This window comes from Populus alba, chromosome 2 (assembly GCF_005239225.2).
Source record: "Populus alba chromosome 2, ASM523922v2, whole genome shotgun sequence".
NCBI lineage: Eukaryota > Viridiplantae > Streptophyta > Magnoliopsida > Malpighiales > Salicaceae > Populus > Populus alba.
This window is the reverse complement of record NC_133285.1, coordinates 10,204,272-10,308,629: the sequence shown is the minus strand read 5'-3', so window position 1 is coordinate 10,308,629 and position 104,358 is coordinate 10,204,272. Positions and strand designations below refer to the sequence as shown.

Sequence of the window (104,358 nt, the reverse complement as noted above, 5' to 3'; positions counted from 1 at the left end):
TGATTTTGTGTTTTTTTTTAAATCAATTTAGAGGCATTTTAACTTGATAAATTATATATAGGTGTTAAAAATGTTTATTATGTATTTTTAGGTCGAAGAAACTTCAAAAATAGATTTCTCAACCAAAAAATCAAGGCCTGACTTTTTGGCCACTGTTTTAGAGGATTGAAATCTAGGCAAGCAGACGATGCATCATTTACCATTTATTTTTATTATTATTTAAAAAAATAAAAAAAAAAGAGAAACGATATGAAAGGAAAAAAGAGTCTGGCCTCACGCGTGGCCCTTTTTCTTCTAGGATAAGTGCTTGGGCTTGGCTCGTTTGCGATTTTTTTTCTTAAATTTATTGGATTTAGATTTAAATGTATTGAAAAAACTTGAGATGATATTTTATTTATTATTAATTTTTTTCATGGTTCTCTAATAAATTTTTAGGTTTTTATAAGGATTTTAACATTTATTTTTCCATTCTTATGTGACTAATATAAAAAAATAATTTATTAGATATTAAATTTATGTCTTATTATCTTGGAATAATTACAAAATACCTCTTAACTGTATTTTCATTATCTCGACGTTCTTTAAGAAATTGCATTGCACATCTTTAATCTCATGCACCAAAAAAATAAAAGAAATGTCTAGATATTTATATGTTTATCATTATATTCATTTTAATAAATAAAGATAGTTGAAATTATTAATCTTTTTATAAGCAATTTTATTATTGTATTATTAAATGGAAAAAAGAATTCAAAGAGCTCCCCACACTATGTGATCGTTTATCTTAATATGCTTCTTTACATTAATTTACCAACTTGGTCCGTAGCTAGAGTTAAAGTTTTTTAGTAATTATTAACATATTTGATTTTTTTAGTTTATTTTATTGAATTTCTTCATTGTTGAAAACTGGTTGCTAAGAACCCCTTGTTTTTAGCATTTAAAAAAATATTTTCATCCATTACACAACGGAGCTCAAGCACTCAACTAGCATTCTTCTATTTTTAATTTGAACGGCTCATGAATAGAGTTTTTTTCCTGCATTAACATAATTTACAAAATAATTCTCATTCTAGCAAACAAACAATAATTTAAAAATAATTATTTTCGATGCGATTCGGATTTTTATTAAAAAAAAAAGCAACCAAACTGAATTTTTTTAAAAAAAAAATCAAAACCAGTTTAAACCAACCGGTTTCAGTTCGGTTCGGTTTTTAGAACAAAATTGACAAACTAATCGGCTTTTTTTTTATATTTTTTTGGGTTTTTTTCGGTTCGGTTCGGTTTTTTTCAGTTTCAAAATTTTAATCAGTTTTTTTTTTGCAATTTAATTTTTTTAGTTATTTTTTTTATATTTTTTCAATTTAATTGATTTTTTATTTTTTTCTTATCCATGCAATAATTATGCATGTAGTATATACACTACCAATGATCATATACAACTATTATTTATCTGTTATATTTAGAATTATTTTAAAAACTGTGCTAGTTAAAAAATAATTTTTTCTAATGTGCTGACGTGGGAAAAAAGGGTCACGAATGGGCGTCTGATAACTTTTGCTCTCTCCAGCCTTTTGTTTTTGAAACTTGACAGCAGCCCACGCGCTCCAAGCTTAATTCGAGAGAGACAGCCTCCACCTTTCTTTCATCGGCAGGCTCTGAAACAAAGGTTGATTTGCAAGCTTTCTTTCGATCGTTGATTCCCAAGGCATCTGGGTAATCACGCAATAGGAGACTGACATTAAGTTGCCAAAGTTACGGGAATCTGATACCCGCATCATGTAGAGAATCAAGTCTCAGTTGGTACAAGATTATTCAAAAATGCGATGCTCCATGCAATATCAGGGGCTGTCATCCCCCACTACAAAAAAAAGTCTAACTAAAGGAAACAAGTAGACATTAGTTTATATTTTTAAAATAATTAAAATGACCCAAAAACATATGATAAAAAATAATTTAAAGGGAGGAAACGAAATTTAAAAAGAACACTAACTAGAATATTAATAGTTATAAAGACCATGAATAAGTGATATAAGAAACAAACTAAACTAAGATTTGTTTTTGTTATAAAAATAATATAAATTATATCTTGAAAATTTCATCTAAAAACTTAAATTATTAAGTTATTAAGTTAAAATAATTTTTTGACATAGTATTAAAATCTTAATAACTAAGTTGTCATGAATTTAAATTTTATTATTTTTATTTATTTAATAAAAAGTAAGCACGTGAAAGTTTGTGTAAGTTTCAAGTTTAAAAAGTTTTTATTTAAAAAATAATATAAATTAAATTGAAACCTTGTGCTTGATTTTTATCAAATAAATAGGGATTATAAAATTTGAACCCGTAACTGCTTAATTGGTCATTAAAGCTCTGGTACCATATCAGAGAACAAATTCAATCTAAAAACTTAAGCTATTAGATGAAGTTCCAAGATATGATTTATATTATTTTTTAATAAAAATTATGCTTACGATGGAATTTTAGTAAATTTTGAAAAACAAATTATATTTCTGGATATTTTTTAAGTGTTAATGTCAATTTAAAAAATTAAAAACATATATATTATTTTAATATATTTAAAAAATAAATTACTTTAAAAAACAATTCCAACCAAACATGCTTAACATACATAACAAGAAGCAAGCAGATTAAGATGCTTTTCTTATCAGCATTTTGACATATTCCATATCCATTGGAGCACATATGTTATGTTATGAGTGAAGCTTCGTGTTCGTTACCAAAGTCAAAGTAGGTCAAGGTAAAATTTTATTTATCAATTATCATTTTTTTTTTTTTTTTTTACTCTGCTGCGAAAAGTTTTAAACTGCATTGGACATGCTTTTAGATGGAGAAGACAACCGGTCCATGTTTGGCCGCATGGAGAGCCATGCGTCTCGTTTGTTTTTACTCCAGTGGTGACATAATTAATTTGAAATTAATCAAAACCTTGTCAGAGCTAGTAATTACCAATCGGTTCTACAGAAGGAAAAAGAAGAATTTCGCTTTTGTTGCTGTTTATATAAAATCATGATCATCGGACCATATATATATATATGCACGGATACTGGACTAGAACATGGCGTTCTCGCCTGTCTGAACTTCCTTAATTTGATCATCTGCCATTCATATTACAAGCTACTGCTGCTTGAAAGGAAGATAAAAAGGGAAGTCTGCATAATATATTTATAAAAGGAAAAAAAAAAAAAAACACTAAAACCTCGCATAAAGAAGGAAAAAAACACAGAAGAAATTAGCAAAGGCACCTGCCCTTGTAAGGTTTCATACCTTCATGATTAATAATTCATATATCGACTTTACACTTTGGAGACCCAAGCAAAGGCACCTGCCCTACAAAGCCCTTCTTCAAACCCACCCAGACATCACACTTCACATAAACTCCATATCTCAGAGTCTTTATAGCCCCAGCCTTCCACCTTAACCTCCCCAACAACACCACGCTCAGCGCCACAACCCCATACGCCTCATCCATCACCAACCCGTTTGAAACTTCCACTGACACCGGCACCCCTGCCCCACCAAGCACCGGAGACAGGGCCACCGTGCTCTTTGTCGCGTGATAAAGTGGTGGCAATGCCAGTGAAGGAGTTAGAGCTTGGTTCCTATATGATACATAGGCAGTGAGTTTATCATACATGATTGAGACCCTCCTGTTAGGGTTTCTAGTGACAAGAGTGAACTGCATGGAGGTGGAAATGAAAGGTGGGCATGTGGTGTTAAGGTCATATATAGCTGCCCCAGCTACAGTGAACTGGGGCTTGTGAGGTCTGTAAATTAACCAGACTATTAGAGCTGCAAGACCTGCTAAGAGAAGGAAGATGGTGACTATTGTGCAGAGAGCACGGAGTGTGTTTCTTGGTGATGATGCCATGTGTTCTCTAGGAAGATGATGACCAGGTGTGGGTTGATTTCTATTGGTTGGTGCTCTTCTGCCATGAGAAATATGATTATATTATTGGGTGTTTATATATATATGCGAACACTGGGGGGAGGGCTGAAAGATGCCGAGTGAATATAAGAGAAAACAAGCTGAGGAAGGAGAAAATCCATGGGACAAGTGTATCGAAAAAGGAAGAGGAAGAGGGGAGAGTTTATTGGTTAGCTTCGAACTAAAGTTATCTTTAAAAAGAAAATTATTTGTGGATTAATAGGTGCTCTTCTCTTTTTTTTCTTTTCTCTTTTCAAATTTCCTTTTCTTTTCGTTTTCATAACAAAAAGTAAAAATTAATAATAATGAAAGTTCTAAAAAAACAAAACAATTGAGGGTAGTGGTTCACAAGAAAATATTTCGATAATGAATACAATAGGATGTTCGGTCAATACCGGTCTGAGCTAAGCTTTTAGTTAGATAAAAAAAATCGTAGTAACAAAATATATTTAGGTGATATAGAAATATTTGTTGTTATTATTAAATCTAGCATGGAGAATCAATCTTAAAACTTATAATTTGATTTTTTGTTTAACACAGGATTTAAAATTAAATAATAAAAAATTAAATTGATTCTAAGTGGACTCAATCAACTTGTTCGGTCCAAAAATAACTCAATTTGACTAATAAAAAAAATTTAATAATGAAATTAACATAAAAAAATCTCTCAACACAACTTTTTTTATAACTCGAGTTTAAAATTAAATTGTGTGGGAGTTGTCACAATGTAACTCAATCGACTTGGTCAATCTAAAAACAACCAAACTAACCGGTAAAAAAGATATAAGGATGAAATTGAAATGATGAAGTTGACATTAAAAAAACCTCTTTATTAGACTCTTGTCTAGTTTGAGTTTAAAATTAAATCATGTTATAGTTATCTCGATATACCCAATTGATTTGACTGGTTCAAAAGTAACTTGGTTGGCTGGTAAAAGGATTTTGAGAATGAAATTAAAAAAGAAATAATGAAACTAACATGAAAAAAAAAAAAAACTCTCGAACTGAATCTTTTTATAGCTTAAGTTTAAAATTAAATTGTATGATAAATGCTCTTATATGATCCAATTAACCTGATCAGTTCAAAAAACAACCCGAATAATTATTAAGAATTAATAATAAAAAATGAAATAAAGGGAAACAAGTGGAAAAGAAGGCTAAATTAAAAAAAAAATGAAAAGAGAAACTTTCCAGTTATTATAAAAAAAAAAAAAAAAAAAAAAAAAAAAAAAAAAAACTACACCAAGTATTCCAACTCTTTTAGTGTAATAAGGTAATATGAATTACCGTCAACCATATATATACACACACACACACAGTGCGCGCGCATGTGCCAAGTACACTTGTGCAATAACGCATGATGATCAGCTAGCTCCCCTTCTAATGGTTGACATTTTAATCCAAACATGATGGGTTTTTGTCTGGTTTGAATGCATGGAATCTTTTTCATTTCATTCGCTCCGAGCCAAATATAAAAATCCAAAATTTATATTTACTGAAAAAGATAAGAGCATCATTAAATTCAAAACTTTATCTAAATACAATAATATATATACACACACATAATTTCATGTTCCCACATGATCAATAACTATATAGGAATAATAATTTTTTAAATGAGCACAAGTAAGTTATTTTGGAAATCCAACAATTAATACTTATTACCATCTCTAATAATCATTACTAGCTTTTTATTTAATAAATAATCGTTAAAAAATTATATAAGGACAAGAATTATAAAAAATTTATAATTTATAATTAAAATAAAACATATATATAACGCACCATGTATCCCATTAATTTCTAATACTTATTTTGGTATTAAAAACATTATTCTCGGAATGATGTTATAAATAAGTCAATGCACAAAGTCTTAACACATGACATATAATTTAACAAAATTGAATAAAAGGGTAGAAACTTCAACGGAATATATTAATAAAGGAGTAAAAATTGTTAAAGAAATTATATAAAGACAAGAATTATAAAATAATAATAATAATAATAAGGGTATAAGAGTACAAGAGCAAAAAGGGACATTAACCAATAAATATTTATTGGGTATTTATTGTTTCATATTAGAAATGAATATCTAAAGTATTTATTTATTTAATAAATAATAAATAAAATATAAATATTTCCAAACTTCATCAGTGAAATTTAATGCAAACCCGATCTAAAATATATGCATTAGTATTATATTTTTTCTGCATGAATAAAGTTGGTGGCTGATTTCTGCCTTTTCTACATGCCTTTTTTTCCCCACAGCTAATGCCTCGTCAGATCCAACATTTAAAAGGTTCAAGTCCAAAGTATCTACCCCCTCTTATTCGCTAACGAGTCGTTATTCGTATGCATTTTTGTTTTTATCTACCCCACTTTGTGTTTTTGGTATTAAAAACATATTTTTATGTTTTTTTATGGTTTTAATATTTTTTTAATCTACCCCACTTTGTGTTTTTGGTGTTAATTTGATGTTTTTTAAATGAAATATGGTGGTATAGTTTATAAATAAATAAATACATAAAAATATTTATCCAATATTAGAAAAAAAAACACTTTTTTCTAGGTATTTATAAGTCGTAAGTTTCTAATATGTAGTAAATTAAGTGAAAGTTATGGTAGATAAACTCTCTTAGTAGGCTTTATAATGCTATTTATATGGATATTTATAATATGTCAAGTGAGATTCATTTATTTTTTAATTAATTTCTTTAATTTTTTATAATTAATTTTGATATTTGTTAATTTAGAAAAAAAAAATTAAATAACAGTTGTTCAGTTTAATTTTAAATATAATAGTTTTATTAACAATTATATAGTTTCATTAACAGTCATAATATTAAAAAATGCAATGTTTTATTATAATGTTTTCAAGTCTAATAAAATAAGTTACTGCACAGAAAATATATATACAAAATACATATTTTATTTTTTTAGTCTTCTCTTCTCATTCTTTTAGAAGTTTAGAGGACTTAATTGTATCATGAAAATATTGTATCTTTGTGGGACAAATAAACAATATAAAGATATTATTTTCATACCTCTAAACCAACTCTTTATTTATTTTCATCTTAAACAATTTCTCCAAGAAAATATATTTTAAAAACATATATAAAAACAAAAATTATTGTAATCTCAAACCCTTCATATTTGCTTCCCCTCCAAAAATCCACAAAACACCATTGTCTAAGAAAACCAAATGACCATTTGCTTGCCTCTGAAAATGCATGGTAAAAATGATCTTTTACCCTTAAAATCTGAAAAAAAAAAAAAAAAAAAAAAGGTTTTTCGTTAAGTTTTTTTTCATTATTTTCTTTTTATTTGCACAATAAAATAAAGCTTATACCTTTGGCTACTTAGGAAATTAACCAGGGGTTAATTTATCTTTACATTTTTTATATATAGTAAAATTACATATTTAACCTTTAACTTTTCAAGTTTTAAGAATGACTTTAGAGGGTATTTTTATCTTTGTGCCATGATTGTTTTGTAATAATGATATGCCCTTAAATACTTTTTTGTAATTTTCTTATTCAAATATTAATAAATTAGAAAAATATGATGACGCGTGACACATACATATCAGCACGTCAGAGTCCTCCACATTATTTCGGAGGTGTGTGAGGACAACGGTTGCCAAAAAAACTTGATTACTGTCTCAACCAATGCACAAGGTTATGGCCCTTCTATTGGGGTGGTGCATTTGGCAAGGTGGGCGGCAATGAGTTTGTCTATTGCCCTTCGTTTCTCTCTCCTTGGTATTTCTGCCTTTAAAAATTTAGTTATGTCTTATATTTTGTATTTGTTTTGGGTTTGGTTTTTATTCTTTGGATTTTTATTTGTTTTGATTTTAATGCTTCTTGAAGTTTATTTATTTCAATTTTATCCTTCTGTATTTAATTTAATTTATTTTTTAATCCAATTTTGGTCCTTATTCTTTTAATTGCTATTTTTTTATCCTTTGCATTTATTTTATTTTTTCAATTTATCCTTTAGAATTTTCAATCATTTTTTTTTTTCAAATTGTGGTCCTCATTTTTTTCATTACTCCTTTTCTATCATTTTTTTTTTCATTTATTTTGTTTTCAATTTAATCATTGATTAGTTCCTTTCAATTATTTTTTGTGCAAGATTTAGTCCTCATTGTTTATTTGTTTTTATTTTTTATAATTGAGAATTTTGCTTTGTAATTTTTTCATGCCTGCTTTTTATAGGATAGTCTTAATCTCCTAACCTGATCCATCAATTTCAATGATTTACCTAGTTTGAGTTTAGTAATTTTTTAAAAAAAACCTTTTTGGAATTTGTTTTTATTATTATTATTATTATTTTCATTTGACATTGACTTATTAGGCCTTGAGCATTATGATTTGTTGAGCTTTTCTTTTTGTGGAGTTATTCTCATCTTATATCTCAAGTCGCAAGCTAGTCAAGTTAATATGGGTTGACTTTTAAAAAAAAAATTGATTTTTTATTTGATTTTATTCTTTGCCATTAAATTATTGACCCTTAAATATTATCATCTTTTCCACCTTTCTTTACGCAAGGTTATCCCAGATGCGAGGTGGTCAAGCATCTCAACATCCCCTCCATAAATAAGCAGCGCATCTAGCTTAATCGTGGCCGAAGTGGTGCATGTAGCCTTTTTATTTATTTTTTACTTTTCCTTATCTCCTACTTGATTTTCACGTTAGCCTAAAAAAAACCAAATCAACTCCAAAGGTTTGCTATACTTAAGATTTCATCTTATTCTCTTTATTAAATTTTTTTAAAATTTAAAATAATTTATGGAAGGGGTTTTTTTCAATTTCATCGTTGTTCTCTTTATTGCAATTTTTTATTAAGAATAATTTATTAAATTAAGATTTGTTTTTCAGATTTGGTCCCTACTCTTTTTATTGCTATTTTTATATATTTTTTGCAATTGTTTTTTATGGCAATTTCACTTGTTTTTTTCCTATCAAAACTAATCTTTTTTATTATTATTGTATTTTATTTTATCTTGCAAGAATTTTTTATATTGATTTTTTTCTTATTTCATCCTCCAACATTTAATTGGACGGATGTTTAGCTTCTTTGTTGAATCCAAGTCTAAAATTTAATGATTTATTGGTTTAAGAGATTGATTCCGATTTATAAAATTGACACGAGTTTTCGTGGTTTTTTTCTTTTTATAAATCTTTTTTTTCATATACCATTCTTTTATCTTTTGTTCGCTTTTTATGAGATTTTTAGCAAACTTTAAAATAACACATGCCACCTTGCTTCTAATATTTTTTTGTCTTTGTTAAATTTAGTTTTTCTAATGGAATTTTGTTTTAAAATTGAATTGAATTAATTAATTTTATCCTTCAACATTTAATTTTTAAACTCCTAGATTGAATCCATATAAAAAATTTAATGGATTGCGAATTGAAAGTTTAACTTAGATTTACAAAGTTTGTACCGTCTTGATATTCTTTCTATAATGAAAAAAATATATGATTGGCTTTATTTTAGTTTTTTATTAAATTAAATTTATTAATTGCATCCATTTTTAATTTAAGGAATTTTATTTTTTAATTTTTTTTGTTTTTTAAAAATTAATATTTTTTATTTATTTTCTATTGAGATATTCCAATATCATATCTTGAGTCATGAATTTATTAAACTTTGTCAGTTTTTTTGATTGCTTTTTAATATTTCTAAATCTCAAGTCAGTGACCATAATTTTAATTTTTTTAAAAAGAAAAATTTGCATTGTCTCAATTTATTTTCTACAATAATAAAAAAATAAATAAATAATAGGCGCACAGTGTAGCTTGAGCGACCTATTACAAGACCTTTTCCAGGACTATTTATTTATTTATTTTTGGGGTTTTCCAGTCCATGAAGTAATGCTTCCATAAAAGGTTTGCCTAATAAATAATCAATCGTAGCGTCCAGAAGTTTTGTTGTCTATTTAAGATAATCAAAGGAACGAATGCCTCAATCAGATGAACCGAACCAAATTAAACATAAAGAATACTAATAATATCCACTTTCTCCTACTTAATTGATCAACAGAATCTCAGGCAGGCACAGAGTGGAAGCTGCCCAGCAATCATATAAAGCAATACTTGTGAAGCTAACAGGAAGAAACAAGCCCACTTTAAAACTATCAACCCAAATTTTCTACTTTTAAAGCTTCCTAAAACCTACAAGTCAGTCATCTACTGCGCGAGAAAAGAAATTAACCAGAGTAGAAGCGGATTCAGACTTCACCCCATAATTACAAGCCTACCTTTTCTAGTAGACTCAAAGGTAAAAGAGGTTGCAAACACATTCATATCTCACACCATAGACATGCCATCATTTCCAACACGTCAAGGCGCTCGAGCAACAAACAACAAACAGGTGTGCGATGATAAACTTCACGGTCAACCATTAGCAACTGGGCAATCATTTTGCACTTGACGAACAAATTGACCTTTCACCCGAGGACGTTGCTCTGCCAGTCTTTTCCGACTTTGGTATCGAACCTGCAGGTCAAAGGAAGTCTATGTTTAAGAATTGCAGATCATTTCATACATGTCTCGGTATGTGATTTTGCTATCCTCAAACACAGGCAATAGCATATCATTCCTAGCAGCTGAATTCTAACTTTTCATGTCTATGTCCATGAGATCAGCACTACAGTTCTGTAGAAACTGAAATTTCCGAGCTAGTTTAGATTACTCATAGCAACATATGAAAATCAGCAACAGGAAGAGTTGACAAACGGATGACAGTTTAAAGAATATTTTTGATAAGATACGACAGCTATATGACATGGGTTCACAAGCAGCTACAGATAGAGTCATCTCAATGGCACGAGCACATCAGCACAATATCTGCATAGAGCAATAAGTAGTACATACCCTTTTCTCATAGCATCGATCTTTCCGCTTCAAGCGAAACTTTGTTAGAGCAGCTTCTCTTTGGCTGGAGCGATAGGAATCGCTCCCTCCAAAACCATCATGATTGAAGTTACCCCCATTATTCAAGTTCTCTTGAGCAATGGACTTCTCAGCTGTCCCAACCGAAGAGGCATTTACATCGTTTCTACTGCCAAAGCTTTCATAGGCACTGCTATTATTATTATCAGCAACACGGTTACATAAACTACTACTAGTACTCTGACCAGCAGCGGGTGAATCATGTCTCATTTCATCCACAGGTTCCCTATTGTTCTGCTGAAGATCATTTTGGTCAACATAGCAGCATGTCGTTTCAGAAGAACACTTGTGGTTTTGCTTGGAATCAAGAACTTCAGGATTTGAATGAACTGAGGCAGTTGTAGGAAACGGAGACTGTTGCTGCCCCGCAAAATTGGGATTCCATGCTGGATTTGATTGTGTACAACATAGAGGGGAGAAAACATGACCACATCCGGTAGAGATATTGTCAAGCCTTGTACCTAAGACAGGAATCAATCCAAGTTGAGGGCTTGGATGTGCTAATTCCACCTTCCCAGATTGGCCAATGACGGGAGTGGTCATAATAATTTCTTGATTGCCACTCAAAGAGGCATCATGTATCTGAGAAATAGTACCAACATTTTGAGCAAGTTGATTGGATGACGGATCAAGAGACTTACTGGCTTCTTCCTTGGAATCTGAGCCATTACTGGCAGATGTTGGAAAAGGGGATTGCAGTGTCTTACTATTGTACCTGCAGAGAGAACCTATGCGTTAATCAGAGTAGCATTTCCACATATGACCTTCTAGAGTTAAAAGAAATAACTTTCATTAAAATTATGCAATCAGGGTGCAGAAACCACTTTTTTTTCTGACAAAGGTGAGGCTTGAACTCAAGAATCCATCTCTCTTCCTATACAAGCCCATTAGTTAGGGCAGAAAACACATCATATAAAAAGAAAAGACTGTAAAAACACAGCTCCTGTTCTTCAACAAATCAGTTGAAGCAGTGGATAAAATTATGTAATTATGATCCTTTCATTCAACGATTGGGGAACAACCTATCTAATATCAATACTGAATCTCATAGCCACCTATGCCATTAAATCCACCGTCTCAGAACTCCTGCTTCTTCCTTCATTTAAGCCTAATATTTTATTATAATAGAGAAAATTATACTGAATAAGCACAAGAAAGATAACCTTACATTATAGCTAAATAATTATTTGAAAATAAATATAAAAACAAGAGAAAGAAAAGCGAAACTGAAACTGAAACAAAAAAGAGGAAAACTTGAAGAGAGATAGACTCACTTCCATGATGTTAAACTAAAGTTTGAGATGGAAAACAGTATGATGGCCCAGGTTTTATCTAATATTCAGTATTGGGTACAAAAACTTACAATGAGAAGGCTGAGGAATTGGAATGGTTCAATGCATGTCTTTCATCTAGCCCTTGGTTCTTTGAGCTACTGGGATACAATCCTCTGAGAGAGAGTTCAAGTAGTGGAGGGAATTCAAACTTGTTTGTCGCATCATGTAAACTAGAGTGTGTATATGTGTGCTTTGGGCGATTATTAAAGGAACCAATCAAGTCAATGGCTCCACTTGAGGTTTCACCAAGTACATCATCGTGGCCATAGGAGCTATTAGCAAGTTCCCTATCATTTTCTAGTCTCGAGTTCTCATCATGAATCGCTGACTTAGCACAAGCATGCTCCTCTACCATTCTCGGTGCAGTTGGATTATAAGCTCCATGGTACGGTTCTCTGTCAGGTCTCGTCCTGTTTGACCTTTCTTCTACAAATACTGTGTTAGAAGTTTTGTTAGGTATTATTGAACAAAGAAAGCAAAGTTTTCAAGCAGTTGTGATAAATGATAAGTAAAAATTAGGAATGGAAACGTAAGACTTACCTCCGGTATTGCTCTCAGGATTTACTGGGCTTTTATTTAATTTGGCATAATCTTCATACTTCTCATTATCTGCATCGCTCAAATTTGAAGCACTCCTATGCTTCAGATGTGAAAGTCCCTGTATATTTTACATGTGAACACTCTCAGCTTCCAAGCAAGGGGTCGTACAAGAGCTCTGCACGGGAAGTGGCAAACATGCAGTCTCTATGTGATACTTTATGAAGCCAACCTAATCTGGAAAGAGAAATTTTCCTCACTCTACAAGTGTCCTACATGAATTTCATCATGGATCCTGGAAATATCTATAGCTTACTGCTTTATAAAGATTGTGCAATTGATGAGCCAAAAGGAGATGGGAAGCAAAGAGGAAAGTCAATTGATTCTCGGCAGGTTACATGAAAATACTGAATCAACTATTTCTTCCCAAGTCTGCATCGCATTCAGAAGAAGACATATGGGAATAGGGAGCAACGGTCAGTTCAGTTCGCTAAAGACAGAAGGTCCAACTGAACCAATTTTATTTTAAAATTTGAATCGAACTGGAAAACCAGTTCAAACTGAACAACTCAGTTAAGTTCTCGCAAATTAGTCCATGGATCTTTTAATTGGGCTTTTTTAGAGGATTGGGTGAAATGGGCTTGGGCTCTTTAAGTTTTTTTTAGTTTTCTATTGAAAAAAATCAGTTTGTTTGGATTTTTGGGTTGCTCTCGGAACCAAAAATGACTGATTTTTTAAAATTTTCTAAATAGTTTTTTGAGTTTGATGTCTTGGGTCGGCCTTTCCAGTTAATTTTATGTTGGTTTTTTTGGTTAATTCGGTCTCTCGTTATTTTGCTCACCCTTATTTGGGAAATTGGCAGACATTACATCACAAGAATAGATTCAAAGACAGAGACTAGATATTTCTACAGGACGGACAATTAAGTGACATAATACTCACTTGGGCATCACTCCCTTTCTCGCTGCAATCCTTATTTTTCTGCAAAGAAGTCGCAAAATCACTCGAAGCTGCGTTGTTTTCAGATGAGGCCTCAACTTTATGCGAGTTTCGAGGGATTTTTCCGGCACTTAGCTGATCAATAATTAAAAAATAAATCCATTAGTAGCATGCTTTTGAACCAGAAGATAGAACGAAAAAATGAAGTTGAAAGTTAAACATACAGTTTGCCTTCTCCAAACATGCTGCCACAAGTTCCTCAATTCATTCTTCCGAACAGGCTTAACGAGAAAGTCAGCTGCTCCTTTTAACATGCACTTTAGAACCACACTAATTGAATCGTGTGAAGACATCACTGTATGTTTATGATGCAGAAAATTCCTAACATTGTTTAGCACCACGACAAACAAAATATCAAGGTAGTAAAGTAATAAAAACATGCTTTTACATACTTATGACAGGAATGTTTTTGCAAACATCATGCTCCATGACCAAAGCAAGAAACGCATATCCCGATATTAATGGCAACTCCACTTCAGTTAATATGAGATCTATGCTATCGGGTCTCTCCTTCAAAGTCTCCCATGCCATTAATCCATCAGGAACAGCAGAAACTGCTCAGAGAGAAAAGTATACATCTTCAGTCGAAGACCATGATACCGAAAATTGAAAATGTCATGATTTTTTATTTTTTATTTTTATTTTGCAAATTGCAAACTCAAATTGTACTCGAATATTAAATATAATGTTCAATTACATCATATAACAGAGAAAGAGGGAAAGAGGAATCAACAGGTTACAGAGCAAGGGTCAGAAGTAAATTCATCCAGGCTACATAGCATGATAAATATTTTTCCATCAAGAGCAGCAAAAACAGTAATGCCGCCTTATTCAACCAAGCATGATAAATAGATTTAACACAAATTCCAGTTCCCTAAAAAACAAATCAGAAGTGAAATATCGATTTTTTTTATATAGAAAAAAAAAAAAAAAAAAAAAAAAAAAAGAGGAATCTCTATCAAAATCAGCAAAAACAGGTCAAGATGATAGCGCAGCCACGAGAAACTGACATGTTTATATCACCAAAAAAATTAAAATTTTTGTCTACTTAACAAAGATAAGTTGATCGAGAAGAAAAAAGAAATGAGAATTGAATTTAAATTAAATTAGACAGAAAAAAGAAATTACAGAAAAATAAAAATGATGGTAAAGTCAACGAAGAGTGAAAAGCAAGAAATTAAAACCTCTGTATCCGCATTTTCGGAGAAGAGCAACAATAATCTGACGAGTAGAATCATCCGCTTCGACCAAAAGAACTCTGAGCACCATCTTTGGTAGAAACTTTTCCCAACGAACCACCTCCGACGATCCAATATCCTTCTTCCCTGTCTCTAACTCCACCACCATCCCCCCCGCCTCATCACTACTATTACTCACCGCCACCTTACCCATTCTCAAACACGATTATACTTATACAAAACAAAACAAAAAATTTGAAAATTTGAAAATAACACAATAAACAAACCCTAATTTCTGCAGAGAAGAAAAATCAAAATGAAAACTGTAGCGGTATCAGAAAGAAAAAACGAGAAGAGAGAGCGGGTTAATGTTAGAGCAAAATTAACCTCGTCCTTAGCAAGACAGTAATCAAAAAGAAATAACTGAAATTAATTTTAGTGAAGAGAAGAGTTAGCAAAAACTGCCTCCTTATTCCAACTTGCACTCACAACCGCAAAACCGCTGAAAATATCTTCTCGTCTGAAGGATTTTTTTAATTTTTTAAGCTGAGAGAGTTTCGGTTTTTTTATTTGATTAAGGAGATCTGAGGGTCGATCAAAAGGTGGCTCGCCATTGGCAACTGGTTTGTTTAGATGACGTGTCAAAATATGGGCCACTGTTTTTATTTTTCTTGTAGGAACCGGTACTTCTATCACCATGCTGTGGTTTTAATTGTCTTCTCTGGCGGGGGCATATCTGGACACGTGTTGCGTAGTTTTGGGATTGTTGGGAGAGATATTTTTGAGAGGGGCTGCCACGTTGGCCTTGGAGAGCATAGTTTGAGATCTTATGGTGAAGCGTTTGGCACGTGGAACGTTCAAGCGAACCTTTTCTTCGTGTATTAAACTTAAGATAGCTATGACTTTTAATTTAATTTTAAGTTTTTCTTTAGTAATATTATTCTTCTGGTCTAGTACGTAGTACACTGCATGTCGTATCGGTTTACACTTTACTTAGAATAAACGTGGATCGCGCTATGCCATGAGTTTGTATTTTTTTATATAAAAAATAATATCAATGTACCGTAAATATATTTTTAAAAATTAATAATAATTCATATTATACTTCTTACCAGGTTTAATAAGTTAGTTTTATTTTAATTAAATGATAAAAATAAACAATGATAGTTAGCATTAAATTTTTAAGAAAAAATCACGATAATCTAGAAAAAAAACCTTTAAAAGTATAAAATTAAATAAAAAATAACAAAAAAAAACAAATCAAGTCAGCTCGAGGTGATATGATAAAAAAAGTAACTTGGATAATAAAAGACAAGTTAATCCATGGTAACCCGTAAACCCCGTGGTCCAGATTATAAGATCAAAATAACTCATATAAAAGAAATTAAAGAAAATCACAAAGCTGAATAAAAAAAAATAATCAATTACACAAAAAAAAATCTAAATAAAAAGATAGTAATTAAAATAATTAAGTGAAAATCAAAATAAAAATAAATTAAAGGGTACCTATAAATTTTTGATTGAATGATTAAAATGAAAAGAAAATTAACTTTAACAAAATGAAAAAAAAAAGAGCAAAAATGACCACAAACTTGGATTGAATGATGAAATTGACAACCATTAAGACTTTTATAAAAAAAAAAAAAATCAAGGACCAAGGAGAAAATTTAAAAATCAAAATAATAAGAACAATATTGAAAAAAATATATATGAAAAATTAGAATTGAAAGAATAAATTGAAAATAACTAGAACTTTTATAAAAAGATTAAGAACAAAAATTAAAAATCAAAAGAATAAAAATCGAAATTGAAACATCAATAATAAAAAAGAACAACCTATAATTTTGTGAGGGAAGAGAGAGAAAAAAAAAAAGAAAAAACAAAGAGGTTAATCAACAATAAATCACCAGGTTGTCACCAACATGTTTCACATGAGGAGGAGGAGGACTTGGCGACACTTATAATGACACAATAAACATGCCTTTTATATCATTTAGAGGTGTCTTTTTTGTCATTCAAAGTGCATGATGTCTCCTATGTGCTAGCAACCACTTTAATTTAATTAATATTTATTTATTGCTAAAATTAAAATGTCGTTGATGAACCTGGTAATCACATAAACAACCTAAGTGAAAAGACCTAAAGGCCCTTGGATGCATGGTTTAGTTTTTTTTTATTGCAAAAGTAAACTTATCATTTTACTATATTTTAAAAATAAAAAGACAAATATATCCTTATTAGCTGGTTTTAAAAAATTAGCTTAGAGAATAATTAAGTCATTTTATAGTAGTAATAAAAATTAAAAAGGCACTTATATCCCTAATCAATTTAATAACTAATGGGTCATATAAAAAGACCAAAATACCTTCAACATCAAGACCATTAGTTTTTTGTTTTTTGAAAGGATAAAAATATAATTAGACTGCATTGCATACGTACACTAAAAATGCCTTCATTTATTATTATTATTATTATTATTGTTATATCTTCCCTTATGGTTGATATGTGCGAGACTATTTGTTAGGTTCCACTGATTTACCATCATCATCCATTGTGTTGAAAAAAATTATTTATTTTGTTTATTTGAAATGTATCTAAATTCTTCTGTATTTCTTCTTTTTCAAAATCATATTGCAAGGTATTTTAATAAATATAATTTGTAAATATGAGATAATTTTTGTTGTAAGAAAAAAGTTTTCTTTCTTTCTATATTCTATAGCATGAGGATGATATCTCTTATTAGAAGTTAGCTCTTTCTAAACAATAGCATTTTCTTTATTTGATTTATAAAACAAATAATGTTATATAACTTTTCAGAAAGACTAAATTCTAGTTGTAGGGACATGCACTCAAATAGGTATTTGACTTGTGATTTATTGTAGGTGGAATAATTTTATTTTTAAGTAAAAAAAATGAGAATATATAGGCTTTTTCAACATGTTTTTTGCCATGAAAAAATTCCTAATCAAAAATAAAAAATCCATTAAATAAATCAAGAATTACTCATGCCAATAATTGAAAAACAAATTGTTAATAATAAATAAAGATTAAACTGGAACAATCAAGAGAAAGGTATATATTTAAATATTTGATCTCGTAACATGGGTCATAATCTAATTATATTTAATAACTTTTATTGTAGGTGGAATTTTTTTTTTTTAATCAATATGTGAGTTGGAGCAAAAGAAATTTTAAACGCTAAAAAAAGTCTGGGAATCGTTAACATATGTTTTTTAAAAAAATTATTTTAACTAGGAATTCAAAATTAGTTGAATACTAGTTCAATTGATAAATTAACAATCACTTGAAATAAAACTTGTATCACGTGCACTAGTCATAAATGTTTCGGCAAAATAAGTTTTTGCGGTAAGAGGGCTGCAAATTAGCGGCACGTAAGCGTGTTTGGTAGTGTGATAGCGACTATTTTTTAAATAGTTTTTCGTACCGAAATATATGCAATGATGTTTTTTTATTTTTTAAAAATTATTTTTGATATCAGCACATCAAAACGATTCAAAAACTCAATTTTAATAAAAACAAAAAATTTAAATTTAAACAAAACACATGTACAACCTCACTACCACACGGTGCAGTTAAGGTGCGGGCCGTTCCAGTGACGACAGGTGATTTCATTCTTTGCGTCTCCTCGTGAAAAGCATGACCGAACCCAACGAATCAGCGAAGGCGAGCCCTGACCAGACATCTCTTAGACCATCTTTATCCAATGAGGAAAAGGCACGCGAGAAAGAAATTGATGGCATTATTAGCTAAGCGTCCACCGCCGCCGCCGCCGTTTTAGCTCCATTTATTTTGGGTCTTTGAATGCTTGTATTAGACGGTACGTTTGCTGAAAAATAATATTTTTTAAAAAATAAATTATAGAAAAAATAAATTTTGAGAAAGTGAATTTTGAAAAAATATTTTTTCGATATTTGATAGTATAATAGAAAATAAGTTGGAAAATATTTTTTAATATTTGATTATATCATGAAAAATGAGCTAAAAAATAATTTATTAATATTTTATTTTTTTCAAGTTTATTAAAATAATGAAGAACAAGTCTTACAAATTAAAAAATTGAATGAGAATAAATTGAAAAAAAAAATATAATTTCATAAATTATCTCAAATAAAATAAATAATAATCAAAATAATAGAGATCAAATCTAAAAAATTAAAAAAAAAATGAAAGATGAAGAAATTAAAAATAATAATAATCAACATTTCATAAATTATTTCAAATAAAATAAGTAACAATCAAAAGAATGAGGATCAAATTTGATAAATAAAAAATTTCAATAAAAAAATGATTAGAAAAAAGCAAATAGCAATTATAAAAATAAGGATTAAAGTTAATATAAAAATTAAATTTTAAGAGATGAAATAAAAAAAATATTCAAAAAAAAAAATATATATATATATATATATATATATATATATCAATCAAAATTTTGAGAATCAAATTTGATATAATCAGCAAATAATGACATTTCTAATTTTTTTACAACTTCCGGAAAGTGTTTTCTACCCAAATTTTTCAGGAAAACACTTTTCTGAAAACCAAGCCAAATTTTCCTGTGACTGGAAAGTGTTTTCCGTTGACCAACTTTCCTAATGGCAAACAAACATAAAAAAATTTAAAAAGTGACTTCCTGAAAACCACTTTCTGGAAAATAAACACAATTAAAAGGGAAAACACTTTCCTGGAAATCAAACCAAATTTTTCGTTGATTGTAAAGTGTTTTCCGTTGACCAACTTTTCTAATGGCAAACAAATACAGGAAAGTTTGAAAAATTATTTTCTAAAAACTATTTTCTAGAAAACAAACATGGCCTTAGAACAAGAATCCAATCTAAGAACTCATGGAAAACTCAATATTAAATTCCTCTCGGAAGAGATGAACTAGGTGAAAAGCCTGAAAAAAAATAGAAAGACTTGTGCCCTCTGGGTAATTTTTTTTTAGTGATATTGTGGTGTTTATGATTTGTTTGATAGCCTGATTACGGTTACTTTTCAAATAACTTTTTGTGCTAAAATATATATCAATAATTTTTTTTTTTTTTTATTTTTTTTTTTGACTCAGCACATTAAAATAATTTTAAAATACTAAAAATATATTAATTTAAAGTTAATAAAAAATAAAAAAAATGTAAATTTTTTTTAAAATATTTTTAAAATACAAAAACAAAGAGCCTATATTCTGATCCAAAACATAATAATAAACAACCTTTCACCCATTTAAAAAAAAGGTAAATAATATGTTGTTTGGACGTGGAAAAAAAAAAGAAAAAAGAAAATACCCAGGCATAGTCCTAGGCTTCTAGACTTAAGCGCGCCTAAGATTTTTTAATTAAAGCCATGCACATGGGCTCTTTTAGACGGTAAGGCACGCTGGGTTATTTGAGCCTGTATGACTGATTTTTTTTTATAATTTAAATTTATTTTTAAAAATTAATTAATTGAAAATATTATAAGTATATTAATTTATTAAACTATCAAATTAATTAAAATATATTTTAGATATTATTTTATTAAATAACATTCTTTGTTTTTAAGTAGGATTATAAGCCTTTGTATAATATTAGTAAGATTGTTTTTTCCAGTGCATCATTTTTGTTTTTAAATTTTATTTGGTTGTATATTTTTTATTATATAAATAAATAAATTTTTTATTTATAAAAATAACATTATTAAGCTTATTGAGTCTATAACCTAGATCGTATAACCTGCATAGTATATTTAACGGTTTAGCTTAAATTGACCGATTGATTTGAGATTATTGAAAAGAAATTGAACAAATCAAAATAGAACACAAAACCTATGGGGGTGCACAAATACTATCCTCAAGAATATTTCTTTTGGTTATTCTCCAGGATTCAATATGTTCTTTCTTAAAAGGAGGGATGCAGAAATAACAAGCAAAAGGACAACAAGAAAATCCATCAAGGCTAATGTAGGTGTATGTACAGGATTGTTAGCCTACAACAAGTAGTAAGAAAATAAATAGGAGAATTAAAGTGGTGGTGGCTAGTGGTAAGAGCTTGGGACCAAGAGGTTTGCTTCCTCTGTGGTCTCAGGTTCAAGCCCTGGAGTTACTCATATGATAGCCACTGGAGGCTTACATGGTCGTTAACTTCATAGCTCGTGGGATTAGTCGAGGTACATGCAAGCTGGCCCGGACACCCACGTTAAACTAAAAAATAAAATAAAATAAAAATAAATAAATAAGAGAATTAAAGTCGGCAACGTCTAGTTAGAAAATAAATAGTAGAATTAATTGGTGGTACAACATTTTTTTAAAAATAGTTGTTAGGAATGTTAAAGAGCTCTTATAAAATATATAGTTGTTAGAAAATTAATTTTAAGAGTTTAAAAAACTATAGTGGCAATTTAAAAGCTAAAAAATAAATTATTATTGAATACAAAAGGTTCAAAAAGGATATGCGTCATCTCTTAGCAATCAAAGGTTTTTTTCTTACACAATTTAACCTTATGTGCACGAACTTACCACTTTATCTTTATTGGCTACTAATTTTAGGAGCAATTGAAGCTTTTCTCTTACACGATTTAACCTTATGTGCACAAACCTACCACCTTATCTTTATTGGCTACTAGTTTATATCAAAGTTTATTATATAAACACTAGAAGAAAATCTTATTTTTTCAATATAAAATTAAAAATTTATTAGTATATATATTCTATGTTCATAAGAAGAAAGTTGTGCTTTTCAAATGTAGGATAAAAAATTTTTTTAGTTTAAATACAAAAGAGAAAATAATATCTTTTTAATGTGAGATAGATAAAAATCTTTTAAAATAATCTTTTTATATTTCATTATTTACAACTAAGATATCATCGTATATATATATATATATATATATATATATATATATATATATATTGCTTTATATACATTAAATTTTAAGCTCATAATAAAAAAAAAACTTTCTCGCAAATAAAAAAAGACATGGATTTTTTTTTAGAGATGGTTGCTGGCAGCACAATTGAGAGAGAGGGAGGAGGGTGAGCTATGATTTTGGTTCTGATTTTTTAAGGATTTCTTATTACAAGAACGAAAAGATAGAAGATTTTTTTTTTAATGTTGCATGGATTTGTAATAACGTGGCATATAAATAACCAAACTGTAAGTAATACTACTAGTTATAACTTGAATATTATAAAATTTCTTGAATTGAACCAAATAGTTTTGAGGATTGGAAAACCTAATTCCTTAACTTGAGTATTCTCTTTTTTTAGTAACTCCTTTTCTTTCCACCATGTTCTCTCCTAAAACTTCATTTTTTTTCATAATCAAAGGAAAAAAAATGTAGAATTTTGATAACTCCATCCACACAAATTAAATAAATTCAAATAATAACAAATGAGATGGGTCATCACTACACTCACATCAATTATTGAAGAAAATAGGAGATGTGATGCAACATATAGCGTAAGAGTTTTTTAATTCATAAAAGTTTCAGGGCCCTGAATTGTAGAGGAAAAAAAGAGGAAAAAAAAAAAAAAAGACTTTCTCAAGCACTGATAACCCTACAGTGTAGAGAAAACCATGAACTAAGAAATTATGAATAAACTTCATAATAACCAATCTCTTTATTATTGCTCGCTCCTACTTCTTCAGCCTCTATACGGAGAAGAACGCAAGATGATCTTTTATAATATCTCCAGTTGAATATTCATAAATCAGCATGTCCTCCTCTTATCCTGATTTCCATAAGTGATCGGGACTTTTACTTTTATCCAAATCTATTTCGTCTGTTGTCTCTTTGGTTGTAGTGCCAAAGCCCAATGTCCCCATCAAATATGTCTGCACCAGCAGCCTCCATACAGACAAATGGTTGTCTTGGTGGTTTAGGAATTGGCCCGGGGTTAAACCTGGCCTGAGGAAAGTCTTTAGATCTTTGCTTATGAATAAATAAAATGGAGAGGTCGAGTGTTCTTTCTGTGCTGCTGACTATTTTCTTTCTCCTTTAAATAATAAATAGATCCTGAGGCTGGGGATCGCTAGGCCATAGAATTCTCGTGATGGTTCGCTAGGGTTTATGGTTTTTTAACTAGGGACAGAACTGGATACTGATGAGTGAATTGTAAGGGCAAGCACGAAGGTGTAATCAAGAAAATCAAATCTCAATTGTAGTTTCCATTCTGAAAAAAAAGCACGCAGAAGGAAAAGGTTTCAGTTGGAAGAATGGTGCCTAATTTGCTCAGAAAACAATTCCATGCTCAAATCCAGGGAAAATTTTGGCAGCTGCTGTCTTCTACTTGCGTCTTACACAATAAATCAGCTAAGTAATCAATCTGCAAGCTAAAATATTTTCCATGCCAGACCAATATGGAAAAGTGGTAACATGTCCCTCTGATTATATGATTCATCTCTCTCCCTCTCCCTCTCCCTTTCCCTTGTGGGCATGGTACCAAGCTTAATCTGGGTGCCAAAATATAATCCACACCTCAAAATTATCATGAACTGGAAAACATCACCACTTCAGCGACAACAAACTCAGAAACTAAGATATTGGGAAAAGATAAAGAGTATATGCACACTGCTTTTTTCAGAAAACAAGAAGCTACGAGAGTATATCAGAGCACATGAATATACAATATTAGTTTCAGCTAATTACAATGCTTAAATTTTCTCGTGTACTTTTAATATAAAGTTGATGCCTACAAAACTTTGACGGGTGCTCAAACTTCAGTGTGAGATACAAAACTTGAATTTGAAGGAACGAGGACGAGAAAGCAAACCCTCTGCCAATGTTTCAGGTAAGGAGAATGCTTCGAGCTATTGTAGCAAACCCTCTGCCAATGTTTCAGGTAAGGAGAATGCTTCGAGCTATTGTATTTGTCCAGCCTCATTACATAAATGCAAGCAGCAAAATCTCAGTCGGAGCTCGGTCGTCTCTCAACCCCTCTTTTAACAACTAAAACACGATCATGGAAGTCCTGCAAGAAAAATTCAATTAACGGGTAACAATGACAAACGAAGTGAAAGAAGAGAGAAAGTTGAAAGAAGGGAGGATGCTACTGAGCTTTATAAGTGATGAATCTTGTTTCACTTTTTATATTCAGCTAAAACTCAAGCTTCCACCTTCCCATCAGGTTAATTTCGTTTCAATCTTTTTAATTTCAGCAAAAAGCCTATCTACCATGCTTGATAGAATTTCATCTTTCCAATTTTTGGCTAAAATCCCACCAAGTTTCCAAATTATATAGCGCTGCAATAGAACCAAAATAAAAATTCACTTGAATTGAGTTAGGACACAGTTGTCTGAATTTCAGATGATCGAATCCAAATTTTGAAAAGTAAACTAGAATCCGTAGTTCTTTATATAACCCAACCCAGATGTCACTAAGAAGGAAGGAAGGGTCCAAAGTGATGGATAAAAATACATACCTCAACAGAAAGAACAGAGCCAAAAGACTTGAACATTTCTACAAGGTCTGCAATGTCGGAACACCTTGGAAGATTACAGACGTATAGTTCGCATGGTTTGGTTCGCTTCTCGGATTCAAAGTCACCATTCTCCTGGCTCACGTTGTTAATCTCCTCCGCAATCTCGGGTTCCTTATCTTCAACTGCTAAAACAGTGAGACCTATTCTTGAGGGCAAGTGAAGAGAGTTAGAGCGGAACAAGCGGCAGCAGAGTTTTGGGGTACTGAAGTTGGATTGGCGGAGAGAATGATATTGAGGTTGTCGTTGGTGTAGCTGCTGCTTTGGTTTTAGTTTCGAGAGGAGAAGAGAGTAGTTTCGGGTCCTCCTAAGAGCCTACTGCGGGTGGCCATTGGAGAAATGAGCTCCGAACTTTCCAAGTGGATATGGTTGGTCAGCCCATTTGCGAAACGGAGCCTCCAGCTCCAAAATTTGCATGGATATTGTTTTTGGAAAGGCGGATCGACCCTCTTACAAATAAGAGAGAATTTAAATTTCATTTGTGATAAAATTATGAATGCACAAGTAAATGAGAAGTTTTTTAAAAATACATACTAATCTATTTCTTTTTAATAAATGGGTAATTTGATTTTTTTCTATTCATTTAAATTATTTTTTAATAAATTAATAAGATACAATACATGTAAAAATATAATATGTGCTCACGGCATTATACAATATTTTTTTCTAAGAAAAACATTTTAATAAAGAAAGAAGAAAATATATAAAAATAAATAAATTGAAAGGTGAAATATAATTTCCATTGACATATAGCCGCTCCATTTCTCATAAATAGTATTTAAAATAAGAAAAATATAATTATTTTTTTAGTATTAAAAAAGGAGACGAGAAAAAGAATGAAGATCAGTACCGTAGACGGTGGTATGGGTTTGTATGGATCTATATGACCCGAAAATAAAGAAACCCAAACAAACTTAAAACAGGTGAAAGATCAAAACACCGCTCATCACTCCACTCCATCATCTGTTTGTTCATCAATATCCTCCTCCTCCTCCTCCAGATCCAGGATCCAAAAAGAAACAAAAATGGTAGCAACCCCAAATGGAGCAGTCACGAAATCCCCAAAACCCCAATCACAACCACTACAAGAAGAACCCCAACAAGAAGACGAAACCACCCTCAACTCTCCCTCTATTAAATTCGGCACCCCTGAAGCCTTAGACCACGTTCGCAACCTAACCGACGTAGGCGCCATGACTCGTCTCCTCCACGAATGCATAGCCTACCAACGCGGTCTCGACCTCAACCTCGATACTCTTTTATCCCAACGTTCCGATCTCGACAAGAATCTCCATCACCTCCAAAAATCCGCTGATGTTCTCGAGATTGTCAAGGCCGATTTCGACCACATGCACTCCAATGTCCGCTCCACCTGCGATTTAGCAGATCACGTGAGTGCCAAAGTGCGTGAGCTCGATCTTGCTCAGTCGCGTGTTAATTCCACCCTCTCGCGTATTGATGCGATTGTTGAGAGAGGGAATTGTATTGAAGGAGTGAAGAATGCGCTTGAAAAAGAGGATTATGAGTCTGCTGCCAAGTATGTGCAGACATTTTTGCAGATTGATGCAAAGTATAAAGATTCTGGATCGGATCAGAGAGAGCAGTTGTTGGCGTCGAAGAGAACGCTCGAAGGAATTGTGGGCAAGAAGTTGTCCGCTGCGGTGGATTCCAGGGATCATTCGACGATTTTAAGGTTTATCAGGCTTTTTTCGCCTCTAGGATTGGAAGAAGAGGGCTTGCAGGTTTATGTTGGATATTTAAAGAAAGTGATTTCGATGCGATCTAGGCTTGAGTTTGAGAATTTAGTGGAGTTAATGGAACAGAGTTATAATAATAGTAATGTTAGTAGTAATGTTAATTTTGTTGGGGGTTTGACGAATTTGTTTAAGGATATTGTTTTGGCTATTGAAGAAAATGATGAGATATTGAGGGGTTTGTGTGGTGAAGATGGGATTGTTTATGCAATTTGCGAATTGCAAGAGGAGTGTGATTCGAGGGGTTCTTTGATTTTGAAGAAATACATGGAGTATAGGAAACTGGGGAAGTTGGCGTCAGAGATTAATGCACAGAATAAGAATTTACTTGCTGTTGGTGCACCGGAAGGGCCAGACCCAAGAGAGATTGAGTTGTATTTAGAAGAGATATTGTCATTGATGCAATTAGGTGAGGATTATACAGAATTCATGGTTTCGAAGATTAAAGGGTTGAGCTCTGTTGATCCCGAGTTGGTTCCACGAGCTACTAAATCATTTAGGAGTGGGAGTTTTAGTAGAGTAGTTCAGGAGATCACTGGGTTTTATGTGATTTTAGAGGGATTCTTTATGGTTGAAAATGTAAGGAAAGCTATTAAGATTGATGAGCACGTGCCTGATAGCCTTACAACGTCTACTGTTGACGATGTGTTCTATGTTCTTCAAAGTTGCTTGAGAAGGGCAATATCAACTTCAAACGTTAATTCTGTGATTGCAGTCTTGAGTGCTGCAGGTAGTTTGTTAAGTAATGAATACCATGAAGCTTTGCAACAGAAAATGAGAGAACTAAACCTTGGTGCAAAGCTGTTTTTGGGTGGTGTTGGTGTACAAAGGACTGGGACTGAGTTTGCCACTGCATTGAATAATATGGATGTGAGTGGCGAGTATGTCTTGAAGTTGAAGCATGAGATTGAAGAGCAATGTGCTGAGGTAAGTTATAATTCATGCTTTAAGTAACAAAAAGAAATAGCTGTTGTGCTTGCTACTCTATGCCCTGCGTGTTAACTTGCTTGTGATTTTTGATTTAGTCACACTATAAGTTAGACTGTTAGAATATGTTTGTTATCCATTAATGTTCCACATAGAACCTGTTATGGTAAGTGAAATGATAGAGATTTCATGAACTTCAAGGATTAAAAAAATATCAGAAGAATTGGCATCATCGCCTACATTTAATGTATGGCTGATTCTTATCTTTTATGTTGAACTAAATATTGCAATTAAATGAGTATGGATGTTTCTCAAGCATATTTCAATGATCCTTTTGTTTATTTTGTTGCTTATGTTCTGTTGTGCCCTTTGACATGGTTGTTTTCAAACTCCTGGATTACTTTTCTTTCTTGTTTGTTGAAACCACCTCATTGCTAAGAATTAAAGTGTCCACAATAATTTCAATAGTTATTCCTTCCATGTTCGTTTTCTTTGTTTTGATACTTGTTTCCCGTTATACCAGTTGACATGGTTGATTTCAATCACTTGAATTGCTTTTATTCCTTGTTTGTTGAAATCACCTCAATGTCTAACAATTAAACCTACTGCAATGATTTCGACAGGCATTCCCTGCATCAGCAGAGAGAGAAAGGGTGAAATCTTGTTTGTCTGAGCTGGGTGATGTGAGCAATACTTTCAAGCAAGCCCTGAATGCTGGCATGGAACAACTAGTGGCAACTGTTACACCTCGAATCCGTCCAGTATTAGATAGTGTAGCAACCATCAGTTATGAATTATCTGAGGCTGAATATGCAGATAATGAGGTGAATGACCCATGGGTCCAGAGGCTTCTCCACTCTGTTGAGACAAATGTATCGTGGCTCCAGCCTCTAATGACTGCCAACAATTATGATTCATTTGTACATTTGGTCATTGACTTCATTGTGAAGAGGCTTGAAGTGATCATGATGCAGAAGAGGTTCAGTCAGCTTGGAGGCCTCCAGCTTGACAGGGATGTGAGGGCATTGGTAAGCCATTTCTCTAGCATGACTCAGAGGACTGTGAGAGACAAGTTTGCTCGTCTCACTCAAATGGCAACTATCCTCAACTTAGAAAAGGTATCTGAGATTCTAGATTTCTGGGGTGAGAACTCAGGACCTATGACCTGGAGACTAACCCCTGCAGAGGTTAGGCGAGTGTTGGGTCTAAGGGTTGATTTTAAACCTGAAGCTATTGCTGCTTTGAAGTTGTGATCCCGTCTATTTTGGTGAAGAAATGACCCTTGCATATTCTTTTTGCCCGCCATGTGAATGATAAGAATCACCTTGTAGTTGCTCTTAGTCTGATGTTATTTTGTCTGCCTTTTGTGCTCCTTTTGTTCTCTATTTCAATTGAAGTACACATTTTTCCGCCATCATATTGAGCTTATTTGAGCGTTGTACTTTTGAAATTCAGGAAGTGTATAAACATTCTTAAAGATTTTATGAGACAAATAAGAAATTTTGGTTGTTCAAATTGGGAAGCTCACCGAATCAACTTATATTTGCTACGGTGTACTATCTGCATAGAGTATTACCGAATCAACTTCACATGCTTATTTTTTCGATAAATCTCTCATGATTCATTTGACAACTAGGTAATGCGTAATTAGTTTGCCAGCAGCTGTGTTCTGTGAAATTAAGAATACGGTCTGTTTCAAACTGGTGTTTATTTCTGATTCGCGACATTGTTTATTCTGTGAAGATAGGAATTTTCGTCAGATTTTCACCTTTCTTTTCTTGGTAGCGTCTTGTTCTCTCGAGTCTCGTGGTATATTTGTTCGGGTCACGTGGAGTGCTTTTGGGGACCTTGCTGATTCTGCTTATATTCACATGGACATCGGAGATACGGTTAACGAATTCTTGCTCTGCCACCAGAAAAGCCCAGTTAGCCAACTCAAATGGAGTACCTTTCCCAGTATCATTGAAGTGTGCCGTAGTTTGCGTCGCCTAATCTCAACAAGACCCTCCATGCTCAAACCACTAATTCTATCTCTCTCTCTCGCCTTTTTTAGCTAAGCTAACGATTAGCAGGACAAAGATTAACAATTTGGCAGTGCTCTCTGCGATGACTGCAATTTTTTTGATATAATCGTCAGATTATATCCAACCATATCATTTTCATCCGACGATATTTGGAACACATGCACAAACCATGTGATCTTTGAAATTTAACTGATATTGCTGGCTGCAATAATTAGCTAACAAAACAAAACAAAAATTTAAATGGCAGCAAGATGGGCTAAAAAATTGCAAAATTCGGAGCCATTATCCATTGGTACAAACATTAGAAGCTATATGAACCAAGAACCATTAGTCCATTGGAGGTTTGTTATTCAAAACGCTAGAACAATGAACGGACATGCTTAAGAGAACAAAGCCAAAATCTAAGATTGAAAAGGTAACCTAAACAACATAACTTGCTTACACAATAATTTAGGGCGGCAACAAATGACCAGCTTTAATGAATATGGAGCTGTGCAGACCAACGAGCACAACTGGAGTTGATGAATGTTCCACTTCAAAAACCTAGACACGAGCCGTACCCTCCGTGAATTTTGGATCCTCACATCTATACCGGCCATCAGGTCCAATTCCAAAGCCCTTTGGATCAGCAAAGACATTCTCAAGTAGCTGGCTGCGTGATGGATGAGGGCTCTCATCTGCAAATTCAACAGCCTCCTCAACCACTTCGTCTATCTTCTTCTCAATAGCCTTTAGCTCTGCCTCACTGGCAAGGCTGTTCTCAATCATGTACTTCTTCAAGGCAGTGATGGGATCTCTAGCAGCATAGCGAGCCTTCTCAGCTGCCAAAAGGAACCAAGAGATTGAGGGAGAGAAAAGTGCATGAGATTAAGAAACAAAACTATAAAACAGAAAATGAAATACTAGTATCTCGTGTTTTACCGAATCATTTCAAGGTGCTCTATTGAGATATTGAATACCTCAATGAGTTTATATGTAAATGCTTATTAGGCCTACTGAGCACCACAGATATTATACAAGGGAATCTCCCAAGTAACATATTTCCTTTTCTGGACTAGCATTGTTGGAAACTAATCACTAGAGCTTATTTCTCAGTAGCTTGGTTTTTGTCACAGTATCATAATGTAAAGGCCTTCGTTTAGAGGAAAACAAACCAACAAATGAAATTGGATGAAAGGATAGTAGACATCATTGCAATAAGATGCTGTGAAGAACCCTGTGCTAATACTGTGATACCGCAATAACAGATGGGAAGGTTTTTAACTCTGCTGAAGAGCCAAGAAGAAGAAACACAAGACAAGAAAGGGAATGAAAAGGTGCAGATGAAAAAAGTTTACTAAATAATAAAACACCTCCTTAAAAAGTAAAGATGTACACTAGCAGGGTCAATAATAACCAGAATTTAACTCAAACAAGCCTCAATAAACCTATACATGGTTGGCAACTCTTTTTGAACTTTTTGCTCCATATTGCATCAAATCAAGATGGAGAAATGGAAAACAATTTTATTACTGTAAATGGTAGATATTTAAATAGGCACAGGAAATGGAAAAAATCAGAAGCATTTCACAAAAATCATACAGGGCCTGGTGTCCATATCAGTTAAACTTGCAAGGCAAAAGCTAAGTCACAAAACATAGAAGAAATGAGATTCTAAAGAGAAATGACAATGATCAAATTGAACTGCTAAATACAAATTCATTAAATTATTCAATGACCAGGAATAAAATAGACAGCCAAACAACGAGAACCAAATGTAAAAGCTCACCAGGGTCACGAAGCTCATCAGGATCAGCCAATGAGTGTCCTCTAAACCTGTAAGTTTCACATTCTACCAATGTTGGTCCTTCTCCTCTCCTAGCCCTTCCAATTGCCTCCTTGGCCACCTCCCTCACCTTCAAAACATCCATTCCATCAACATGAACACCTGGCATCCCAAATGCTGGGCCCTTCTTCCAAATCTCTGGATCCGAAGTTGCCCTCACGTGCGACATCCCAATAGCCCACAAGTTATTCTCAACAACAAACACGATGGGCAATTTCCACAATGCTGCCATGTTCAAACACTCAAAGAACTGCCCATTGTTACAAGTACCATCACCAAAAAAGGCCAATGTCACATGATCACAATCCGCCTCCTTCAAAACCTCCCTCCTATACTTGCTGGAAAATGCTGCACCAGTAGCCACTGGAATTCCCTCTCCAATAAAAGCAAACCCACCAATCAAATTGTGCTCTTTCGAGAACATGTGCATAGATCCACCTTGGCCCCGGCAACACCCAGTCGTCTTGCCAAAGAGCTCGCTCATGACAGCACGAGCTGGGACTCCTTTACTTAAAGCATGTACATGATCACGATAAGTACTGACAACAGAATCCTCCCGCTTCAAAAGCTTGATGAACCCAGTTGAGACAGCCTCTTGACCATTGTAAAGATGAACAAAACCAAACATTTTGCCTCTATAATACATCTGGGCACACATGTCCTCGAAAGATCTGCCCAATATCATATCTTCATATACCTCCAATCCTTCTTCTTTAGTGATCAACTAAAGACACCACTAATTAAATGAGTAAAAAAGAAGAAGAAAGAAACGTTCTTGATTTCTATTTCGTTCATCAGAATTCACAAAAGTAGCTTTAACATATCAACGCATACGAAGCTTCTCCATTTTAAATGTATAGCAATGCATCTAATTAAATCACAAAGCTAATTACATAGTTACAATCAATTTAAAAATTAAAACTTGGGATTTAATTTAATGGCATCCTAATTGACAAAGAAAATGATATGATTTCAATTAAAGCTTAAAATGGTATACGATAACCAGTCTCTTGTGCACAGAAATGCAAACAAAAGCACAAAAAAGCCAAAATAAAATCAAAACAGAAGCATTCGATAAGGGAAATAGTGGAGAGGTTAATTGTGGAATTGGTTACCAGATTGGTGGTAGATTTGACCTTCTTTTCCTTGACAACATCAGAGACAGCGACAACAGCCGATCGACGGTTGGGATTGGCCAAAAGCTTGGATTTGGAAGCAGAACTAAGGCGAAGTTTGCGGGTGGATCCAAGAAAAGAGGAAGAAGAAGGGGCAGTCCTAAGAGGATCAAAGAAAGATTGGTGCTTTTCATGAGATCTGGAGGTAGTGCCGTTGAGAGAAAACGGCTGGGTGAATTTGGTAGCAGAGAAAGCTGAAGCTGATGCCATTTAGAGTGGGAAAGGAAAGGAGAAGAGAAGTGAGGGGAAGAAGGAGTAGGGGAAAGGGAGTATAAGAAGGGAAAGAGGGGGCGGAGAGCACGAGGGAAGAAGGCGTGGGAATACCCGCTTTTGATTGATGAAAATGAAGGGAGGTGAGGGGGGGGGGGGAGGCTACCCAACTCTCAACTGCCTCCTTACACTTGTTAGCTTTGCTTTGTAAACTCAGTTTAACATTTTATTTTTATTTTATTTTATTATTTCTTTTCTTTTGACACTTGGCCTTTTTGTCATTTGCAATTTCTTGTTTGTGTCCCCTTTGCCTTTATTTCTTGCCAATTTTATTTTGGTGGATCTCTTCTCTCCATGCCGTCTCTCTCCCTCTCTTGTTTGTAGCAAGTTTTCCTTTAGTGCGTTTTTTTTTTATTATTATTGTATTTATTGTTTTATTTTTAAAAACATTACCCCTAACCTCTTATATTTTATCAAAATTGTATTTATACTAAATTTTAAAAAATTACAATTTGCATTGATTGATAAATAAAAAAAAAATCTAATAAAATAATCAAATTAACCTCACATCTAATAAATAGAAAATCCTATATATTAAACTTCTCTTTAAAAGTCTCTCTCATCCTAACAATTCTTTCAATTTCAAAACCGAACCTAAAAATTATTGGTTCTAATGATTTATCTCATTCTAAACATCAAATGAAATTGGTGTAGATAAGGAAAGCAAGACATGCATGTGATTTTTTTTTAAAGTTCTTTTCACATTAAAAAAACTATAAATTGATGTTTTTTAAAGTATTTTTGGATATTTTCATGTCAAAAATTAAAAACAATCTAAAAAATAAATTATTTTGATGCATTTTCAGTTTAAAAACACTTTTAAAAACCACATTGCACTACAATATCAAACATATATTAAAACTACTAGTGTACTCCACAATTAGATCAAAAGGTGACCATGTTCATGTGTTCTCATGTATTAATGAGCTTGCAGGAATGAGTTTTGCTAGAGAATCAATGAGAACAAAGAAACAAGCATAGAATAATATAGCCATGACTTCTTAGCCTCCTTTGAAAATATACATACATTTCATCTTTCTATATAATTCATGTTAAGATTGCTCTGACTTGGTTTAAATCTAAACAAGTAGTAATTTATCTACCATTTTCAGCATGTAAAAGGTGGTTTGTTCACTACAATAAGCAAGTTAGGAATTGGGAACTAGTGCTTCTTTTCATCTTTCTCCTCTATTTTTCTTCAAAACTAGAAAATTGAAGGCATAGATACATGTGATCTAGATCTTAGACCATCTTGCATAAGAAAATAAAGAAAATAGATTCATGGTAAAGTTGATGACCTTAAACTTGATGAGGTTTTTTGTTGTGATTTATTCTAGGATCCAAGGTCTATGGTTTTTTAAAGTTTGTAATGAGATTAGTTTTTTTTCTTATATGACTTGTAGGTAGTAAAAATAGTAAATAAGATTTGAAAGTAGTAAATAGCATAGTTTTAAGACCCGGCCCGGTCCAAAGCCCGAGTTCCGGGTTTTGACCGGGTCGGCCGGGTTAATTTTTTTTTTTTAAATCATAACGACATCGTTTTAGTAAAAAAAATAAAAATAATAAAATAAAATATAAAGGGTTTATAGCCAGTTTAACAAGGTCACGCCAATTTTTTTTCTTGTTCCATTTTTTCTTCAACTCAACCTGGTTCAGCTTCGGGTTGGCCGGATTCTAGGTCGACCCGCCGGGCCGAGTCGGATTTCAAAACTATGGTAATAGGGTCATAATCTCTTAGGTTCTTTACTTGGTGTTTGATTCAAATGGGTCATGCAAAATTATGATTGATTTTGTATTGCACACAAAGTGTTTGATAAGATACCAAGTTTTAGTTCTTTTCTAATTTTTAGCAGAATTGTAATATTAGTTTGATGGCAATGTTGTGATATTAATATTATAAAGGCTCTTTAGTCATTAAATAGAAAATAATCACAAACCTATAAATAATTAGATAATTTTTATTGATTTTTTTTACATGTTAGGTACAAGATGTAAATTTTTATGTGTGTACTAAAATTTAAGATGCCTGTCATTTTTCAAAACTCGAGAGGCGAGTGTAATTTCGATCAAATATGATGTTAGGTGTAATTTTTCCAAACTTAAAAAATATATTTGGTTGAGCTACAACATTTATTCTTTTATGAACAATTTAAAAAACTAAAATAGTTTTTTATATTTTATATTCTTATTTTCTTACATGTAGTTACTATCATATCACCGCCACATCACCAATAATATCACCCTAACAATATAATAAAAATGATTATTATTATCCATCATCATTATAATCATTAAACCATTATTTTTTCACCACCACCTTTTATTTTAACATTTTCACCATCATCATAAATATATTACCTCCAACATTGTCATAACCTAATTTTTACCTTTATGTTTTCAATGTATTTTAAGTTCCCAAGAAAATATCTTTCTAGTGTGATTCATGTAATTTATGATTGTTTCATGATTTATGGCATTTTACTTATCTTATTTTATATGGAAAGTTTTTACATAAAAAATAGAAAATAGAAATAAAAAGAAAACAAATTACGGAGTGAAATGACAAGCATGCTAGAAAAAGTATAGTTTTAATAAAGATATTTAGAAAATCACCAATTATGGATCTCATTGAATTCAAGAAGGAAAGGAAGAGATTATGCATGATTCAATAAAATAAAATCAATTGATCTTTGACCATAAAATTTTTAAATTTGAAATCCTCATTTAAGAATGAAAGAATATAAAAATCTTTCAATACTTTGATTTTATTTTTCAAATTGATAGGTTCCTCTACACTATAAATTGAAGCATAAGGAAAAAAAAAAAAAAGATAGACACATTAGAAAACCCTAGAGAGAAAAGGCTAGGAAAAGACTACAAAAAAAAAATAGACTAAGAAGAGAAAAAAACAAAAACACAAAAACCAACTAGAAAAAAATAAAAGCAAAACAAAAAAAAAGACTCGCCTCCATACTCAAAAACCTTATCGTTGATCACCTACCTTTCATCTCTCTCCATTCACCATTTTCAGCCTCGACAACCTTTTCCTCACAACTCTAACGTCACAACAACTTCATCATAGTCATATCGACCTACTACAAAACCACCGTCCCATCTTCCTCCTCCTAACCGAACCCTTTTCTTTTTCTCTCCACCATAAGGACCATGAACCAACCACCACCTTTTCCGTCTAAAACCCACACAACCACCATCATATAAACTAGTTGTCATAACTTAATTTTGACCCACTGATTCTCTAATTTTTTCTTGTCAATATAAGTAAATTTAAAAAATAATAAAAGATTGGGGAGTGAAAATGACGAATAAGAACAAATAGGGACCAAATTTTAGATAATCAAATAATATAATAATGAAAAAAAAGGTAGTTGAGTTTAATGATGATATTTAACACGATCACGGATAAATCTATTAAAAATGAGTAAAAATCTCCGAGCCTATTTTGAATATAAAAAAATAAAATATGAGTCAAAGCTTAATTAACAATTGACATCCTCTTGGATTCAATGTTTATATTTTAAGTAAGAATTTGATTTTATTATCAGGCTCATAAGACCTAAGTCTTAAATTATAGTGTCTTAGGACTTAAATAGTAATGTTTATGTTTAAAAGTAAGGATTAATTAATAGTTGACTATTGTGTTTTTTTAAAAAATATATTTTTACTTATTGTAATGTTTATGTTTAAAAACATGGGTATTATGTTTTGAATAAATCTATTATTTGCACTGTGTTTTTTTACCAACTTGTCAAAAACAAATCCCTCTAATATCAATTCAATCAGTTAAACATCTGTATTTCTTATTTCATTGAATTGAGTATATAATTTACCTATATATATTGATAAATGAAATACCTAGTGGGTGAAGATGTCTGCTTGGATAAAATTAAAGTTAATAATAATGACTCATATAGTGAATAATGGTAACTAATTTGCTGCGGTAATTTTTTATTTTTTTAAAATCACGCTTAATATATCAAAATTAAAATACACATATTAATTAATTGAATTGATTATATATATATATATATATATATATATATATATATATGAATTGATGAAAACACAAAATGAAAATAACCAATCTAATCTTATGTTTTTATTCAAAAGAAAAACATTTCTATTTTAAAATGTCATGTATAGAAAAAAAAAAAAAAACATAATTTCAAGATGATATATATTTTTAATATTAATACAGTAATGTATTAGATTGACTCGAACTTCATGGCTTAACTCACCACACTCTTGACCGGAATGATAAATTTTATTAGGTTTAACAACTTTTTTAAAATTAATTTTTACTTAATGACATGATAACAAAAAATAAAATTTTTAAAAATTAAGCACTAATTAAATATCTTGATATTTTTTTTACAACTATAATAACCTAAATCTAAATAAATTATGAAGAATAATTCAAAATCAACTAAATATAATAATAATAATAATAATAATACTAAATTAAAAAAAAAAAAAAACAAAGAAGAGAGCAACTCCTCCTAAACTATTATTAATGGTGATAATCCTCTTGCTCTAATGCTACAATCAAGATTACCAGCGAAGCTTATATTTTGGGGCAAACTATTATTACAATCAAGATTGTTGTTCTGTAACTCTCCCCAATCTCTATAATTAAAGGAACCGTAAATTTTGCACAATAAAAATCACACTTACAAGTGCTTGCCCTTTTGCATATATAATCTCTCTTTATATTTCATTCACTTACCTTGCATTATGAGGGTTTTGTTAATAAATTCTTAGCCCTAAAATGTTTTAGGAAGAAATAGTTATGTGTTACTATGGACTGTAAAAGAGGGTTAATTTATTTATAATTAAGCTTTAATATTATGATATTTTTGTCATAGCATTAATGTTGGAACAAAATTTAACCTGAAAAATTGATGGACGTCACTTTTAATTAGATCTCAAGAAAGCCTGTTTTGATTGAATTTGCTGATAAAAAAAAAATGTATTTTTGTGTTTTTTGAAACGTAAACCTGTGTTTTTAAAAAAATTAATTTTTTTAAAAGTGATATATATATATATATAAAATGTGTTGAAGTTAAAAATAATTTTTAAAAAAAAAAAAAAGTATTTAATAAATTTTTAAATAAAAAATAATTTAAATCCAATAGACTGAAGTGTGGTCATAATCTTTTGTAAGAGGTTCCTTGTGCACTTTGTTGCTTCATTAGTTCATTGTGTCAGAGTAGTTCTTTGATTGCTGTAGGATGAATTGACACAAAAACAAAAAAACAAAAAACAAAGGAAACGAGTGGTGGTGCGAGTATACAAACAACTTTATTCAAGTGCACGTGGATGGAAATGTCACCGACATCATCGTTTAGACCGACCATGTGGAGCTCGGTAAGGGATGAGATGTCCGACGTAGCACCGGATAAGTTTCAAGTCACTTTCGCATCTCTGGAAACTTTTCCAATTACAAATAAGTAAGTATAACACATGCTTTACTATAAGCCAATCGGGGTCCATAGCTCAGTGGTAGAGCATTTGACTGCAGATCAAGAGGTCACCGGTTCGAACCCGGTTGGGCCCTTTTTTATTAAACAAAATTTAAACGACATCGAAACTTTCTTCTGTAAGGAGAAATATTGATTACGATGTCATTTTGCAATACTAGTTTGCCATTTGCGGGTTAAATATTTTTTATTTCTTATAAAAAAATTATAAGAATCGACATGTGTGTGTGTTTTTAATGCATTTATAGTTTAAAAAATTGAACAAATTATACATGTAATCGAATAAACTAAGAATTATAAATATTAATAAATAAATAAAAAATCATTAATAACATCTAAAAATAAAACTTGAAAAACTAAGAAACATATATAACTCAAGGTATTTAATTTTAAAATATAGGATATTTATCTCATCATATTTTCTAATTAATCAAACAAAATATATAAATATATTAAATTGATTAAATAAAAAAATAACATGTAAGGCTACACATATTATAAATACATCTAAAAATAAATATTTTTTATTTTCAAAAAAATAGTTTATTTATACAAAAGATAAAAACAAAATCATACATGAATCATAAAAATATCTCCAAAAATTAAATGTATAACTAAAAAATCACTATTATTTAAAGAGACTCTTTAAAAAAAAATAAAAGAAGAATGGGTATTAATATAAATATAATTAAATTTTTAAAAAAAAAATCAATTGAAAAACAAATTATAGGAAGAAAGGGTCAAGCTTCTTAGCATAGCAAACCAAGTTAGCATGTTTGGTCCATTTCACTAGGGTCCACGTGCGGGCTTGCCAAGACAAGCAATGCGACCGGACTCTTTTTTTTTTTTTTTTTTTTATCTATGCTTTTCATCCATTTCTTTTATTTTATTTTTAAAAAAGAAGAAGACATGTCACCTGTTTTGCCAGATTTCAACCACTGTGATGGCTAGAAAATCGAGGCCTATATTCTTTTGACCTAAAAAATCTGTTTTTTAACTTATTTTTTTAATCCAAAACACTCTAGAAACCATAATAAACTTATCCATAGCCTCAAAAAACCTTAAAAACTGAACTCAACCCAAAACAAAAAATCAACTCGAGTTCATATTTGTTTTTTCACTATCTTTTAAGGTAAAAAAAAAAAAACACTTAATATGAACCCCCCTCATCAAATAAAACAATTTAACAAAAAAAAATCTCTTATTTTGGTGACTTAAATCAATGCCAGCAACAAGTTTATTTCTCTAGCGTTGGACTCTGGCGACCCCTCTCTTAATTAGGGATCAAAAAAAAAAAAAAAAAATTTATGCATAAAAAATAGAATTAGAACAATTTTGAGGATCTGAAATTATATAATTTACGTGATTATTTGAGTTGAAAAACCAAACTGTATTTTTTCAAAATTTATGGTAATTCAACCATGTTTGTCGTGTTTTTGTTTTGGTCCCTTTTCTTTCAATCATATTCTTTTATAAGAATTTAAAATCAATTGCTTTTTAAATATGATTAAATCACTCAAAAATAAATTTTAAAGACCGAATTGAAAACAGATTGCACAGTGATAAAAGCATAGTAAATATGGCACGCGTTTTAAAAGTATAGCATAATAATTCTATTAATCCACGTTGTTTAGTTCCCTAGGCAATCTACAGCATCTCAAGCCTCAACTGTGTGGGCGCCCCCCTACCCACTTGTTTCTGATTTGATCAGTGGACTCTAATCAAAGGTGCAGGGAGGGAGAACCGGCTGAGATATGCCGAAATCCGGTATAGCCGGTTCCTGGACCGCAATCAAAGAAGAGTTTGTAACATTGGAAGTGCATTCACATAAAGTTGACGACGTATTCACCAACGCATTTGAAATAGAAAATATTGGTGCTTTAAAATTCCAGATGTAATAGTTTAAACCTAAGCTTTGATTGATTTGTAATTTTGATACTAGTTTGGGATGTTTTAAGGTTTATATTTATGGTGCCTTAGTGGTTATTAAACGTGTTAATGGTGATTTGGCGTGTTAAGGCTTGATGTTCGGTAAGCGCAGAAGTTCTTTGCAGCATTATCCTTAATCTCTTGAAGAAGAAACAATTTCGTCCCTTTGTCTTGAAAACTTTCGACCACACCCCTGTTCTTCTTTTTTTTTTTTATCATTTTTCTATAATTTTATTTCCTTAGGATGATTATTTTCGGTTCGATTTGATTTTTATAAAAAAAATTAACTAAATCAAAATTTTTTTTTTTAAAAAAAAACCTAAACCGGTTCAAACCAACTAGTTTCAGTTCAGTTTTTTTAGGAAAAAAACCGGTTTAAACTGATTTGACTTGGTTTTTTAGGTTTGGACTTGGTTTTTCCTGTTTGACTCTGTTTTTTTCTGGGTTTTTTTTGGTTTGGATTCGGTTTTTTCAGTTTCAGGCTTAAAAAATCGAATCGAACCATTTAGTTTTTTTAAAATTTTAATCAGTTTTTTTTTTATAATTTTATTTTTTTTATTATTAGTTTTTTAATTTTCTTGATTTAGTTAGTTTTTTAATTTTTTTACTTATCGCTATGAGTTATGCATCCCACGGGCCTAGCTTTCAAGGCTCAGGCACCCGAGAAGACCTTGTGTAGATGTTTTGTGTCTCTTCCCTTTCCTATGGAACTTTTGCATTATTTAATTACAACTCCCTTTTATACAGCAGGGGGGTGCAATGCCATTATTTCTAATGTGATTGAGTTTTGAAGGGATATATCACGATTATTTCTCAATTCCTTATTCTGTCGTGCATAAGATTTGTTATGGGGTTACTGTTAGTTTTCAACTTTAGTGGCTCTCATTGGGGAAAACGACTTTATTAAGAAAGATCTTATGAGAACCATTAATAATTTTAAGATATATTTTGCCCCTCAAAGGATGTTTACTGTACTATTTTTTTTTATATTTCAAAAATATTTTTTTTAAAAAATTTAATTTTTATTTAATTTTATTTTTTTACTTCAAATTAATATGTTTTTGGTGTTTTCAAATTATTTTGATTTGTTTTTTTATTTTAAAAATGATTTTGAAAAAAATTAATTTTTTTTTACATCAATTTAATGTTTTTAATATTTTTAAATTATTTTGATACGCTGATATAAAAAAAATTAAAATTTTTTAAAAAATTATTTTAATATATTTATAAATAAAAAATAACCGTAATTACAATTTTAAACAAGCTTGTATTAGCATTTAAAAGTAGAAAATACAAGGCTTATACTGCTATAATTGAGTCAGTTTTTATCATAGCTCATGATTTTGAGTTGTAAACATCTTGTTTTAGTGTGTGATTCAGAGTGTGGTTACGGTTGTTTTTTAAAGTATTTTTCATTCAGAAAAATATGTTAATAATTTTTTTTTTTTTTAAAAAAATTATTTTTGAGATCAAGACATTAAAATAATTTTAAAATATCAAAAATATATTAATTTAAAAAAAATAAATCTTTTTAAAAATACTTTTAAAATGCTGTGTCAAACACGTATTTAAAAGGACAAGAAAATCTAGGCCTTTTTTTTATCCAATCCTGTTCCAAATCTAGATAATCTTCAGCTGCTTTTTCTTCTGGAACAGAAGGAAGAAAAACAAAGTTCATTGCATACAAATCTATTGCTTCTTCATTTAGGTTGTTATCCTCTACCTCAAAGTATAAGTAACAAAACTCCTCCTGCTATTTTGAAAGTTCAAATAACTTCTCTATTAACTAAAGTTCATTCCATCTCAAAACTTGTTATTTTAGAGTTTTCATTCTAAATCTTCTTGTCACGTGCCTGAAAATGTTCATGTTAGTAAAGCTTCTTCTAGCAATTCTAGCCCTCCAACATTTTAGGATCCTTAACCATTAAAAAACTCTAAATCAATATGGACATGGTAAGTGTTTATATACATCTTTTCTCTTAATGGATGTTATTTTAATTTATTAACACTCTATTGTAATGTTTTGTAAGAGTAAACTTTGTTATGCAATCCTTTTCAAAATTAATCTCCAGAATAATAATCAAGTATCTTCTTTGTTGAAGTTTACGCTTCTAGAGCTGGTTAAGCATCTTCATCTGCCTATTGTAGAAATCATCAAGATTCATCTATTTTGTCTTAGCGATGCACTATCTGCTCATTCCACTATCAAGAAGCAACTTGAGGCTAATGTTGCAAGTTTAGAATTTGAATTAATGTCTGCAAAGCAAAAATTAAAAAAGATTGCACGTTTTTATAGACTTTGACAGCCCTATAAATATTATATTAGAAAGGGAGTCCGATCTTATACCAACCATTCTATTACTAAATATTTATCATACAAAAAACTTTTTTAATAATTATAAATATTTTTCCTCTAAGATATCTTAATCATTTATTTCAAAAAATATTCAAGAAGATTTAGATGATCTAAATTTAAATTTAGTAGTTACAGATGAAATGAATTCTTTAAACAAAAATAGCACTTGAAAAGTAATTGACTTGTTAAGAAAAGAAGAAAGTACGGTGCAAATAGGTGCTTATAATTAAAAGCAAAGTTAATGGAAGCATAAAAAGGTACAAGGGAAGCTTTATGAAAAAAAAGCTTTACACAAATGTATTGCACTCACTATCAAGATATATTTGCTCATGTAGCCAAAATAAACTTAATTCAGGTGATATTATCTTTAATATTAAATTTTAATTGGGCTTCACAAAAATTGGACATTAAAAATACTTTTTTAAATGGAGACTTGGAAGATGAAGTATGAGCATACAGCTTGAGTTTAAAGAGATAATTGACAAACATAAAGCCTCAAGACTAAAAAAGTCTTTATATGGCCTTAAACAGTCTCTAAGAGCTAGGTTGGAAGTGCAAGTTATACCGGATCATCTTCTAGTTATTGTACCTATATTAAAGGGAATTTAGTTACTTAACGAAGAAAAAACAAAGTGTTGTGGTAATAAGCAGTACAGTGAAGTGAGCATGGCATAGATACCCGGTGAAAGCGTGCTTTCTCGCGTAGCTGTAACATGCAAGACTCGCTTCAATCTGTCTCGGGCACTACTTCTAGAAGTGCAAGCATGTATTGCTCTCTCTTTTGAAGCCTCAATGATGGGTGAAATAGTACTCTCTGATGTCTAGCAACTCTTGAAACATGAGATTTTCTACAGGCAACAATGTATGCAATGAATTCAAACAGATTTCCTTTGCTTTCTTCGGAGGCCATGAATCCATATATCTTCATCAAGCACAGATTCATATGCTCGGGATACATGCTTTTCGTATTCTGAATCAATAAATTCTGACTTTCAGCAGTCGTATTGTTTTCTTGCCAAGCCTCCATATTTTTACTCACCCAATCTTGCAAAGAAAACTCATGCTTCGGTTTTTCAGCATCTAAAAAAGTGCAAGTATAATGAAGTAGCCAAGTGGGTCTTTAAGCTATTTCACCTCTTCCTTCTCCTTGAAAATACATGTCGGAGCTAGCTAGAGAGAGAGGGATCGGCTACCTAGCACGCTTTCACATAAAATGCTTGCAAAGCACACCATTGATTCATACTTTAAAGACTTTAAGGGAGAGATAGTATGAGGTGAAGCAACGAGATCTCTTTAAATCTTTCAAACAAACAATCAAACATACTCAAGAAAGCGAGAGTGTGAGCGTTGAAAGGTAGATGAAAAAACAGGAGAGAGAGAGAGAGAGAGAGGCATGCGTGTTGCTAGGCAAAGAAGAAAAAAGGAAAATCCAAATAATTTGCAACTACATCATCTTAAATTTATAAAAAAAATAATAAATTGTGTGGCCCTTAAAGGAAAGGAAAGGAGAGGAAGGATAGACAATAGATTGGATTTAGGTTTTGGTTCGAGAGTATATCCTGGAAAATGACACTGGAGAGATCAGGGAAAATTTTTTTGACCACCTTCAACAGCACTGATGACTCGCAAGCACACGAATGGAGAGACGTCCTATTTCAAAAATGCCATCAATAATCACCTCGCTACCAGTTCGCTAATCAAGCAGAAACGAGACTATTTACAGCAATGGCTCAGGAGGCACGCTAGGCTTTTCGATAACAAAGGTTTTTACCTCACAACGAGTACATGATCTAACAGCAAAGGGTAAAAACAACGGCATACAAATATTACATGACAGCTTAACTAGCTAATAAAAGACAGAAGACGAAGCATTTAAATCCTCCACTAGAAAAAAGATTAAATACAAAACCAAGCAGTACAGTCAAAACTACACACCCACAACGGAGCATCAGTATTGGAAACCAAGACTTGCACAGGTGAGAGAATAGCAGAAGACTTGGGCATCCAAATCTTGGAAAACAAAATATTTAAAATCCAAATCATAAGGAACTCATTACACATTGGTATTCAACAATGAAATATTGCCGCTGCTTAATATGCAAAGATAACAGGTAATGTACAGCCAAGCACGAGTCCTTGTTTTGTAAATGTACCATGAAAAGAAAATATTGGAAACCAAGATTACAAAACCATTGTCTAAGATAATCTAAAATGCCAATCCGAAGAAATTCTTAAAACAAAAGGCCATTTTGAAAGCAATTTCAAGCAACAATTCTATAATGGCTAAAGCAAACAAGGCAAAAAGATTTTAGATCATACTTAATATTTAAACGAGCATCAACATACTAAATAAAACTACTGTCAACAGTGAAGCATCAGATCAGAATCCAACAAACAAATAAAAAACAAAACTCAACTGAAATACTTCTATTATATCTAGAAGCCACCAGTCATGAAGATAAATATCCAGGATTCTCAAGTCTTGCATTCACGAAAAAAAGTATTTATAATGACAACTTCCAATCAATCCAAAAAGGTATTTAACTACTAAAAGCACCAGAGGACTTGGGCATTCTGCAAGGAGCTTCTAATCAAACAAGCTGAATCCCATATCTTCATCCTCACTTTCCTCCTTAACCTCTTCCTGCAAAATACAACCAGCAAATCACCAGAGTTAGAGAGCTCAAGAGCTGAAAACAACCCACCACCCAATTCAACAACAAATACGACGCTTTCCTTTCTTCTTACCTTCTTCTTCTCCTCAACAACAGGAGCAGCATCAGCAGGAGCACCACCAGCTGGGGCAGCAACAGCAACAGCAGCACCGCCACCAGCGCCAACATTCAAGATGAGATCCTCAATGTTGCGCTTCTCAAGAAGCTTAGCAAACAAGCTTGGCCAGAAAGATTCGATTTGCACATTGGCTGCTTTAACCAATTCCGCAATCTTCTCTGACTAGAAACATTAGTTAAAGAATCCGAGAAAATAGACAGATCCGCTTGAAATCTCAAAAATAACTTTAATATGTTACAACGACGGAATAAAAACTTTTAAAGAAATCTCAAATCCTATAAAACATATGAACGAAAGAACTGAGAAACAGAGCAACGATAATACAATTTATCTAGGGTTCGAAGGATACAGTGATGGGGATGTTATCATCGTAGAGAATAGCAGCAGCGTACGTGCAAGCAAGCTCGCTAACAGACATCTTTCTTTAACCATTGAAAAAAATCAAAGAAAAAATAAGAAATCAGCAGAAAAAGTTTCAGCAATCAACGATTTAAACGCAAAAAAAAAAAAGAACGATTGCATCCAGCTATCTATAAATAAACAGTGTTCCGGAAGATAACTGTGTTTACCTTGTGGAAATAAGATCTGAGGTTGGTTGCTTCTAAACTCTGGCTGCGCTGCTGCAACACAAAATAATCTCTAGGGTTTGGAAACGAGAGGGAGAGGGGGGTTTTAAAGGCAGTGAGATTGGGCTCGAGTGGTTTAAGGGGTTCAGCGTTATAGAGCCCACCTTACGAAGGCGAGGCCCATTATGTGATTCTTATAATGGTAAGCTAAATTTCCATCTCATATATTACCCCTGTAGTTTAGACTTGTTACCTTTTGACCCCTGTAGTTTAGACTTGTTCAGAACCAACCCTCATCATGTTTCCTAGAAGTGCCACGTTGCTGTTGGCAAGTGAATTAATTTTTAAAATCCTAATACTTTTTTGTTGAATATTATCATTTAAGAGAAAAGGATAACATAAGTAAAAAGTAAGGGAAAAGGAGGCGGCAAATTGAGATTGGCTAGTATAAAATAAGAAATAACGAGAATAGAGGGGTGATTTTCAGTAATTAAAAATGGCTACATTAAATAGAAATTATTTTAAACTTTGAGTGAAATTGAGATTTGTTTTTTAACTTTAATTTCTTGATTTGAGTACAATGAAACTTTTTTTTTTTAGAAATACTTCATGATACTCAAATAAAAAAAAATCAAAGGTTAAGTTCAATTTGATCTAAAGTCCAAAATAAATTGAGGTAATTTAAACTTAAAAATAAAAGAGAAAATAATTAAAATTACAAGGAATCCTTCATAAGAGATAATTTTAGATCTCCAGATTAATTAATAGTTAGCGTGATATCAGCTTCTTCTTTTTTTCTTTTTTGGCCTGATATATTTTTTTTTATTTAAATGATTATATTGATTATCGTGCACCTTACTTTTTATTTATTATCAGATTTTTATATCGTATGGCCGGGGGGGGGTAGGTGGGTTCTTTTACTGTTACTGCTATGCGTGTCAACAGTAATTAAATGGTTTATCATTGATGGGGTTTTCTTCGTTTTTCTTTTTCTTTTTCTCTCTTCTTTCTTTAAAATTATAAATTGGTTTTTTTTTCTTGATATTTCAAATTTAATATTTTTTTTTATTTTTATGTTTGATCTTTTTTATAAAAAAAAAATATATTTTTTTAATTTAATCATTATTCTTTTAGTTTTTTTTATTTTTTTCCATAACCTTTTTGTAAAACATTTATTAGTTTTTAATTTCGTCTTTCAATTCAAATTTATGGTGTATTGCTTTTTTCCATTTTTTACTTATTATTGATTTTTTTCCCTTTCATTAAAGTTATATTTTTTTTATTTCACCCTATAATAAAAAAATTTGTAGTTGTCTTTTGACTTATTTTTCATTTTTGTTTTTATCCTCATTCTTTTTATTGCTATTTTTTTTATTTTATTTCGAGTCCTTTCATGTGATCACTTTTTTTTCTTGATTTTATCCTTTAGCATTTCATTTATTGGAGATTGGGTTTTGTGATTTTTTTTCATTTGTGTTGCTTTTGGTACAATGACCTTGATCACGAATTTGAAAAGTTAATGGAGATTGACATTTTTTTTTATGGATTATTTTTTTTTTAATTTCATCGTTTGATATTAGTTTTTTTTAGAAAAAAATCAACTTTGTGGTTTTCTTACTGAGTTATCCTAATTTTATGATCTAGAATGTAGGTTTGATAGGTTAACCCATGTTGTCTCACCCCTTGTTGTCTAGGTTAGATATATATCATGCTAACTTAGGTTAACTCGATCAGGTTTTTTTATTTTTATTTTACCCAATTTCATTTTTTCATATTTAATTAGCTAAAAAATAAAAATCATCATTTTTCTACTTTTAGATAAAGGTTTTTTCACAAGTTATTATGATTGCTTTTTTTGTCCGTTTACTATCATTAGTTTTGTTTTTCCATTTGATTCGAATAAAACCAGCTTATTTGAACAGTCATATCCAAATTGTTGAGTTTTTGTTTTTTTTTAAACACTCTTACAGTACCTAAATATCATTTTTAATAAAAAAAAAAAAATCAAATGGACTCGCGGCATAGCAAATGCACTCTTTAATTACACTCTATACTAAAAGGCATCAATGCCTCTTTATTGTTTACCTAGATACAAATCACTGTGAATTGGAGTAATATAATGATAGAGTTGTTCTTGCAAAAAAAAACTTGTTAAGCATGCAGTGGAGAGTGAGATTGTCTTTTCCATGAGATGTATTTGGTATTGAAATGATGATTGAGAACAAAATAGTCAGTTTGGATTTTGCTGGGGCATGATAAGATTGTTAGTTGGGCATGGTAAAATTGTTTGCCTCTGACACTAGGGCATGGCATGGCTGCCATACCTCAGGTTTCCAAATCATGCAAGGCAACCAAACCTTAGGCTCTGGGGTCTAAGATTCAAACTCAGGGTTTTTGGGTCTGCAAACCCGTGCGCCAGGGTTTGCAGACCCCTATAGAGGTTACAAACTCAAGTGCCTAAGTTTGGCTTTGAAGAGGGGTCCAAAACTCTTTGATCTGGTGTTGCAGCCAAACCCACTTAAACTCAAGTTAAACATGTTTAATATTATTATTTGTATTATAAATATTATTATTTTATTATAAATAATATTATTAATATAATAATTAATAGATTTAAAAAAAAAATACTATTAACATTGACAAACAACCATAGATTTGATTTGAAGGGTAAAATTAAAAATTATTGTTCTTCTAATTATTATTATCATTAACAAAATTGAAAAAAATATTATTACTATTGAAAACAAACCATAAAATTGATTTGAAGTGATTAAAAACTATAAGAACTTGGGTTAGGCGAGTTTATTATTATTATTATTATTATTAATAAATTTGAAAAAAAAATATTATTACTATCAAAGAAAAACCATAACTTTTATTTAAAGCGATTAGAAACTGTAAACTTGAGTTAACCAAGTTTAATATTATTATTAATATTATAAATATTATTAAATTTGAAATAAATATTATTACTATAAAAAAAACATATATTTGATTTGAAGGGTAAAATCAATTATTGTTATTATTATTATTATTATTATTATTAACATTAAAAATATTATTATTTTTATTAGAAATATTATTATTTGTATTATAATTAATATTATTAATACAATAATTAATAATTTTTTAAAAATATATTATTAATATTGAAAAAACAACCATAGATCTGATTTGAAGGGTAAAATTAAAAATTATTATTATTATTATTAAATTTGAAAAATAATATTGTTACTATTGAAGAAAAACCATAAATTTTATTTGAAGGGATTAAAAACTATAAAAACTTGGGCCAAACAAATTTAATATTGTTTTAAATATTATTAAATTTTAAATATATATTATTACTATTGAAAAAAACATAGATTTAATTTGAAAAGCAAAATAAATTATTATTATTATTAACTTGGATATCACATCCCCTTCCAAACATGAGAAACTTGGGGTTAGAAAAAGAAAACCTGACCAAGAATCTTGGGTGTGGCATGACGCAGACCTAAGTCCTTTAGGCCTTGTAGCCCCACCTGACACAAGATTATAAGGTCTAACATCTAGACCCAAGGCTTTGGGATTCAGCATCTGGACCCAAGATTAATAGGTCTGGCGTTGCAGCTAGATCGAATGCTTTTGAGCCTTGCGTTTAAGAGGGATCCAAAGCTCTTGGCCCTGGTGTTGCAGCCAGACCCATTTAAACTTAAGTTAGACAAGTTTAATATTTTATTACATACAAGGTTGTTAATTTTGTCCCGGTTGGCATTCTGTTTTTCTTATTGAAACAACATATTTCGGTTCTATAGCATTTTAGCATATTGTTTCGAGGCCTTACGCGCGCACTCGTACCATTTAAAATATGAGTTCAATATATATAATTCCAATTCAAATTTAAAGATAAATTAACTTCAAATTATGCAATATAAACACAATATCAAGCATCAAAATATAATTTTAAAATTTAAAACATTCTAAATAGTCAAGAGTCAAGACTAAAAAGAAAAAGTAATTCAACACAAATAAAATGCTAAAATATAAAAAATAAAATAAAATGTTTTATTGAAAAAAAGCAGAAATAAAAATTATAATCATATTGTTAATGGATATCTAAAACAAAGTTAATATCATACTCAATTATATCATTTATATAAGAGTCGAAGTGAAATGACCAATGTCTAATACATCAAACATATAAAAAGTCTTCGCAAAGGTATCCCTTATTTATGAACAATAAAAAGTCCAAATAAACTTTCAATTATAAGAGTCCAGCTATGTTCCAAGAAGTTCCCCTATTTCCTGTTGCCTAAGTCCTAACTTGAAAGAGTAGTAAACCCGATACGTTAAAAGAAATACATTATTTTCCTAAACTTGACCTTTTAGACATTAGGGTGTTTGGGAGTGTGGTAGCGGTTGCTTTTCAAATAGCTTTTCGTGCCGAAAAGCATGCCAATAATGTTTTTTTATTTTTTAAAAATCATTTTTGATATTAGCACATCAAAACGATCCAAAAAGTACAAACCGTACTCAATTTTAGCAAAAAAAAAAAAAAATTTGAATTTTGGTGAAAAGCCGGTTTGGCCGCAATGCCAAACAGATATCTATGTGGTTGTGGTTATTTTTTAAAAATATTTTTTATTAGAAAATATATTAAAATAATATTTTTTTTATTTTTTAAAAATTATTTTTGATATCAGTACATCAAAATAATCTAAAAAAAAAATTAATTTAAAATAAAAAAAATTAATTTTTTTAAATACTTTTAAAACATAAAAATAAACAAAGCCAACATATCTATCGGGTATTAGCAATGAAACACAAAATAAAATCCAAAAAGCAGCCTTTCACATAAGAAAATCCCACACAACAATTTCATTTACAACAAAGAATTACAGAAACTTAATTAGAGAAATGTGAAGAGAAACAATAAAAAAATTAATGAAAATAGTTATCTATCATAGTAACTATTCGCGGCCAATCTAAGCAAAAATAATGTAGATTAACTAGGAAGATGTAGTTGAAACAAGTACTCTACAAATCATGCATACTCGAATTTAAAAAAAAAAACAAACCAGAACAAAATAGATGGAACAAAGCAGAAACATCTTGGTCGGGATTTGAATAAAAAATTCAGAATGACCCAAGATTATGAATAAAATGAAATTTATTCCACTTATTTTTTTTTAAATGATAAAAGGTATATAAGTTATTCTAACCGAATAAAAAAGAATTTACACCTTCATTACCTAAAGACACCTTATTCCACATTTTTTAAAAAAGATTAATATGATTGTTTTAGTCAATTTATACATCCTTAAAAAAATCCCATGAGCTCTAAAGTTAACGACCATATAAACTTTTAGTGATCCTAAGATTTATGAGACTCAAGCTAGTACTTTCTGAAAAAACAAATTCAAAATCTGATCAATTAAACTACACCCATCAGTATTACTAAATAAAAACTAACCACCCATGCACAACTGAACCTAAACAAAAGGAAGCAAAAAAAGAAGAAGACAAATTTTCGTGAAAAGGGTCTTAACAACAAAAAAACCCACTTTATATTTTTACTATTGAATTTATTCTATATGATAAATTAATGAAATACAACATAAATATTTTTATTCATTCCAATTCCAAGTTTATCTTAAAAAGAAAAAAAAAATCTCAATAAATAATTATAGAATTATTTTAGAGATTTTTAAACTAAGTCGAGAAATAAAATTATCAAATATAATATTTAATTTTCTATAATTATTTATAGAGATTTTTAATTTTCTAAACTAAATAAAAAAAAAAACTAAGGAAAATATATTTCCCTTCAAACATCCTGCATCACTACTCGAACTCTAATTTGTGAAGAGAGACGGAGAATATCAGCGTGGACATCTAATAGGACAAACTTCATGTATGATAGTTGCTCTTACATGCGCTATGAACTGATAAGCTGATTAAATGTCTCACAGCTAACATCTACAGCAACCATATTACAACAAACAGAAGTTACCAAGGATCTCCAAACATAAAGTTCTGGTAACTTATCCTGGCTGACCATCTCCTCTAACCACATGACAGCTTCATATTGCCTGCCCATGGAGGAAAGACCCCTTATAAGGATATTGTAGGTGTCAGCTGGTGGCCAAAATGATTTAATTAACATCTCTTCCAAAACCTTACTTGCTTCAACAAATCTACCATCTCGACACAACCCATCCACTAAAATGCCGTAAGTTTCCTGATTGGCAACACAACCCACCTGCTTAGCCATCCTTTTCAAATAACTAACAGCGATTGCTGAATTCCCTGCATCACATAAGCCTTTCAATAAGACATTATACAATCTTACATTTGGAACACTATTTCTCTCTACCATCTCCCTTTCAATTACATTAATGGCTTCACCACTCCTACCTTGTCTACACAATGCGGTGACCTTCGCTTCATAAGTCCTAAGTGATGGCCTATAGCCTCTCTCTTGAGTTTCATCTAGCACTTTATCAGCCTGACCAGTCTTGCCTTCACAGTAAAGATCAACAGCCATCGCTGTATAACTAGCCAAACTGGGAACTCCGCCTCTGATTAGCGCTTCATTAATCAAAAGCTTTGTGGCTTCTATATCTTCACAATTATTGCACTGACTAAGATCAAGACGGTGGCGGTATCGCTTAGGTGCCTTCAGCCCCTTCCTTAATATCTTACCAAGGATTTCCAAAGCTTCTTCAACCTGCCCATTATCACATAAAGCATCCAAAAGGGTTCTATATACTACGATATCCTCTCCGCTTCCCTTTTGAGAGATCCTCCAAAACATTGAGTATAACAAATGTGTGGCCTCGTTTAGCCTTCCATCTTCACACAACCCCCTCATAAGAATTCGATAACTATCCCTATTCGGATAGCAACCCTGATAATCCATCTCTTGGAAGACTTGCAATGCAAGGTCAGAGCGATTACGTTGACAAAGAACATCCAATAGCAGGTTTAAGGCACGAATGCGAGATTTCACTTCCCACCCACATGAGTTCTCCAAGAAAAAACGGTGAGCTGTTTCAAGTTTTGATTCCTTCACCAATATTTGCAAAAGGGTATTGAAAGATTCAGTCCAATTTACACAGTTGAATTTTGGAATATTCTTGAAGAGTGAGACAGCTTCACTTATTTGGCCTGCACTCGCATAGGTCTTGATTGCAGTAACAAAGACTGAATCTTTGCACTCACAGGAATCATCGCGCATCTGATCAATAACCTCTTTCATCTCAGCAATTCGGTCTGAGTTTCCAAGGATGCTGATCATGGTGGCATACACAGGACCATTGTGGTGATAGCTGGGGTATTTGTCTTTTGCATCCTTGAAAATCTGCAACGCCGTTAATGGATTTTTCTGGCTCCTCAAAATTTGAGAGAGTTGTGTTGGTGTTAGAAGCCTAGGCCACCTTATACTCATGGCAGCATAAGCATTTAGTCAATAGCTAGAGCACAGTGGAACACTTTTCATTAACAACCCTGCTTGACATTGAAAAAAAGAAGTTATAGCAGAAGAAAAAGAAATGCAAACAAAGGAACCAAGTCTTTGAGTTCTAAAATGATTATCTTCAGAAGAACAGAAATAGCATTTTTTTACCAGAAAAAAAAAATGCGATTGTCTTTACTTATTTGACCCGCAATTTCAATGAGAACTTCAAATCTATTTAACGATAGGCAAAAACCAACATGGCTGCTTTAATTCAAATTAAACATCAGCTGAAAGCTATGAAGGAAGCCGATGAGACCTTTTTTTTCTTTGTTTTATCCGATGAAGGCATGACATAACAAATGATCGAGCTGAAATTATCTCAAATAAATTCTATATTATAGCCAAGAATAATGCATAACCTGTTTAATTTATGCAGAAATAAAGAATTATTGTAGCATTTATGAATCAATACAACATAATAAAAGACTAATGCATTAGTCTTGGTTATAATATAGAAGGTAAGTTAGAAACCAGAATAAACCAACCTTAGGTGCAGACTTGCTGGCTTGCTGCTGGTGTTGCTGGCTTGCTGCCGGCAGGTCTGCTGCTAGCTGGAGATTGAAGAAGACTGAAGAAAGCAAGAGGGACACAGGAAGAGAAGGGGAGATTCGGCTGGAGAGGTAAGTAAGAAACCTAGTTTTTCTTCAAAAAAAATATAGGTGGGGGTATAAATGTAATTTTTATAAACTTTAAGGTTATGGGTCGGGTTTAGACAGGGTTTCGGGTCGAGGACAGAGCAGTATCGATACCCTATCCACACCTGATTTTTTCACTTCAAATATTATCCAACCCGAGCTAACAAAAAAAAAAAAAAATCATTCCGGTAAATTCAGGTCGGTCTTCACGGGTGAAATTGTCATCGCCAAAATGGAGCTGTTAAAACTTGAGGGAAATATTGTTTTATTATGAAGGGAAAGACGTCGTTTTTGGCCGTCAACACAGTCATCATTAGGAGGCGGTAAACCGCCATTGAAGTAGATAAGAGAGTTTCATTGATAAGGCATCAGGTGCTCTCTCTCTCTTGTATATTTTTTTGAACAAGTTAATTCCATGTGTTTAGATTTGCGTTACAGGAGTTCTTTTGAACAGGTTCCATGTGTTTAGATTTGCAGGGCAGTTTTTCTTGTTTCCTGGGTGTTGAGGAACCATGTTGTGTTGTGTTTTTTGACCATTGCATAATATGCTTGTCATGTAACAGCTGGTATGTTTGGTTTCTTTGGAAGAAAAAGATTTTTGGATATTTCTGCTTGAAAACATCCATTCAGCTTAGGTGTCTGTTACATAGGTTTCTGATTGTTTTGTTCTTGTGTCTGTTTGCTGCATCTTGTACCATATACTCTAGGAAGCTCAAAGGTTAAGGAGTTCGAGAGACCCATGAGACTAGCTGCATTGTCTACATACTGTAATATGCTTGATATAGTCAATTTTAGTGAACTTTCTTTGAGCATAACATAATTTTCCTGTTTTGAATTAACCAAGTTTCTTTTAATTTCACTTTTTACTAAGAACTTGATGCAACCATGAAATGACTGCCTTTCTAGGAAGCAAAGCCTCTTGCTCTGCACTTCCTGAGGGTTAGTTGCTCTGCTTATAGATTATGCTCTGGGTGCTACCACATGTTCTTCTGTATGATAATTTCTGTAGTATTGCATGTCAAACAATAGAAAAATTTGATCAGAGACAATCGTTCGTTTTATTTTGGCTGTTGTATTAGGAAGGAAACTGTTTGAGCTTGGACAGTAGTATTTCAAGAAGCTTGGTTACTCGTTCCTGGATTTGTACACAAATGCCAAATTTTTAAGTGAGTCCGCAGCTTTTATCGAATCTATCTGCTATGAATAGAGATGGCATGTACCTTGTAAATTTGGGGAATATTTGAGATCCGAAAAAGATTCATTTTGTGGCAATTGTAGAGATGAAAGATGCTTTGTCATTGTATGAATGTCTAGATTTCAAGTGGTCTAATGGATTTCTTCTTCCCATTTATTTTGGGGCAACATCTACTCGAATTTTTGGGTAGACTCTTGAGCATAGAGAAGATAAGATGTCTACTAATATTGTGTACTACCCTTTAACTTCCACTTTGTCATCAAACCTAAGGTATGCTTCCACAATATTTTACTATAACATTTAATGTTATTAAATCTGATCTTGCTAACGGGTCAATATGGTGATTCACATAGCCAGGTTTTAAATTAAACTGGATAAAAGTTGAGTTAGTTGACCTAATCAAAACTTGTTTTTTTTTAAGAAAAAAATCAAAATGATATTGTTTTAAATTAATTTACGTTAATCAAAGCTAACTTATTCAATCCATGACTCGGGTCTTAGGTTAGGTCATGAATAGACCTAGTTTAATAACTTTGTTAAACATTAGTCCTGTTGGTTGGCAATGACGAGGTCAAGATGTGTTGAAAACTACGCGAGAATGCTTCCCTACCACAATTTGAAATCATTTATTTGCATCGTGAAGTTTGAAAAAAATGTTAGACGTATAGCCATGTGAAGCAGAAGTGATAGAATCTTTTCTGGTATGCTAGCCTAATTGTGTTCTTGAAACAGCTTGTAGATGCGCTGGTATTCTTCTTCCAGCAAGAACATGTCTCCAACTCATGTTGCTTTATTGTATGCCATTATCGATTTCAATCTTGCATCGGTATCATGACCTTCTCTGTTTGAGATGAGTTACGGAAAACTCAGTGCATTGCTAGAGAGGTAGACTCGATGATTGAGTAGCTAGAGCTTGCAGGTTGTTTGGGTACACAACTCACCTGATGCTTTGTACAAAAAACTTGTAAAAGATTTCCCTGGTAATCTTTCGCGGATTTATTCCGCCTTTGCATTAGAACCAAGTTGCTATGAGAATTGGAATCCATGTTTAGGCGAAAATCATCTTCAATTGGTAAGCTAGGCAGCAGGTTTTGTAATTTTCGAAATCTCCAGAAACTAACAAAAACCTCGTTGGAGACCGTGTGATGAGGAGAAAAGTAAGAACCTATGTTCATTAGCCATTGACCATGGACGCATTATCCATACCAATGATATTAGTTTAGATTCGTCTCATCATCATTTGTTTAGCAGAAACTTCTTCACCCACTTCCACATAGAATTCCAACTGCCACGGCCATGTGATGCAAACCCGCATGCCCAACTTTGGAACAGAAAAGGTACCATCACCCATTTGACTCCCCTTTGCGAGATCCCCTTGGATTCCAAACGCACACCCCAAAAGATGTGATAATGCAAAAGAAGGGATTTGAATAAGAAAAGAAATGCAGGATGAAAGCAAAAGATGAAATGTATAGGAGATGATTATCTGTAAACAGAAAAATATAAGGTGACAGAGACACCATCTTCTTTCCCCCGACTAATGTTCTGATCCTATTATAAAAAAGCAGTCAATCATGAATAATGAAGAAACAAAAAATAAAATAAAAATTACAAGTTAATGACTGAGCTATCCATAGCCCAACTTTCTTGTTGACCAATATGGGCTCGAAAGATATAAAACCAATCTTTGAACCCTGATTGCTGCCAAATATAAACAGGAGGAAGTCATCGGATGCTCTCTGCCTCCGAGACGTAACAATCTGCTGATTAGTATCTGAGGTAGAATCCAATGCCAATATTGGATTCCACCTTATGCTAATACATGAAATGAATATGATTTCTTTTCCTAGTTAACGCTAACAACTGCTTGAGACTCCCTAGTGTCCTAGACCGAACATGTGTGATGATGAAGTTGATAATGTCGGGGGCTTGAAAAATTGAAAGAGAGTTAGTGGAGTGAGCTTTTGCATCTCAAATGCCTGTTTCCATGAAATGAACAATCTGATGCTGAATTTTTGGATTCTTCTGATGTTATGCTAACTGATGATCATGCATAACCCTCCTTTTGAATCAGTGACATGAAACAATGTTTTCCTTATTCCTTCTTCCCCATTATGTTTTTCTTGGTCTGCGATTTGTGGATGTTGTCAGTCCTGTGAGAAGACGACGAACTTTCCATACTTATTATTTGGTTGGTGAGTTTTGTTCAGTAGCTGTTCCAGAGGCTTGCAAAGCACCTGTTCCTGCTCCCGCCACCCCTGTATTTGCTGTTGGTGCTACTGCTGCTGTTGTAGTAGTTGTCATAGTCATTGTGGCTGCACCTGTTGCAGGTTACATTCAAATGATCCTGTCATTGGCCTTATGTTAAGTAAACTAGCATCAAATGGATAAATTTGAGTCATGAACAAGTCAGGGAAATTATTAGAATGAACACCTGCAGTTGTAGTCGCCATTGCTGCAGAAGAAGGAAGTGATAAGATTCCTGTAGAGCCAAACTGCTGAGGTAAATAAGGGTACTGTACCATTTGGGGATATTGAATTCCAAAACCGTGTGCTTGGCTGCTCTGTGCATACGGAGTGTAAAATGGGTAGAAATTGTGTTGGAACATCCCTGGTGTTCCTGATGCCCCTCCAGTGGTGTAGTAAGGTGAGAATTGCTGACCTCCATAAACACCATAATAGCCCTGCAAACAATGCCATAAGACTCTGGTCAAACAACGCAGATGAAATTGGTTGTACAAGACATTAGCTATACAAGTATATCACGTCAATACAAACCAAGGGATACATGGCATCCTGTGAATATCCAGTGTACCTGTGCGATGACAGGAGGAGGAAAAGGTAGAATATGATAAGATAATGAAAACAGAAAATTGAAAACAGAAAATTGAAAGCATGTTAAAGGAGAGTGAAATTGAAGAAAACATTCCCTGGTGACTTTTATTTGTTACTGTTTACTTACCCATAAGCTGAATAAGGAAATGAGTATTGACCAGTGGGTTGATGGTTGTATGGAGCTGCGGATCCAGGATAAGTAGGTGAAGCCACTACTCCATGTACTGGTCTAAACCGTCCTGTGCCTGCGATTTCATTTTTTTCCCTTAAGTAAATACTTTAATCCTCTTGTTCAGTGAATACAGATCTACATTTCAGTTAGCAAGCGGACGAATAGAGTAATTATAAGCTTGTTACAGCTATCTTGCCACGGTTTTTAAAGACATAATCAACATGGAGTGCGTTCAAAAATTGGAATCTTTACATGTTTTAAGAATGAAAGACAAGGGCATTTGCCCCATTTTTTGCGTTGTTTCATGGAGCAATGTTGGTTGAATATTCAAGGGATAGTTAACTTTTGCATAGAAAGTGGATATATATATACACACACACATTGAGATGAGCAAAGTATTCTAAAAAATATCTGGGAAGGAATGGAAAGGATATGACAGAGAAGAGAGAAAAGGACCGTGTTGAGCGGTTGGTGGTCGAGTCTTTTGTGCACCAAGTGATGCAAGATTGCAGTTTGCCCTCCTTCCATCGATCACCGGAGATGGGTTTTGACAAGCTCTCATGGCTGCATCTGGATCCTTAAATGTAACCTAAAGAAACAAGAACAAAGACCCACTTTTTACCGAATCATGCAGAGAGAGGAAGACAGGGAAATATACCCCTCGCAAAAGGGAAAGAAAAAGGAAGGATAAAAAAAACAAAAAATGGGCTTACAAAGCCATATCCCTTGGATCTCCCTGTATTCTTATCTGTGATAACAACAGCCTCCAGGATCTCTCCAAACTGTTCAAAATAACGCCTCATGGTGTCTCTCTGTGTCTCCCAGGCCAAACCACCAACAAAGATTTTGGTAAAAGTCGTGTCATTGTACTGCCCTGAATTGCCACCACCCACCATCTGAAATTGCCTTTGTTGAGCCATGATGATATACAATATTGCACACCAAAGAACAAAATACAAAGAGCAAGGCCCGGATAAAACAAGAAAAAAAAAAAAAGAATGTTAACGGAAGAACCACCCTCCAGCCGGAACAAAAATCAGTAAAAGACCCCCCAAGAGAGACCAAATATAGAGAGAAATACGAAAAGACGGTAAATAAAGCCAGAAAGAGCCGTTTGTTTTGGTGATGATCACATCAATCAACAAAACAAGCTCTCTTTCTTTTCTACACACACCAAACACTCGTGTGCCTGTCTCTCTATCTATATCTCTGTCTGTTTTTCTTCCTCTTGTTCTTGTTCTTCTAGTTGTTGTCTTTCTAATGCTTTAACTGCCACTTTTTCACAACCACAACTCCTCAGATTCCTCAACAACGATACCCCTAACGAGAAAATCATTACTGTTAAAGGGAGAGAGAATAACAGGAGAAGAGAAAAGAAAGAAACCCTACAATAAATAATAAGTACTATATTTATATACCCGAAAATAAATATATAGCATACATAGCACAAGAGAAGGAGAGGTGATAAAATTAAGAAGAAGGGAAAAGGAGAAGACAAAAAAGCCGCTAGTGGACACCCACGACAATAGTAGGCAAAGGTTGTCCAATGAAATGTTAAGAACCAACTTTTTTTTTTTTTTTTTCCTGTATCAGCCACTCTCTCTCTCTCTCTAATATTATGGGAAGACTACAAACCAGTCCTACCCTATACAGCCACTGACAAATAAGCCCTCAACCCTCAAAGTAATTTTCCATGAGGTTCACATATTCACCCCTGTTAACATCACAACCAATGATACTATTTCTTGAGAAAAAACGACAGTTTAGGTGATGGTCAGAGTTTGATTCTTTTCGGAATTATTAGAAATTTTTATAATTATTAATTTAAAAATTTATAAAATTAGTTGAGATGCGTAAACTAATTTAGATATTTATATTAATTAAAAAAAAAAACATTATAAGATACTGGATTGGTGGGAAACACCATCTACTGCAATGTTAATTTATGATCAATTGTCTTGTGATTTCTTTTGTTGTTATTTTTACTTGTGAAATACCGTTGCTCTGAAAAAATATAAAAAATGTGCAGATAATCTCAGCAATTGTAATCACTTTACTCATTAACAAGGTTTTGCTACGATAATTAGCCTTTTTTGGGGGATGGAAGGAAGGAAGGAGATGGCGGTAGGCTCAATCAAATGCTTATTGTAGATGGTTGTAATTTTATTTAATGTGTTCTTATATTTAATTAATCTACAGAATCTTTTTTTTTAAAAAAATCCCTTCTTCATATATGTTTTTCTTTTAGAAAAGACCATGCAAGATGGAAAACTACAATATACCTGATTTTCTATGCATTTATTTAAAACACACAAAAAACAAGTCAGATAATAGATTATTTTATTTTGGGTGTTGGAATTTTTTTTTTAAAAGTATTTTCAGAAACTTCAGTTCAAGCTTTAGATGTGGAAAATTTTATGAATAAAAGAATCATGAAGTTGCATTTTGTAAGGCACTCACATTCTGATTGGGAAAGCTATAGCTGGCCATAACTTTTAAAAAACTACAAATTATAACTCCTGAAAATGATACATGGAATGAGCTGTGACATTATTTTTTAAAGCCACCGCCATAACTAAAATTACACTCATAATCAAACTAATGATCCCTAAATGAACACTCAAAATTAACGAAATATTAAACCCCTACAAAGGCAATGCACTAAGCTTTGGGGATTTTTTTTTTTCACTGTGATACAATTATTTTTTTAAAAATTATATAGAATTAAATTAATAATTTTGTTTTGTTTTGTAAAGTAAAATCACTAATTTAATCCTAAAAATACTATAATTTAATACCTATTACTCCAGGATATTTTTATATTTTTAATTTTTTATAATAATATAATTACTTTGATATTTTTAAAGACAAACTTAATTAAACTCTCATATAAGGGTTTTTGTTTTCATCATTTAACAATTTATTTTTTTTAATTGAAATTTTCAAGGTGCTAAGAGGTATTGATGTAAATTACATTTCTTAAATATAATTAAAAAAAAATGGTGAAACGTGCATGACATACATCAGCATGTGGACGGCCCCTGCATCATTTAAGTGGCGCGTGAGGGGCAATCTGGCCATCAAATATAGGGCAGTATTTGAAAGGTATTAACATCCTAGTCAAATAAGACAGCGTGTGAGTCAATATTCATAGCGGTTTAGAATCAACAATTATTTTTTTCCCATTCTTTCTCTCTCTCCCTTACCTAGATTTTCTCACCAACTCCTTAAAAATTCAAGAACAACCCTTTAATTTGTTGATTCTTCAAAATTGATTTTTTTTATTGTGATTTTTTGATCCTGAATAATTTATTGGATTAGCCCACATTATTTTAATTGTTGTTTTTTTGTTTTGGAATCATTTTTTTCAGTTGAATTTTTTTTTTTATTTCACCATCATTTGCTTTTTTTTTTTCCTTTCAAATTTAATCTCTCTCTTATTTTTATTGTCAATTTTTTAGCCTTGACAAGTTTTTTTTTTCTTAAATCATGAATGATTTTATTTTTATATTATTTCACCTTGCTTTGTTTTTTTTTTCCTGTGAGATTTAATCTTTAATTCTTTTGATTGCTAACTTTTTTTTTTTAAATTTATATTTTTAAATTAACTCATAATAAATTTATTGATTGAAGCCGGATCCAGGATTTCACGGTTTACGATTTTTAAAATTTGACCAAGTTTAGAATATCTGTACAAATTTGCTTGTTTCTTTTTTCTTTTTCTAAACTGATTTTTTCTTATTTTTATCCTTTTTTTGTTATGTTTTTGCATTTTGATTTTATTGGTACAAACTACAAATATTTTTCAATTTCATCCCTATGATTCTTTAATCTTTTAAATTTGATACTCATTTTTTTAATTGCTATTATTTTGTTTAGTATTATTTTTTTAAAAAAATCAAATTTCATCCTCCTAATCCTCCTTAACTGTTTTCTTTCAAATTTTATCCTCATTTTTTTATTGCTTTTTCATGTTTTCTTATTAATAATTTTTCAACAATTTCATCATTTAAAATTAAATTAATTGACAATTAAACTTTAATCCATGATTCAACAAGTTGCTAGTTTTGTTTTTTTTTTTTTTTTAAAAAAAATTAGACCAAAGCTTAAGATTCTCAGATTTTCTTACCCCCCCGTTTTTTAAAGTGATGTTTTCTTCTTCTTCTTCTTTTTTAAGTTTTACCTTTCTAACTTTTTATGTTTTTTTCTTTTGTTAGATTAGTATTGTGTTATTTGATAATACAAATAGGCTCATGTATGGTTATTTCATAATAGTTTACATTTTCCAGCTGATAAAAAAAAGTCAAATTATTTATAGAATAGTTTATTATATATTTATTTAATGAATAAAAAATCTTTATAATAATAATATTACAAGCTTTTATATTAAACTAAAAAACACCATACCATCATAGCTAACTTATTCGTCTTCTTCTTCTTCTTTTCTTTCATTATATTTTTTCCAATCTCTAGCAAGCCCGCGATAAATAAGTGAAGCCATTATTTTCTCTTATTGTTCTACAAGAAATCCTCTCTCTTCCTTGTTGGCAAGAAACCCAGCCAACCACAGTGACAGTTCGTGGTGTAGGGCCGAAGAAACCGAGCTGAGCTTAAGCAGTTTTATAAGGATAATATAATGGTAATTTGAGAAATAAATCTTATAATTTGAAGTTTGTTTGTTATGTTTGAAGTATTGGTTTTGTGGGTTTTAAGTTTAGATTTCCATTGTGCAGGATGATGATGATCCGATGAGCCACGAAAGCACTCACTCATACTCTCCTCCTCCAATCTTCCACCACCACCACGGAAACCACCAGTCTTCTCTCCTCTACCTCCTTTTTTATAACTACCTTCGTATTTAAATTTAAATATAACACTACGATTTCCACTGAAAAAGACACATAAGCATTGATTTTCCTTTGGCCAACATAATGTCATCTATAACTGAGCTTCAAGCTCCATCCATGGTCTAAATTGCCTAGCTATTTCCAGGAAAACACTGCAAAAGCCTAACAATTATCTTCGTCTATTTCTTCAGCTTCCTCAATCAATAATTTATTTTCAACTAGTTTCACCATGATGGTATATCTGGTGCTAGCAAGAAACTTCACAATTTTTTTACCAATCGTTGTGATGGCAGAGAAAATATGGTGATAGCATGTGATTCTCAAGCCTAACTTGGGTTTCTTTAATGGAAATGTAGAGGGATTAATCATTAATGGAGAGGCGCCGAGCAACTTTCGGGACAAATAAGAAAATACTCGGAGGGCTTGGGACTGAATCGTCATTATATAGATAAGTTGGGGACTGATTTGTAGTAAGGTTCGATAATACTATACATATCGATATCCGACACCTATTTGTCGGGTGGGTCAGCAAAAACATCTGCTTTGCTGTACTCAACCTTCCTTCCTCACCCTCTCAGTAATGCAGTACAAGTTGGCCGACGGTATACCGGAGGCCCGTAATTGTTTTTTATTTAGGTGTGTAAATGCATTTCAAGAAAATAAAAAAAACTAATAATTTGGGTTATAGTTTTTACAGATTTAATCATTTGATTTTATTTTAATTAAATAATAAAAAATACATAACGATAATGAGCAAATAATTTTCTTCTAAAAATTATGATAATCTTAAAAAAAAAAACATTTAGAAGTATGAAATTAGATAAAAAAAAAAACCCTTGCTCGAGTTAACCCAAGATAACATAATAAACATGTAATTTGAGTAATAAGAGGTGAGTCAACCGAGATTATCCCTCAAAACTGATGGCTTAGGTCATGAGATTAGAATAATTTGATAAATTATTTTTGAAGAGAACCATAAAGTCAATTTTTTTTTAAAAAAAAATATTGACTTGCGTTAACTTTTCAGCCTTGTGCCAAGGTAATTAGACTAAAAGCAGCATATATAAAAAAATATGAAGCTCAATCCTAACAAAATAAAACATTGAAGGATGTAATCAAGAAAAAAAATTACACAAAAAGATAGAAAAAATAGCAATTAACAGAATCAAGGTGATAATAAAAAATAAAAAATAAATTAGAGGACAATTATAAATTTTTGATTGGAGGATTAAATTAAAAAGAAAAATAACTTTAATAAAAGAACAAAAAAACCCAAAAGAATTAGGATCAACTTGAAACAAAATAATACACTATAAACTTGGATTAAATAATGAAATAATTTTTTTTTACAAAAGGATTAAGAAAAAAATAAAAAAATAAAAATAACAAGGATCAAATTAAAAAAATAACATATAAAAAATTAGAATTGAAGTAATAAGTTGAAAACAAATAAAACTCTTATAAAAAAATAAAAAAAATATTAAAATTAAAATATAAACAACTAAATTTACCTTTTCAACAAAATTTGGAGCGCCACGCACCCAAAAAGATTGCGTAAGAGAGCGCCACGTACTGTTTATAGGTTGACTTTATTTTTCATTGATATAAAATTATTGGATAGTACGAAATCTTATGTATAAATTGCAGCCTATATAATTTTCAACCGATAAAAAATGTCATCATGATTGTTTTTTTTTGTTTTTTTTTTTAAAAAAAAGGTAGCAGTTACCCTCTCGTCCCACCTCTGCGGTAATTTTAAGGCACACAAAAAGACGCAACCGGTGACGTTAGTTATAATTGTATGTACATTGCTCTAAAATGTCGTTCAATTATTATGTCCCATTTATTTTTACTTTTTAAAAATATTTTAAAAAAAAATTAATTTTTTTTCCAATTATTTTTTTATATTTTTTTGATTATTTTACCGATATAAAAATAATTAAAAAAATAAAAAATATATTATTTTAATATATTTCTAATAAAAAAAATACTTTAAAATATAGTCACCATCACACTTTCAAACAACTTGAAATACTAAAGGGTTCTTTTTATTTATGATGTTGGGCCCAAAATCTATTTTATCCATTCAAGTGTTTATATCTAACCGGCTATAGTTAATTTTAGTATTGGTATCTCACTCAAGATATGTTGTTGGTTAGATTGGTTAGATGACTATAGATATGTTGTTGGTTGGACTAATTTATTTTTTAGTATGAAAAGAAAAATGTTTAGTTAATGCTAGTGTTTTTTTTTAAATAAAAATAATTTAAGATTTAGATAATTAAAAGAGACCGCACACGCTATTAGAGCAACAATTCAGAAACATGATTATATTTAATCAATTTATTTCATTTAATTTAAAAATACTCCTTTTAAAAAAGCTAAATTTGATAAGGATAGAAAAACCATGAGATAACCCATTTTATTTTCAAAATCATTGAAAACTCCCATTGAAAGTGTAAAAAAAGATCAATTTTTAATTAAATAAATGTCGAATAATGAAAATAAACAAAATCTTAAAAAAGATATAAAAACAACAAACTCAGGTTAATCTCTCAAACCCGAATTCCGTTAAATCTTGGACTCGAGCTCAATCAAGAAACTTAATGCCTAGCCAATTTAATGTTGAGGGATGCAATTGAGAAAAAAATATCAATTTTAAAATTTTTTTCAAGATGAAAAAATATAAAAAAACGAGGAACAAATTTGATAGGAAAAAAAATCAAGGTTGATGAAATTGAATTTTTTTTTAAAAAAAACATCTCAAATAAAAACAAATAGCAATAAAAAAAAATAAAGACCAAATCTGATAAATGAAAAAAATATAAGGGGATAAAATTATAAAAATAATCAAAATTTATAAATTATTCAAAATAAAACAAAAAGTAATAAAAGAACAAGGATAAATTTAAATGAAAAACAAACTTGAGAGATGTTTTGAAAATTTAGACGGCTAGTGCAAAAATGAAGAAGAGAGGGGGGAGAAAAAAAGCCACTAGCATTAAACAATAAGATCGTCAATGACACGCGCCACCCGAACATAAAAGGGCTATCAAGACAATTTAGACACCGCCCTGAAAGCCTATGCCTAGCTACAAGGTGGCACTACCTAAAATGCATGGATACTATTAATGTATTGCCACCTTTATTTTGTAAAACAATTTTCATCATTAGCAAATGATCAAATTATCCCTTGAGAGAACCTAAGAACTACAAAAAAGACCAAATTAAAAAGAAAAAGAAACCCCTAAACTGAAACCTTTTTTTTTTTATTATTATTTTCAAGGGTAATAAAGTCATTTAATAAGCAAATAAAAGGTCTAAAAAGCCATTGAATTCTAGTTTATTTTTTTAAGCCAAGGTTAAATAAATAAATTTACTGTACCAAGAAATTACAATGCCCTAATTAATTTGCTAATAACCAATAAATCATGTGGGAAATGATAAAATACCCCCACCAACTAGCCCATTGCTTCTTGGAATGAGGGGTAAAATGGTAGAAATATTACATCAATCCATAATATTTTGTGTTCTATAAAACAATGTTTCATTGACACTTCTTAGATTTGTTTTTAAAATATTTAAAGCAAGGCAAAACATTATCTTTCCTACAAGTGTCTCTTGAATATTCAACATAAAAAAAGGGCATTCATTTGTTAAAGAACAAATCAACTTACAAGTTTAAATTTTAATGTCTCTAAAAAATAATTTTATATTAATCTTTAACGTGTCTCTTAAAAGATAATTTTTTACCTTAAAAACTTGTACATACCCACTATTATCTTGTATTTAATTTTATTAGTTAAAATGAATATGATAAGATACAAACTCGTGATAATTTAATCGCTATAATATTATATCAAAATAAAAAATTGCATAAGATTTAGAAATGGTTTTATTTTACTCTCTAAAACTATTTAATATCTTAAAAGCAATTATTTATAGAAGAAAATTAATTATTTTGGATTTTGAAACAAGTTCATGGAGTGTTTGAATTTCATCTCTAAAATTTGATTTGTATCAATCAACTTTTTTCTATCCATTTCCATATATCCATAATGATAACGACATGAAAAGTATGTATGAATTTCAATTTCATCTATGTATCTCAAAATCCACAATATATAAAATATTAAAAATAGAATAGAATTGATAAAAAAAAAACGTCAATGAAAAGAAACAAATTTCCGAAACAACTACGTGATAAGAAAAGAAGATTTTTACACGAAGAATGAATGCCCGCACTAGAAAGATGCTGGCGACACATGTATTTGATATTCAATCCTGTGTTGGTAATTTATATGTATATGCATATATAATTATTTTCATTGCTTGTTCTCAATAATAAATAAATGGATTTTGTATACTATTAATATTAAGTGATTCAAAAATACTAATAAATCATTTTTTTTAAAAAAAATTTATTTTTATTTTATCATTCAATATCACAAACGTTTTTGCTTTGGACTGTCGAACAGATCGGTCAAACCTGACTTTCTATTTTTCTTTTATTCTTAATATTTCCAACTTGTAATTTCAAGAATAGTTTTTATTTTAACTTATCTTTTTCATATTTTATCTATCTCCTCTGCAAAATTCAACCATTTTCATGACGGCTCTGTTGGCGGCTGCAAAGGCTGGGCATTGAGAGGGTTGTATTTGTCATTTGTGCTGCCTCTTTGCTGTCTACTGCCGTAGGGGAGGTGGAAAAAGAGTTCACTCTTTCATAAAGAGTTGATAATGACAGCATATCCAAATCTCGTTTTGGATAAACTTATGAAATATAACGGGGTTTATCGCAACTTTCAATTCGTGATTTTTTTCTCATACTAAAATAATAAAATTAGTTTTAAATTGGTGAATTTAGTTCATCATATGTCAAAATAATAAAATTATCACATAATAAATCAATCACATGATTGTATAGACAAATTTAATAATTCATGAAAGATTTATTACCTCTAAACTATATTTATCTAATAATTTCTATAAATGTTGTTCAATATTTTAGCATTTATGCACTGGGAATGAATTTTAAAAACAATTTCATATATATGTTTGTAAATTTAGTAAAAAAAGCTAGAAGAAATAAAAAAAAGCCCTCTTCCATATATTATAAGATCATCATCCTCTTTTGTCCCCTAAAACATAAAATATTTATTTAATCCATATCTTTCAAAATAAATTAATATCTTGCTATCAAATATACTATTAATCAATAACTCACTGAAACTAAGCTATTTGTATTCCTCCCTTTAAAATTGTGGGTGTTGATGCTAAAATTGGCATCGGAAGCGAGGCAATTGAAGATATTACACGACGTGTGGAAGAAGATAAAAATATAGTCACGCAAGTGAGGTAATTATTAATATTTTGCTTTTAAATTTTTTTTACTCATTATTTGATATACAATGAATAATTTTAATAAACCTCATAGGATTCTAACTCCTTCTTGTTTAAGTATATTTTTAAACAAGATTCAACAAACTAAAAAAAAATTATACTTAGTGTCTCTTTACAAAAACCAAACTTAAACTCTAAATTATGAGAAAAAAAAGAGAAGAAAACAAACTTAAAAAACTAGAAGAGTTAAGCTAAAAAATGAGGTGAAGCAAAGTGTCAAACTTTGCAAAAACATATATTACAAACAATGAAGAAAAACAAACCTGAAACATTCTTCTTCAACCTTTCTTTATAGACAATTTAAAGAACAAAAATTAATGAAATCCCATCCATTAACAACTTTAATTACTCTCTATAAAACCAAAATTAAACTTGACAATTTTTTATTTTAAAGAACTACAAAATTGTTCAAAATTTTTTTTATAGCCCAAAAAATTATTTTATAATAAATTCAAACTCAGGTTTAGGACTAGCTTGAGCGGAGTTAGGCTGAGCTTGTGTATGAGTTTTAGTTCAAAACCTACTTTGCTTAGAAACTCCCTACTTATAAAGCTTGGGTTCCTTTAAGCTCAATTTTAACTTCTTACCTTCCCACTATATAAACAATAAGGAAAGTTTATTTCTTTTTTATGTGGGATAAAGGTTTTTTTTAGAGAATTTTGAGTTTCATCAAAACATGTTAACTAAAGATTCTTTGAGATTAATTTTTTATTCACCCTTAATTTATTTAAATCATGTTAATGTTTTATTTAAAAAAATTTATGTTGGAAATTAAATTCCAACAAAGTTCTTACTCTAAAAGTGAGTGGACCACACTTTTAATTTGGTCATAAATGTGCCAATTAACTATGATTTTAAACAAAATTCCAACAATTCCCTATATAAATCGAAATTGTTTCACCAATTTAAAAACAACTCAAAGATTCATTGAGAGAAGCTGATTTGATGGATCACTACATCAGGAGAGGTAGAGGTAGCTTTTAGCTTTGAATATTTCTTAGTGAAATAATATTAGATTTACTCGATTGACTAGTGAATGTGATATCTTGAAATATCTAGTCTTTAATATAAACTAAGATAATAGGATTCACATAGCTATCCACCTAGATATTTTTTTTTTTTGTGTTCTCATAGTCATGTTCATTTTATCCTTGAACAACTTTTCGGTTTTCATAAGTGCTTTAAAAAATTCAGTTTTTTTTTTTAAATTCTAAAAAAATAATAATCATATTTCTCACTTATTAGGTGATATTTCATTAAGAGTATTATGCTATACTCCATTTAATATACCAAGATATGAAAATCATTAAGAGTATTGCTCATCCTTTATCATAATGCAGCTAGCATCACTTTCATAATAGAAATAGATAGAAAATAATAATTTGCATGTGCTACTAAAAATGTCATAATACTTAATTTTTTATTTGAACCTAAATCTTGAGATCTTAAATCAATTATATATGATTATTGTTATTACATTTTTTTTTTTTTAAAGGCTATAAGATTATTCTCTCGATGAAACTAAACACAATCTCTCTCAATAAACCTTTGGTTAGTGAGTTCATAATATTTTTCTTTTACTTTACATAGTCAATAAAAATTATTCTATTTAAGACTAAGTGTTTAACAATATTATTTCTATGATGTATATGTCAAATGTAACTTTTCTTCCCTATCTTCAACCCCTACTTCAGACACTTCAACTCCTGACCTTACCTTTGAAAGGCTCTTCCTTTAGTCTTATTTTTTTCTACTGAGCATTTATTGCCTTAACCTTCAAAAACAAAAGAGCTCACAGTCAATCAATCAAGGGCAAAAAACACATTTTTATCCATTAAAAACGAGCCATTCTCTTTTCTTTATTCATGGCTTTGTTATCTCTAAAAGTCAATAGGCAACAACCTAAAAAAGAAAAGGAAAAGGATAGGGAATAAGAAAAAAATCACTTTTTCAAAGTCTGATGTGATCCAAACCTCTATTACCATTGGTCTTACATTTCCACGAATGATTTAACCAAGAAATATCAAAAGATAAATGGGATTGAGATGGTATTCAGATTTCATTTTTTCTTTTGTATTTATCTTTTGATATCAAGATTTAGTTAGTCTTTAGTGTACCATATACAAAATAGAGACTAAACTTACTAAATAGAAAAATAAATAGGTAAGGAAATATACATTATAATTCTTCTTCTTCTTATTCATGGTTACAATGGTAATAACATTCATTTCAAAGAGGTCATCACTAAAATACCCCTATTCTATGAACACTATTTTTAGATAATATAAATTTATCAGTCTCAAATACCAACTCAAAACCAGTTTTGATTAATAATGAATCAGAAATCAAGTTCATCCTAATGTTAACAACATGAAATACATTAATGGGGGTCCAATATTTTTTGAAAGTCATCTTTGTTATAACCTTCCTAACACCTATTGCCATAAAAGTTGATAAATTCTCCATGTATAAGTGTTCACCATCTATTTATTTGTAATTGGAGAACATTCTCTTCTTGTTATATACTACTTGGGACTTTGGATCAAATTTACTTAAGAAACAATAACACACATGTTCATTTCTAAAACTTTATTACCAAGGTGATCAACCTCGTTGATATTTGCTTCAACATTCATTCCCCCTCTTAAGTTACCTTTTCGAGCCTTATTTTTACAACATTTGGCTAGGTATCTTGTCTTATTACATACAAAGCATTTGCCATTAAATTTGGCAATAATTTTTCCCTTCACAACAATTTTTTCCTTTTGGTTTTTATTGTGAAACTTCACTACTTGTTCCATAAGGTTTACTTTAGGGGCAATACTAAAAGATTTAGCTTTTTTTTTTTTTTTTCCCTGAAAACTTATTGTCATTTTCTACCTTTAGCCTTAAGATGAAGTACTCAACTCCCATTTTCTTGCTCTTACACTTAAGGTAATTCTTTAATTTTTTTCAAGATGGCGATGATTTTATAATAAAATCTACCAGTTGGAAGGATTCTCTTATAAATATATTTTTACCATAGATGTCATTAAAGGTGAGTTTAAACTCTTAAACTTGATTCATAACGATTCTTGAGTCAACCATTTTAAAATCAAAAGAGTCACAAATTATAAACTTGTTCATAACAACAACATTGAACTTTTTGTTCAAAACTTTTTAAAGTGCATTTGCACTCTTGATTGAACTATAAACATCACATTGTATATTGTCCAATCAATTCAAGATGCAATTCTTGTAGATAGAATCACTTTGATTTCATATGTCCAAAGCTACCACTTTAATAAAATCAATTTCATTATTTAACAACTTTGGTGTTTTCTGAAAATAACTCACCTAAGTTCAAGATGGCTAAATGAAACAATATTTTTTTTGTTGTCACCTCTAAAGGTCAATCCATTGAATTTTTCAGGTTTCTCACCATACACCACAAAAGGTGATGGTGGAATATTCAATGCTAAAGTAGCATTGACCTAAGCAATATTGGTTGGAATAATCAATTCTTGAGTTGATGCCATGATAAATATTATATAAAATAATAGCCAATATTATATAAATAACTTGGCTTCTCAAAGCATTTATAAGAAACAAATATATAATTTTAATAAGCTAAAGTTTGATAATTTTTTTTTGTAACAATTATAAGAAAAGCTTAGAAAATAATTATTCCCAATTACTAAGCAAGATTATTTTAAAATGTTACCTTATTAATATGCATCATTCCATATTAATCTTATTCAAACAAATAGCATATCAACATAAATTTGTATAAGAAAATTAAATAATTACCATACCTTTCAAGATTGCAAAAATACATAAATAAAATAAACAAATAACTAGCAAAGATTATATGGTAGGCATAAACAAGTTTTTTATTTGTTTAGTTCACAAGTTCATATTACATGCATCAATCTAAAAAGCATGAAAATAAACAACTAGATAAAATTTAAATTTAACCTTAAAATCAAGTTACTAATATACTCTTTAAAAATTAATCTAGTTTTCACATAAAATTATATACTAAACAAAGACTACCTAAATAAAGTCTTAAGCTTGTTGTCAAAATTATTAGATAATTAGAATATTAAAAAAGTGAGCATATTTGTTTAGTTTATAATCATAATATATATATATATATATATATATATATATAGGAACTTGGTAATCTTGCAATCAAACAATTCTAGCATGCATGCTAAGCAAATATATACACTTCCATAAGATATATGAATACAAACTTAGCATGCACACTAAATATGTATAGAAATTATACTAAAACAAAACTAATTTAGAGTACTTAATTGTTGAAGTTCTTAGAATATATCCAATCTTAAATTTTTATTATTGTAAATGATTAACCTTTGTCCTTAAAATTTTATTTCTCCTCATTTGATGTAAAAGGACCAATTTTAATAAGTCTCTAAGGATTTAGATGATTTCTTTTTTATATGCACTCTTAAATAAGGTTTGACGAATTAAAAGGAATTGTACTCAATGTCTCAATATTATTAGGAAAAACAAATAAAAAAATATAGCTTAAAAAACCAAAAGAGTTAAGCTGAAAAATTAAGTGAAGAAGAGTGTCAAATTCTAAAGAAAAATCTATAAAATATAGTGCAAAAAAATAAAAATAAACTAACCTGAAAAAATTAACAAACAAATAATAATATAAATAACTTGGCTTCTGAAAGCATGTATAAAAACAAATACAAAATTTTAACAAACTAAATATATATAAGAATTTTTATAACTAGCACAAAAATTTTCAACAAAGCAAGATTATAAGAAAACATGTTATGAAAATTTGAGATAAAAAAGTTATCAAATTAACATGCATCATGCCAAAATAAACTTGTTTAATCAAATTAAACAAAAAGCATGAACACATCATTCATGATGGAAGAAATATATAAACTAAATAAAAAAAACATACAAGTAGGAGAAAATTATGTGGTAGACATTAACAAGTGCTTATTGTTGAATTCATAAGCAACTAGATAAAATTTAAATTATAACATAAAATTTATAATATCCTCTTTAAGTATTTATCTAGTTATCACAAAATATATAAAATATAAACAATTATAAACTATTAAAGACTTATAATTGTTTTTTAAAATATACTAAATGATTAGACAAGTGATCAATTATGTTTAGTTTATAACATACAAACTTATAAGAACTAACTTGCAATCATAACAAAAAAGAGCTAACATGCTTATCGAGCAAATATATAAACTTACATGAAAGATTGAAATATAACCTTAACATGCCAACTAATTATTCATATAAATTATACTTAAATTAAAAGTATATAAAACACTTACTTGTTGAAGTTCTTAGAATATTACAAATATAAAATTTTGTTATTTTTAAGAATAACTTATTTGTGCCTGAGGCTTTATTGCTCTTCACTTAGAGCAAAATAATTTTTCAATAAGTTTTTCAGTATTGCAACAAAATCATCTTATTTAGGTGTACTATTAAACAATGTTCAATTAACTTAAAAGAATTATTCTCAATCTCCTAACAAAGACCGAGCTTAAACTCTAGATTATAAGAAAAAACAAAAAAGGAATATAAATTAAAAAACCTAGAAGAGTTAAGTTGTGAAGGTGAAGAAAAGCATTAAATTATGTAAAACAATCTATCCCTTAAAATGCAAAAAAAACTAACTCCAAAACACTCTACTGAAGCCTCTTTTATATATAATTTTAGAAACAAAAAACTAATGAAATTATCTTAATTATCAGCTTTGATTACACTCTATAGAATTAGGATTAAATTAGAATGTTTTTGCTTTAAATCATATATTTGTTGAGCTGAAAAAATTGTTCAAGTTTTGTAGAAATTGTTCAGGAAGAAAATTAATCAAATTCTATTATTCATATGCTGGACCAGATAGTATAATGAGTTGGAATAAATAATTTTTCATAGACTAGACCTAAGCCTAGATTTAAGTTGGGAATAATAGTTTGTAGCCTAAAAAATTATTTTACAATAAACTAGGCTCAAGTCAAGTTGCATAAGTGTGAGTTTAAACTCAAAACCCACTTGCTTAGGTCTTCTCCTCTCTATAAGCTTGGGTGTCCTTTGGACACAAGGAAAGCTTGTTTCTTTTCCTATATGAGATATATGAGATAGAAGTTCCTAGAAGGTTTTTAATTAGTTTCTTTAAAATATTTTAACTTATAATTTTTTGAGATCAATTTCTTATTTATCAACAATTTATTTAAATCTTGTTAATGTTTCACGTTAAAGAATTTATGTTGGAGATTAGATTCCAATAAAGTTTTGACCTTAAAAATAAGTGGGCTACATTTTTATTTTGAACTTAAATATATCAGTTAATTAACCATGATTTTAAATAAAATTTCAACACTATCTAGTATAATTAACGGTTGTTCTAAAGTTAACCATCAACATTTTTTTAGGGCTGGCATCAATTTTTGTTTTTCTATTTGGTAACAAAATTTATCGCACGCTTAAAAATTATCACATATAATATGGATTATTAGATATAGTTGATTAATATAGTTTGATTTATTTGAATATCTAATCTGTATTTAAGTAAACAAATTTAGGCTCCATGTGTCCATATTATGCTTATAAATTAAGAAGTTTTCACCCAACATTTTAAATTAGATGTGTTTGATAAAGAACTTACTTTCAAAAAGATAAAGCAGGAAAAACAGATAAAAAGTTGATTATGAGAAAAACATATTTACCCCCACCTTTCTTATAATAAGCTAAAGAATATTTTTTTAGATTATATTTAATGGTTACATTAAGGGCACTTCTTAGATTTTGTCATATTTTGCTTGTATTTTTAGTAACATTTTTAAAAATCTCTTACATGAGAATCCTTATAATCTCATGCTTTAGATCTAAAGACATTTGTTTTGAATGTCATTGATTTTGAAAACATTCAAATTAATACCTTTAAATCCAATATTAGTAAAGATATACTCTAATTGTTCATAAAATTAAGATAAATGCCACTAAAAATATATAATAATAACAATTATGATATGTTATTGTAATTATACCCATCATAGCATTTATCTTAGTAATTTTTTAAACATATATCATTAATTTTTATATATATATATATATATTGTATATGGAAGTAGCTTTTCCAGTTGTGTGTGTGGTATCTTTCGAGAGAGAAGATAAAATCAATGCCAATATTTCATTGTTTTTTTTTTTTTTAACTAAAATTTAACTCATCAAGGTTTGTTTACAGATAAATGTAAGATGTTAAGTGATTGCTTGATATTATAGTAATTTATACTTTTTGAAGTGTTTTTAATTTTTTTTATTTAAAAAATATTAAATTGATATTTTTAAATATAATTTTGTTGGTTTTGTTATTAAAAATAAAATAAATTTAAAAGAAATATAATATTAATATATTTTTAATTAAAAAAATACTTTTCAAAAATATATTGGATGACAGAACCAAATCCATGCTGAATAATCTCATTGAAATAATTCACATCTACACATATCATTGGGTACAAAAATATGACTCAAAATTACGGAAGAAACAGATACAAAGATGCTTTTGACCCTACATCATGTATACTTAATTATGTCTCGTATACGTGAAATTGAAATAACATTGTAAAAAGAGTTATTTATCAAAGAAAGGAATAGGATCGAGGAAAGACTCACCTTCGGTGTTGTATTATGGTTGTTATTATTTTTTGAAATATTTTTTTTATATAAAAATAATATTTTTTAAAAATTTATTTTTAATATTAACACATCAAAACAATTTAAATTTTTTTAAAAAAAATTTAAGTTGAAGAAAATAAAAAGTTGTAAACAAAATTATTAAAAAAAAAACCTTTTTAAAATACAAAAACAATCTTGATCTTATAAAAAACATTTACCTTTTTCCTTGACTTTAATCATTGAATTGGTGGAGTCTTTGCTTTTGTTAATAATGTATTGCGCAATGGTGTAATAATTACTAGCAAGGGAGGTATCAAAATCAAGGATTAATGCGCATTTATGGTGTCTTATGCTTTTGGGAACATCATGTTTGTGGCAACATTCTTATGACCTCCTTTTTGTTGATCATCTTGCTCATCGTCACATGATTGACCAAGGACTCTTTCGAGACGTCAATGGTAAGAGCAAGATGGAAATCTGCTTACTGTCGTGGATTTAAATTTATCGATGATTGCTCCCTCAAAATGGTCAGCCCTGGCCACTGATTGCTCCCCTCTGTGCCATTGAATTTCAATTTTCTCAGGGATCACGGACATAGAGACTATAATTATTATTTGATCTGTTTTATGTCGACTCTTGGAAGCTGACCTGGATATCATGATTATAAAAAAAAAAAAAGAAAAAAAAAGAGAGAGAGAGACTGTGGGCATTTCGAACATAATATACGTTGTTAATAGAAGATTAATGAGTAAATATATAAGAGGGAATGCATTTTCATTTGTATGTCCATAAAAACGTGTAGAAAAGTGGGGTAAGAATTAAAGTGCGAGAGAGGATAGCTTAGGGACAGGGAAGCCAGGCTGAGGAAATTGCGAAAGGCTGAGACATAAAGAAAAGCATAAGAGAACGTGGAAGGCGTCGTGTGATAATCCACTTGAAGACTGCAAAACGAGGCCAGGCAGGCACAGTCGGAAGGAGCACATGCCCTTGCCAGTGCTTTCCATTTACCTCCTCGCAAGAGTATTTATTTAGCATAATATTACTGGTAGGTCTTGTTTTCGAGCGGGCATGGTCAATATCTACACCATTGATTCTACTTTTGAAGCTCTCAAACAATCCAGGGGTTTGACTACAAGGACCACATTCTCTGGTGTGAGAGACGGCCTGTGTGAAATCTGGGTGGTCGGCCCTGCACATGATCAGTCAATGGAGAGGCTTTTACAGTAACGTGGCCAGATATGTTACCTTGGATTTGCATTATCCATTATATTCAGTTTTACAGCTCCAGGTTGTCCAGCAATGTCTGCCATGCTCGTGCTCCCATATGGTACCATGGTGTCTCCTTTTAGCTTTTTTGTTTCCTTCAGATAACGAAGGCTTCTAAAGGGAAAGCTTCCAGGATCGAAGTAATTCGGGTGGGATATGAAAAGAATAAATAATAATAAAAAATGGGGACCTCGAGCATTTGCTATATGCGCGGCCAGTTCTCACAGCTGTTAACTGCAATTATGAAAGCTTGAAAAAAGAAAAAAATGTCACAGGGTTGGATACACCATTTTTTTTTATAAAAAAATTCGACAAAAATTATTTACACCATTTTTTTGAAGGATTCCGATAAGAAAAGAGCATGTGATTTAGTTTTTTTTTTTTTTCCTACTACGGGGATGTTGTTTTTTACCCCCCCCCCCATGTAAAATCCAGCGAGGATGATATAATACAACAAATATGTTTCCACATTCTCAAGAAGAAAAAGGTAAAAAGACAACGGAAAAATAAAACAACAACAATGAATTCAGTTGTTGAATTAAAAATTAAAACACGCTTATCGGTTGGAAATATTCAATATGAATTCAATTAGTAACTAGACTTCGTGCCCGTGTTTTATTGCATGGCTGAAACATTATTTTGTATAAAAAATAATATTAGAGCTGAGTTAAACTGGAAAAATTTGTCAAATCCACGATTCAAATCATGTGATTGGAATAACATGATAAAAAAATAATAAAGAGTTATAAAACATTTTTTCTAATAAAAAAAAACTCATATAAACTTTTCAAACCCATGATTACTCGAGTTATTAGACCCAAAGCACTTACTCTGGAAAAACAATGAAATTCAATTCTTAATAAATTAAATATTGAAAGATGAAATTAAAAAAAATTAACTTTAATAATACAAAAAGATTTAAGAAAATAGCAATTAAAAGAATAAAGATCCAAATTAAAATAAAAAATAAATTTTATGTTTAATTAAAGGGTGAAATTTAAAATAAAAATCAATGCAGTAAAATGACAACTTTTTTTATAGAAAGAATGAGGATCAAAATTGACATAAAAATAAAAAAAAATGTAATTAAAGGTAAAATTGAAAAGAATAATAACTTTTATAAAAAAGCCAAGAAAAAAAAATAGAAACCAAAACAATGAGGATCAAATTAAAAAATAAAATACCATCAATTTAAATTGAAAACTACTAAAACTTTTACAGAAGGGAAAAAAAAAATAGAAATCCAAAAAATGAGGACCACATTGGAGAATATAATATTATTGTAAATTTGGATTGAAGGATGAAATTGTAAACAAATAAAACTTCTATTAAAAAATTAAGATAAAAAAATAGAAATAAAAAAAAATAATGATTGAAGTTGAAATATCAATAAGCAAGAGGGCCAAACTATAATGTTTTAGGGAGAAGAAGAAGAAGAAGAAGAAGAAGAAGAAAATGTCTATCGAAGAAACATGGTGCACCAACATAAAGAGAACACAATAGCTTTTCCAACGATTGAATGAAGAGGGCATTTTTACATGTTAGGAGGTGCTACACGCACCTCGACCTTTTTGTTTTTTTTTTTCTAGCCAAATACAGAATTGTCCCTGACACAACTTCATAAGTATAAAAAACAATTGTGAAAAAACAAACCCCCCCTAACCTTATGCTTAATGTTTTTTACTTTAGGGGCATTTTTATCATTTTACTATGCATTTTAAATGTTTATTTTTTATATTTGTGAAAATACCAAATTGCTCCTTGTCTTAAATTATAATAACTAAAAAATCATTGTGAAAATATAAAAATACCTATTGATGACAAGTTTATATTTTTGGCTTCTAAAGATAGTTTGGCTGCTTCATTATGCAATTAAAATAAAAAAAAAAATACTTATTTGTCCCCACTCTATTTGGTAATGAAAAATAGGCCATGTATAAAGACTACAATGCCCTTGTAAGCATGTGTTAAGTTCTTTGAGTGGAGGGGTGAAAATATCATTACTATATTCTAGTGAACAGTATCAAATGAATCTAGAGTTATAATAATTTTCTAAGGCCAATAGGGTTTTTTTTAATTATTGTCAACAATGCTTTTTCTAAAATATGCCCTAAGGTAAGATAAATGTCATAAAATATTAATTTTTTACACTATTATCCATATATTATTGGATTAGTTAACCTGGGCTTATGATGTTCTTCACACCAACAATTTTAAACTCTCATACATGATGTTAAGAAAAAAAAAATTCTTATTATTATAACCAAGGTTGTTAAAAATACTTTTTTGACACGACTTGAAAAATACAATGTAAAATTGAATTATAAAAAAATAAATCATAAAATCATAAGAAACTTAAAATTAATGGCAATAACTCAACAATCAATGAATAACATTAAACTTATCAACTCGAATGGTTGGGTTAACAATAAAAAGGGATTTGCCAATATATTTTTGAGCATAAAAATATACTTAATTGTTTGGTTTTTAATGTCCCAACTCTTAAGCAATAATGAGATGTTCTAATATGAAATAAAAATGACTAGAAAAAAATATTAAGTTCTTATCTAACCAACCAATATAAAAATAAGTTTAAAAGGAAAAATCAAAGGAAAATATTTAGCTCTTATCTAACAAATCATGATTCTATACCAAAATCAACAACACAAACTCATTATCTAAATGCACATAACATACAAATACAAAATCAATGGAAAAATTGATTAAAAAATATAAAAAAGAGGCAACAAATGATACATACTAGACTTTGTATTTCCTAGCAAGATGGATATATTTATCAATATTAACATTGGCTATGATTATAGGTTTCTTCAATTCGGCAACAATAGGAGCTGCAACATGTAACTGTAAAAAAAAAAAAAAACTTAACTAATTAAATAATATATTAAGCAACATCGCCAATTAAAAGAAAACAAACCCTAAATTTCTTTAGTTCGAGCAATAAAAATTATAAGTGAGAAAAATTTAATACATGAAAAATGAAATCAAAATAATATCTAATAAGACTCCTTTGTTTTTAAGAAGAAATCATTTGCAAACATTTTTTTTAAGGACTGAAATAGAAGATCAAAAGGAATTATAAGTAGAGGAGGGATTATATATCAATTATAATGATATGTACCCTTTGAGAAAACTAGGATTTGGACACTGAGTTGTTCTAGGCTTCCAGCACCTTGACTAGTTGAAACAAACCATTTCACTTAATATGAAATGACCTCGTTTTGCTTTGAGTGTTCTTCAATTGCATTTATGTCAAACTTCAGACCTATCCCTCCACTACAATGCCTTTTATGCTTCGGTCCCTAGACTTCTAATTCTTTTATTTTGGTCAATTTTCAACTCTTTTCTTGAATTTCTTTCATCTTCTCCCTTTAAAAAAAATCAGGAAAACCCCTTTAATTTCTTTATTGCCTCTAATTTGGCCCTCGGTCTTCTAATATTTCATTTTTAAGTTGATTTGGTGCCATATTTCAATTTTCCTTTTCAATTAACTCATTAATTGATTTTCTAACTTGGCTATTTATTTCAAACCCTTTATTTCACTTCCAATTCAATTCAATATTAACCAAATTAAATCGATTTAAGCCATTTATATAGTTTTTTCTTCAATTCAACCCTCAATTATAGCTAAAAAATGCCTAAACTTCATTGCAAGTGATACTCAATTATTGGTTCATTTTCAACCCCTACTAATTTTTATTTTATTTTTTTGTATATGTTTTCTTTTATGATTTATTATATTATTTATCATATTATTTTTTAAAACACATGAAAATTAAAAAAAAGAGATAAAATTTAAAATGATAAAAACTGAATAAATTTACTGAAAAGACACATGTTTTGGATTTTTTTGATCTTTTGTTTTTCATATATTTAAAAATAGGGGTTAAAAATTAAGTTATGACACTAGGTATGATTTTTAATGATGCAATGCTCTTTTTTTTTGGGCGTTAGGTTTTTAGTTTTCTTGATTTATAATATGTCTTTCATATCTTAATAAGTTACATGTAAGTCATATACCAATGATTTGTTATTATGAGTCTCACATGTATGCCGAGAGGGGGATGAATTATGGTTGCCATATGACCCACTACATTAGTTTGATAGAATTGAGATACATTAGTTTGACAGAATTGAGATGTATTGCCCTGATCGAATAATATGACAATGTGGCCTATCCCAACACATCTAGAACTATATTGATACTAGTGATGAGTTGCATAATATCAGAAGTCAAGGTAAGCGAGACGAGAATTAGATAGTGATTCATGCAGCTTACTAAGATTTTTGGGATGTACGAGAAATCAATTATTTATGAAGTAGTATCCAATAATTAATCTAGATACCTATATGAGATAGTATTTGCCTATAGCATACAAAAGATGAGATTGCTTATCTTGAACATGGACTTGTAGTTAGGGAGGCGGGCTCATTCACGAGCATTCCGGGCTTATCCATGAGCGTTCTAAGCTCGTCTATAATTCAATGTGATTTTGTTATGCACCCCTATATAGGCTTGTCCTTGAGTTGGACAAGTTTGGGTGCTTTGAGCCTATCTCCAAGCTAGAGAGATTTTTAAATGTTGTTAGATTGCATGCTTTAATATTTTAAAAATAATTATGAATTCATGTTAAATTTAATAAAATGTTGTGTGAGTTTTTATTGTGTTTAATTATGAATTGAGAATTGTTAAATTTGATGAAATGTATTGATTTATTAATTGTGTTGGGTGGATGAGTTGTAAATTGTGTTTCTAAATTGTGATTATTGTTCGGTTGGTTTTTTATGATGAGTTGAGAGACTAAAAAAACACACTTGTAAATACAACAAGGTATTTTAATAAAATTGTTATACTTTTTTTTATTTCATTGCTGCCTTAAATTATATAGGCAACTTCTAATATTAACAACCTGTAGATTATGAAAAGAAATTGTAAAAGATTACAAAAACTAAAAGTGGAAAAGACTAGCTCTTTTCTTTAAACTAAGACTTTAATAATTTCTTGGACTCTAAATATCCCTATCAAGTAGGAAACAATTTACTTAAAGTAACAGAAATTGAGATAATAAATATGATAACAAAATTATCACAATCCCTTCTTTTATAAAGAGATGCATTGCCCTTAAGGTAGTAATTAGGGAATTGTTTCTTCATAATCTCCAAATCTTTCCAAGTAGCTTTGATTGGTGACAATCCCTATTAATGGATGATGGCGTTTTCTTTTCTTGTATGCTTATAATGATCCGAAACTCCTTGAGACCAAGGATCAAATTTCTTCATCCAAATTCTTACCATAGGAAGCTCACTCTAAACTTGGATATTTTCTCCAATCTTCTTCTTTAATAATGAGACATGAAACACAAGATGTATATGAGCTTCTTTTGACAATTCAAACTTGTAAGAGAACTCACCATTATATTACAAAACCTAAAATGGTCCATAATATTTGACATGAAGTTTAAAATTCCTTCTTAAGAAGATTGACATTTTTTATATGTGAGCAATTTAAAATATACCTAATCACCAATATAAAACTCTTTTTCCCGATGCTTTAAGTCATATGCATGCTTTATTTTTTTTTAATTCTCTAATATCTTGTCTCTATTAGACAATTCTTGCTAAACTGCACCTACCCTTGTCATGCTAGAAACATATACTACTAGAGTGGAAGCTTCTCGTCCATATACAATTTCAAATAGGATTCTTTCAATTGTTAAATGCCAACTGGTTTTGTGACAGTACCCAGCCCATGCTAACCATTTCACCCATTTCCTTAGCTAAGAGGCTATGAAACAACAGAGATACATCTCCAATGTTTTGTTCACTTCTTCACTTTTCTTGTTGGTTTAGAGATGATATATCGAGCTAAAATCAAATTACATGTCATTTAATCTAAACAACTCTTGCTATTATAGACTTACAAAAGTTGAATCTTGTTCATACATAATTGATCTAGGCATCCCATGTAACCGAACAATTTGATAAAAAAAATCTACACAATTCTCACATCTATATAATGGTGAGAACAAACAATGAAATGTGTATACTTTGTTAGACAATCGACCATAATATATATAGTCAATTTTCCTTATAAAACTAGCAGTCCATCAATGAAATCCATCACTATGTCCTCCCAAATCTAATTTGGTATTGACAATGGTTATAGTAACCCTCATGGAGCTAAATGTTCCACTTTGTGATGTTGATAAAAATTACATTCTTGATATGCTCTCTAACTTGTCTCTTACTGCCAATTAAAAATGAAGCGAGTTCGATGTTAAGTCTTTACAAAAGCCTTCATGCATATTGTTATGTAACTACCTATAATATCACCACATAAAGAAGAATTCGTAGCCAAGAAAGTTTTTTCTACAAAGATTAAAATTTTTTCTTGAATCCTTCAAGGACCAACAACCTCCCCATATTTGACCATATAAACCAAATTTTATAAGATTAGGTTAGATATTGTACCCTCTTTGATTGCCTTTACCTATTTTAGAATGGGCAAAACAATTGCTCTAAATTCTCCCTCTTGATGCTCATCATTCTCATCTTGTTTAGATAATGTTTCATGTAAAAGATTATCTCTTCCTCTTTTATATTTGATAATAACATCAAATCCCATCAGCTTGTAAAGCCCCTTTAGTTATGCAACCGTAGTAATTTCCTAATTCCATAAATGGTTGAGACTCTGTTGATTAGTATAGACAACAAATTGTATTCCAATAAGAAAGTGATGTCATTTTAGATGGCAAGGACAAATGCCAACATCTCTTTCTTATATGTAGACAATAATAAGTTTTTCCCTTGAAGAGCCTTGCTATAAAATGCAATACGCCTTTCCTGCTTCAAAACCATACCAACATTTGTACAAGATGCATCACACTCTACTATGTTTTTTTTTTATTGAGAAACTTAATAAGGAAAGGATTGAATGGTAGTCGTAATTCTTTAGGTTTTTAAAATGTTGCTTCAGTTGTTAGACTTTATAGGAAAGAATCTTTTTTGAAAAAAATTGTGAAAGGAGTAGTTATTTTACCAAAATTCTGGATGAATTTTCAGTAATATCCCTACAACATCTTTAGTGTTTTAGGTTAGGGCCATTCCAACATTGTTATAGTTTTATAAAGATCCATTGCCACACCTATTTTGGATATAACATGGCTTAGCGATATGATCCAAGAAAAGGTTGAAGAAGGAAATTTGAATTATAGCGTAATTGTGTCTATTTTCCATATTTATGCTATCAAGTATAACTCTTAATTTGACATTCAGATCGTGAAATTTTTTTACCATGAGTTTCCATACATAATTTTCTACATTGGGTTAAAATTTAAGGTTAATCAGAGTTCAAAAAGGTTTCACGACATAAGTTAAAAAGGTTCTATATTGATTTTGTTATTTGTTACATTTTGACCTGTGGACTTTCTATTTGGAGAAGATTATTTTCCTAATGATATGAGGATATTCACTAGCTTATTTTTTGGGTTTTGTTAGTTCTATAAGGATTTGTAATGGATCTCAATATATTTTTCAAGTGTGGTAATGATTTCTTTAAGGTTTTAAAATCTTTTTTCTTATAAGGATTCCTTATTTATCACAGTTACACAAAGAAAGTAAGATTAGTAGTATTTAATGGCAAAGTATTTTAGGAGTTTTTACCTTTTACAAGGAAACTAAGAGGCAACAACTTTACTAAAATTTATATGTTTATTTAAGGAGAGCTAAAGTAAGTTTTAAGCTGATTTATCCTATTACATAGTTTTATGTTAATAAGCATAATTTTCAATCTGATTGTTGTATTGGGATAAAATTTTGACAAAAGTTTTTGAAGGTCTTGATTTATATTAGGTTAAACTTTTAGATCAATCGGACTTTAGGAAGGCCTTGTGATATTGTCTAAAAGTTACCATGTGAGAATTGCATTATTTTTCCAATTGATTTAAGATTGTTTTTCCTGTTTGGATTAGTACTCTTTTATTATTTTTCCAAACTTGTTTAAGAGTTTTTTTACCTAATATATATAGGTTTATTTAACTTGTACTTAGGTTTACTTCATAACCATGATGTTATGAATAAACTAGTGATTTATGTGATGCAACAATTTTCTCTTTGTTGGGATATAATAAATTTGACTTATCAAGATATAACTAATTTTATGGTGTCTTCACACACTTCAAATTCTTGATTCTTTATAATTAATGGGTCTAAGTTTAATTTTTAATATGGTTCTTAGATACATGATTATCTTTAGGTCATGGTTTATCTATCTTAAACTTGATTTTTAGCTTTATAGGATTGTGTCAATCTTGCTTATAGGTTTCTAGAACTTATTATTCACATGATTCACATCACCTAGGTACTTAACTTTCCCTTGGCCAAATTGACATTTTCAAGCGTAACAAACTTGATTAGCCTTCAACACATTAAATATAATCTTCAAATGCCTTAAGTGCTCATCTCAAGTCATGTTATAGATTAAAATATCATTCAAAATTAGGATAAGCTTCCTCAAATAATATTTAGATACCTTATTCATAGGAACTTGAAAGGTTGATGGTGTATTAGTGTGACAAATAGCATATCAAAAAATCATAATGTCCTTGTTGAGTGCAAAACATTATCTTTCTTATATTATTTGGATGCATGTAAATTTGATGGTATCTCGAACATAATTTAAGCTTTGAAAAAGTTTATGCACCATGAATTTCCTCAAGATATCATTTATCATAGGAATAGATAATTTATCCTTGATAATGACTTTATTCAAAGCTTTGTAATCAATGCACATACATTATAATTCATCATATTTTTCTACCAAAAAAATTAAAGAAGAATATGGGATGTTTTTCATATGAATTGCTCAAGTAGACAATAATTCAACTACTATTTTTCCAATTTCATCTTTATAGAAGTGAAGAAATTTACAAGGTTTGACATAAACATGAACTTGTTTAGAACATAATGGAATTTGATGATTTTACTTATGCTAAGGTATTCCTTTTGGCTTCTTAAAGAGCTCCTTATACTTATTCTAGAATGGACACATTAATGGAGGAACAAAAGAGCTGGATGTCTTTTTTGATGGAACTCCTATCATGGATAGATGAAAGAAAACTCTCTTTCTTTCGTGTGGTAACATATTGTAGTTAATGGTTGTAAGCATTTTATTCTTCGGTGTTGATAAACCTTGCAATATTATTTTCTTATTATTCACATTAAACCTTACCTATAATTTAAAGAAATCCCAAAAACTAATTCCCAAGGGCATAACCATTGACCTTCTAACACCATATCTTATCCTTTTAAAGGCGAAAAAAATTAAAAGAAGAAGGAAGATGAATCCCTTACAAAGTAAATAGAACTTGAGTATATTTGCTCGAACTGACCAAGTTTTCCCTAAAGGCAACAATGACTTCAAACTTTTCACACAACATTGGTTTTAGTCCCACCCTTTTTGCTATTGTTTCACTTACAAAGTTATGAGTGTTTTTTGAATCCACAAGTATGTATGTATATATACATATAATTTTCATAAAAAATCTCTAACACATATTGTTTCAGGTGTACGTGCTCCATTGATAATGTGAAGGGAGATTTTTGGTGTTTCACCTAAATTATCTACTTCATCTTATTCCATCAGTATATCACCACCTCTCTTCCATGCCAACTTTAGCAATGAACAATTTTTTATAATGATGTCTAGGAATAAATTTCTCATTACAATTATAGTAAAAGCCCTTTCTTCATTGCTTTTGTAATTCAGTGGTTGACATTTTTTTTAACAAGAATTGTTAGTTGGTTAATGCTAAGCACTTTATCGTAACGAGGCCTACTTTTAATAATAGTGGATATTCTTTTTCATTTAGATAAGTTTCATGCTTTATACATATAAGCTAATTCGATGGCAATAAATAATGTAGCTGGTTTATCAGCCAATATATCAACATGAATGGACTCGTGCAATCTGTTAATGAAGCAACTCATTTAGCAAGCTTGTAGAAAAGTCCTAGATTTTGTAAGTAATTTTTAAAATTTTATATTATAATCAAGAACAAGCTATCCTGTTGTAATTTTATAAGAACCTCAAAGAAATCAAAGAATTCATTAGGTCAATAGCAAGCAAGAAGCCCATCATTAAGTTGTGTCTGAAACGATCAAAAGATTGATGTCTTCTCCCAAGTGCAGGAGTGTTGAAGTAATAAATAACCCGGCAAGATAGGGGTCGAACCATAAGGAGGTGAACTATATAAATTACAAATAATATATAATAATAATAATAATATAATAATAATAATAATAATAATAATAATAATAATAATAATAATAAAACAAAGAGTTTATGAGAATTTTATGGGATATTAATGTAAGGATTAAACAATGATAAAACAATTGTCAAGGTTAGAGGATCCACTAATGATATTAGAAATAAGTATAGTATAAACTCTTTTTATTAATAAACTGGAAACCACATACAAATGAGGTTCCAATCGGATGATTTATCCTAAATAATTCATTATAAATTGTTAACATGATCATATTAATTATCTTATTTAAGTAACACCAAACTTATAAATATTGTTAGGAATTCATGATGCTAACTTATGTTAACAACAAATCAAGTTCTTTTCATAGCATAGGTGTAGGTTATACCATACAGTTAGCTATGAAAGTGCCAAGCATTTGCTATATCAAGTGTTATACAACACAAATCTAGATTAACCATTTAACAAGCAATGTATTAAGAATTACTAAGATAAAAATATAAGACATGTTAATAACAAACTTTCTTGAATATAAACATTGAAGTCCATGTTAAATTTATATTATACATATTCTAACACCATTAGTAAACATTTTCACCTTGACATAATAAACTTAGCTAAACATAATGAAGAAGATAAACATAAATAAACAACATAAGAACATAAGTATTGTAAAGGAAATGAAAAGCATAAACAAGATATTAAGAAAAATATAACATGAAATAAAACTTAAACATTACAAAAATATAAAGAAAGAAATAAAGAGCATGATCTTGATCTGAAAACCAAGATGCCTAAATGCATGGCAAATGCCTCCTTTTATAGGCCAAAATTTGGAACTATTGATTTGATGACTAATTGTTGAGTGGGTGGCCACATCTTGACTTGGTGACAGTCCTTATCTTCTTGTCTGAACAAAATGTCATTGATAATTTCATAATTTGAACAGACTTAACTTATGAAAGTTCTAGGAAATTGTCTCATCTTTCCAAACAAAAAAAAATTGAGGTAATTTGGACTTCTAGAACCCAAGATATGGGCTGAACACTGAACAATGTCTGGGCTGCAGGACAAATTCAGACTTCTCCATTGTTGCTATAATTTGGACTTGAAAACGGCCTTTTAAAATCTTGGACTCTACATGAAAAGTTTAGGCCTATGTCTTAGCTTTCCATTCATATAGAGAAGACTTAAATTCAAGATCTATAGCTCCAGATATGACTTAATGACCAAACAGTGTTTTAGTTTGGACTGAATCGGCATCTCTTTTCTAAGTTTGTCCCTCTTTTTGTCTTTTAAATTTCAGTAGTTAAACTTATCAATCAATCATTTGATTTATGTAATAGGTTTGCATTTAAGATGAACATTTACCATAAATTAAGGGTATCTTATAATATCAGACTTGTTATTATAAAACATGTTTTCGTTAAGGAGTTATTGATACTTCAAGTGCAAAATGAAATTATTCTACTTTTCTTTATTATTATGAAAAATCTGCAACAATTATTGATGAATATTGCAATAAAAGAGAAACTAGAAAAAACACAAGATTTAATATGGTTCAATAATGTGCCTACATCCATAACAACAAGGAATTTTTTATTTTCACTATTTTAAAATAGTACTGTAAACCATCCAAAGAATCTTAGTTTTTCGAGGAGTATTAATAATTTTTTCATAATATCTCTTTACCATACCGCCCAAGAAATCCTAGTTATTCCATTATAGCCTCTATATACGAGTCACAAACTACAACACCATCATTCCCCGCTAGTAACCTTAAGTTCCCCACAATCTTATAGGCGTAATAATAAAAAAGCAATTTGAAGAGGAATACATGCAAGGGGATGCCTACACCCCCGTTCCTATCAGATTCAGGATTCTCTCTATCAATATAAGTGTTGTACATCGGTCTCCATTCAAGTCTCATTTATTATTCAGAAAAAGACGTAGATAAGAGATACGCTCTTTGACTCCATTAGCTCACAAGCAATAACACATGACTAAGAGAGAGAATCCATACTTTATCATAAAGTATTTGACACTAGACAAAATTCCTAAAAAAGATGGAAATGTTGAATGTAAAATTTTACCTTTATTAGTCACTCAATTATGCTTTGCTCCATTTCAGTACCTGTCTATGAATCACAAACTATAGGGAAAGAATTTATATATGCAACTTTTAACATTAACAACCTGTACAATAGGGAAAGAAATTGTGGAAGATTATAATGACTAAAATTGGAGAATACTAGCTGTTCCATTTAAACTAAGAATTTGATAGCTACTTGGATTCTAAATATTCCTATCAACTAGGAAATAATTTATTGAAAGAAAATAAAAATAAAAATTAACATAATAGATTTGGTAACAAACTCGTAACAAGGTGGGTCCTGGGCATTGCAAAACCATTTGAAGATTATTCTTCTTCTTTTAAATCCTATTATATGATAGTCCGATAAAAGCATTTTTGTTGAATCAATTATAAGCATTTCGATCCATTTCACATTAATTAAAAGTATTGCTAATTGTATGCACTTGTCAATTTGTATGGTCAATCTGCTGCCCAATCAAAAGCTAGAGAAGAAAGAAAAAAGCCCCTAGTACAGAGCCTAGGACTGCACAATCGACGATTTGCCCACGCCTGGGTCAGCCCAGGCCATGCCATGCACCCTTTAATTGGACAAAACCTCGTAAAAATCCCAAACGTACAAGGACAAACTAGATTAGGTCCCAGAACTATTTTTTCTCTAAATTAAATCTTTGTTATATCGATGAATTCCCAATCAATCAAATCCTTGTTTCAATTAATAAAGCTATAGCCATATAAAACTTATATAATTTTTTTTCCATGCAAAATCACTAAATTCTTCAGGATCCTTTTTTGTATAACGTCAAACCCAAATGATAAACCAGATTATATAAAAAGACATAAAAGTTTAATTTTATTGCATTCATCAGTTTTTTATATTTAAACTAATGGAAAATTTTGATAGATAATCTATTAATATGCAAGTCACTTCATCAAAGTAGAAAAATAGGTTAAGGGCTTGGTACTCTAGATTGTTTCTATAGATTGGGGGCTTTTTTATGTTTACCGTTTAAATTATTGCTATGAGTATTTAATTTTATTTACACGAGAATTTATTTATTTAAAATAATTAAGGATGTGGGGAATGAATTTGAACATTAGACAAATTCTCAACCTTTTTTTCTTACTAATATTAGACAAATTCTCAACCTATGTTTGCTAAGGTTGTTTTGTTTTGTTTTTGTTTTTTTTTTATTAATTAATTTATTTTTTATATATTTAGTTGGCTGAGAATTGACTTTATAGTTTTTTTCAGATTGTTTTTTATGAGGTTATCATGGTTTTACGACTCGGGTTGTAAGTGTGGTAGAATAACTCGAGGTAACTCAGGTCTTTTTTTTTTTAATTATTTTTTTAGTTTTATCCATTAATATTGGGTTAATTGAGAATTGAGCTTCATATTTGTTTTTTTTTTTCCTATAGGGTTACATTGTTCTCATTGCTCGGGTTGCATGTTTATGGTTTAACCTAAGCTGACTCAGGTTATTTTTATGTTCTTTTTTTTTTTTCGTCCTTTGACATTTTGTTAGTTGGCCTTTTTTTATTCTTAGAATAACTAAAAATATATTTTAGATATTATTTTATTAAAGTTTTTTTTGTTATCAAATAAGATTATAGAAATATTTTTTTATATAGTTACAAAATATCTTTTTTTATATAATATTGGCAAGGGGTTTTTTTTATGTTATCATTGTCAATTTTTTTGTTTCATTTGATTGATTTATTGCGTTACCTAATTTTTTTTATATTATATAATTAAATGAAGCAAGCTTATTAAACTCAGTCTAGTCTTTGACTCGAGTTATGGTTTTTTCTTGCTTATTTAAAATATGATAACAATATTAGATATTTATTTTTTATAGAAGTGTTTAAAAAAACTGATCAACAGACTAAATTGAAAAAGAATTATCTGACAACACCAAACCGAGAGGAAAAACCCGACTAAACTGATTTAAAAACCATAAAATCCACTCGGTGCGATTTTGGTATGGTTTGGTTTGGTTCACCCAAGAGAATACTGTTTTGTGCTCTGTAACCTTTACTTATTGGTGCTCTAGGCATATGCTTCCGAAGTTTGTAGAGAAGATTATTGATTTGCGGCTCTATCAGTTTTCAGTTGTCAGTGCATTAATTTAGCAGTATTTTATGGTTGTGGGTGCATCATTTAAAGTATAAATTCTAAACTGGACTACCGATTACAGGTCAATACATTTTATTGCTGGGTTTTTGGTTACCATAGGGTAGAGCCAGAGCACCAAATCTGCTATACTTTGCTGCTTAATTCGGGTTTTTGGTTAAGTTTTATCATACACATGTTCAAAAGAATTTTAAAATGATGCCTGCTCAAGATATTGTTGTGCTTCACTGTAATGATTCTTGGATTGATAGAGAAATAGGGCTGAAGTAATTCTTCACAAATTATTTGCAGTGCCTCCAAATTAACTACAGGCAGTGGTGACATTCTATCTTCAGTTTACAAATATTGACAAAAATAATTAAACATGAAATATATATATATTGGAAGGCTACTTAATCAGTGGATAATGGACTTCTCACCGCTATTAATTGAGACATAAAGAACACTTACTATTAATATTGGAGAAACTTCTTGGTGCTGGGGCGTGTGGATAAGCTCATTATTGATATTAATACTTCGTTTCCACAAAAGCTATTGCTAGATGACAACAAACAGAAATATGATTTGTATTCCATTTCAGATATATTTTTTTTTATTTATAGAAAAACCTAAAAATCTTATAAATAATAAAATATTAAATTTCATCTTAAATACTATCACATATATTATTTTAGATTAATTTTAAAAATTTATTCAATCAAGTCCTTACTTAGTTATTTATAGGTTTAGAATTATAATCCCATGTATTCATTACACTTTAGTCTTTAATTTCTAAAATTCATTTACAATTAAGTCACACTTGATTAATCATTCCATTTTAATTTCTAATTAACCAATGATTTATATGTGTTTGACTCATTAGGTTCATAATAAGTTAACCCAAATATAAATTATAATCCTAAATAAAATATGATTAAATAAATTAATGTATTATCAATTCAATAATTAATTTATTTATATTTGAAGATTAACTACAATGTCTAACAACCTGTCATGATCTCTCAAATATTATGAAAGTCATAAGTGATTTGACTTAACTTTTCGATGACTAGTTTCTTATTGTAATTAATATTTCTTCATCAACAATGTTATAATTTAGTTATTATAACAAGTAGTGTGTTTACTATGTCAAATCATATTTGTTTTTCACATTGTAATCCTTGATTCTTTAAATAATATTTAATTTTTTTTTTTCAAATTTTATTCTAACTTGCACAAGAATTTACAATCAATACTATTTATGGTTAGATAAAACATTTTTTTTAATTCAATCAAGGTGATGAATCCTCTCTTGATTACTTAAATATTTTTATATAGTTCATGTTATACCTAATATCCGCTCATATGTTACCTTTGATTAAGACAACTTGTAGCAAAATTAAAATATAACATTCTCTATATAAAATAACTTAGTGATTTCACATCTAAGAATCACTTACACAACCGTTACGTGAGCCTTTTCATAGACACGAATAATTTCTTTATATGAAATTATCATGCAAGTCAATTTAGTATACATGTAATCTAACAAACACATACATATTAATTTTAGATATATTTCTTATACCTGAATTAATGAGAACAACTAATTACTTTCGTAAGAATAATCCCAAACTACATGCAACACATGACATACACACTAACAAACACACTATTTTATCCATCTTATTTTGGTAACTTACAAGCCCATTTTACTCTTCTTTGATGGTATATAGATTCCTTGCATATTCCGATGACAGCAAACCTTCATCACCAACGACAACACGAGCACGAAACCTGCCATCCAAGCATTCTTGCAGGATCACGCGACCAAGATCCGAACTTCCTTGGCTCAAATCCGCCAGCGCCATCAACTCTTCTAGTTGCGTTGTAGTCATACGAACCTTGATTCTTAAGCTGCTTGATGATGTAGTAATGAGGCTGCTTTTAACGATATCTTCGCCGTCTTGGTCCGTTGGATGCACCGCCAGATACTTTCTTGCAAACCAGTTGCCCATTGCTTTGATGTCGCCTTCTAAGCTTAAGTTCCTCCCTGTCTCTCTTTAGAATTGGAGACTTAATCAGCTTGTGTTAATAATTGCCGGAGGGAGACTTCTGGTCAAGGTCGTATTAAATTAGTAGTTTTCGCGGCATGGCCCATGACCTTTATGTTACGTCGGTAGCCCTGTTCAGTCATAAAACGACAGAGATTGAACACGTCACATGTTTTTTTTAACTTGGATACCGGGGAGTTTTTTTTTTTTTTTTTTTAATGTTTTTTTTTATATAAAAGAATATTAAATTAATATTGTTTTTTAATTTATTTTTATTTTTATGTGAAATATAAAAAAAATATTATTTTAATAATTTTTAATTAAAAATACTTTATACTATATTACCAAATATATAATTAATTAGATAGCTAATTATACTTGCACAAAATATAGAAAAGAGAGTAACACATTTGACATGGTTGTAGTCAAGATTGATATGAACAAGTTAATTGAATTTCCTAACTGAATGAATATAATTTTAATTTTATTATTGGATTGGTTGAAATTTTGTGAGAGCGTTTTACATTACAACAGGAAAAGGAAAGCTTGTTCTAATCAATTGTGGTTATTTTCATGTCTAAAAATTAAGCTTCAAAGTTAATGATTTGGAATTTTATTTATTTACGTATTTAGTTAAGAAATCCTGAATTCTATATTAGACATGTAACTTTAAACAAGGATTTTGTTTCTATAATACATAAATATCTTATAAAAAGTGTGATGTCTAGTTTTTTATATCTTGAAAATTAATACCTTTATAACTTAAGACTTGATCTAGCAAACATATAGACACCACACATACTCATTGATGATTGACAATGTATTGTAGATTGTAAAATTAAAATCAAGAATGTAAATTGAGATCAATTTCATCCGGTAGTCAAGATTCATAATTCAAGTAGCGAGGATACACACACACCAACTTTGAACCTTCTTTCAATCCTTACATGGTTTAAATTCAAATAATTGCAATATTGTTAGCAAGTGAGTAAAAAGATTATCACATCAATCCTTGCATCTAAAATCAAACCACAGAGCAAAAGTTTTTGTTTTTGTTTTTTTTTTTGTTTTTGATTTTCACGTGGAAGCTAGTTCAATCATATTGGATAAATTTGTCCATCTTTTTTTTTTATGCAACTTGATGAATTCCAATAAGTAAAATGTTGGATAATCGATTAATCTCTTGATTTTAATAATTTAATTCATTCTTTCTAATCAAAGTGGTTGGTGCTTGGTATACCAAGATGGTTAATAGCTAGTACATGTAAAAGGTCTCTTTTGATAGATTTAGGGACTCTCATATGCTTAAGTATCTTTATACGTAGAAAGAGTGCAATAATATTTTAGAGAGATTTACTCTAAATATATGCATACAATAGAGAGTAAAGATTATAAACTTGGTTTTCAAAGGATTCATAGGGTATTTATAGCCCACAAGTCTTATCATTTTATGGACATAATGAATTGAATAGTAATTTTCTTCTAATAATATCAATAAGGAATAAATATCTCTTATACATTATTAATAGAGGATAAATATCATTTACATATCATTAATATTGATGGAAAAGTGGTACGTCTTTAGAAGACTTTTATACACCTAGAGGTGTTGAGAGATGAGTATTATTGATCTTAATATTTTATGTTAAGGGTTTAAAGAATAAACAAACAAAATCCTGTGGCCTAATATGAGGTTTGAAAAGATCATTAGTTTTATATCCATTTGGGCTTGACATGATACCGAGCCCAGGGATGTTGGGTCTAGTAACTTGCTAAACCCACGTTACAAGGATGTTGGGCTTGGTAGTTCGTCAAACTCACATATACTTAGGCTCAACACATAGCTGAGTATAAGAATGTTAGGTTTAATAGCTTACTAAACCTATATATATATATGGAATTAATGCGCAGCTAATCCCAAGAATATTGGGTCTGACACCTCGTTAGACCCATATATATTTGAGCTCAGCTCATAGTTAAGCCCAAGGATGTTAGGTTATTATCTTACTTTGGGCCCTTTTAATCATAAGCTTTTAATCAAACATACCAAATATATATTGATCCATCAGTAGCCCCCAAGTCTATGTGTATTAAAATACATAGATTTGAAAGGTTATTAGATTTAATGAAAGACTTTTTATCTTTCTCATGAGATCTTTATCTCCTAGGTAGAATTATTGGGATTCTTCATAGTCAGATGGCTCGTCTTTATTAAAAAAGGTGTCCCTTAGGAAACAAAATGGCAATGTGCAATCAATAAAGTAATTGAGTCAATTTTTAGAGATCTAAGATGATATGAAAGGTAATTCATCCAACGGTCAAAGTGAAAAGTTGTTTATTTTATAACTTAAATTGTTCTTGCTTCCATCTTTTCTTTTACTTTTACTTTCTGTAACTCTTAAAAATCAATTTTGCTAAAAAATCCCTAAGCCAGTTTTGCCCTAACATGAGAAGAAAAATGCCTTTCTAGGTATTTCCCACCAAAAGTTTCATTCTTCTTCTTAAACAGAAAAATAGACAAAAAAGAGTCAGATCTTCTACCTCCAATGAGGAGTTCAAGTTTCAACATGAAACTAGCAAAAGTAATAAAGAACAAGGATCCATTAGAATAGGGCCCATAACTAAAAGGTAGAACCCCAACATTCATCTCTAGCGGAGGGAAAGTAATTCTCCCTATCAAAGAAGTTATTCTCGTGTTATTACTAAGGAACCTCAGGGGAGAGAAATGTTGCCTCTAGCCTATAAAGATGATCCCCCTAGCACATTAGGTATAAAGGATATGATGTTTATTAATTGTCAACAACTAAGAGATTACATAGCTCAAATGTCTATTAGGGTTGAGTGTATAAGCTAATTAACCGTAGGTTTTGCTCGAGGTTAATTTGAAATTACAACTCCCTTTTGCATGTATGCGTTGGGATATTCCTTCCCTTTTCAAATATTTATGAGGGAAGTTTTTAGATATTACAAGTCGGATCCAAACCAGATACACCTTAATGAGTGAATAATCTTATTCATCTCTAATAATTTTCTCAGGCTCGTTGAAATTGAGCCTACAATCAACATCTTTAAGACAAGTTGCTATTTGGTTACTAACATCGATGGTGGCAATGACATGTATTAGTTATTTACCTTCACCAATAGACCTAGAGGAGTGATTAAAGGAACCTTTTAAACTAAGCTTGTACATGTCAAGAAATAGAAGGGGAGGTGGTTGATAATAAGGTATATTAAACTAGTTAGCCCCATAGATGAAATGCAACGGATCTAGGGTTGTTCCTATTATTAGAGGGTACCTCTCCCTAATGTGAATATTAGGCTTATTCCAAGCTCGAATGAGGAGAAAATGCATGTTGTATTGGCATCGACCTCAACTGAGTATGATGTTAATAGAATGGCTAAATGGCATTACAAGGCCATGTTGAAAAGCATGTAACTCTCTGATCCCTTGTTTTTTGTGTATCTGAGTTCATTGCTAACTTTATATATATATATATATATATATATATATATATATATATATGATTAATAGTTGAAGAAGAATGAGAAACTTTAGCAAGGTCTATAAAGGATAGTTTAAAAATAGGGTTTTCATCTATTGACTTGAATAGATAGAGGATGATCCCATTATTATAGATGAACTCGTTGCTCTTAAGAAAATAATGACAAAAGCCAAGACTTTAGCAAGAAAGAAAGTTAGGGGTCACGTAGACCTGACCCCCTTAAAGTAATTATAAATGTTGTTGTCGGTTTTAAGAGAAAAAAGGTCTCCACCTCGTGGAAATCAATGTTACAACCTTAATTATAAAGGCTTCTATGAAAATAATTCCTCTGTCTTCACCCCTAATATTGGTCAAAGATGCTATATTTGTTAGGCCATCTTCTTAGAATGTTCATGAGGACACCGAATAAAGATTTAAAGATGTTTTTGGTAGCCTTAATCTTGGTCAAACTCCCTTTATTTTCTCTACCCTGACTGAGAATGAGAGGTGGGTCATGAAAGTTGTTGTTAGTTAGAGGTTTGGCCTTGGAGAGGCTGGCCTCAAAGTGTTAAAGTGGATGAAGAGAATTCTCACCATTCCTTTAGAAATATTGATGATGTATGATGAGATCTACAACCGACATTTAGCCTTTATATGATAAATGACTTTTGATGTAAAGAAATCTCATATTTGAACTTTTTAGTTTGGTTTTATGACCATTATTCTTAACAATATTGTCTTTGATAAACTTTCATGATGTGCACCCATTACAAAAGGCACTGAACGGTAAAGAGGAACCATGTAATAGAGGCCATTACCAAGCCTAAAGCAGACTATACAACCCTTCATCAACTAAAGAAGGAGAATGCTATTGTATAGACTAAACTGAGGGACCTTAAGGTGACCTATGCCTCATTGAAAAAAGCCTCTAAGGTATTGTTCTTCAGTTAGGATCCATCAAAAAATAGCTTTAGATGATTTATAATAAAGTTGATGGCCTAAAACAAGGGGTCATCGAGGTAAAGACCTTTTAAGATTGTTTAAAGGTTGAGCTCTACGTTGTTAGGAAAGAAGTCTAGAGCTCTCGAGTGCGGGTGAAGGATTTGAAGAATTCTCTTAGGGAGTTCCAAAAATGTTTTGGATGGTTTGCATCTTTGTCCGAGATGGTTAGGGATAAAATATTCCTTGCCAAGTCCAACTTATACTTCTTCAATCAATAAAGAGGAATGAGAGTGGACTTCAGTACTACCTTCCATCCAATCCCCATATAAAAATTTTCTAACGAGTTCTCTGCTAGGGTTGAAGCTGCCTAATATGAGGAATAACTAGCTAAGGAGCCTAACTTGTATGTCTATACCCTAGCCCTTAATCTCCTCTCAATCATGTCAATAACCCCACTCTTGTGGGGTTTATCTTTATGTAATGCTTATTATTTTTATAAACTATATTTTTATATGTTATTTCTATGTTGACTTGTGGAGTTTGTATAGGTCCATTGCCCACAATAAAAATTTCATGTAAGGTCCAAAGCCTTCAGAATTATTTAAAAAGGTTTGTATGGGTCCAATGCTTATACTTAGAAAAATATTTGGGAGGAAATCCTCTAGCCAGTTAGTATTGGTTCAATACCCATACTAATGCCTCTACTCAGAAAAATATATAAATTTTCTGAGAATATATAAATTTTCTAAGCTTGGCGATTAAGGTTTAAAGTTTACCTAACCTTAGTAGAATAAAAGGTTGTAAGTATATCATTGTTTAGATGGATCCCTGATGACTTGTTGAGATGCCTCTAGGCGTTTTATAGAGATTGGTGTTATTGCATTAAGGAGATCAAGTTAAATCTTTAGAAAGTTTGGGCCATTTCCCTAGAGATATCATGTCAATCCTTACCAAGGTGAGTTGTGCAATCGCAGTAGGAAGACCAAGCCAATCATATCCTTTGTGTGTTGGGGTTATTTTCTTAGGGATATCATGTCAATCTAATTTTAAAGAGTTGTGTTAGTGCACTAGGAAGATCATATCAATCCCTTTTAAGGTAAATTATGCAATCACACTAGGAAGATTAAGTCATTCCCAACTTTAGTGAGTTTGAGGCTATTGCCCTGGAGTGATGTCATGCCAACCCCATCCCTGGAGAGTTGTGTGAGTGCACTAGTGAAACCATGTTAATTCCTTCCAATGTAAATTATGTAATCACACTAGAAAGATTAAGTCAATTCTTTCTAAGATAAATTGTGCAATTGCACTAAAAAGACTATGTCAATCTCATCCTTAGTAAGTTTGAGGATATCTTTTTAGGGATATCGTGACAATCCTTTCCAATATGAATTGTGCAATCACAGTAGGAAGACCAAGTCAATCTTATCCTTGGTGATTTGTGAAATCGCACCAGGAAGACAATGTTAATCCTCGCCAAGGTAAATTGTCTAATCACAATAAAATGATTGGTTCAATATCCAACTTGGTGAGTTTGGGGCTATTTCCCTAGAGTGATATCGTGGTAATGCCATCCTTGAAGAGTTGTGCGAGTATACTAAGAAAACCATGTCAATCTCTTTCAAAGTAAATTGTGCAATCGCACCAGGTATAATGAGTTAGTCCCTTACAAGATAGATTTATCATTGTACTAAGGAGACTAAGTCAATCCCATTATTGGAAGGTTGATAAGAAGTCTTTAGGCATCTCTTAGAGAAAATAAAAACATCATTACTTTGAATAAGTTACTCCATATATAAGAAACTTACATCTTAATCAATGATCTAAAAATATCATTAGTTCATCAGTTATATTTGAAATATGTTTTATTAAAATTGACTCAAAACAATTGTCTTTAATAATAAATCTAGTGTAATTTATAATTTATAAGATAACAGTTATAAGTTTTTAAATTTTGATTAATAAAATATTTTGAATACATTTTGTAATAAAATGTTGATAAAGCCAAAAACCATTTATAATCAAATGTACTTGCTACTTTTTTAAATCAAAAGTTAAACCATTTATAATCAATTTATAGAAGTACTATGTCCAAAAGTATTAGTTTCATTTAATTTTTCACACAGATTAAGAAAATGTAATAGATTACAAGTTATGTCATTCATTTGCAAATTACTTTTCAATATTACCATTTACTTGAATTCAAATAATATATATATATATATATATATATATATATAGTGAGAGAGAGACAATTGTTGTATTAAAATAATTATAATTTATAGTTAATGGTATAATAGGATAATCAAATAATTATTTGTTTGAATTTTTTTTTTGAGGTATTCTAAAATAGAAAGATGAAAAAACCCTTTAAGGTGGAGAGTCTACCAAACAAAAAAAAGGTCTCATTAAGAACATGACATAATACATTGTACTTTATCAATTAGAAAATGCTAGTTTAGTTTTCTTCTTCTTCTTTAGCCCGAGTGATGTCATGAGGTCATTCTCAAAACTTAGTTTTTATTTAATTTTAATAAGATTTTAAAAAAAATACCCAAAAGAATTCCAATAATTTAAAGTATGGAGTAAAAAAATGTATTTTTCGTTAAAATTCTCTTTTTTTATCCATTTCTTTTTTATTTAACAAAACCATGACTTTGTTATCAACAACACAATTTTTGAATAAAAACTGATAGCAATTAAAATAAAAATTCATAAGAATTCAAATGATTTAAATGTAGGATAAAAATGTATTTCTTTAGCCAAAACTCTATTTTATTATTAATTTATTTTGATAAAAAAAAAATTAGAACCACGTTTTTTCATATAAAAATTATCATCTTATGTGAACTAATTTTTTGAAAAAAGAAATAAAAAAATTATGTCTCGGTTATTTTTATGTTACCATATGAAAACATAAAATTATAATTAATCTGAAAATAAAATAAAAAATTGAAAAAAAAATATTTTATTTTATTCTTTTTAAATATTCATGTGTACTTTTTTAAATAGTATCCCTATTAGTTTCACATATAATTATAAAAACAATTGCAAATATAAAAATAAATATCTAATTTTATTTTAGAAAATATGACATGATTGAATGATTTTTTTAAATTGTTGTAATAAATTAGTTAAAGAGGATTTTATTTTAAGATTTTAAAAAATTAAAAAAAATAATAATAGAGGGGACAAGAGATGTCAAGCACTCATGAGCCTAAACTGTCATGCTCGTGCAACTAATATCTTCTTTTTTTTAGAAAAAAAAAACACTCATGTCTTCCACTTAATATCTTTTTTAAAATAAATGGGCTACACGTCGCCAACCTCGGAAGATGACATGTAATCCACTACAATAAATTCTGGTCATATTTGTTGGCTAGAAAATCAATTTTTCAAATACTTGGACCCCGAAATCCTAATTTTTAATTTATTTTTTTCTAAAAATATTTTTAAAAAACATCATATGAACCTCAATAACCCTTTTTATACAACCCTAAAATACTATATGGTTAGTCTAAATATTAAAAATCAACTCAAATACAAAAAATATTTCCACTCCTTGATATGATTTTGTATCAAGATTAGATATCCAAACTATTTTCATTGAATACCTCTTTTCAAGGCAAACTCATTGAAACTAATATTGACATTCATTGTCACTATAGTGTGGCTCATGGAAAACTTTATCTCCTCTTTTCCTTTTCATTGACTTTCTTTATTAAAATCTAGAGATTAAAATATAATAAAATAAAGTTTAAGATTAAAATATAAATATTTAAAATGATATAAACAAGATACGTAAAAATTAAAAATCAAAAGACAATATTATAATTTTACATGTCTTAGGAACAATAACGTTTTTATTTTTTTTATGAATATACTATAGCAATCCAACGTAGTGCATATATGTATATGGCTAAAGGAGCTAAATGTGCTAGCTCCTTTTGTTTATTTTGTAATACTATGGTAAATACATGGATTAATTTTATTTTATTCTTATAAAATATATAACCTCTACCAATTTCTTCCAAAGGTTTCTTTTCCATCAAAAAATTTATGATTTGATACATTTTTATTTTACTTTCTATACATAACATAAATTTATTTATTAATATATGAAACATCAATTGATAAAAAATAAAATTTTGAACAAAACTTAAGAGAATCCATATATGTCATAAGGTTAAAATAAGAAGTTGAGTTTTCTCAAAACATCAATTTCGATAGAAAAATGTGTCTATATGTATATCAATTCTACATTATACAATACAACTAAAAGGTGTGACATTTTTCCTATGCATCTATTGTTTATATCCTTGCATTAAGATGTTCACACCACTATTCATAATTATTTTTTCTCTTTTTGATCTTTAATTTTTTTTATACTTTGATCATTGAACTTTATTTCATTTCAATCTTAACCTTCCAGGTTATGTTGGCATGGCTTTGCTGGATTTTTTAAAAAATATATAAACGGAGTGGAAACAATAATTTCAAGATTTTTTAGAAATCTTGAATATCCTATTAGACAATTTAGGATCATTAAGGATTTGAATGAAGATTACTTGAAGACTATATATATATATATATATATATATATATATATATATATATATATATATATATATATTGGGTTTGATAAATTCTTTAATGCTGGATGTAAGTCAACCAATTGTTCAGTCTCTAACAGTAATTCACATGAACTACTAGATTAAAAATCTTCCAAAACCATAATAAGAGAGAGAGAGAGAGAGAGAGAGAGATTAATATGCCTCAGTGCTAACTATTTGTTTTCTCTACTCAACCCATTTGTATAGGTGTATTTGATGTTTAGAGTATGTCTTTATGATCTTTCATCATTGTCATAAAATATAAGGCATGCCATTATATTTATAGAAATATGTGATATAGTCATGCCCTTTTCCATCTAAAAAATATAGTCCCTGTGATTTTGATAATCATAAACTATAAAGATTTTATAATAAGTCTATAAGATGTAAAAGTGAAATTGTTTTGTTTAAAGATGATTGGGCCTTTAGTATATAAACTCTTACAAGCCTAAGAAAAACTCATGTTCTACTCAAGTCCATGATCAACGAAGTTAGTCATGCCCAAACCCATAAATTAAGAAAACCATTCAACTCAAGCCCATTAATGGTGTGTTAACATTTTGTCAAGAATTTGATAGATTTAGATTCTTAGTGCATCCATTTTACAATGATCATCAAAGGATAAAAAGGAAAGAATAAGTTTTGCGACAAATCTCATAATAGAAAGAAAGAATTGCAAGCTTAGAGTAGGAGAAGATCATATACACTAATGGCTATAAGATCAAAATCAATTCAAAACAAGAAAGGAAAGTCTCAATTAAACTCTACAAATGAGAAAAATTAATAGCTTATTCAAAGACCATGTTTTCAAACAACAATCATCAAATGATAAAAAGGAAAGAAGAAGTTGTGTGATAAATCTCATAATAAAAAGAAAGAATTGCAAGCTCAAAGTAGGAGAGATCATATACACTAATGGCTATAAGATCAAAATCAATTCAAAACAAGAAATGAAGGTCTTGATTCAACTCTGCAAATAAGAAAAACTAATAGTTTATTCAAATACCATGTTTTCAAAAAGGATTGAACTGGCAAGTTGCTTGTTATACATCAAATTCAGAAAAATCTATTTTCATTAAGACAAGAATCCTAGAGGAGAGATAATGGCTAGGTGAATAAACTAGTGTATATGAAGCACATCAAAAGTTTGTCTAAAGCACCAAGCAAGAGAATAAAGGGGAAAAAAGGTGTTAAGTGGTTAATTGTTTTCAAGATAAGTGAGTTATATAATCAATATAAAATAATTTTTTTCTTCATATATGACACTTCATTACTTGGAAACTTGAACAATTTTTGTTTAGATTTATTAAGAATATTTGACAATTGATCTTGTATAATTGCAAGAGCAAAAATCTCTAAGGTTATAAACAGAACTTTAACAACTAGTGACTTTCAGGGCCATCCCTAAAGACTGAATTGGCTGTAAGAATCATCCTAAGAATCAAATAAGAGCCATGATTAGGAATGAAGTAAACAATATAGCTTTTCTTTCTTAATTAAAGCCCATAAAAGTTAAAGAGGTTCTTGGAGATGAAAGTTAGATAAAAGCCATGTAGTAAGAATTACTCTAATTTGAATGAAATGAGGTTTAAAATCTTGTATAGAAATAAGTATCTTATAGGTACAAAATGGATTTTCCAAAACAACTTTGATGAAAATTGTACTATAATAAAAAATAAAGCTAAATTAGTATCCTCAAGTT

At 30.3% G+C, this 104,358-nt stretch overlaps 7 protein-coding genes, 2 long non-coding RNA genes and 1 other non-coding gene across 11 annotated transcripts; 3 read left to right on the top strand and 7 right to left on the bottom strand.

The window, feature by feature from the left end:
* Positions 1-3,065: 3,065 nt before the first annotated feature.
* LOC118063464 (NDR1/HIN1-like protein 12) lies at positions 3,066-4,100 on the bottom strand. Its single transcript, XM_035077506.2, has one exon. It carries the CDS (start codon positions 3,887-3,889, stop codon positions 3,302-3,304), a length of 588 nt encoding a protein of 195 aa, XP_034933397.1. The 5' UTR covers positions 3,890-4,100; the 3' UTR covers positions 3,066-3,301.
* Positions 4,101-9,925: 5,825 nt separating this feature from the next.
* Positions 9,926-15,527, bottom strand: LOC118063463 (two-component response regulator-like APRR9). The gene is made up of 8 exons (XM_035077504.2): positions 14,960-15,527; positions 14,168-14,329; positions 13,940-14,070; positions 13,719-13,850; positions 12,780-12,897; positions 12,269-12,674; positions 10,828-11,620; positions 9,926-10,449 (listed from the first exon to the last, which is right to left on the bottom strand). Exons 1-8 carry the CDS (start codon positions 15,165-15,167, stop codon positions 10,348-10,350), a joined length of 2,052 nt encoding a protein of 683 aa, XP_034933395.1. The 5' UTR covers positions 15,168-15,527; the 3' UTR covers positions 9,926-10,347.
* A 7,966-nt stretch (positions 15,528-23,493) lies between these two features.
* On the bottom strand, positions 23,494-24,938 carry LOC118063462 (uncharacterized). The gene is made up of 2 exons (XR_004689909.2): positions 24,367-24,938; positions 23,494-23,915 (listed from the first exon to the last, which is right to left on the bottom strand). It is a non-coding gene; the product is annotated as an uncharacterized lncRNA (long non-coding RNA).
* Positions 24,939-25,267: 329 nt separating this feature from the next.
* On the top strand, positions 25,268-28,619 carry LOC118063460 (conserved oligomeric Golgi complex subunit 4). The gene is made up of 2 exons (XM_035077502.2): positions 25,268-27,104; positions 27,728-28,619. The coding sequence occupies exons 1-2, from the start codon at positions 25,449-25,451 to the stop codon at positions 28,355-28,357; spliced, it is 2,286 nt and encodes a 761-aa protein (XP_034933393.1). The 5' UTR covers positions 25,268-25,448; the 3' UTR covers positions 28,358-28,619.
* A 761-nt stretch (positions 28,620-29,380) lies between these two features.
* On the bottom strand, positions 29,381-32,541 carry LOC118063461 (pyruvate dehydrogenase E1 component subunit alpha-3, chloroplastic). The gene is made up of 3 exons (XM_035077503.2): positions 32,069-32,541; positions 30,897-31,677; positions 29,381-29,949 (listed from the first exon to the last, which is right to left on the bottom strand). The coding sequence occupies exons 1-3, from the start codon at positions 32,336-32,338 to the stop codon at positions 29,672-29,674; spliced, it is 1,329 nt and encodes a 442-aa protein (XP_034933394.1). The 5' UTR covers positions 32,339-32,541; the 3' UTR covers positions 29,381-29,671.
* Positions 32,542-37,901: 5,360 nt separating this feature from the next.
* TRNAC-GCA (transfer RNA cysteine (anticodon GCA)) lies at positions 37,902-37,973 on the top strand. Its single transcript has one exon. It is a non-coding gene; the product is annotated as a tRNA-Cys (tRNA).
* A 6,607-nt stretch (positions 37,974-44,580) lies between these two features.
* LOC118063459 (uncharacterized) lies at positions 44,581-45,667 on the bottom strand. Its single transcript, XM_035077501.2, has 4 exons — positions 45,544-45,667; positions 45,324-45,396; positions 44,930-45,136; positions 44,581-44,825 (listed from the first exon to the last, which is right to left on the bottom strand). Exons 2-4 carry the CDS (start codon positions 45,390-45,392, stop codon positions 44,769-44,771), a joined length of 333 nt encoding a protein of 110 aa, XP_034933392.1. The 5' UTR covers positions 45,393-45,396; positions 45,544-45,667; the 3' UTR covers positions 44,581-44,768.
* A 5,585-nt stretch (positions 45,668-51,252) lies between these two features.
* On the bottom strand, positions 51,253-53,677 carry LOC118063456 (pentatricopeptide repeat-containing protein At1g05600). The gene is made up of 2 exons (XM_035077496.2): positions 53,527-53,677; positions 51,253-53,031 (listed from the first exon to the last, which is right to left on the bottom strand). Exon 2 carries the CDS (start codon positions 52,970-52,972, stop codon positions 51,461-51,463), a length of 1,512 nt encoding a protein of 503 aa, XP_034933387.1. The 5' UTR covers positions 52,973-53,031; positions 53,527-53,677; the 3' UTR covers positions 51,253-51,460.
* Position 53,678: 1 nt separating this feature from the next.
* On the top strand, positions 53,679-55,027 carry LOC118063458 (uncharacterized). The gene is made up of 2 exons (XR_012169209.1): positions 53,679-54,048; positions 54,548-55,027. It is a non-coding gene; the product is annotated as an uncharacterized lncRNA (long non-coding RNA).
* Positions 55,028-56,334: 1,307 nt separating this feature from the next.
* LOC118063457 (uncharacterized) lies at positions 56,335-59,331 on the bottom strand. 2 transcript variants are annotated; one of them, XM_035077499.2, is made up of 6 exons: positions 58,592-59,331; positions 58,335-58,467; positions 57,834-57,951; positions 57,650-57,686; positions 57,306-57,555; positions 56,335-57,218 (listed from the first exon to the last, which is right to left on the bottom strand). In XM_035077499.2, exons 1-6 carry the CDS (start codon positions 58,796-58,798, stop codon positions 57,178-57,180), a joined length of 786 nt encoding a protein of 261 aa, XP_034933390.1. In that variant the 5' UTR covers positions 58,799-59,331; the 3' UTR covers positions 56,335-57,177. The 2 variants fall into 2 exon arrangements, with proteins under 2 accessions (XP_034933390.1, XP_034933389.1); XM_035077498.2 differs by having other exon boundaries at positions 56,335-57,192; positions 58,592-59,313.
* Positions 59,332-104,358: the final 45,027 nt, after the last annotated feature.

Excerpts from the sequence above, each read along its gene's own strand:
- LOC118063463 (XM_035077504.2), bottom strand. The coding sequence starts at position 15,167 with ATGGGTAAGGTGGCGGTGAGTAATAGTAGTGATGAGGCGGGGGGGATG. Across the intron at positions 14,071-14,167 it reads CAAAAACATTCCTGTCATAA|TGATGTCTTCACACGATTCA; the intron begins GTATGTAAAAGC and ends ATAAACATACAG. Across the intron at positions 12,898-13,718 it reads AGAAAGGGAGTGATGCCCAA|GGACTTTCACATCTGAAGCA; the intron begins GTGAGTATTATG and ends TAAAATATACAG.
- LOC118063456 (XM_035077496.2), bottom strand. The coding sequence starts at position 52,972 with ATGAGTATAAGGTGGCCTAGGCTTCTAACACCAACACAACTCTCTCAA.
- LOC118063457 (XM_035077498.2), bottom strand. The coding sequence starts at position 58,798 with ATGGCTCAACAAAGGCAATTTCAGATGGTGGGTGGTGGCAATTCAGGG. Across the intron at positions 57,952-58,334 it reads ACCACCAACCGCTCAACACG|GCACAGGACGGTTTAGACCA; the intron begins GTCCTTTTCTCT and ends ATGAAATCGCAG. Across the intron at positions 57,556-57,649 it reads AGGATGCCATGTATCCCTTG|GGCTATTATGGTGTTTATGG; the intron begins GTTTGTATTGAC and ends CATTGTTTGCAG.
- LOC118063460 (XM_035077502.2), top strand. The coding sequence starts at position 25,449 with ATGGTAGCAACCCCAAATGGAGCAGTCACGAAATCCCCAAAACCCCAA. Across the intron at positions 27,105-27,727 it reads TTGAAGAGCAATGTGCTGAG|GCATTCCCTGCATCAGCAGA; the intron begins GTAAGTTATAAT and ends TGATTTCGACAG.
- LOC118063459 (XM_035077501.2), bottom strand. The coding sequence starts at position 45,392 with ATGTCTGTTAGCGAGCTTGCTTGCACGTACGCTGCTGCTATTCTCTAC. Across the intron at positions 45,137-45,323 it reads ATGATAACATCCCCATCACT|TCAGAGAAGATTGCGGAATT; the intron begins GTATCCTTCGAA and ends TAATGTTTCTAG. Across the intron at positions 44,826-44,929 it reads TTGTTGAGGAGAAGAAGAAG|GAAGAGGTTAAGGAGGAAAG; the intron begins GTAAGAAGAAAG and ends TGTATTTTGCAG.
- LOC118063461 (XM_035077503.2), bottom strand. The coding sequence starts at position 32,338 with ATGGCATCAGCTTCAGCTTTCTCTGCTACCAAATTCACCCAGCCGTTT. Across the intron at positions 31,678-32,068 it reads TCAAATCTACCACCAATCTG|TTGATCACTAAAGAAGAAGG; the intron begins GTAACCAATTCC and ends TGGTGTCTTTAG. Across the intron at positions 29,950-30,896 it reads TGATGAGCTTCGTGACCCTG|CTGAGAAGGCTCGCTATGCT; the intron begins GTGAGCTTTTAC and ends TCCTTTTGGCAG.
- LOC118063464 (XM_035077506.2), bottom strand. The coding sequence starts at position 3,889 with ATGGCATCATCACCAAGAAACACACTCCGTGCTCTCTGCACAATAGTC.